The sequence below is a fragment of the Podarcis bocagei genome, assembly GCF_964188305.1.
Source record: "Podarcis bocagei genome assembly, chromosome: 6".
In the NCBI taxonomy this organism is placed as follows: Eukaryota; Metazoa; Chordata; class Lepidosauria; order Squamata; family Lacertidae; genus Podarcis; species Podarcis bocagei.
Window position 1 is genome coordinate 94911648 of NC_138130.1, and position 121687 is coordinate 95033334.

General features: G+C 46.4%; 1 protein-coding gene across 1 annotated transcript; it reads left to right on the forward strand.

Annotated features, from left to right (window-relative positions):
• Nucleotides 1-19961: 19961 nt before the first annotated feature.
• On the forward strand, nucleotides 19962-114819 carry ME3 (malic enzyme 3). The gene is made up of 15 exons (XM_081197380.1): nucleotides 19962-20246; nucleotides 20461-20678; nucleotides 66630-66763; nucleotides 68233-68382; nucleotides 78816-78891; nucleotides 85868-86029; nucleotides 90602-90705; nucleotides 100444-100553; nucleotides 105720-105817; nucleotides 106985-107098; nucleotides 108620-108725; nucleotides 108864-109006; nucleotides 110576-110749; nucleotides 112243-112341; nucleotides 114077-114819. The coding sequence occupies exons 2-15, from the start codon at nucleotides 20493-20495 to the stop codon at nucleotides 114236-114238; spliced, it is 1818 nt and encodes a 605-aa protein (XP_081053506.1). The 5' UTR covers nucleotides 19962-20246; nucleotides 20461-20492; the 3' UTR covers nucleotides 114239-114819.
• Nucleotides 114820-121687: the final 6868 nt, after the last annotated feature.

Genomic DNA, 121687 nt, shown 5'->3' on the forward strand with positions numbered 1-121687 from the left:
TTTCTTTCTTTTGTTGTAACGATTTAATTTCTGACTTATTTATAGCGGGTTTTCCCCCCTGTGTGCAGATCCACCCCTGAATGTGTATATTAGGTGAAATTCACACCAAAATTCTGATTCATTTCCATGAGGGCTTTTTTGAAAAACAAGTAAATTGCAAAATGATGTGGAAATGCGGAGAACTGAATTTAAGAGTGAAAAAATGAGAAGTGGAAAGAAACTGAAAGTGACAGGTTTCCTCATACCTGGCCACCTCTACTATCACTGTCCACTCTTGAGCTCTAAGGAGAGAAACATGATGACAAGAAATCTTGGATTTCTGTCTGAGAGATGCAGGAAAAGAAGGAGTTTTAAGTTTTGAGCCATTAAAGCTCTTCATTCGTTGCATTTAACAAGTTCATTATTTTTTTCTTAAAAAAATAAAAATGAGCACAGAAACAGAAACACGCCAATGCGGCCAGAGCAAAACTACTTCTCGGATATCTCTGTTCTCAAACAAATGCAAAATGGAATAGGAAGAGGATGTCCTTAATCGTGGTTATTGAGTCATGGGGAGTAAATATTAACTCTGAAGACCTCAAGATCATTACCATTTTCCGCCAGCAGATGTAAGACTTGCAGCGGATGATAAGGTGCTGCCCTGAGTTGCACTTTTGCCCGTCTAATAAAGCACTAACTATTCCGACGCTCATCAACTCTCTGGAGTTACAGATGGAAGAACAATCCATTATAAATGGAATTATACATGGAACTTGGCTGTTCTGATCCCATCGAGCTTCGCTCGCCTTGAGTGCCCACTTATGCCTGAGTTGCCCGTGCGTTGTCAGTTACAATTACATGAAAAGATCGTATGCAATTATATGCTAATTAAGTGGAAAGATACAAATATTATACGTATAAAAGAGTCAAGCCTCATGCTGTAATGTCCTTCTGAATCATAATTATACAGTGCTGGTTATTTTACTGTTGCCATATGTCCAGTGACGGAATTAGTGTCCTAGGCTATGTCAGAAAATATGGAGTATTGGTTGCGAACGGGATCTATTCCGGAGCCCCATTTGCAACATGAGCAGAATGGGACACTATAAATAAGTCAGAAATTAAATCGTTATAACAAAAGGAACAAAAACCGCTATGGAAAATCGCATGGAAGTTTTCTTTGCTCTCCAGCACCCTCTGGTGTTGCATGTTTATAAGGCATTCAGAACATGTGTTTTTTTGACTAATGTAGCTGAGTCCTTCGTTCTTGCCCACAAGGACATCCAAATGGCCACAGCCTTCCCACAGGAACTAAAAGGCAGAAATCGGGTATACAGGCAGTCCGAATCACCAGATTTCTACTGAAAAGGGGACTTTAAAAATATTTAACAACCAATGCATAAAATAATATCAACAATATTAGCTGCCACTCTACCAGAAAGCAAGCTCAGGAATGGAAGAGGGCGTGGGAATTATAGTACCCCATCACACGCTTAAGCCAGCTCAGATTAGATATGAGGGGAATGTTATTTAGGGCAAGGGAGCTGTTCTAGAATGTAAACTGTATTTTACTAGCATTTATATTTGTATTACTAAATATATTATTATTATCATCATCATCATCATCATCATTATATACAGTTGTACCTCAGAAGTCAAACGGAATACGTTTCGGAAGTCCGTTGAACTTCCGAAACGTTCAGAAACCAAGGTGCGGCTTCTGATTGGCTGCAGGAAGGTCCTGCAGCCAATCGGAAGCCGCGGAAGCCATGCCAGACGTTCAGCTTCCAAAAGAACATTCGAAAACCTGAACACTCACTTCAGGTTTTTGATCGTTCAGGAACCAGAACATTTGACTTCCAAGGCATTCTGGAGCCGAGGTACAACTGTACTTATTGATACGCCGCTTTTTCCCCTGACAGGGACTCAGGGTGGCTTACAGATAAAAATAGCTAAAAACATAGGTGGAGAAAACAATAATTAAAAATAAATAAATAAAACATTTATAGCATTAAAACTATGTATATATGTAAAATATCTGTTTAAAACATACAGATAAATGCAATAAAAACAATACGGTCCCAACCCTTTCATTAAAAACAGTCCATTCCCCAAAAGCTTATAGGAATAAGAAGGTCATATACACATGAAGAATCACAGAATCGTAGGGTCGGAAGGCACTCCAAAGGTCATCCAGTCCAGCCCCCTGCAATGCAAGATTGTGCGTGACTTCTGTTGCCTTTGCCTTTCTCTTCCAGGCTAACCCCTTTGCAAACCTATGTAATATGAGGTCTCTCTGTGTAATGATTTACTCAGAGCTCTTCAAAGGGCAATGACCAGTCCAACCAGGTGTGCCAGGAAAGATAGCATGATAACAAGTGAAAACTTCCAGCTTTTTCACCTGTTTGACCTCTGAAGCCACTTCACACTTTCCTTTGCGATTGTTCCTTCTTTTTATCAGTCGCTTATCATGCCTGCCTTCCTCTGAGCAGCTTGCTGTGTGGGTTGCTCAGGTGCCAGGAAGTGAAAGTGGCATAGAAGCCCACGATAAAACACACATGAGATCCGTTCCACTAACAAATTATGGGTGGACAGATGGCTACTTTCCTTTACTGAAGCATGCATCTGAGCGCTCAGTAGGCAAACTGGCTGGCAGGATCATCCTGCCAAAAAAACCGGGTGGGAGCGGGGGGGGGATTCTGTACTGCTGATTTATAAAGGTTAAAGTAAAGGGACCCCTGACCATTAGGTCCAGTCGTGACCGACTCTGGGGTTGCGGCGCTCATCTCGCTTTATTGGCCAAAGGAGCTGGCGTACAGCTTCCGGGTCATGTGGCCAAGCATGACTAAGCTGCTTTTGGCAAACCAGAGCAGCACACGGACACGCCGTTTACCTTCCCACCAGAGCAGTACCTATTTATCTCCTTGCACTTTGATGTGCTTTCGAACTGCTAGGTTGGCAGGAGCAGGGACCGAGCAATGGGAGTTCAGACTATTACGGTAGAACTTTGAAAAAGTTCATTGCAGCAGAAAAGGAGCTTTCTGGACAGGTGTGGAGTTGATGCAAAATTCCATCTCAGAATATTAGAGCTAGCCAGCTCAGCAAGTGATGGTGATGTTCACATGCTGGGTATCTCTTTATCCAGGAGTTAAAGGGTGGTGCAGGATACAGGAGTGGAGGAAGGGGGTGCAGTGGGGGCGGGCTACCCTGGGTGTCACCACTGAGGGGGGGTGACAAAATGCACTCACCGTGGGGCCTGTAGCACGCCCGAGCCACACATCTCTCCTGGGATTGACGCAGTGGCATGGGTGCCTGCAGGCTCTGCGCTGCCCCAAATGGTCTGCCCACCACCTCCCCCTCAGCTGTAGGGCAGCTGAGTGGGAGTAGGCAGGCGGACTCCTCGGAGGCCCCACGGAGCATCCTGCCCCGGCTCAAAAAAACCCAAAAAACACACATCCAGAACACGGCTTCTCACCTGCTCACATTTATGATAGTTGTTCAATCTGAATCTTTGCCTCTCCCACAATAGGAAGGACACCAAACTCCCGCCTTTCCCCTCTTGCCCATCCGTTGCCATCTGATCTTATCCAGTCTCCTAGAATGGGGACTGAGAGGCTGACCTCTGACCTCCCCACACTCACTTGACCCAGACACAGACCTCTGCTTATCTGCTGATTGCCTAGCGATACTCTGGCTGCCTTCCAACTCTTCCTCTTCTTGAGTGCTAACAGAGTCTCCCCCGGGAAGTGGGGTTGAATTGCCCTTTCCTGATTCTGTCAGCCAGCTCTCATCTGCAGAGTCAGTCCCTTGTTCACTTTGTTCAGTTTCTGAGTCTGATGCCACATTCCTGGCACCAGGCTTCCCACGGATATCTGACTGGCTACTGAGAAGAGGATGGTGGGCTAGATTCATAGAATCAAAGAGTTGGAAGGGGGCCTGCAAATCATCTAGTCCAACACCCTGCAATGCAGACAATATGCAGTTGTCCCCTCTGGAGATCAAACCTGTGACCTTGGCATTATCAACACCATGCTCTGACCAACTGAGTTCTTTTTATGTTCTTCGTATGTTCTTTGGCTTCTGGTTTCACACTAAGTGAGGTGTCTTGAATTATGGCGACTCTGACAGACGAAGAGCTAGTACCCAATATTGTTCTTTTGGTTTGCAATCTTAATCTTTTGGTTGCATGCCAGTTAACATAACTAACATAACATAACATACTAACTAACTAACATAACATAACAGTTCAATAGCTGCGGGTATCAAAGATAGAGGGACAAGACCCTTTACTAAGTGGACCACTCCGCTCTGTATCAATGCAGTCACCAAAGGTGCTGGACCCATCCTCTGTCTGGCACCTTTCCCCCCCAGCGAATCGTCTCCCCAGCTATTTTCAGTAACTTGATCAGTCTTGATCCATGATAGAGGAGCAGTAGGGTGGGTAGGTGGGAGACGTGTGCCAGGACACCTCCCTACTGTTTCTGCCTTGCAAATTCCACCCTTCCCGTTTTGCATAATGGAAGAATCTCATTATTTGACGTTGAATACCCAGCCCCACCCTGTGACTCAAAAATAATCTGACAGTGAGAAGGGTGCAGACATTTTATAAATAGGTAGCTATTTTTGTGCATGGCTATGAAAATGTCTGGGCCAAAAAAAGGGGAGAAAATAAGCAGAGGTTTGGCAAATTTTGGCTGAAGAGAGCTTAAGATTCAGAAGCCACTGGAATCCATAAGTCATCATAGAATCATAGAATTGTAGAGTCGTGAGGGAGGGATCCCAAGGGTCATTTAGCCCAACTCTGAATCACAGAAGGTACAATTTAGCTACGTACTGGAGTCAGGAATACAGACTTTATCAAAACACAAGTTCAGGGATCAGGAGAAAGACAAAAGATTGTTTTTTGGGGCTGAAGCATAACAATGCTGATGTCCTGTATGACAATGATAAATAATATGAATGAAGAATTGTAGCATGCAGTAGGCATACGCTGAAGTTTTGTCCAAGTGGGTAGTATTTTTAATTGCACCAGGACTTCTCCTGCACAAATTGGTGTAAGTCCAGACAAAGGGCAGATCACATAGGAAAACTGGTCCTGGATGGTGGCATTTCAGACTGCTTATTGGGGCATTATCTATATAATTTTTATTCAAGTTTTAAAATTGTTCAGTAAGAAAAGGGGGGTGCTCTTAGTTGCTCATTCTTCAGCTTAAAGAGAAGAAAAGTACAATCTACCCTTAAGATAATAATAATGATAATGGTGATTACTAAATGGAGCCAGGAATTGGCCTCTGAGTCGAGCCAAACCACTTAGCTTAATACTTACAGATGTTTTCTGTCTCCATGAGACATTGGCAACCACTAAGACAACAACTTATCCGGCAAAGATATCCAAGAAGTCAACTGCGGATGAGGGAGTTCAATGGGAAAAGGGTGGAGAATTGATATAGGCTCTATTCTTGGCTTGGATGCTCATTTATGACCTTGGACACGTCCCTTAATCTCTCTGTGTCACGTCATGCCTCATGTATTTCCCACTGGAACGATGCTTCTTCATATCACACTGTGTTCCAATTTCCTTCAAACAACTGGATGCTCAGAACAGGCTATAAAGGCTAAGATTTATTTGGAGGGAAATCGCCAGAGGTTTTTGGAATCTTATAATTTGCTTACTGATAAAATGCAGAGGTTGAGAGGGTTGCAACCAGCAATTTTTGTTTGCAGTCCTTTGCCTGCTCTGCTAGGAGTAAACTGGTGGGAGCTGTAGCCCCAAACAGCTGGAGGGCAGGTTGGAGAAAGCTGGTGTAGTCATCTAAGAAAGAAGGAAAGCAACAGCTATACTAGCTGGAGCTGATGGAGCTGAAGTCTGAAGCATCTGGAAGGCTTCTGTAGACCTTTTAGCCACAATTACTAAACTGAATCCCCTGGTTATGGCCAGTAAGCTCCTGAATGCCAATTTCTCTTGCGCAAACGATGTGGAAGGCCTATTCCTTCAACGCCTTGCTTGTGGCCATCTGAGAAACATCTGGCTGGCCACAGTTGGAAAGAAAGGATGCTAGACTTGACCGATGTTCTTCAACTTTGGGTCCTCAGACGCTGCCAGAATACAAGTCCCATCCTCCGTGGCTAAGCTGGCTGGGGATAATGGGCATTGCAGCCCAACATCTGGGGACCCAAAGTTGAAGATCACTGGTCTAGACAAAACTTGGCTCTGATCCAGCATATTTCTTCTCATGTCTCCCTCTGGGGTGTTTACATCCCTGCTCCCCCAATGGTTGTCTGTGTTAAAGTGAGTTGAAGTACATTCTTTTAATTTTAAAAAATAAATAAAACTAGAAGAAGAAATCTCAGCATGTTGGTAAGAGATTAGTAGAGTAGTAGAGTTCTTGATTATCCTTCCCCCAAAGGAGACAAACTATGGCTTTCTGCTCAGATGAAACTTTCCTCTTTCCATATGAACTGACTTGGACCCTGAGAACATCCTCTGAGGCCCTCCTTCGTGTGCCCCCTCCTTGAGACCTCCGAAGGGTGGCAACACAAGAACAGGGTCTTCTCTGCAGTGGCCCCCCATCTGTGGAATGCTCTCCCTAGGGAAGTTCGCCTGGCGCCTTCCTTATACACCTTTAGGCACCAGGCAAAACTGTTCTTTTTTAACCAGGCCTTTGGTTGACTGGATCAACATCCCATACCCTTTTAAAATGTGGCTTTTTTGGGGGGTGGCTATTATTAGTTTATTGCTTCTATTTTTATCTTATATACTGTGATCTTTTTATGTGAACCGCCCTGAGACCTCTGAGTATAGGGTGGTATATAAATTCTAATAATAATAATACTGTAATGTCCCACGGAGGACCTTACGGTCTTCAAACAAAAACACCTTGGAGGTCCTGGGCCATAGAGGTTAGGCTGGCCTAAACCACAGCCAGGGCTTTTTCGGCTGTGGCCCCGATCTGGTGGAACGCTCTGTCACAAGAGACTAGGGCCCTGCGGGACTTGACATCCTTCCACAGGGCCTGCAAGACAGAGCTGTTCCACCAGGCTTTTGGCCAAGGTAATTCTTCCCAGAACTCTAGCCCAATGGTTGCCATTAATTTGATTTGAACTGATTTTATAATGAATTAATTTTAGAATGCTGTAATATTTTACTGTGGTTAGCCACTCTAAGCCTGGCTTTGGCTGGGGAGGGTGGGATTTAAATAAAATTTTATTATTTAATAATAAATAAATAAATAAATAAACAAACAACAACCCCCTACACCAATTGGGTGCCCTTCAGATATTTTGGACTAAAATTAGTTTTGGACATTGGCCAGTCTACCTGGGACTGATGGGAGTTGCCGTCTAAACACCTGAAGGGCTGTTCTAAACAGTCTTCAAGGGCAGTCCTCTAACTAATGTAATAATAATAATAATAATAATTTATTATTTATACCCCGCCCATCTGGCTGGGCCTCCCCAGCCACTCTGGGCGGCTTCCATAAAAACCAAAAATACAGTAAAATGTCATATGTTAAAAACTTCCCTGAACAGGGCTGCCTTAAGATGTCTCCTGAATGTCAGGTAGTTGTTTATCGCTTTGACATCTGCTGGAAGGGCGTTCCACAGGGCGGGCGCCACTACCGAGAAGGCCCTCTGCCTGGTTCCCTGTAGCTTTGCTTCTCGCAGTGAGGGAACCGCCAGAAGGCCCTCGGCGCTGGACCTCAGTGTCCGGGCAGACTGATGGGGGTGGAGACGCTCCTTCAGGTATACTGGACCGAGGCCGTTTAGGGCTTTAAAGGTCAGCACCAACACTTTGAATTGTGCTCGGAAACGTACTGGGAGCCAATGCAGGTCTTTCAAGACCGGTGTTATATGGTCTCGGCGGCCGCTCCCAGTCACCAGTCTAGCTGCCGCATTCTGGATTAGTTGTAGTTTCCGCGTCACCTTCAAAGGTAGCCCCACGTAGAGCGCATTGCAGTAGTCCAAGCGGGAGATAACCAGAGCATGCACCACTCTGGCGAGACAGTCCGCAGGCAGATAGGGTCTCAGCCTACGTACCAGATGGAGCTGGTAAACAGCTGCCCTGGACACAGATTTGACCTGTGCCTCCATGGACAGCTGTGAGTCCAAAATGACTCCCAGGCTGCGCACCTGGTCCTTCAGGGGCACAGTTACCCCATTCAGGACCAGGGAATCCTCCACACCTGCCCGCCTCCTGTCCCCCAAAAACAGTACTTCTGTCTTGTCCGGATTCAACCTCAATCTGTTAGCCGCCATCCATCCTCCAACCGCCTCCAGACACTCACACAGGACCTTCACCGCCTTCACTGGTTCTGATTTAAAAGAGAGGTAGAGCTGGGTGTCATCCGCATACTGATGAACACCCAGCCCAAACCTCCTGATGATCTCTCCCAGCGGCTTCATATAGATGTTAAAAAGCATGGGGGAGAGGACAGAACCCTGAGGCACCCCACAAGTGAGGGCCCAAGGGTCTGAACACTCATCCCCCACCACCACTTTCTGAACACGGCCCAGGAGGAAGGAGCGGAACCACTGTATAACAGTGCCCCCAGCTCCCAGCCCCTCCAGACGGTCCAGAAGGATGCTATGGTCGATGGTATCAAACGCCGCTGAGAGATCCAGCAGCACTAGGAAACAGCTCTCACCTTTGTCCCTAGCCCGCCGGAGATCATCAACCAGTGCGACCAAGGCAGTTTCAGTCCCATGATGAGGCCTGAATCCCGACTGGAAGGGATCCAAATGGTCCGCTTCTTCCAGGCGTGCCTGGAGTTGTTCAGCAACCACTCGCTCAATCACCTTGCCCAGGAATGGAAGATTTGAGACTGGGCGATAGTTGGCCATCGTGGCCGCATCTAAAGATGGTTTTTTAAGAAGCGGTTTAATAACCGCCTCTTTCAGCGGGTCTGGGAAGGCTCCCTCACGGAGGGAAGCATTCACCACCCCACGAAGCCCATCGCCCAGTCCTTCCCGGCTAGCTTTTATAAGCCAGGATGGGCAAGGATCCAGGAGACAGGTGGTTGGTTTCACTCGTCCAAGCAGCCTGTCCACATCCTCGGAGGTAACAGATTGAAATTGATCCCACTCAACTTGACTAGACAGAACTCTAGCACTCTCCCGCCCCGGCCCTGCTCCCACGGTGGAGTCTACTTCTTCCCGAATCTGGGCGATTTTATCTGCAAAAAACTTTGCAAAATCATTGCAGGAGAACATGTGGCCCGTACTGGGCCCCGATGTTGCAGGTGGTTCCGCTAAATTGTGAACCACCTGAAAAAGTCTCCTGCTGCTGTTTTCTGCAGATGCAATAGAGGCGGTGAAGAAATTCTTCTTCGCCGTCGCTATCGCCACTTGGTAGGCTCGACGTTGAGCTCTAACCTGTGTCCGGTCAGATTCGGAATGAGTTATCCGCCACCGGCGCTCTAGCCGTCTCAACGATTGTTTCATTGCCCTCAGATCCGTGGAAAACCACGGGGCTGTCCGGGCTCCATGCAATCGGAGAGGGCGCTTCGGAGCCAAACAGTCAATAGCCCTGGTTAACTCCACATTCCAGCGGGCCACCAGGGAATCGGCTGAAAGGCCATCAACATGGGATAAAGCATCCCCTACCACTCTCTGGAAACCATTTGGATCCATTAAGTGGCGGGGGCGGACCATCCGAATTGGTCCCACCTCCCTGCAGAGGGGATGGGTCGCAGAGAAGTCCAGTTGCACCAGGAAGTGATCTGACCATGGCACTTCTTTCATTTCGCTTTTACTTAGTGTCAGATCACCAACATCCATAGAGGTAAACACCAGGTCCAAGGCATGTCCACGGCTATGGGTTGGGCCAGACTTATTCAGGGACAGCCCCATGGAGGCCATGCTTTCCACGAAGTCCCGAGCGGCCCCTTGTAAGGTCGTGTCGGCATGGATGTTAAAATCCCCTAGGACGACCAGGCTAGGTGTCTCCAGGAGAACATCCGCCACGACCTGAAGCAGCTCGGGCAGGGAATCCTTGGTGCAGCGGGGAGGTCGGTACACCAAAAGGAATCCTGTACTGCCCCTATTGCCCAACTTCCAGAACATGCACTCAGAAAACTGGGTCTTCCCAATAGGACGCCTGGTGCAAACTAATGACTTCCTAAAAATCACTGCAACCCCCCCTCCCCGCCCACGTGACCTGGGTTGCTGTGCGTAAGAGAAACCTGGTGGACAAGCAGCGGCAAGGACAGGCCCATCTGCTTCATCCAACCAAGTCTCTGTTACACATGCCAGGTCAAATCCTCCATCCATGATCAAGTCATGGATGGCAGTGGTCTTATGAATCATTGACCTGGCATTGCACAGCAGCACCTTCAGGTCACGTGGGTATCCCTTGCTGATTCTAGTATCCATCCGGACAGGACCAGACCCGGAGGCAGGGATAGTCCTCAGACAACGACTAAACCTGCCTCCTCTGTAATGACATGGTCTGGTCTTAGCGTAACTCCTCCTCCTACCCGTGATCACTGAGATTGGTTGTCCCAGTGCATCCCCCCCTGTGGAACATGCCCCAGCCATTTTGTGGGCTGGGGCCCACTCCCCGGCAGCCCTGAACCCTCCCCCTAAAAACAAAATAACACCTTAAACAAACAAACAAAACCAATAAAACAATACAAACAAAAAAAATGTAAAAATTACAAAAACATCAAAATAAAAAAATAATAATTCCCCAAGCCCAACCAAACATCCATCCCACCCCCACCCCCCACATACAAAAAATCCAAAGAAAATTTTTAAAAAACATTTTAAAAACACTCTGTGCCTCTCCGGCAGTAACAACTGTCCTAGTGAGGCCTGTCAGGCCCCGCCCCGGGCCAGGTGGTAAGTGGCAGGGAGGAGCAGGGCCCTCAGGCACTCACTCAGGGGACTCCTCCTGGGCAGCAGGCAGCAAGCAGCACGCAGTCCTTGTGAGGCTTCAGGCCCCACCCCAGGCCAGATGGTAAGTGGCAAGAGCAGGGCCCACAAGCACTCACTCAGGGAGTCTTCCTGGGCAGCAGGCCGCAAGCAGCACGCAGTCCTTGTGAGGCCCCAGGCCCCGCCCCAAGCCAGATGGTAAGTGGCAAAAGCAGGGCCCACAAGCACTCACTCAGGGAGTCTTCCTGGGCAGCAGGCAGCAAGCAGCACGCAGTCCTTGTGAGGCCCCAGGCCCTGCCCCAAGCCAGATGGTAAGTGGCAAAAGCAGGGCCCACAAGCACTCACTCAGGGAGTCTTCCTGGGCAGCAGGCAGCAAGCAGCACGCAGTCCTTGTGAGGCCCCAGGCCCCGCCCCAGGCCAGATGGTAAGTGGCAAAAGCAGGGCCCACAAGCACTCACTCAGGGAGTCTTCCTGGGCAGCAGGCCGCAAGCAGCACGCAGTCCTTGTGAGGCCCCAGGCCCCGCCCCAGGCCAGATGGTAAGTGGCAAAAGCAGGGCCCACAAGCACTCACTCAGGGAGTCTTCCTGGGCAGCAGGCAGCAAGCAGCACGCAGTCCTTATGAGGCCCCAGGCCCCGCCCCAAGGCAGATGGTAAGTGGCAAAAGCAGGGCCCACAAGCACTCACTCAGGGAGTCTTCCTGGGCAGCAGGCAGCAAGCAGCACGCAGTCCTTATGAGGCCCCAGGCCCCGCCCCAGGCCAGATGGTAAGTGGCAAAAGCAGGGCCCACAAGCACTCACTCAGGGAGTCTTCCTGGGCAGCAGGCAGCAAGCAGCACGCAGTCCTTATGAGGCCCCAGGCCCCGCCCCAAGCCAGATGGTAAGTGGCAGAAGCAGGGCCCACAAGCACTCACTCAGGGAGTCTTCCTGGGCAGCAGGGAGTCTTCCTGGGCAGCAGGCAGCAAGCAGCACGCAGTCCTTATGAGGCCCCAGGCCCCGCCCCAAATTTGTACTATTTGTACAAACTACTGCTTGCTGTGGTCCCAGTGCACTCTGACCACTGGTATTTGAAGCTGAGGACATATGACTTTAGCCACAATCCATAAGTATACTGTAATTTTTTGAGAAATGCTGCTGTTCCATGCACTTCCCCTCAAACCAGCTTCTGCGGGATTCTAAAACATAAGCTACGGTGTTCCTCGCACTGTGAACTCTCTTGTAAACATATATTATTAGTATCGGAACTTAGTTTCCTTTTGCGCATTTATTCAGTGGAGTGCAGAAACAAAGCACTCGCCCGGCTGCACCAACAAACGACCAGTTGGCCTTAGGACTCCTTTTGACCAATTTGTCATGTTTGTTCTTGAGGGTTGACAGGAGGGCCAAGCGCTGGTTTGCTTTGTGGGAGGTTGTCGAACTTGGTAGCTGACATGTCATGTCGCCTTGGCGTTAAGTCACCAGCTTGCAACTGGAGTGGGCGAGGTGCGCTCCCTAGGTTTGCAGAAGGGGGGGGACATGAACCCCGTTCCTTTCAGAAGCACCGTCGGAACCCGCCCATGTGCAATAAACAAACATAACGTAAAGGCTTAGCTCAGAGAAAAGTACACCTGGCATAGAGCTGCCTTCTTCTCTTTTCTTTTTTTAAAAAAGAGCAAATCAAGTTCCATCTTCTTTGCAGCTTGATTTGCAAGCATTACCTGGTGATGGTTCAGCTGCTGTCAATGGCACCAGAGCGTGCTAGATTTCCCCTCACACGCCAGTCAGTTTGCAAACCTAATATGAAGAACCAACCCATGTTGTTGTTGTTTAGTCGTGTCCGACTCTTCGTGAACCCATGGACCAGAGCACGCCAGGTACTCCTGTCTTCCACTGCCTCCCGCAGTTTGGTCAAACTCATGCTGGTAGCTTCAAGAACACTGCCCAACCACCTCGTCCTCTGTCGTCCCCTTCTCCTTGTGCCCTCCATCTTTCCCAACATCAGGGTCTTTTCCAGGGAGTCTTCTCTTCTCATGAAGTGTCCAAAGTATTGGAGCCTTAGCTTCAGGTTCTGTCCTTCCAGTGAGCACTCAGGGCTGATTTCCTTCAGAATGGATAGGTTTGATCTTCTTGCAGTCCATGGGACTCTCAAGAGTCTCCTCCAGCACCATAATTCAAAAGCATCAATTCTTCGGAGATCAGCCTAACCAACCCACCTGAAATCAATGCAGGTCTCTTTGACCCTGCTCTGGAAAATGCACATTACAAAGCAACCCCTTATCACTACCTGTCTCCTCCACCTAACAAGTAAACAAAACAAAACAAAACAGCCGCAGCCATACTGTTGACCAGAACTGGTTACAGGGAACATACAACTCCCTTGTTACGACAGCTCCGCTGGCTACAGATCTGTTTCCAGGCACAATTCAAAGCCCTATAAAGCCCTATATGGCTTAGCTCCAAGCTCTCTGAAAGACCCTCTTCCTTCATATGAACCTGCCTGGGTTCTGAGGTCTTCTGGGAGGCCCTTCTCTCGGTCCCACCACCCTTGGTTGGGATGTGGGAGAGGGCCTTCTTGGTGGCTGCTCCCAGACTTTGAAACTCCCTCCCTAGAGAAACTAAACTACCATACCTCCTTCCTTCCCAGTGTGGTGCAGTGGTTAAGAGCGGTGGACTCGTAATCTGGTGAACCGGGTTCGATTCCCCGCTCCTCCACATGCAGCTGCTGGGTGACCTTGGGCCAGTCACACTTCTTTGAAGTCTCTCAGCCCCACTCACCTCACAGAGTGTTTGTTGTGGGGGAGGAAAGGAAAGGAGAATGTTAGCCGCTTGGAGACTCCTTCGGGTAGTGATAAAGCGGGATATCAAATCCAAACTCCTCCTCCTCTTCTTCTTCTTCTATCCTTGCTATCTGGCAATGACAGTCAGGTTCCAACAGGCTTTTGGGAACTGACTGCTTTAATGAGGGGGCTGGTATCATGCTGTTTTGTTTAATTTGTCTGTATGGTATCAGCTATATCTGTGGTGTGTTTGTGTGTGTGGTATTAATTCTATTAATGTTTAATTGTTGTTGTGTGTTTTTTCCTATATTTCTGGCTGTTCTTATTTCATCTCTAAGCCACCTTGAGTAAGGCAAAAAGGCGGGGTATAAATAAATATGATAATAACAATAACAACAGCAAATTTGCTCATCATTATGTCAGCCTTCCTCTTCCTGAGGCAGTTTCTGGGTTCCAGCTCAGGATTCTTTGTGGTCAACAGCTACTTTTTTCTTCTAAAAGTGGAGAGTCTGGCAGCGTAAAGAACGGAAAAACCTTCCTAATGTGTGAAGGCAAGACATATATTTGCACTACAGTGGTGCCTCGCAAGACGAAAAGAATCCGTTCTGTGATTCTCTTTGCCTAGCGGTTTTTTCGTCTTGCGAAGCAAGCCCATTGACGGATTAGCGGATTAGCGCTATTAGCGCTATTAGTGGCTTTTAGTGGCTTATCTGCTGATTGGATCAGCTGATAAGCGGCTTAGCGGCTTAGAAAAAGGGGGGGACTAGCAGGAACTCGCAAGACATATTCGTCTTGCGCAGCAAGCCCATAGGAAATTCGTTTTGCGAAGCACCTCCAAAACGGAAAACTTTTTCGTCTAGCGAGTTTTCCGTCTTGCGAGGCATTCGTCTTGTGGGGCACCACTGTATTTCCATTTGACCTTTTCCCCTAAGAAAACTCCATGCTTTTCCAAAAGAGCCCAAGGAAGAATGCAACCAGCATTTAAAATCAAATATGAAAACAATACTGGAGGACCTCACTTTCTCTTTCTCTTTCTCTCTGTTAACAGTTGCATCCAATGTTTCTTCCAAGGAGCTCAAATTGGCGTACATGGCTTTTTTCCATTTCCCCCCCATTACAACCCTGTGAGGTAAGTTAATCTGAGTGGCAGTTTCTGGCCCAAAGTCACCCATTGAGTTTCACAGCTGATTGGAGTCTAGTCCGGCACTCTCACCACTGCACCACACTGCCCAAAATATCCCACAGCATAAAACTGAGAAGTAATCTCATAAGCTTAGCATCCATATACTTGCCTAAGTAGAGAAGTTTTATACTGTTACCTTTTAAAGCATGTAACTTCCCCCAAGGAATCCTGGGAGCTGTATTTTTTTAAGGGTGCTGGGAATTGTAGCTTTGAGGGCAGGAAACTACAGTTTCCAGGATACCGTAAGGAGCAAATTCCATAGTTTAGTTGCATAGTTTGTCTTGAACGTTCCAGCATTTGGCTTCATCGGATGTTTGGGTTCCAGCTTTGGGTTTCCTGCTGTTAAACAGGGGGCAGGATTATGGGGTCTCAATGGCCCCCCTCTGAGTTTATAATTCTATCTTGCATTAAAAATGGCTGTCAGCCATGTTACATTCAGCGTTGCCAACTGGCAGTAAAAATAAAACTCAGCCTGGCCTGTTTCTGCCCCTTTAACTGTGGACAAGGTCAATAGAAACCAGTAGGTGAACCCTAACATGTATAAATCAGCAAATGAACTTTCTCATGGCCTGGAGATAAGCAGTAATTCTTGCTGATTATCTGCAGATCAGGTTTAAGGCACAGAAACAGGGGGTCTATTAAAAAAAGAGGGAGAGGTAATGATTAGCCCGCTTGGCTGCAAAGCAACCTATGATCTGTTGTAAACATAGCCTACAAAAATGGAAATAAAATAGCAATGCTGTGGTAAAACAGCACATGTGTTTCCAACATTTCCAGGCACTAAGGACATGGGTGTGCAAAACTGGAGTGTTTGCACAAAACACCACCAAACAAATAATGTGCACTGATTACAGACATACCTTGGAAGTTGAACGGAATCCGTTCCGGAAGTACGTTTGACCTCCAAAATGTTCTGGAACTAAGGTGCAGCTTCCAATTGGCTGTGGGAAGTTCCTGCAGCCAATCGGAAGCCACAGAAGTTGGGTTCCAAAGAACGTTTCAATCGTTCGGGAGCCAAAACATTTGGCAACTAAGCCATTCGAATTCCAAGGTACTTGCAAGCAAAGTCTTAATATAGGCGTGGACAACCTATTTTCTGACTAGGCCCATATTAGGTAAAGGTAAAGGGACCCCTGACCATTAGGTCCAGTCGTGGCCAACTCTGGGGTTGCGGTGCTCATCTCGCTTTATTGGCCGAGGGAGCCGGTGTACAGCTTCTGGGTCATGTGGCCAGCATAGAATCATAGAATCATAGAATCATAGAATCATAGAGTTGGAAGAGACCACAAGGGCCATCGAGTCCAACCCCCTGCCAAGCAGGAAACACCATCAGAGCACTCCTGACATATGGTTGTCAAGCCTCTGCTTAAAGACCTCCAAAGTAGGAGACTCCACCACACTCCTTGGCAGCAAATTCCACTGTCGAACAGCTCTTACTGTCAGGAAGTTCTTCCTAATGTTTAGGTGGAATCTTCTTTCTTGTAGTTTGGATCCATTGATTGATCCATGACTAAGCCACTTCTGGCGAACCAGAGCAGCGCACAGAAATGCCATTTACCTTCCCGCTGGAGTGGTACCTACTTATCTACTTGCACTTCTGATGTGCTTTTGAACTGCTAGGTTGGCGGGAGCAGGGAGCGAGCAACGGGAGCTCACCCCGTCGTGGGGATTCGAACCCCCGACTTTCCGATCGGCAAGCCCTAGGCTCTGTGGTTTAACCCACAGCGCCACCCGCGTCCATATTACCTCAGGAGTAATTGTTGGGGGCATATACTAGCCAATCTTTCTCCCTTTCTCTCTTTCTTTCTTTCTTTCTTTCTTTCTTTCTTTCTCTCTCTCTCTGCTCTCTTCCCATTCTCCTTTCTCTCTTTCTGCTACCCTCTTCTCCTGTGTTTTCCCCTTTCTACCACCTACATGAAATCAGTTTTAGAGAGTAACATGAGCAAGGAGACAACTACCCCAAAGAGTTTCAGTTTGTCCATTTTCAGCATCCATAACTGAGGCCAGGCATCCAGAGCCACACTTGTTTGAGTTGTAAAGGAAAAACAAAGTCGCGTGTCATCCAAATGGAATTGGACAGAGGCCCACAGGCTGCCCGCGTACCATACGCATTTCAAAATATCACATCTTTTGGGAGTAACTAATCAAACCTGGATAGCAGCTATGCCTTCCAAAAGCTATACACCACAGCTTCCAAGTAATTGCCTGGCAGGTTTCTTCATCCACTCCTCTTCTTCCTCACAGCGTACAAGATGGCGCAGCCTATAACCCTTGAGGTAAGGTGCTTCAGTGCTAGACTAAGGGAACCATTTAGGGTGATGTAGTAGGATACAGGAAGATCTGACCCATGAGGAGCATTCCTTCAGGTTCTCCTGCCCTGGTGAACTGAGAGGGAGCTGTGCAAGAGATTAGTTGCGCTCGCCTGTTCTCTTGCACACCTCATCTCCTTTTCATTGCAACGAAGTGCCCACGTAGATTTTTTCCTCTATGAGTGGGATTTACCAGCACATGTACCAAACTGCCCTGAATTGGATTCACGTCTTGTTGACCCAGGCGAAGAAATGTGTTTTGTAGAATGCTACTGCCAGTCTGGCTCCTCCAAGACCCCCTCTGTGCGCCCAGAGGCACAGGATTAAAGCCATGGCAGCATCAACTTCTTGCCACACTTCTTTTGCTCCTTACACGATTACAGTTCCCGACAATCCAAAACACAGACCGGCCCAATTAAAACTAATTAGCAGGCTCAGGGGAAAGTATATTGATGAGGACTGACCGGTGACCAAGCAGAGAAGTGAACAGTCAAACCTTTCTCCTACCACCCTCTGTGGAATGAAAGTTTTTTTTGTGTGTGTGTGTGTACACACCACATCATTGTGAGGAAGTCTTCTCCAAAACTCCCACTCTATTTTCTGTGTACAGTGGTACCTCGGGTTACATACGCTTCAGGTTGCAGACTCCGCTAACCGAGAAATAGTACCTCGGGTTAAGAACTTTGCTTCAGGATGAGAACAGAAATTGTGTGGCGGTGGTGCAGCAGCAGCGGGAGGCCCCATTAGTTAAAGTGGTGCTTCAGGTTAAGAACAGTTTCAGGTTAAGAACGGACCTCCAGAACGAATCACCGTATTTTTTGCTCTATAAGACGCACCAGCCCACAAGACGCACCTAGTTTTTGGAGGAGGAAAACAAGAAAAAAAATATTCTGAATCTCAGAAGCCAGAACAGCAAGAGGGATCGCTGCACAGTGAAAGCAGCAATCCCTCTTGCTGTTCTGGCTTCTGTGGTAGCTGTGCAGCCTGCATTCACTCCATAAGACGCACACACATTTCCCCTTACTTTTTAGGAGGGAAAAAGTGAGTCTTATAGAGCAAAAAATATGGTAAGTACTTAACCCAAGGTACCACTGTATATATAAGCTGGTCCTTTCTTTCTTAATTTTTTTTTAATTGTTTACAATCATGAAATGCAAATGCCAGTTTACAAATACCTCCCTCACTTCAGCAAGTGTGTAATCACAGAACCACAGAGTTGGAAGGGACCCTCCAGGGGTCATCTAGTCCAACCCCCTGAAATGCAGGAATCACAGCTAAAGGTTCCCAGACAGATGGCCATTATTCTCTACTGAAAAACTTCCAGTGAAGGAAGTAGCTTATTCCACATTGTTGAACAGTTCTTCCTGATATTTAGTCGGAAACTCCTTTCTTGTAACTTGAATCCATCGGTTTGGGTCCTACCCTCCAGAGCAGGAGAAAACAAGCTTGCTCCATGTGGCAGCCCTTCAGATATTTGAAAATGGCTGTCATATCACCAGTTTGTTCTTTTCTCCAGATGGGGAAACATTAGTAAAAAGAAACTAGCTGTCATGTGAATGCTGCTGGAGCCTAAAACCCTGGTTTGCTGCTACCAGTCAGTGCAGGCAATACTGAGCTAGGTGGAAGATGGTCTGACTCTGTATAAGACAGTTTTCCAAGTTTCTATTGATTATTTACAGGGACGTGGGTGGTGCTGTGGTCTAAACCACTGAGCCTCTTGGGCTTGCTGATCAGAAGGTCAGCGGTTCAAATCCCTCTGACGGGGTGAGCTCCTGTTGCTCGGTCCCTGCTCCTGCCAACCTAGCAGTTTGAAAGCACACCAGTGCAAGTAGATAAATAGGTACCACTCCGGTGGGAAGGTAAACGGCGTTTCCGTGCGCTGCTCTGGTTTCGGTGTTCCATTGCACCAGAAGCGGCTTAGTCATGCTGGCCACATGACCCGGAAAAACTGTCCGCGGAGCGGACAAATGCCGGCTCCCTCAGCCTGTAAAGTGAGATGAGCACCGCAACGCCAGAGTCGTTCACGACTGGACTTAACTGTCAGGGGTCCTTTATCTTTACCTTTTTATGGATTATTATGGATTATAGGAAATAGCAAACCTTTCCCAGGGAAATGGGTATGTTTAGCCTGGTAAAGAGGAGGCTGAGGGGAGATACAATAGCCATCTTCAAGTACAGTGGTACCTCGGGTTACAGACGCTTCAGGTTACAGACTCCGCTAACCCAGAAATAGTACCTCGGGTTAAGAACTTTGCTTCAGGATGAGAACAGAAATCGTGCTGCGGCAGCACAGGGACAGCGGGAGGCCCCATTAGCTAAAGTGGTGCTTCAGGTTAAGAACAGTTTCAGGTTAAGAACGGACCTCCAGAACGAATTGAGTTCTTAACCCGAGGTACCACTGTATCAAATATCTGTCACATGCAGGATGCAGCAAGCATGTTTCCTCCCGCTCTGGAGGCTAGGACCCGAACCACTGGCTTCAAGTTACATGAAAGGGGATTCTGACTAGACGTCAGGAAGAACTTTCTGACAGTAAGAGCTGTTGGGCAGTGGGACAGACTGCCACGAGAGCTGGTAGACTCTGCTAGCTTGGAGGTTTTCAAGCAGAGGTTGGCTGGCCATCGGACATCTAGTTGAGATTCCTGCATGGGGGGGGGGGTTGGACTATATGACCCTCAGCGTCTCTTCCAACTGTACAATTCTGTGGTTCTAACTGCCCCACTGCCAACACATCCTGGCCCCAGCTGCAGCCAAATTCCTTCGATTTCAAGTGCAACCTTGGAGATTACGCAGAGCGCACGGCGCCTGCGAACCTCAGCTCCGCCTTCTCCTTTCTTTGCTCTGTTTCCTCACTCTATCGCTCTACAAGCTCATAGGGATCTCTCTCTGCTAAAGCACAACTTTTCCTCTTTCTTCTCCCCTCGGTCCTGGAGCACCAGCGTCTCAACCCAGATGGGGGTCGAGGACGGAAACTGGGAGGCGGAGGCGCCGCTGGGCTCCGTTCCGCAGCAGCCAGTCTCCGGGTTGCAAATTTGGTTACTTGATCTGCTTCCTGGGGTTTGCTTTCGCTTTGCCGGGTCGCCTCCTCCAAGGCTGCTGGATGCACTTGCCGGCTGGTGATGTGACTGAGAGGGCAGAGAAAGAGGCGAAAGTAAGCAGCGATGGCTCTTTGTCATTTTTATCCTTTTGCATTTCTGGCCCGGGGAGAGGAGGACAGAGTTTGGGGTGGGGGGCCTTTTGGGGAGGGAGCCGTTAACCTTCCATGCAAAGGGAGCCCCCAGCCCCGCCCCCAAATCCCATCCCATCTATTGGTAGCGCTGGCAGGACCCGCCTTTGCTCAGTGCAACCTTTTGTCTTGAAAACAGCGCAAGATCCACACCGGCTGCTTTGTGCAACGATGCTGATGATGCCCACGTTTAGCAGAAGCGTCCTTCGGCTGGCCGGAGCTACACTGCGGCTCCAGGTGTTCAGCTCCCCCCAGAACAGATGCTGCTACTCTGGAGACGCCTACCCTTCCCCCACTAAAGCCAGGGGGGTGAAGAAGAGGGGCTATGACATCACCAGGAACCCCCATCTCAACAAGGTTAGACTAAACCTCTCTGTTCTTGCTTGGAAGCTTTTGTTCATTTTTGCACTTATTTATTTTGCTGAGAGAGAGAGAGTTTGCATGTGTGTATATCCTCTGTTAATAAAATTCATATTTTGTCTCTGCTGTGGAGTCCACCTTGCCTAGTTCTTCCCAGGTATGTTTCCTCTTCTTGATCTCACAGTGCTGCATGAAAACTTTTATTGAAGTCTGGAAGAAGCAAGGAAACCTAACACTGTGCAACTTTTCCTGCAAACTGCCCCAGGTTTCGATTTTGTGCCCCCAAACAGCTTCCTGGTTATGATACCCATTCATACCAGTAATGTGGGTCCTGCTCTCATTGCTGTAGCTTGTGGATCAGCAAATCTTTTTCAGGTCTTCGTGGTCTCGGCATTATGCAAGAAGATCAGGAGAGGCCTTCTGGATCAGGCGAAAGGCCCGTCTAGGCCAGCATCATGTTCTCACTGTGGCCAACCAGATGTCTCTAGAAAATCCAAAAGGGCCTGGGCGCAACAATGCGATTCCCAGTGACTGGTATTTATGGGCCCATCTCCTTTGATACTGGATGTGGTAGAAAACCATCTTGACTAGTAGCCATTGGTAGGCTTGTTCTCCATCCTGGTTGTAGCAGAGAATTCTACCCTTTTTAACTATGTGATGTGTGAATAAGCCATGAATATTGCAACATTCAGCTTTTGGGGGCAAACCTAGGTTCTGGTCTTATGAGAGAGGGAGGAGAAACCTCATTCCATCCCATTTCTCCATGTCACACACACATTCTCTGTCATGTTCCTCTGTATTGCCTACTATTTTCCAGCCCCCAATAGTCTTAACTGCACTTATGATAACCTGCGTAGGCTTTAGAATCAGATAATAAAGTGCGTATAATTCTGTCTCTCTGTACCCACCCCGCAATACACCTCCACCACCAGTTTTCTGCTAGTTACCTATTAATAGATGAATGTTTCAGATAATTGGTGTTTGTCGGGTTCACGTCATTCCTAGAGTGGATATCTGTTGGCCAAATAAGACTGAAAACATTTTGGGCTTGTATTGGAAATAAACACACAGTCATAGCTGCAGTGCTGGAAAGCAAGTAGCAGGCTTGAACTAGGATTGGCCCAGGACAATTAGCTGCTGGTGTCGTCTCCCCCCTCCCCTCCCCACCCCATGCCCCCAAAGTGCACACTATTAAGTAAAGTCAAGGTGTCTTCAAAGGCATCTGAAGCAGCAGATCTCCCCGACTGTAAAAACACAACATTAATATGCTAAAGAATTAATCCCACTATGCCAGAGGTTTTCAACCTTTGGGAGTCCACAGCTCCCTTGAGCAACCATATTCTTTCTGCGGCACCCCTGTGGGGCTCAGAAGCCCAGTTATGCCACCCCCTTGCCTGCAGGGCTGGCAGCCCCTCACCCCTTTTCAGACACTCTCCCTTGTGTTCCCTCAGCCTCCTCTCTTCTCCCCTCTCCTTGGGAGTCCTCTGGGCAGCCGCAGCGGCCGCCTCTGGTCTCTGAGCTGCCCCCCCACCTGCCCCAAAGAGAGGTGCCTCCTCACACTGCCCCACAGGGGCCTGGGAAGCACCCCCTGACCAGCCCCAGAGGCACCATTCACCTGGGGAGCTTGTAGCCAGGGCTGCTGCAACAAAAGCCGCAACACAAGAGGGCATCTGAGGAGGGAGAGAGGGAAGGAAAGAGGGACAGAGGCCGGTGTTGCCTGCGACACCCCTGACTATCATTCAAGGCACCCAGGATGCCACGGAACACTGGTTGAAAACCACTTCACTATGCCAAAATGGCTTCTCCCCATTTGGAGTATCCTACAAAACCAGGACGTGGGTGGCGCTGTGGGTTAAACCACAGAGCCTAGGACTTGCCGATCAGAAGGTCGGTGGTTCGAATCCCTGCAATAGGGTGAGCTCCCGTTACTCGGTCCCTGCTCCTGCCAACCTAGCAGTTCGAAAGCACGTCAAAGTGCAAGTAGATAAATAGGTACTGCTCCAGCGGGAAGGTAAACGGTGTCTCCGTGTGCTGTTCTGGTTCTCTAGAAGTGGCTCAGTCATGCTGGCCACATGACCCGGAAGCTGTACGCCAGCTCCCTCGGCCAGTAAAGCGAGATAAGCAACGCAACCCCAGAGTTGTCCGCGACTGAACCTAATGGTCAGGGGTCCCTTTACCTTTACCGGACCATGAATTATGGAGTGTCCTGCGGCCACTAGCATCAGACAAATGCAGGATGCTTCAAGATTGGAAGCAGTGTTAGAAACTCAGGTATATAAGCTAGGCGCCAAATGGTTCCTTAAGCCAGGGTTACCGTCTCCAGAACGGAATGTGTAGTTGCCATTTTTGGACAAGGCAGCTCTAAAGTCTTATTTCCCAATAGGACTTTTTGGTTCCTGAAATTCATTCTGATTGTGCAGATAAAACATAACTGATACATAACTCTACAGGATGTGTTGCTAGTACAGTCGTTCCTTGGATCTCAAACGCCTTGGGCTCCTGATCAAATCGACTCCTGAACGATCGGAACCCAGAAGTGAGCGTTCCAGTTTTCGAACATTCTTTTGGAAGCCAAACCTCTGACGGGGCTTCCGTGGCTTCCGATTGGCTGCAGGAGCTTCCTGCAGCCAATCAGAAGCCAAGCCTTGGTTTCAGAACATTTTGGAAGTTGAACTGACTTCTGGAACGGATTCTGTTTGACTTCCAAGGTACAGCTGTATGTGAAAACCATATGCTCTTTCAGATGGTGTAGACGTCTGGCGCCATCCTAGCACCTGGGCATCTTCCTTGGGTCACAAGTGGCCGATAGCCAGGTGCAGAATAAAATCTGTTAAACTGTTAATCCTGCCCTGCCTCCCCTGGAATTAAGGTTTTAAGAGTTTGAACACCCACCCTGAAGTAAGTTATTGACGATGAGACCATGACATCTGTGGATGCCAGACTCCCATAGGAATAAGAAAGCAGGTCCCAAATTCTTCTCTGTGTTCATTTTTCTATGGGCAGATAGCTGCATTTTTTATTTATTCATCGCATTTATAACACCCCTCTCCTTCAAGAGGCTCAGAGACACGGGTCCCCTTCCCAATTTTATCCTGGCAACAACCCTGTAGGCTAAGGTTGAGAGACTGAGACTGGTCCAAGGCCACGTTGTGAGAGTCCTGGCTGAGTAGCAGGTGTGGATTTGAACCCTGGTCTCCCAGAACCTAGTCCAGCATTTTATCTTGTGGTTCCCCCACTAGGACCTGAGACAGGATTGCTCCCCTCTTTACTTTGTGTGGGAGCTGTGCCTTAAGTCATCTCATTTACCCAGCTAAACACCTTTCATTTCTTTCTGCAGGAGGTGTAATTTATGTACTTTGGAGCAAAGCTTTCCCTATCTTTTGGAGAACTGCCACTGCTAGCTTTGCAGACACACAGTTCAGCAGTCAGCAGTTTTCCCTTCCTTTTTTTTTAAAAAAAAAAACAAAACGTGACAGGATATCGATATTATAGTGACTTGCCAACTGTGGGTTTTTTTTTGCAAATAGGTCTGCTCTGTGCAGCCACCCAAAGTGTTGCAGCAGGAAAGCAATGCAGAGCCAAACATTTAGATTATGTGCTATTATTATTTATTAAATGTGTATACAGTGGTACCTCGTTTCTCAAACGTAATCTGTTCTGGAAGACCGTTCGGCTTCCAAAACGTTCAAAAACCAAGGCGTGGCTTCCCATTGGTTGCAAGAGCTTCTTGCACTCAGTGGAAGCTGTGTCACACGTTCGAGTTCTGAAAAGCGTTCGAAAACGGAAGCATTTACTTCTGGGTTTTCAGTGTTTGAGAACCCGAAATGTTTGACAACAGAGGTACCACTGTACAGTGGTACCCTGGGTTAAGTATTTAATTCGTTCTGGAGGTCCGTTCTTAACCTGAAACTGTTCTTAACCGGACTTCCGGGTTGGCGCGATCGGGAAATGGCGGATTCCCTCCGAGCTCCGGAGGGAATCGGCTCAGCGGTGGATGGGTCTTTGCCGTGCCGGCGACACGGGGACCCTTAAAAACCGCAGGCGCGGAAGCCTGCGGACTGAAGACTCGGCGGGTGCCTTAAGCGCCCCCCCTGATTCGCAATGAGCCTTTTTAAAGGCTACGGAGGGGATACAGGGGACGGCGTGGCACTGAGAGTCGACCGCTACCGCCGCTGAGCGAAGCCGCGAGCCATAACTGGAGAGCGCTGACTTCCTTCCTTGAAATTCGGACTGAAAAAAGAACCCGTGAGTAATTTGGAACTGAACTTTAAAATTTTTACCTTCTGAATTTGAGACGACCGGGGGGTGTGCTAAAAGGAAGTCCCCACACCCCCCCTTGCAGACGATCCAGAGCAACGAAATAAGAGCTAAGCTGGAGTGCCTACCCTGTAAAGGGTGAGTTTTAAAAAGACAGTAACTTCCAAGATTTAGAAAGGTAAATTTGAGCAGGAGAGTGGAGTGTTGGAAGAGTCTTTGTTTTGTGGCAAACAACCCTCCCTCCCGGGCCCGGGAGCGACCTGCTTTGGAGCCTGTATAGAGGAGCAGAATTTGACAGCTGTCAAAAGCTGTCAAATGGACTATTAATAGTGAAAAAAAATTGCTGTTTAAGACCTCTCCGGATTAAAAGGAGTTACAATTGAACTAAAATTTTGGGAAACAAAGAAACAATAATAGGACAGAGGATTGTTGGAGAAAAGGTTACTCAGTAACCAGATTCCCTCTAGGGGGAATTCTGTGGAATTACAATGGCTGTGGGTGGAAAGATACTGAGAGAAATCGAAAGGATGTTCTCACTGGTGGGAACCTTACAGGAGCAGACTACAGCTATGAGTAAACAATTGACGACCTTGGATTTGGAAACAAGTAGTTCTGCTGAAAGTAATGAGGCTCTGAGTGAGAAAGAACCCACAGCTGAATTTGAAACAATAAACAAAGAAGAGGAGAAGACAAAACAAGAAAGAGAACAAGTTATCTGGGAAAGTACTAACCAGAAGCCGACATCTGGAGAACATAAGCAAGGAGACTATTGGATTAAATCCACTTTAAGCCTACGAAAGATACAGAAGACGAAAGTGGAGGCCCTGGGACTTTATGGAATTCAGGAACTCGAAATAAAGAAATACAATTGGGGCCTCCACATAGACTTTGATTTTGACTATCAGCAAGACTTAGGCCTTGTGGAAATTCCTCAGCAGTTGCCTTTAAATATGGGAAGAGACTATGGACTGATTGGATTGATTGTTAAGGAAATCTTTCGAGACTCGATGATAGACAAAAAGGACTACCAACAAAACCGGCGGAGAGGGACTGAAAGAGAATTGAGAGCCTCGGATGTGCGGAATCCAGGCTAAAAACTGTTATTTTGGACATGTCTTGGGAAAGGACGCAAAGCGGGGATGGGAGGGAGGGAAGTATTAAATTTAAACAACACTCAAGAACAGGGGGTTTAGTAATAAGAAAATTATGTAAGAAAAAATGAGAAATCGAGGGAAGAGAATTGGGGTCCAACTTAGGGAAAATTTACTTTTGTTTTTTATAAAAGGACTAATATTAAGACGGAAGAAATGCCAACTTGCTGACATAAATTTGGGAATAGGGATGCAGGGGAGGGGGTGGGGGGAAGTCAAGGACTAGGGTTAGAAAATAAGATTTTTGGGAACTATTCATGTTCGTTGTTTTTTATGTTTGTTTTGGTGTGCTGTTTGTGTTTATATAAAATGTGAAAACCCAATAAAAATATTTAAAAAAAAAAAAAAAAAAAAGAAACTGTTCTTAACCTGAAGCACCACTTTAGTTAATGGGGCCTTCCACTGCCGCCGTGCCGCTGGAGCACGATTTCTATTCTCATCCTGAAGCAAAGTTCTTAACCCGAGGTAATATTTCTGGGTTAGCAGAGTCTGTAACCTGAAGCGTATGTAATCCGAGGTACCACTACTCCATAAATATAAATAATATTATTCAAAATAGAACAAATGGACCTAAGTCAGTTACAGTGGTGCCCCGCAAGACGAACGCCTCGCGAGACGAAAAACTCGCAAAACGAAAGGTTTTTTCATTTTCGAGTTGCTTCGCAAGACGAATTTCCCTATGGGCTTGCTTTGCAAGACGAAGCTTGCCCCGCAAGCTCCGGGGACAGCGGGAAGCGCAGCGCGTCTTCCCCGCTGTCTCCGGACCTCTTTTGAAGCAAGGGGCGGCGCGGAGAAGATCGCTTCTCCCCGTTGCCAGCCCCGCAAGCTCCGGGGACAGAGGGGAAGGCGCAGCGCCTTCCCCTCTCTCCCCGGAGCCCTTTTGAACCAAGGGGCGGCAAGGGGGAGAAGCGATCTTCTCCTCTCCGCCCCTTGCTTCAAAAGAGGGGACAGAGCGGCGCTTCCCCTCTGTCCCCGGAGGGTCTCCATAGGAACGCATTGATTGATTTTCAATGCATTCCTATGGGAAACCGTGCTTCGCAAGACGAAAAACTCGCAAGAAGAAAAAACTTGCGGAATGAATTAATTTCGTCTTGCGAGGCACCACTGTATATGGGTGATACTCTGTTGTGTCTCGTCAGCAGAAGGATTTCCACTTAACATAATGGCATTTCCCTCCTTGTTCCTGCTTTTCGTGCCCCATGCCCTCTCCAGATTTGCTTCACAGTGTCGGGGGGACCCCTACAACAGATTTAGGGGGTGCACAGGGTGAGGAGACAGTGGGAGAAGGTTCTGTTGCACAAGTGGAAAGATTTGCGCCCATGGAACGTTCTCCTTAGTGCTGCAGTGCATCGTAATGGTTAGAGTTGTCAGACTAGGACAATCAGCCATGAAACTCACTGGGTGACGTTGGGCTGGCCATTTGGTCTCAGCCTAACCCAACCTCGCAGGGTCGTTGTGGGTATTCATTGAGCATGGGGGAACCATGTAAACTCCCTCGAGCTCCGTGGAGGGAAAACGTGTGGTACAAATGCAACAAATAGATAAATAATGCATTGGCTTCAACCCAGAGGATTTGATCTTGAAAATGACTAGCATGGGTTGCAGCCCACAGTAGGGTTTTCTTGCTAGGGGCCTGTGCTGTTGGTTTTGGGTGGCAGGATCAACCTCTGTTGTGCGATAGTGGAGCTGTGAGCAAAAGGATTTAGAAGTTGTTTTAACAAATCTGCGGCTTCTGGAAGAGGGGCTTTCCTTGTCTAAGCAAAATCAAGGCTGGATAAGGCTGAATTAACGGCAGTGTTTTGCATGGCAAGTCCCTGCTTTCGTTTCCTATTTAGTGACGTGTTACCAGTGCAACTATCAAAACTTGGAGTTCACCACTGTGGTTTGCACCCAAATGCCTTCTCCCTCTGCTCTGGAAGAGGTTAACTTGGGGACAGGCCAGAAGGGAGTGCGGCCCTTGGGTTGCAAACATTTGCGTCACCCGTCATAGCTATAGATCAGGTTTCTGGTGTTCATCAGTATGCAGATGATACCCAGCTCTACCTCTCTTTTAAATCAGAACCAGTGAAGGCAGTGAAGGTCCTGTGTGAGTGTCTGGAGGCGGTTGGAGGATGGATGGCAGCTAACAGATTGAGGTTGAATCCTGACAAGACAGAAGTACTGTTTTGGGGGGCAGGAGGCAGGCAGGTGTGGAGGATTCCCTGGTCCTGAATGGGGTAACTGTGCCCCTGAAGGACCAGGTGCGCAGCCTGGGAGTCATTTTGGACTCACAGCTGTCCATGGAGGCACAGGTCAATTCTGTGTCCAGGGCAGCTGTTTACCAGCTCCATCTGGTACACAGGCTGAGACCCTATCTGCCCGCGGACTGCCTCGCCAGAGTGGTGCATGCTCTGGTTATCTCCCGCTTGGACTATTGCAATGCGCTCTACGTGGGGCTACCTTTGAAGGTGACCCAGAAACTACAACTAATCCAGAATGCGGCAGCTAGACTGGTGATTGGGAGCGACTGCCAAGACCATATAACACCAGTCTTGAAAGACCGACGTTGGCTCCCAGTATGTTTCCGAGCACAATTCAAAGTGTTGGTGCTGACCTTTAAAGCTCTAAACGGCCTTGGTCCAGTATACCTGAAGGAGCGTCTCCACCCCCATCGTTCAGCCCAGACACTGAGGTCCAGCTCCGAGGGCCTTCTGGCGGTTCCCTCACTGCGAGAAGCCAAGTTACAGGGAACCAGGCAGAGGGCCTTCTTGGTAGTGGCGCCCTCCCTATGGAATGCCCTCCCACCAGATGTCAAAGAGAACAACGACTACCAGACTTTTAGAAGACATCTGAAGGCAGCCCTGTTTAGGGAAGCTTTTAATGTTTGATGTATTACAGTATTTTAATATTTTTTTGGAAGCCACCCAGAGTGGCTGGGGAAGCCCAGCCAGATGGGCGGGGTATACATAATAAATTATTATTATTATTATTATTATTTCTCCAACCTGATATATTCCAGAAGTTGTTGGACTCGCATTAGCCCTGGCCAGGATGGCCGATGGCAAAGGATGATGGGAGTTGTAGTCCACATTGAGGAAGAGATGGTATCTACACACAGGCACACATACTACCTAGCTTAGTTTAGGATCTCCAAGCAATTATTATTCTATGGACCCTAGGGATAATTGAAAGACCAGTTTAGTCCATAGACGAATTACCACGTGCCTGCAATATTCATATTTTTTAAAAAAATTAAATAAAATTCCACTGCTACACTGAACGTTTTTATCATCTCATTTTATGAAAAATAAAAATAAATTTAAAATGATGTCAGCGTGCAATTTAGAAAATTGGGCTAAATGAACCACAGAGTCCTTTCCTTTCCAAGCTGTTGCCAACGCTCATGATGCATGAATATTGGCATTTCAAAGAAGGCCATTGCCAGGGCAGGTCAAGTCCGTAGTGGCCAAGAAGAAATCTTTGAGGGCTGAGTTGTCAGAGATGGAGCACAAAAGAGAGCTGTTCTTGCTGCTGGAAGCGTTCATTGGGTGGTTAAAAAAAAGAAAGGAAGGAAGAAAATGTTTCAGCAGAGGGGCCGAAGGCCAAATCCTGTCCTTAGTGGAAACCATTCCCTCTGGGAATGCTGTGTATGCTAATGCTTATTACATAACCTTGATAAGAACACTTTACCCTATATGTATCTGCAGAATGGGCAGTGTTTCAGGTGCGCCACATAATACACCTTCCGTATTTGATCTTTTAGCGTGGCAGTGCCTAAACTTTGGAACTGCCTGCCTATTGGCATCAGGCAGGTGCCTTCACGCCGCTCTTTTCGACACCTGCGAAGAAGGCTTTTGTTTAGGCATTTCCATCCAGCTATGCAGATTGTTGGCATGAGTTTTGGTTTGGTTTTTAGCTTTTTTATTTTATAACGTATCTTTATTAATTTAAAATAAATTCATGAGAAAACAGACATACAAGTAAACAAACAAACAAACAACAGAAAAAACAAACAAACCACCACACTATAAGATACAAGATTAATATAATTATCATCATATATACTCCTGATATTGAACACAATTCTAAAACTTATAGAGAAGAAATTTAAAACTGACTTCCAATTAATCTCACTGTACTTTATCTATCCATTACTTTGTACCGCACAGTTACATATTTCTTATATAATTTCTTTTTACCCTCCCTACAAACTTATATTTATACAATACAGGGATCAGTCTAATTCTGCCAAGATGTTTCCTTTTATTCCATAGTTTTTAAGCTTTTTGTTTTAGCTTATTGCGCTGCCCAGTATTGCACCTGCTAGGCGACATCTCAGAACGTTGCTTAGGATGGGCTGTGGCCCTCGGGCTTAAAAAAAGTCCCCCCACTCCTGCACTGTGCGGATATACGAGCTGTTAAAATGGGTGCCTCTGTGTGATCACAGCCAGGTCATGAGCTTGGGGGCAGCAGTGCATCCTCCTAGATGCTACCACAAGTGGTGGTGATTGTAGGTGGTTGCTGGCTATTATGAACCAGCCCATCATAAAGGCTCCAGGAAGGGAGAAGGTCTCATGGAATCATAGAACCATAGAGTTGGAAGGGACCCTGAGGATCATCTAGTCAAGATTTTGATCTTCCTAACCCCACCCTATGGACCAGTTTTGGACCACCCACATGGGATAGTTGGTCTGCAAGGGTGGGGGGTGAGAGAGCGTGACCAAGCAGGACTGAGCTCCCTATATTGAATCAGTTGGAAGGAACCCCAAGGGTTGTCCAGTCCAACCCCTGCAATGCAGGAATCTCAACTAAAGCATCCATGGCAGATGGCTATCCGACCTCTGCTTAAAAAAGAAGGAGAGTCCACCAGCTCCTGAGGGAGTCCGTTCCACTGTCTAACAGTTCTTACCTTCAGAAAATTCTGCCTGATGTTTATAGTCAGAATCTCCTTTCTTGTAACTTGAAGCCATTGGTTCGGGTCCTACGCTCCAGACCAGCTCAGTCTCAGTCTCAGTCAGTTTTATTGCACATAGCCAAAGGCTGCCGCAATGTACACAGAATTATTTGACAATTAAAAGAAAATATACTGAATTGGTAAAAAAAGACTTAAAACATTATATTATTAAAACATTACATACTCTAAACAAAGCTATAAAAGTACCCCAATGTACAAATAAAAACATTAAACGATAAAATTCATAAGCTAAAATCATCACATGGTCACTAATGTTAAAAACAATATCAATTAATACAGCGTGCAATTTATACTCAGAGTTTGGTGACAAAGATAGAGCATAGCCTGAGGTAGATAGATAGGATCAAATAAATTCATCTCCTTTACAGTTAATGGCTACCTTGGCTATATAATTTGCTCTAATTTTCCTAGCAGCAGTTGCAAAAAGTGCTACCCGCCAGGTCACATACTTATCTGTGTCTGCAAGGAGATATAACATCATATCAAGGGGGTTCTGGCCAGGGGACCCTGTCATTATAGGTTCCAAAAATCTTTTTCTTGCATCATTATATAACGGACAGTGCAAGATATAATGCATAAGGTCCTCTACTTCAGAACATCCCCTAATGCAAACACATTCATTTTTGGGTATGCCTCTATGTCTCCCATCTCTATAAGCAGAGCTTATTGTATTTAGTCGTAGCTCTGTAAAAGCTTTTCGAAGCTGTGCTCCAGACCAGCTTGTTCCCTCTTCCACATGGCAGCCCTTGAGATATTTGAAGATGGCTTTCATATCTTCCAACTCCTCATAAGGCTTGGTTTTGAGACCCTTGATCATGTTGGTCGCCCTCGTCTGCACACGTTCCGGCTTATTTATTTATTGAATTTATATATCGTCCTATACCCCAGGGGTCTCAGGGCGGTTCACAGAAACACACAATACAGTGGTACATCGGGTTACAGACACTTCAGGTTACAGACTCAGCTAACCCAGAAATAATACCTCGGGTTAAGAATTTTGCTTCAGGATGGGAACAGAAATCGTGTGGTGGCCGCGAAACAGCAGCAGGAGGCCCCATTACTGAAAGTACACCTCTAGTTAAGAACAGTTTCAGGTTAAGAATGGACCTCCAGAATGAATTAAGTTCTTAAGCCAAGGTACCACTGTATCCTTCTTAAATTGTAGTGCCCAGAACTGGATACAGGATTCCAGGGCACCACAATTCATCTGGAATCTCTGCAAGAAAGGAATTAAGTATTGCGCAATGCAAAAAAGCTCTTGGAGATATTGGCATGGATGAGGCCCGTGCAGCTGTGCTTACATCCTCTGAGAGCTGAGCGATGACTCAGCTCCTTGCGGGGTGGCAGGGCGGCAAGGGAGAACCAGCCCCAAGGCTATTCTGCCTCGTGGTGGTGCTGACTCAGCACTTGGTTGGAGCGATTAAACGCCACCGCCAGGCATTCCAATTGACAGATTATGTGCAACAGGCCTGGATTTAAGGCCTGTGTCATTGGTGTGAATCCGCTTTCAGCCTGAGGGCCAGATTTGCACCCTGCCACCCTTCCCAGGGCCAAATGCATCCTTTTTTATGGTTAACACCTAAGCCCATCTTTCTTGGAAGCCACTCAGTCACTGCTGAGGAACTGTGCCTGGGATGGCTTCTCAGAAGAGATCTGCTCATAGGGAGGAGGCCTTTGCCAGTTGTGCTTAATTTAGCAGCAGAAAACCCCTTATGCATGGGAAACTGCACAGCTTTGCAGAAACGGCGAAGCTGTTAACAGCGTGGCGATGGCAATTGTTAATTGGATGCTAATTGCTGAGGAAGCAAGTGGGGGTTATTTATTAGACATGCTGTTCTTTTCAGCCTAGATGGGCTCCAGCAGCAGCTCACAATTAGAAGGCACATCCCAATACAATTATTGATGAGCTATGCAGAGATATATGTTTGTTAGAGTCATGTTGGGGAACCTGAGGCCTAGCGGGGGCCGCTCTGTCTGGCCCAGTGCCGGGTTTACATATAAGCTAAACAAGCTATAGCTTAGGGCCCCACTCTCTTGGGAGGGCCCCAAAAAAATTAAACGAAAAAAAACCTGGATGTACATTTCCAAAATATAAGATAAAAAACAAATAAAATAAAAGCTACATACAGCAACAGTGTTTTGTGTTGTGTAGGCTCCCATGATGTAAGTAATGGGCCCCGCCTGCTAGCCTGCTCCCTAAAATATCACTGCTTTGCTCATTTCTATATATAGGATGCCTACATTCTGCATGGACTGTTATGTGCAAATAGCTTTAGATACCTATTTGTTGTTGTTGTTTAGACATTAAGTCATGTCCGACTCTTCGTGACCCCATGGACCAGAGCACGCCAGGCACTCCTGTCTTCCACTGCCTCCCGCAGATTGATCAAACGCATGCTGGTAGCTTCGAAAACACCATCCAACCATCTCATCCTCTGTCATCCCCTTCTCCTTGTGCTCTCCATCTTTCCCAACATCAGGGTCTTTTCCAGGGAGTCTTCTCTTCTCATGAGGTGGCCAAAGTATTGGAGCCTCAGCTTCAGGATCTGTCCTTCCAGTGAGACCCCAGGGCTGATTTCCTTAAGAATGGAGAGGTTTGATCTTCTTGCAGTCCATGGGATACCTAATAGATACCTATTAGGTCTATAAATTACCATATAGCATATATTCAACACAAAAAAACAGCAACAATTTGTTGTTGACAAAGGACAGCTGGACATATAAAGGGCCCCATTACCTTCAGTAGCTTAGGGCCTCATCAAACCTAAATCCGGCCCTGGTCTGGCCCTTGCGGCTTTTCTGGGCTATGTCTCTCTAGCGCCCAGGATTCTTTGGGGGGACGCCATGGCTGTGGTATCACAGTGTTTTAAATGTATGTCTCCTAGAATTCCACTTTGAGTATGGATGTCTCCTAGAATTCCACTGAGCCTCTTGGGCTTGCCAATCAGAAGGCTGGCGGTTCGAATCCCTGCGACAGGGTGCGCTCCCTTTGCTCGGTCCCAGCTCCTGCCCACCTAGCAGTTTGAAAGCAACTCAAAGTGCAAGTAGATAAATAGGTACCACTCCGGTGGGAAGGTAAACTGCGTTTCCGTGCGCTGCTCTGGTTTTGCCAGAAGCGGCTTAGTCATGCTGGCCACATGACCCGGAAAAACTGTCTGCGAACAAACGCCAGCCGGTAAAGCAAGATAAGTGCCGCAACCCCAGAGTCATCCGTGACTGGACTTAACTGTCAGGGGTCCCTTTACCTTTTTATGGATGTCTCCTAGAATTCCAGTGAATTTCTTGTGTTCTTGTGAATTCCAGCTTTTCCTGAGCCTGGACACAGGCAAAATACTGTATTTTTCGCTCTCTTGGACGCACTTTTTTCCCTTCAAAAATGAAGGGGAAATGTGTGTGCGTCCTATGGAGCGAAGACACCATAGCCCCGCGACCCTCTCCCAGCTGGAGAGGTGACGCGCGGCTATGGCAGGATCCTCTTTAGCCGCGCACCACCTCTCCAGCTGGGAGAGCGCGTGAGGGGCTAAAGAAGCCATAGCCCCGCGACCTTCTCCCGGCTGGAGAGGTGACGCGTGGCTATGGCAGCAGCCTCTCCACTGCGCCTTTCCGCTGCTCCCTGACCTGCTCTTTGGGGCTGGTGGTGGGCTTCCCCCCCCCAGCCCCAAAGAACAGGTCGAAAGGAACCTGAAGCCTGGAGAGCGAGAGGGGTCAGTGCACACCGACCCCTCTCGCTCTCCAGGCTTCCAAGGTAGCCGCCTGAACGCACCTTAAACGGCACCTTGTTTTAGAGCGGGAAAACAAGAGGGGGAAAGTTCTCCCCCTCTCTGCGCAGCGCCTCCTGCCGCTTCGCTGAAGGGGTGCTGGGCAGAGAGGGGGATAATTTTTTTTCTTGTTCTCCCCCCTCTAAAACAAAGTGCATCCTATTGTCCGGTGCATCCTATGGTGTGAAAAATACGGTACCCTTTAATTCCCTCTTTCGTGCTGCAAATAGCTATAGAGGCTCTATCACTGTGTGAGCTCCTGAGGTTGAGCTCTTGAGGGTGCCTGAGGATGGGGGGGCCTTAAAAGAGCCTGTGTTGGGGGTGGAGGTGATTAAAGACCCCTTTGTGTGTGATGTGGGTGTAACTTATCTGAGGGAGACAATTTTGCAGCCCGTCAGACCTGTTAAAAGTTAGTCGCAGAGCAGAGGATTATGGAGAATGACATGGGACTCATGGTGGGTGTTTTCATTCTGGGTTAATTAGGGTCTTGAGATTTCTGCTCTTTGCTGTGTCACAGCTGGAAAGGATTGGGGAAAGGGGGGAGGCGGGGAAGGGGAATACTTGCAGCCCCGTGGAAAGAGGCAATAAACAGTCTCAGATTATTTCTCAGGCATTGCCAGAATTCCTATGTGTTGCCTCATCGGATCCTGCTGCCTAAGCTGCAGCGTGATTGACATCAAGGGTACTTGCGGACGAGACTATCATCTAGACCTTTATTTGCGAAACTCTGTTGCTGCATTCTTGTTTAGCTCAAACCAGAGTCGCATGCAACAGCAGTTGCTGCACAGAGCATTTTGTTCCTTTGGCAGGAATCCAGATGGCTCCCATGAAGAATCAGGTTGGTGTGTTTAGCAGGGAGTGTGTTTTTAATTCTAAAAATCCTCGTGTCTTGGCCCATACTCCTAAGTGGCTGGTACCCTCCTCTCTTTCAGTTCCTTCCTCCCCCCCCCCCCCATAGTTTCAGGTCAAATCCACACCCTAGCTTTAAAGTACAGTGGTACCTCTGGTTAAGTACTTAATTCATTCTGGAGGTCCGTACTTAACCTGAAACTGTTCTTAACCTGAAGCACCACTTTAGCTAATGGGGCCTCCTGCTGCTGCCGTGCCACCAGAGCCTGATTTCTGTTCTCATCCTGAAGCAAAGTTCTTAACCTGAAGCACTATTTCTGGGTTACCTGAGTCTGTAACCTGAAGCGTATGTAACCTGAAGCGTCTGTAACCCGAGGTACCACTGTAAATAGGTACCGCTGCAATGGGAAAATAAACAGCATTTCCATGTGCTCTGGCACTCATCACAGTGTCCCGTTGCGCCAGAAGCGGTTTAGTCATGCAGGCCACATGACCCAGAAAGCTGTCTGTGGACAAACACCGGCTCCCTAACCTGAAAGCAGAGATGAGTGTCTTACCCCATGGTCAAATTTGATGGGATTTAACCATCCAGGGGTCCTTTACCTTTTACCTTTACCCAGGGTTGTTGTTAAAAGACAACCCAGAACACTCAAGACGCAAGTCCTGTCCCCCCCCCCCAATCTCTTGTCTCTCCCCCTTTAAAAAACTTTTAAAAATAACCCTCAAATTTCCTTTACTTTGCTTATAGGGCAGCTGAGCATCCTGCAGATTGCAGCACCAGTGAGACCATCTTAATTTGTCTGGGCCCCAATCCACATTCAATGTACTGAGCCCAGAAAACCCTGTTGGCACCTGAGAGCTCAGAGCAAGCCCTGATGGTGAAGGGCAGAGCTCGTTTCTCCCTGTTCCTGCATTGCAAATATAATGCAATAAATTGTATGTATCTAAGATGGCTTTCTCCAACCTGGGAAGCAGGAGTTTATGAGAGTTGTAGTCCAGAATGTCTGGTGGATGAAAGCTGAGCTAGGATCACCACACGTGCAAAGGACATTGCTGATATTATTATTTATTAAATTTATATATAGCCCTTCATTTGAAGATCATAAGGTGGTATACAACACAGAAGCTCTGTTGCTTGAGAAACGAGTGCCAAGGAGTGTGGTGGAGTCTCCTTCTTTGGAGGTCTTTAAGCAGAGGCTTGACAACCATATGTCAGGAGTGCTCTGATGGTGTTTCCTGCTTGGCAGGGGGTTGGACTCGATGGCCCTTGTGGTCTCTTCCAACTCTATGATTCTATGATTCTATGATTGTTTTGTGCTACTAGATATGCCTTGGCTGGTTTTATACGTAATGTTGCTTGCTTGAACTGCATAATTATATAGTGCCCGGATACTTTTATTAATTCTTTTCTGCCCTGCCAGCCTGGCTTCAAAGAGCTCTTTGCACATCTGCCAGCAAATAAAAACGAGAAGCCGTAAACTTCCTTTCTGCGCTGCGTAGAAACTGTTAAAAAGCACGAAAGGGCAGACAATACAAAGCACAGAAGCAGCAATAAAATACGTCTCAAATCGCTTCCCAGAAACTGATAAACATTCAGCCCTAACTAGACTCCCGCAATCTTCCTGGATTCTAAACCAAGGAACCCACGTAATCCTGTAAGTCTTTCCAAATGAGTTTGTTTATTGTGCCCTCCTGATGAGAGATGTTTCGTACTTAAATGCAGCAGCGGCATAAACGTTACCCAAAGGACCTCTGGCTAGCCTCTGATATTCCTGAGAGAGGCGCCACAGCTCAGTGGCAGAATGTTTGCATCGTTCACTCTGGGTTCACTCTGTGGCGTCTCCAGATAGATTCTCATCTGAAATCTACCCGTCAGTGCAGACAGTAGAGAAGCAAGATCAGCTGTTCTCAACCTATGGGTCCCCAAATGTTGTTGGACTACAACTCCCATCATCCCTGAGCTCTGGCCTTGCTAGCTAGGGGTGATGGGAGTTGTACTTCAACAATATCTGGGGACCCACAGGCTGAGAAAGGCTGAGCTAGATGGACCAATGGTCAGACTCTGTATAAGGCAGATTCCCTGGTTCCTATGTTGCCAGAAAGGCTTTCATAGGGTGGTGGCAGCACAGGAAAAAGTTCAGGTTGAAACAGAAGGATCCTGCTGTATCTCTAGTGGCAGTGAGTTCCACAGGGCTGGCTGGGCCAATGACACTGAAGATTTGGTTTCTTGTTGCCATATACCTTTTCTGAGAAACTTTTTCTGGGGGGGGGGTGCATACCAGTGGTGAGCGGAGCCACAGGGGAAAGTGTGTGGAGCCATAAACGTGACTTCCACCCGTGTCCATTAGGCTATTTTCTCTCTCTATGCTCCCTCCAGGCAAACATGCAGATTGATGAAGAGTTCAGGGGCTTTCTAGCTAGGCAAAAACACTCAGGGCAGTGCAAAGCAGGGCTGGTAATAGATGTGACTCAGGAGTGTGGGTGGCCCTGGAGACCTGGCCCAAGGACCAGACAGAGAAGTTTTTGGGGGAGCTGCATTCAGGGCCTGAGGTTTCCCATCCCTCGTTATGAAGACAGAGGAAGCTGTGCTCATGTGGGGCAATGAGAACCCATTAGGGCTTCCCCTCCTCATTTTTTTTTGGGGGGGGGGAGGGACCCAGCCAGATGGGCATAGTATAAAGAATAAAATCACCACTATCATTATTTCTATTGCTTCTGTATTTTTTCATTTTCTGAGTCTTAATAAGCTTGAAAGAAGTGGCAAGTAGCTCGCATTCTAATAATAGCTGGCACCTTCCCCCAGAGCTATTTCTGGAGCAAGACTACAGTCCACAGCACACACAAGACGCTGTTCTTTTTCATTTTTGGCACATCCTTTGAACGCAGTAACCCCCTCTTTGCCATCCTCCTCCTTGCGGATCTCTCGAAAAGCATCATTTCCCCCCCTCGACGCAGCATCTCTGTTAAGTAGGAGGAATGCATTTATTAAGAAAATCCTGTCCTTTTCCCCCATCTTGTCACCTGATACTCTGCTCCCTTTTAAATGGTGTTGTGTAACTGGCAAATCTAGGGACGCGGGTGGCGCTGTGGGTTAAACCACAGAGCCTAGGACTTGCCAGTCAGAAGGTCGGCGGTTCGAATCCCCATGACGGGGTGAGCTCCCGTTGCTCAGTCCCTGTTCCTGCCAACCTAGCAGTTCGAAAGCACGTCAAAGTGCAAGTAGATAAATAGGTACCGCTCCAGCGGGAAGGTAAATGGTGTCTCCGTGCACTGCTCTGGTTCGCCAGAAGCGGCTTAGTCATGCTGGCCACATGACCCGGAAGCTGTACGCCGGCTCCCTTGGCTAATAAAGTGAGATAAGCGCCGCAACCCCAGAGTTGGCCACGACTGGACCTAATGGTCAAGGGTCCCTTTACCCTTTACCTTTAACTGGTAAAGGTACCTTTAACTGGTAAATCTACCACTGTCTTCCCTTCTGCGGACATTCCTGGCACCATTTAGGGCTGGTTTAGAATGTAACCAGATTCCTCCACAGAAGTCCCACATGACGACTGCCATAAAGAGTTTGGGTGATGTGTACATGTGTGTGTACATGACCACCACATATGGAAAAAGTACCTTCTTTCTCTTTACATTTCCAACACATATTTGATTTAGTTTTATACATTTTTGCAATCTTACTTGGTGTTAGATGCCACCGGTACATCGTTTTCATGCAATTTTCTTTCAACGCACAGCATGCTGTAAATTTTATTTCTTCTCTCCACAACTTTTCCCAAGATGAAAGTTGGATGTTATACCCAAAATCACTAGCCCAGTGTATCATCACTGCCTTAACTTCTTCATCCTTTGTATGCCATTCCAACATGCATCAAAGTATTTTAAGCAAGGTGGAGGAATGATTCTACAAACAAGGTCTATAAAACTTGGGTTTCGTCCTTGGCGCTTTGGCCAGCCACCCAGACTCTGAAGGGTTCTCCCCAATTTCTCAGACTTGGGAAGGTTTTTCAAAACGGAAGAAACCCCTCTAAAAACCTGACATGTCAATCTCATTTCTCCACCATTAGGAACTCAATACCTCCCTTGGATTAACGGCAACAAGCGAGTGTAATGTAGAGCATAGATTTTATTTTTTTGAGAACAAACTTGTGATTTACTAAGGAAGGGTTTGCTCCCATCATGGAGTCCTGCAGTGCAGAGTTGTGCTTAAGACCTTTTCAAAGACTGTGCTATTTTTGTGTGTCAAAGAACCAGGACATACTTCAGCCTTATTAGGTGATCATCCTGCAGGCCAGAGTTTTGGTAGAAGTTGAATTCCAAATTACTGTGCTGTAGCCTGCAAAGGATTTTAGTGGTTCCCTACTGGATGGGTATTTCAAAGTATGTGTGGTGCCTTACAGGTGGGAAAAACCAGTTATTTGGGGGAAAAGAAATGAGACTTTGCTACATAATGCATTAATAAGTAGAGAGTGTGTTTATTTTTATACTAGATTTCCTATGTGTCTCATAGATCTGATACATATATATTATTTTCTCAAGCTTGGAATAGAAGGAAATAGTCCTGTATTTACCTTTTACACAACACATCGCTTGTGAGAAAGAGTGGTTGTTACAACCAAATTTTAAATGCATTGAAATTGCAACAATTTGGAATTATTTGGGTGTTGGAAACCGTGGCTTGAAGTAGGTTCCTAGTTGTGGTTTGTGGGAAACTGTGGTTTGCACAAACCATAAACTGCACAGTTGTAGCAAACTATATCCTGTGAAAACTCAAATCTGAGGAGTGGGATGGGAGCTGGAGGAAGGAGTGTACCAGCAAGAAGTTCCTTCACCTGAAAAGCAAAGTTAAACCTTGACATATTTTAAAGATGAAATTGCATTCTTTTCCATGATGCATGGTTAAGAAAAGCCATGCTGAATTGGGCCAACAGTCCATCTAGTTCAGCATCCCTTTCTCACAGGGACCAGATGCCCATGGGATACCTGGCAAGTAGGACCCGAGTGCAACAGCACTCTCCCTACCTCTGATTCCCAATAAGTGTTATTCAAAGCCCTTTGTGGCTTAGGGCCCTCGTATTTACAGGAGCTCCTCTCCTGGTATGCCCCGCAGAGGACCTTAAGGTCCATGAATAATCATAGTTTAGAGGTCCCAGGCCCTAAGGAAGTCAGACGATCCTCCACCAGGGCCAGGGCCTTTTCAGTGATGGTGCCGACCTGGTGGAATGCTCTGTCCCATGAGACTAGGGCCCTTCAGGATTTAACCTCCTTCCGTTGGGCCTGTAAGACAGAGCTATTCCGCCTGGCCTTTAATTTGAATTCAGCCTGATCTTTTATTTCCCTTCTCTTCCCTCCCCCTCCCCTTTATGAAGATTACCCACTCTGAGACCCCACAGCTAATTCTCCCCTGGCCTCCTCGCTGGCCCAAGTAGGACTAATTCAGCCAGCTAGCCCTGGTGACTATCTAATGCTTATTAGATGGATTTCCCCCAAATTGATTTCTGAACTTTGGATTTTATTGTTATTCATGTTTCTATACTGCTTTTACAATTAAGTGTTTTAAATTTGTTGTTAGCCGACCTGAGCCCGGTTTTCTGAACCTGGAAGGGCGGGGTATAAATAAAAAATTATTATTATTATAAAGGTGTACAGTCCCTGACAGTGAAGACAGAGCACAACCACCCTGGTTCATAGCCACCGATAGCCTTACTATTCAGGAATTTGCCTAATCATTATTTTTTTAAGCCACCCAAGTTGGTGACTTATCACTGCATCTTGTGGGAGTGAGATCATCTTACGGCTCAGCCTAGCAGCTCTGCCCTATTTTGCAAATCCGTTTCATAGAGGGGCGTTGCAGCTTGAGTGCAACATTCTCCCTTTACTAACATCTGAAGCCTGGGTAGCATTTTTGCAGACCTGTCTTCTTCTGCAGAAGCTATTTCTCTCCCTGACATGCAGGGAGTTCCATCTGTAAGAAGCAGGCGTGTGTGAGCTTTGGATCCATGCTCTCAAACTTCACGTGTCTCTCCTCTTCCTCTCATCGCTGCCTGGGAGGTATTTGCAATGGAAGGACTTTGTGAGCTATCCCTGTGGCAGCCGGCGGCCTTGACCAGCCTGCCACACCTCTGTGGTCTGGATTTGAAGCCAGCCCTGGGGGCGAAAAGAAAACACTTTCATTAGTCGAGCTCAGGAAACTGATGGGTGGAGTAGTTTCACTCTTAATTAGCCCAGACTTTTGAAGGAAAGAGGGGAGGAGAAAGCCTTGTCCTTTTTCCTCACTTAGTTTCCCCACTCGCTTCCAGTTGGCAGTGAAGGCCTGGTCCATTAGGCGATATGGGGCGCTGCTCCATCAACCTTAGCCTGCCCCCAGCCAGCCAATTGGGTCAACCTTATTTTCTTTTTGTCAGGAGTGAGCCTGCAATAAATCACACTGTGCACATTGGAGTTAACTCTTATTAGCAAGAACACAATCTGCACAGACTCAGAGGAATGTCTGGCCCAAGGAGCACAGTGTCTCATCCCTGGTAGGACTTCCCCATGAATCGGTTACTGAAAGTCCCTACCTCTCCACAGCCATCTACATACCCTCCTTTCCAGGGTTCTTCCCAAGCAATCAGAGACTGTGCCTTTGCGTCACCAATCTCTCCTCTGCTCTTGTCATGCCTTTTCTGTTTCTGGGAGACAAGGGGAAGGGAGCTTGTCATAGCACGAGAAGGACCATGCCTCTTCAGCATCCTGGCTCATCTCTGCCTCTTGGCTTCCTTCTGATTCTGGACTTCCCTCTCCCACAGACTCTGCCTCTGCTCCCCTCTCACTAAGCCCTGTTACCTCTTTAGTTGCTGACACCTCCTCCTCCTCCTAGTCTTCTCCTCCTGACCACTAAGGCAGTTGGATGGCACCTCCTTCTGGCAACTCCTGCAGCCAAACTGGTGCAAAACGTATGGCTCTGCTTTCCTTTGGACCACATCAGTGAGGTTTGTCATCTGTGCAGCCCAGGACCTCTATACACACTGCCCAGGCTTGCGCCCCAGGGAGGTCACTTTGGTGCTGCTAACACAGTGGTTTGACTTCACCCTTGGAAGTGCACTCCATTGTCTCCTGAGACAGACAAATGCCAACACGTTGTTCTACGATGCTTCACTGATGCTACTTCATTATTACTATCCAGAGGGGCTATAGCAGAACAAAAATGGGACCAAAAATAACCAAGAATTTATTTATTTTTGCATGAAAAGTTACGGGATTTCAGGATATGCACTGACTGGAAATGAAGCAGTGTGACTGCCCTGAAATCTTTGCAGGTGCAAATAGCATTGACAGCTGGATCATTTATAACCTCCCCATCATGGAACACAAATAGTCACAAATGCAGAATAAAAAGAATGGCTAGATGCCCCTGTCATGTTGCAGAATACACCAGCCTGGAAGGACCCTAATACTTCACTTTCAGAAATATTTATCACCGGTTTTGGATGTTTATTCAGAGGAATATTAATTTATACATCCCTAGAGCTGCAGGCTGCTTGAGACTGGCCCCCAAACTAGTTTCTCCCATCCTGTCAATTTACTGCCCCAGACCTGCTCAGACAGCGACAGAACTGTCTCGTGTGTCTTTGGACCATTCCCTGCGATGTGCATTCTCTCTTTCTTGTTCAGCTCAGCAGAAGTACCTAATTGATACAATTGAGCCGTTACAGGTGAACCGCTTGAGCAGATATCGAAGGCGTATTGCAAATTGCAGGTATCAGGAGCAAATTGCTGGTTCGTGCCTGTACACGGAAATTCAACAGGAAGAAAAGAAAGACGCAAAATAAAAATTGATGGGCTGGAACTTGATGGATTCACCGTCCTCTGCAAGAAATTATTGTGCGCGGTAACAGAAGAAGGGACCGTCTGTTTCACAGAATCTTTTGATATAGCAAGAAATTTAGGGAAAAGAGCATCATCCTAGAATAAGGGGTGATATTGTACTGCTTTAGAACTGAGAGCTATAAATTAAGGGTTTTTAAAGTGGCCACTGTGGCTATGTTGCACCTCCACTGTCATGGGCAGTTTGCTTCTGAATTCCAGTTGTTGAGAACAACAGGGAATGTTGCAGGGAATGCTGCTGTCAGGTTCTGATTGCGAGCTTCCTATTGGGGCATCTGGTTGGCCCCTAGGAGAACAGGATGCTGGATTAGATGGGCCTTTGGCCTGATCCAGGAGCTGGGCTCTTCTTATGTTCTTAAGTCAGACCCATAACAAAATGTTGTGGTGTGGACTGTTCCTGTTCATTGGTTTTGTTCAGTGCTCCAGCCACACCCCTTTCCAGGATACTCCATTCGGAACCCCACCACCAGATGCTCCAGGTCACAGCTTGGGTAAATTAAATTGGAATAATCACTTACAGTTTATGGAGTTCGAAGGTTTTATTCATGCAGGAACTATTTACAAGATGAGCGGATATGAGAGAGAGAAAGCAGTAGACAACTTACCTGGTGTGAACAGCTTAGTTTTTAGAGGTGGAGCTACACAAACAGTTCTTTCGTGGGGTTTAAAGTAACATGTGCATTAACTACAAACTCAAGAAAAGGAAATATATTTGCTTTTCTCCAACAACTAAACATGCTCAGTCCTCATTTGGTGAGCTGCCAGTTAAAGGGGGAAGAGGTTCTTAATTCAGATTTTTTATTATTATTATTATTATTAGTAGTAGTAGTAGTAGTAGAATCATAGAGTTGGAATAGACCACAAGGGCCATCGAGTCCAACCCCCTGCCAAGCAGGAAACACCATCAGAGCACTCCTGACATATGGTTGTCAAGCCTCTGCTTAAAGACCTCCAAAGTAGGAGACTCCACCACACTCCTTGGCAGCAAATTCCACTGTCAAACAGCTCTTACTGTCAGGAAGGTATTCCTAATGTTTAGGTGGAATCTTCTTTCTTGTAGTTTGGATCCATTGCTCCGTGTCCGCTTCTCTGGAGCAGCAGAAAACAACCTTTCTCCCTCCTCTATGTGACATCCTTTTATATATTTGAACATGGCTATCATATCACCCCTTAACCTCCTCTTCTCCAGGCTAAACATGCCCAGCTCCCTTAGCCGTTCCTCATAAGGCATCGTTTCCAGGCCTTTGACCATTTTGGTTGCCCTCCTCTGGACACGTTCCAGTTTGTCAGTGTCCTTCTTGAACTGTGGTGCCCAGAACTGGACACAGTACTCCAGGTGAGGTCTGACCAGAGCAGAATACAGTGGCACGATTACTTCCCTTGATCTAGATGCTATACTCCTATTAATGCAGCCCAGAATTGCATTGGCTTTTTTAGCTGCCGCGTCACACTCTTGGCTCATGTCAAGTTTGTGGTCAACCAAGACTCCTAGATCCTTTTCACATGTACTGCTCTCAAGCCAGGTGTCACCCATCTTGTATTTGTGCCTCTCATTTTTTTTGTCCAAGTGCAATACTTTACATTTCTCCCTGTTAAAGTTCATCTTGTTTGTTTTTGCCCAGTTCTCTAATCTGTCAAGGTCATTTTGAAGTGTGATCCTGTCCTCTGGGGTGTTAGCCACCCCTCCCAGTTTGGTGTCAACTGCAAATTTGATCAGGATGCCCTTGAGTCCATCATCCAAGTCATTGATAAAGATGTTGAATAAGACCGGGCGCAAGACAGAACCCTGTGGCACCCCACTAGTCACTCTTCTCCAGGATGAAGAAGAACCATTGATGAGCACCCTTTGGGTTCGGTCAGTCAGCCAGTTACAAATCCACTGAGTGGTAGCATAGTCAAGACCGCATTTTACCAGCTTCTTTACAAGAATATCATGGGGCACCTTGTCAAATGCCTTGCTGAAATCAAGGTAGGCTACATCCACTGCGTTCCCTTCATCTACCAGGCTTGTAATTCTGTCAAAAAACGAGATCAGGTTAGTCTGACATGACTTATTTTTCAGAAATCCATGCTGACTATTGGTGATCACAGCATTCCTTTCTAGGTGCTCACAGACTGTTTGCTTAATGATCTGCTCCAGAATCTTCCCTGGTAATTGATGTCAGACTGACTGGGCGATAATTATTTGGGTCCTCTCTTTTCCCCTTTTTGAAAATAGGGACAACATTTGCCCTACTCCAGTCTGCCGGGACTTCGCCTGTTCTCCAGGAATTCTCAAAGATGACTGCCAGTGGTTCTGAGATCACATCTGCCAGTTCTTTTGGATGCAGTTCATCTGGCCCTGGAGACTTGAATACATCTAAACTAGCCAAGTATTCTTGTACTATCTCCTTAGTTATTCTGGGCTGTGTTTCCTTTGCTGAATCATTTGCTCCAAATTCTTCAGGTCGGGCATTGTTTTCTTTATCGGAGAAGACTGAGGCAAAGAAGGCATTGAGGAGTTCAGCCCTTTCTGTGTCCCCTGTTTGCATTTCACCATCTTCTCCTCTGAGTGACCCCACTGTTTCTTTGTTCTTCCTTTCGCTACGAACATACCCATAAAAGCCTTTTTTGTTGCTTTTAACCTCTCTAGCAAGCCTGAGTTCATTCTGTGCTTTAGCTTTTCTGACTTTGTGTCTACATGTGCTGGCTATTTCCATTTTTTGTACACATCCTTTTTAAATCTTAACTCAGTTAAAAGTTCTTTAGATAGCCACCCTGGCTTCTTTAGGCACCTTCTATGTTTCCGTCTCATTGGTATTGCCTGAAGTTGTGCTTTTACTATCTTCCTCTTAACAAACTCCCAGCCATCATGAACTCCCTTTCCTTTTAGTATTACTGTCCATGGGATCTCACCCAGCACTTCCCTAAGTTTTATGAAGTCGGCTTTCTTAAAGTCAAGAAATTGAGTCCTAGTATGCTTGGCTGCTCCTTTCCGCTGTATAGTAAACTTCAGAAGAGCATGATCACTCGTGCCTAATGATCCTTCCACTTCTACCCCACTAACCAGGTCATCAACATTGGTTAGGACCAGATCTAAAATGGCTGTTCCTCTTGTTGCTTCTCCCACTTTCTGGACAATGAAGTTGTCTGCAAGGCCAGTGAGGAATCTGTTTGACCTTATGCTCTTGGCTGAGTTTGACATCCAACAAATATCCGGGTAATTGAAGTCCCCCATTACTACTATCTCCCTTCCTTTTGCATGCTTGGCCATCTGTTCCAGGAAGGCATCATCTATGTCTTCCATTTGGCTTGGGGATCTATAGTAAACTCCCACAATGAGGTCTCTGTTATTCTTCTCTCCCTTAATTTTGACCCAAATGCTCTCACTTTGGCTTTGAGGTTCTAAATCTTGGATCTCTTCACAGGTATACACATCCCTGATATATAACGCCATTCCTCCTCCTTTCTTGTCTGGTCTGTTTCTCTGAAATATACTGTATCCCTCCATTATTACATTCCAATCGTGGGACTTATCCCACCAGGTTTCAGTGATGCCTATTATGTCATATTTAGTTTGCTGTACCAAGAGCTCAAGCTCATCTTGTTTATTTCCCATGCTTTGCGCATTAGTGTACAGACATTGAAGTCCATTAATCATTCCCCCGTGTCTCTTATTTAAGGATTTTTTCCTCCCACCACTAGGTCTGCGTGCTGTTTGCTCCATTTGGTCTATGACATTTGGATGATCATCTTCATCAGTTGATAGACTCCTACCTTCAGGAGCACTGTCTCCCTCCCCCACATTAGTCAGTTTAAAGCCCTCCTGATGAGGTTTCTGAGATTTTTGGCAAAAACATTCCTCCCAACCGCTGTGAGGTGCAGCCCATCGCTTGCCAGAAGTCCATCTTCAAGAAACTGCAGTCTGTGATCTAAGAATCCAAACCGTTCCTGTTTACACCATTTGCGAAGCCAGCTGTTCACTTCCACTATTTTTCCCTCTCTCGCTGGGCCACGTCGTTCAACTGGGAGGACAGATGAGATGACAATTTGTGCGTTTAATTGCTTCAATTTCCTGCCCAGAGCCTCGTAGTCTCTTTTGATCTTCTGGAGGCTATTGCTTGCAGTGTCATTGGTTCCCACATGAACCAAGAGGAAGGGTTATTTGTCAGTGGGTTTTATGATTCCTTGCAGTCGTTCAGTTACATCTTGGATCTTAGCCCCAGGGAGACAGCACACCTCCCAAGACATCTTGTCAGGCCCACAGATCACTGCTTCCGTTCCCCTCAGTAGGAAATCCCCTATCACCACTACACGCCTCCTCTTAGGTTTGGTCGGGGTTCTTCCGTGAGCTGTCCGTTCCAAGCTCGCCTGCACATTCCCCGAGGACTGACTTTGCTGCTTGTCTTCATATACCTGATCGACTGTAATGAGGGAGAGATCCTGAAATGGAGTCTGTTCTTCGTCTTCCATGCTAGGGGAGAGGACTTCAAAGCGATTGTGTGTTTCTAAACAATCAGAGCGAACCCTGGGCCTCCTACTTCTTTGAGTCACGTTTCTCCATATATCTGGCACCCGTGTTGGTGAACTAGCCTCCTTCTCAGGGGTAGCAGTAGTCTTTCTACAAACTAGGTTTTCTTCAAGCTGATATATATCACTTGTGTACAGGTGGTATCAGTTGGGCTACATAGGAATCAGCCCTTACCCCTGGACATTGCTAATAGAAGGGTCTCTCCATAAAGTATTACATTTCCTAAATAGCCATTCGAAGCCATGGATGTTCAGTGATATGCCCAAGCAAGATTACATCTGACTGGATCATTTAGTGATCCTGAAACAGCTCCATTCTGGTTTGAAGCATTCCTTTTGAAAGAAGTTTGTAATTCTTTTCCCATGGTGTCATCGCTGTAACCTTTACCGAATTGCTTCCAGCGAGGCTAGTGGGCTGTTCTGACTAATACTGTCCATGCCATTCTTCAGAGTATGAGAAAATCAAACCACACTTCTTCATTTGTTTCTTAGGCAGAAATCAAGATTTTGAAAGCATTTTGAAATGATACTTTTTAAAACCCTGTGGCAGTCTTACCCAGAAGAGACTTGCCCCCTTCTCACCATAGCCTTAATTATATTGTACTTTTGTGTGGATTTTAGCTGTAAGCCAGTTTGAGAGCCCTCTCTCGCTGTATAGCAGAGAGCCATATATATATATATACACACACACACACACACACACACACATATATATATATATATATATATATATTTGCTTTCGTAGATTTTCACGGGTACAGGAATGTAGGTTTTGGTGTCTTCGGGTGTCTTCCCGTGTAAGAGTTGGGGTGTCTAGTGAGACCTCGTCGAAACGTCGCCTAGACACCCCAACTCTTACACGGGAAGACACCCGAAGACACCAAAACCTACATATATATATATATATATATATATATATATAGTTCAGGCAATAAGCAAGACATCCCTTTAGGTATTTGAAGATATCTATCATCTCAGCTCTCAGTCTCCTCTTTTCCAGGCTAAGCATACCCGGCTGCTTCAACCATTCTTCATAAGGCTTGGGTTCCAGACCCTTGATCGCCTTAGTTGGCCTCCTTTGCACACATTCCAGCTTGTCAATATCCTTCTTAAACTGTACATAGCCCTATAATTGAATTGAATTTGTTTGAGATGTTTCCTGGTTTTTGTCGGCTATGTAGCTTTTATACTGTTTACATTTCTGTAAATTTACATACGCTTCAGGTTAGCTAAAGTGGTGCTTCAGGTTAAGAACAGTTTCAGGTTAAGTACGGACCTCCGGAATGAATTAAGTACTTAACCCAAGGTACCACTGTACAACATTTGGAGAATTTATTTCATGAAGCGTCTTATAAAGGCAAAAAGAAGCAGCCTCGGTTTCACTTCTAAGCTTTTATGCTGCATAGGATATCCTAATACATTTTCTCATGCCTTTTCAAATTTACAGTCACTGTGTTTTGTTTTGTTTTGTTTTGTTTTGTTTTGTTTAAGCTTTTTGTGTGTGCCAAATTAAAACTGTGTGCTCTGGGTGGCTTACAGCTTAAAATAATTAAAATACAAATGAATTAACAACCCAATAAAAGCAGTCCATTTAAAAAAGAAGTTGTAAACATAATTGAGTGTTCCTGTGTAAATGAACACATTGCATGTTCTACATACATGATGCAACTTCCCCCCTCTCCTGTGATTAAAAACAACTGGGCAATTTCATAGAGACAGTCGTTCACCCGCGCTAGATTCAACATGCTGCCATCTGCCTTATTGCAGGGCAGATATGTGGGTAAGCCATACGCGGAGCAAGTCTGCCCCTGTGGTCTGACAGAGGTGGAAACTGTCTCTCATGTCTTGCTACGATGTCGTTTTTATGAGGATATATGCTCGGTCTTTATCACCCCTGTTATACAGAAAATTCCAAGTGGGTCTGAACCTCAATGCTTAAAATCCCTGATATACTCTATACCTTGATAGAGTATAAGGATCCAGAGATCATGCTAAGGGTGGCCAAATTTTGCATGGCTCCCATAAAACTCAGGGAACAAGCTGTGCTATTACAAAGACTAAAGCCTCAGATGCAAACTCTAGATAATATTTTAGAGACTAAGACCTAAACCACATTTCTAATGGCTGTCATATTCATATTGTTTATTGTTATATTGATTTGTTAATTCAAACGTACAGTGGTGCCTCGCAAGACAAAAAGAATCCGTTCTGTGATTCTCTTCGTCTAGCGTTCTTTTCATCTTGCGAAGCAAGCCCATTGACGGATTAGCGCTATTAGCGGCTTTTAGCAGCTTATCTGCTGATCGGATCAGCTGATAAGCGGCTTAGCGGCTTAGAAAAAAGGGGGGGGAACCAGCAGGAACTTGCAAGACATTGTCGTCTTGCGAAGCAAGCCCATAGGAAATTCGTTTTGCGAAGCACCTCCAAAACGGAAAACTCTTTCGTCTAGCGAGTTTTCCGTCTTGCGAGGCATTCGTCTTGCGGGGCACCACTGTAATTCTATTTTGTTTTATGTTCGCTTAGTACGGTTTGTGAATCTGGTCTGGGGCTGTAATAAATTTCATTTCAACTGGGCAATTTTTTTCTTGGCTCAATGTCATCTGGTTTATCTATTCAGTATAACTGCAGTTCATAAGTTGGTTTTTTCCTATGGAGTCTTGTGTTTTCATGTAGGCCCTTTTTATAGAACCAAATTGCTCTCACATGATACAGTCTTTTTTTGACTTGAAGCCACTTGAAGCTGCAATTGTAGGGTGGTACGTATGGATGAGCTTTCAATGAAACAAATAAAATAAAATTTATTCTTAAACAAAGCTACCATATCGGAGCAATGATGAAGTTTAATGCCTGACATGCTAGGTTTTTTTACACACACATACACAGTTGGATGTTCTTTAAAAAGAAAGAAAGAAAGAAAGAAAGAAAGAGGAATACATTAACAATGCAATTCCTTCACCTGCAACCTAAAGAGATTCAGTCCAGGAAGCATTCTACTACATTATTGTTTCATAGAATCTTTGAGTTGGAAGGGATCCAAGGGTCATCTATCCCAACCCCCTGCAATGCAGGAATCTCAGCTAAAGCATCCATGGCAGATGACCACTCAACCTTTGCTTAAATATCCTCCAAGGAAGGAGAGTCCCAAGGGAGACTGTCCCACTGTCAAGTAACTCTTACTGTTAGAAAGCTCTTCCTGATGTTTAGCCAGAGTCTCCTTTCTTGTAACTTGAAGCCATTGGTTCAAGTCCTACCCTCCAGAGCAGGAGAAAACAAGCCTGCTCTCTCTTCCATGTGACAGCCCTTCAGATATTTGAAGATGGCTGTCAAATCTCCTCTCAGTCTCCTCTTTTCCAGGCTAAACATACCTAACTTCCTCAACCCTTCCTCCTAAGACTTCCTCCTAATCAGCCGTACCAACAGGCTAAAAAATAGCTTCTATCCATGGGCTGTTAGGCTGTTGAACGGAAAAGAACATAGCGAAATTGACTTGCGAGGTGGTGTGTTGTTCGATAAGAGATTGAGTGTTTGTGGGGGGTAGGCTTGTTTAATTTCATTGCACACGGGTTGTACAATGACAAGTATTCTTATTCTTATTCTTATTCTTATTCTTATTGGCTTCCAGACCCTTGGTCATCTTGGTTGCCCTCCTCAGCGCACATTTCAGCTTGTCAACATCCTTCTTAAATTGTTTCGCCCAGAATTGGACACAGTATTCCAGGTGTGGTCTGACTAAGGCAGAATAGAGTAGTACTATTACTTCCCTTGATATGGATACTAGACTTCTGCTGATGCAGAGTTTGCATTCCTTAGGGTTGCCGTATTTAAAAAAGTAAAGTTCTCGACACCCACAAAGTTGCTGAGCTTTTTTTAGGAGACCACCAAAATTGTTGCGCTCCCCCCCAAATAGTGATTTTGGAGCTGTTTCCGCTGCTTTTCCCATCATGTTGCCATGACATCCAGACATGTTGGGAATTTTCCTGACGCATGGCAAGCCTAGCATTCTTCCCAAAGGAGCCCAGGGTGGCAAACATCAAAACGTTATTACAGAACAATTTTTTTTTATAAGGATCTAAAAAGATTTCTAACACTTTAGAACATCTAAAAAAAAAACATGTTTAAAAGCAACCGCATACCCTCACAGTTATTAATTTCCCAGCTGATGTGGCCAGTATCTATCAAAATACCTGAGTAAACAGAATTTTGAAAAAATAGAATTCTCCTGAAAGTCAATAACAAGGGAGACAGAAACACCTCACAAGGATGGTGTTCCATAAATGGCCTGCGATCGCTCCAGTTGGAGAACAGCCTCTTACCAAAGGTGTCATGGGCTTTGAAGACACTCGAACTCAGAACGCAAGGGAGAAACGTGCTAAGAGGAAGGCACGCTTAGCAAACCCTCACCGTGATCAACTCCCGCCTGGGAACCAATGCCCCCACTGTGGAAGGACGTGTGGTTCCAGAATCGGCCTGCACAGTTACGGATTCATTGTTAAAACCGTGTTTCTGGAAGACAATCTTACTCGGCTACGAGTGATCGTCAAAGAAGGAAGAATTTCTACAAATGGAAAACAACCTCCTAGAAGGCCCATTGAAATATACTCAGAGTCGCAAAGTGATTTCATGCTCTTTATTCAGCTCATAGTGGTGAGGAGGAATGAATGAAAGTCCCCTCACAGTATCTGCTTTATATACATTATTTACACAATGGGCTGCACATGACTGGCTAATTCCGGAATTCTACTGTAAGCCAATCAGGTTGTGGATTCACTTCTATCTGGAGCAGGATTGGGTGGTTCCTGCCAACCAATCATACTGCTGCATTGTTCTAGGACCAATCAGACTGCTGCATTCCGAATCCTATTGTTCTAGGACCAATCAGACTGCTGCATTTTGGATCCTATTGTTCTAGGACCAATCAGACTGCTGCAGTTTGGATCCTATTCAACTTAGTACATAACACCCATATTGGGTTAATTCCAATGGAACATCAGTCTTGTGTGTACTTGCATCTTTTCAAGTGTGCAGGGGAGGAGAGAGAGAAAAATGTACTTTACATCAGTGTCAGAAGTGCTAGAAACTTGTGTTTTTCCAGGATGTTGAATACACACCCTCCCTGCTTACAATATAGGGTTACTGATTGGCGATGAGGTTGTTATGCTCAAATGCATTTTTAACTTCCTAGACAGTGTTATAACAGCATTGTCTTCCCCTCCCCTAAATCAGTATTCTTTGCGTTGGCTCCCTGTTAAAGATGCCAGCTGTGCTTCCAGTACCAGCCCTCTTTTACAATGGCAGGTGGCGCCTGAACATGTTTGATTTCCTTGTCAAAATTTGCGAACAAGATGAACAACACCCAGATAATTCACTTCTTTTTCACGGTTGAAGCTGCACGTGAACGATTTTTATTGCAGCGCTGGGAGCCTCAGGGGCCTAGTTTTGCGTTTCCCAGTGTTGGTGGCAGCAGGCTGCACTAATAACATATTTCCTACGAGTAGATCCACCCCAAGGAAACATTTCCTGTCATTTTTCATCAGCTATGTTAGATCCAAACCCAGACATCCCCTGGGAGAAGCAAGCAGGAATGCTTTGAAATTAACCCGGACAGCCAGCAAGTCCATTAACAATCAGGATCTGGTTTGACTTCCTAATTACAGCCAGTGTTTATCCTCTGACCTGGGTTTTCAACGCGCAGGATGCAAGCTCCAGGTCTACATGTGCCAAATCTTTCTGTACCCTGAAGTTTTCCTCCTTTAGCTTTATAGCACAGCGGACTTTTGAGCAAGTCCCACGTTTAATCCCTGGGATCTCCAGCTAGGGCTGCCTGAAACCTTAGAAAGCCTCTGTCAGTCAGTGTAGACAGTACTAAGCTCTAATGGTCTGACTCAGAAGAAGTCAGCTCCCAATGTATACTGTATAAGACAGCTTTGTACATCTTTGTAGAGACTGAGGTGGGAGAGACATGTTTTGTTGCAGCTGGGGAAGATGAAGGCATGTGGGCACTGTGGTTGTCTGCAAGGGATTCCCATACTCCAGGGTTGATGTTGCCAGTCTTCATGTCTGCAAGGGGTGGCAAACCTGTGGCCTTGCAGCTATTACAGGACCACAACTCCCATCATCTTTAGCCATTGGCCATACTGGTGGATGGAAGCTGGAGCTCCAACAGCATCTGGAGGGCATAAAGTCAGCCACCCCTGGTGTATATAGCTTTACATGTAAAGACTTAGATTTATACAATCGTAGAATTGTTGAGTTTGAAGGGACCCAAGGGTCATCTAGTCCAACCCCTGCAATTCAGGAATCTCAACGAAAGCATCTGTGACTACTCAACCTCTGCTTAAAATCCTCCAAAGAAGGAGAGTCTACAATCTCCCAAGGGGGCCCGTTCCAATGTTGAACAGCTCTTACTGTCAGAATGTTCTTCCTTATGTTTAGTTGGAATCTCCTTCCTTGTAATTTGAAGCCACTGGTTCGAGTCAGGAGCAGGAGAAAACAAGCTTGCTCCCTCTTCCTAGGACCCTCATACCTATGGGGCCGCCTCTCCTGGTATGTTCCACGGAGGACCTTACAGTCTTCAAACAAAAACATCTTGCAGGTCCCGGGCCACAGGGAGGTTAGGCTGGCCTCAACCAGAGCCAGGGCTTTTTCGGCTGTGGCCCCGATCTGGTGGAACGTTCTGTCACAAGAGACTAGGGCCCTGCGGGACTTGACACCTTTCCGCAGGGCCTGCAAGAAAGAGCTGTTCCACCAGGCCTTTGGCCAAGGCACAGCCTGACGCCCTCCTTTGGTAATCCTCACAGAACTCTAGCCCAATGGTTGCCATTAATTTGGTTTTGAACTGATTTTAAAATGAATTGATTTTAGAATGCTGTGTCAATTTTATTGTAAGCTCTGAGCCCAGCTTCGGCTGGGGAGGGTGGGATATAAATAAATTATTATTATTATTATTATTATTATTATTATTCCATGCGACAGCCCTTGAGATGAGCCCTGACTGGGACAGGGTTGGTCCAATATGCTTTGCTTCCTGAGGCAAAGGAAAAGAAGGCAGCCAGCCGCCCTCTAGCCTATGTGCAGAAGCTGAGCAGATTGGCGGTGGCATCTTCCTTGAACCCTGGCCAAAGAGAAGTTTCCTCTACCACACCTGAGGGCAGCAGGCTAGCTTATAGGGCGGGAGGACAAGGACAAGGCAGGTTGCATGCCACACACAGCAGCAGCAACAATTTAAGGGCATCTGCTGCCCAAGGTGGCTTCCTCTCACTGCCCAGTGTTTCAAAAACAGTAAGTGCCAGTAAGGGATTATTTGTCCTGTAACCTGACAACGATATGGAACGAAAGCTGAATGACTAGGGCATTGTGGGTTGTTGTGGTCTGTTTCCCAGGTGGCAAGACAAACTGTTCAGTGTTGGGATGAAAATGGAAAATCCTGTGTGTGTGTGGAGGAGGGTGAAAGGGAGCAGCGTAATGAATAAAGATGTCGGAAAATATTAACATTTCGAACAGAGGAGGAGTTCATTTATAGAGCGCTTCCATGCCTGAGTCATGCAGCAGACATGCCAGATATACGGAGAAGAAAATGAACGATGTTTCTTTTCTTTTCCCCCTGGTGAAATACAAAAAGGAAATCAAACGCGTTATTTTCCAGATTTCATGGGGTGCGGGTGGAAAAGAGGGTTAAGTGAAGCAGAGACTAGAAGTGGCCCCTTTAGGGTGGTAGGCGAAAGATGTAAAATCTCATCTAAGTTAAGGAAATGAGCCCAACTTGAAAGACCTGCACTGATTACCTAGCTAGCCCAATTGAATAACTCAGGTTTGCTGAGGTCTGTAATAGACTATGGTCAGTAGTCGCATCTCATGTCCTCTGTCTTGTTGTTAACTCTAAAAGCAGCACAACCCTGTTGTGGGGGAATGCTCTGGTTCTGATCTGAGCTCTGTCTCTTGGGGAGGGTGTGTTTAACCTTTCCCTCCCATTCCATCGCCCCAATCTTTCTCACGCATATCCCCAATGTTTCTATCAGCCCTGCGCCGATAAGAATGCAAGCACAATATAAGCCAGAGAAACCAATATGATGTCTGTTCCCTATTTTAAATGTTCCAGTCCTCTTGATGGGGCCAGACTAGCAGCAGGCCATGGGGTGAGGTCTGATGGTTGTGGAGTGGGGCCACAGCGGATCCTGATTTCAAATCCTCCTGTAACCCTCAAGACTGCTTTATTTGCAGATGTTTGGCCAACGCTTTCCAGGATGCAGATGCCTCGTGTTTGCGGACCTGTGAACTGCTGCCTAACAATGCTTTTTATGATGTGCTGCTCACAGTTGGTAGCCCATCCCTTTTGCATGCCAATTTTATTTTTAATCATCTTTTCCCGCTTGGTACGTGGGAACATTTTTGTGATGATCAACACGTTGTACTGCTTTTGTATGCCCCTCTCCTGACGCGCCTTCCCCACCCTTTCCAACTGTGGTTTTCGTTTGTTTGTTCAATGGGCTCACCACTCCTTCTAAAAGACTGTGTGTGTGTGTTATTTTGTACCAGAGCTTCTTTTCTTTAGGCCAATTTGTGGAGCACAAGAATCAAATAACTGTAGGGTTGGAAAGGGACCGTGAGGGTCATCTAGTCCAACCCCCTGCAATACAGGAATCTTTTGTCCAGTGTGGGATTCAAACCCACAACCCTGAGATGAAGAATCTTATGCTCTTCCAACTGAGCTATCCCTGAGCAGTCTCTGCAGAAGTAAGAAAGGCCTTTGCTAGTCATTAAGGATGGTCCACACGCTTTTGGATCAGACTGAGAGCTATTCTTCTTCAGCTTCCTCTTCCCCCACAGTGCCGAAGCAGAGGCTTAGGGGAGGCAGGGCTTAGGCCACTAGCCCTCTTCCACTATTGCTCCCCGAAGATTAGCTGCCCGTTGTTTCCTGGCCCAATTCAAGGGGCTCACGTTTCATGTCCTGAACAACTCAGGTCCCTAATACCTGAAAAGCCACTTCCTGCAAGACCCCCTTGGGTGTTAAGATCAGCAGAGAGGACCCTATTGGCTTTTCCACTGCCCTCAGAAGTTAGGGTGGCAGTGGCCCAGAAAAGGGCATTCTCTGTGGTGGCCTCTATGTTGTGATACTCCCTCGCCACAGAGAAATAATAGTATTCAGAGAAATAGTATTCAGAGACGTACAAACTCTGATCCTGGAGACGGTATATAACCATGGTGGGTAGCAGCTGTGGAAAGTTCTTTCCTCCACGAATTTTTTGTATCTCCTTTTATAGCAGTCTAAGGTGACAGCCATCATCACATCTTGTGGTAGCAAATTGCACATTTTAACTATGCACCGCGTGAAACGGTCCTTATTTTGGGCCACCCTGATTCTCCCACAATTCAAATTCATTGGCTTGTCAACAAAGTCAATTAAATAATGCAGAGTACAGAGGGGAAAGTCCTGATAACACTGGGAAGAATTCAATGTTGCGATCAGCACCAGCATTTCGGCTTTTTTCATGGAACCACCTCCCCTCTCTTCCCCACTCATGCTGTTTGTTTAGAGGCTTCTCCTGAAACCCACCCCCCAGCCAGTCTAGAGGAGGCAATTGGGGGGGGGGGGATAAAGAGGGGCAAAAGCCCCATTGTGCTAGAGCTCCTTATTTGAATCCGGTGCACTTTACAGAGCAAACTGAATAAAAAACCCATGCATAATTTGAGAAGAAAGGAGCAGAGAGTTCTTGTCTTTCGCATGGGTCTGGCCTTCTACATAGGAGGGGGAACAGCCGACCAAACGTACAGAGGAAAACTCCCTCAGAACTGCATAGCCAGTCAGAGCACGAGTTACCTCTGTAAAGATCATGACACTCTGCCTGGTTGCTGAGCAACACCTCCACCACCCTGGTTTAACTGACTTAACTGATAACAGAGATAACCCTTAATTCAGAAACCGAATGATCCTTGCCGTTCCGGATTCTATATCTGCAAATATCGAGGATTTTTCCAGAACAGAGTTACCTTTCAGCCCTTAATATTTTGTATGCTGTAGGAGAAGATGCCATTAGCTGCTTTCTGCACCCTGTCTCTCTCTCTCTCTCTCTCTCTCTCTCTCTCTCTCTCTCTTTCTCTCTCTTCCTTTCCTTTCCTTCGAGCCTCCTTTATCAAACAGAAGTCTCAGTTTACAGAATGAATCAAGCAGCGGGGTCCTTAGCGAATGGCCTGCTTTGGAGTGTGGCCATTTTGTGGTCCAAGTGAACACAAAAGGGTTCACCGCTCCCATGTGTGATTAAGATCAGGCTTTGGTACCATATGTTTCGCCTATGTGCAGAGGCCTGGTTAAATGGAGAGAAAAGCCAGTTGTCGTTTCTGAGGCGCCAAATGAGCAATGTGCTTTAATTTATGTCCGAGACACAGGCAAAAGGCCTATAGAAAGGTCATTATCCCTCCATTTCTTTGGTGGCTTAACTGGAAACGAAGAGTCTTGAGGAAGAAGAAGAAAGGGAGTCCTCAATAAGAACATCGCTGAAAGAATCGCATTGTATATTTTTAAAAAGGGAATTGTTTCCCGCAACTAACTTTTCATGTAATTTGGCAGGCATTGGGAGAAACACAGAAGGATCTCTCTTTGTCGCTGAGACCGACCTGGAATACATTTGCCTGTTCTCTTTAAACAGGCAGGAGGACACAGGGCCTTTTGTCAGCCTTCAAAAAAGCCAAAAGTGAAGATTTGGGGCAGGTTGAGGGAGGAGGCACAATAATCAGTGGATGCCCCCATCTCTAAGGAGATGTTTTCACATGGGCTGAGGAAAGCCACCCTGTAGTCTTGTTAGTTAAGCCTCGGAAATATAAAGCTCACCAGCTGAGGCGATTTGAGATAGCTCAATTCGTAAGAAAAGGCCCGCTGGATCAGGCCAAAGGCCCAATGCAGATGGTTTTTAAAGTGGAATAAACAAATTAACTGAGGTTATACAATCCAAATCTTTTTTTACAGTCATAGACCAGCAGGCATAGACCCCTCTGTGGAGGTTATCAGAGACTGACTTTGAGCGAGCAGAGATGGCTTTAAGGGGGGAAAGTGGTCCAGATACCCTTTCATGAACATATGGGAAAATACTATATGGGATGCCACAATGTCCGATCATCTCACCAGGAACAGGAGGGCAATTGAAGGCATAACGAATAAAGACACCTTCCAACTTTCTCTTAGTCTGTCAGACTAAGAGAAAAAGACAACAGCGACTTTGAAAAAAAATGGGAACCATTTATATTATTGTTATGTACTGAGTTGAATAGGATGCAAAATGCAGCAGGTCCTAGAACAATAGGATTCAGAATGCAGCATTCTGATTGGTCCTAGAGCAATGCAGCAGTATGATTGGTCTGCAGTAGCCACCCAATCCAGCTCCAGATGGAAGTGAATCCACAACCTGATTGGCCTACAGGAGAATTCCGGAATTAGCCAATCACGTGAAGCCCATTGTGTAAATAATGTATATAAAGCAGATACTTTGGGGAAACTTTCATTCCTCCTCACCACTATGAGCTGAATAAAGAGCATGAAATCCACTCTCGACTCCGAGTATATTTCAATTATACTTGCAGAAACAAAGAAGGTTGATAGACTTGATGGCAGGATTTAAATAAACATTCACACTATTAGTATTAGAAAATGTTTAGAAGCTAGAGAAATATTATGGTGTATTTACTTTTATTTTTATGTTTGATGTTATGTTGTTAATGTTAAGTTTGATGTTACGTTGTTAATAACTTTTTCTGTTAGGAGGTAGTAAAGTGGTTGAAAAGAGAAACAAACTAGAAGCAGAAGTTGGGGGAAGCCTAGGAGGGGAGGGAGGGAGGAATACATAGTAAATGTTAAGACTTTGAGATGTATGTAATGAATGAAAAAGAAAAATGAGTAAAAAAATTTTTTGAAAAAAGATATCTTCCAACTTTAACTATGTGAATGAACAAAATCAAGACCAATATACAACAACCGCTCAGTATTTGCAGCGGGGAGGTTATGTTAGGTAATATGGTTGAACATTGAACATATGTCTAGAGTCAATGGATAGAACAAACACCATTAGATGTACTGCTCAATAAGTGTTTAATGGTTCTTATATTTGTATTTGTTCAAAAACCAATAAAAACCTGTTTCGAAAGGAAAGGTTATCGGCAGCTACTAGTCAACTTCCAACATGCCTTGAATTAGCCCCATAGAGCCTCCACATTGCTTTATTCTCCATGAGTTCATCCAAGCCCCTCCATAAAGCCAATTTGGCTGTGCCCCTTTCTCCTGTCCCAAACTTTCCAAAATTCAGCTTTGTTGACGGGCCCTGGGTTCTAGTCTTTGGGAAGGGCCGTAACTCAGTGGTTAGAGCATCTGTTTTGCATGCAGGAGGTTTGAGGTTCAATCCCTGACATCCCTAAAACCCCGGAGGGCAGCTGCCAGTCAGTGTAGACAATACTGAAGTAGATGGGCCAGTGGGCCTGGCTTGGTAGAAAATTGCTTCCTTTATTATGCGAGAGGAAGATAAACGTCTCTCTAGCTTCTTCTTTTGCAGCTTCTGACATCAACCAGAGTGAATAGCTAATTAGGAACCACGTGGTTGATTTTTAATAGGTTTGGGACCATTTCCCCTCCTTCCTTCACGCGGCTGGCATCACCCATAGTTGGTTGAGGCACATTATCTGGACTCTTGCAGAGTTATCTGTTTGGAACGCAAGGTCAAAAGGGAGCAAAGTTCACCTCTCAGGCTTGGCTCCGCTCCTCTTCTGACGCACAGAACATTTCGTGTCGGCATTTGCAGAATTTAAAATGCTTCGCCAGGAAATCGCCACAGGAAAACCCACTCCTTTTGGCCACCTTGCCATTTATGATATTTCCCTTCGGCCTTGGCAGTCGTCCTGGCTCCGGGGCCTCAGATTGGTAGATCGTAGACGTTAAATAGGATTTGCCTGCTGGGAGTGAAACAATCTCCAGCCGAGGAATCTCAAACAGCAGGGCCAGGAAATATTCTGCTTGAGGTGCAAGGGCTTTTGTTTGCTGAGTGATTAGCACAGGAACATGCAAAGCTGCTTCCAACCAGGTCAGACCATCAGCTCATCATGTTAAATACCTTGGCTGGCAGCAGCTCTCCATGGTTTCAGACTAGGGTCTCTCCCAGTCGGGCAGCCTTTGGGAAATTAATGAAAGACACTTGGACCTCGATGGAGCATCATGCCTCCTTCCCTAAGTCGGGCAGAAGCTTCCTGCGCTTTGGGAAGGAGGTGCCAGGCTTTAATACTTTAATGTTCTAATTTACAGGACGCGGGTGGCGCTGTGGGTTAAACCACAGAGCTTAGGGCTTGCCGATCAGAAGGTTGGCAGTTCGAATCCCTGCGACGGGGTTAGCTCCCGTTGCTCGGTCCCTGCTCCTGCCAACCTAGCAGTTCAAAGGCACGTCAAAGTGCAAATAGATAAATAGGTACCGCTCTGGCGGGAAGGTAAACAGCGTTTCTGTGGGCTGCTCTGGTTCGCCAGAAGTGGCTTAGTCATGCTGGCCACATGACCCGGAAACTGTACACCGGCTCCCTCGGCCAATAAAGCAAGATGAGCGCCGCAACCCCAGAGTCGTCCGTGACTGGACCTAATGGTCAGAGTTCCCTTTACCTTTACTCTATTTTACCGGAAACATTTAGGGGAATAGCCCAGTCCCTAGTCCACTGACCACATGCCATTGCTTTCTGCACTTGGGATTCCCAGCCTAGGAGTGATATGGCCTCCAGTAGTGGAGGAAGCATATGGCACTAGCTCCCATTGGCCTCTCGAGGTTTTTCTTTTTGGCTAAATGCCTGAGGTATGTGATTCCTTGCATGCTGCTTGTCCACCCAAATCTAGCAGTGGCTGGGCCACTTGTGGCATGTGAACTGCCACAGCTCTGCTGGCAGTTGCTGGGAGCTGCGTGGCATCTGCCTCCAGTTAGAAAGTAAGGCACTGAAATCCCCATAGGAACATAGGAATCTGCCCTATACAAAGTCAGAACATTGGTCTGCCTTGTTGGCTATTTTGCAGATTAGTTGCGCTGCAGAAGGCGTGCTAGGGAGACCACACATTTCAAGAAACTCAAAAGTAACTTTTGCTAGGTTTTAATAACAAAAACAAAAACTCCTTTTACACTAAATTACAATATATCAATAAGCATGACTCATCCACCAGGGTACTGAGAGAGCTACATGCTGCTCTTTATATACCATACCCAACAGCTTAATTACCACAACTTAACAGCACCTGCTATACAGTGGTACCTCGGGTTAAGTACTTAATTTGTTCTGGAGATCCGTTCTTAACCTGAAACTGTTCTCAACCTGAAGCACCACTTTAGCTAATTGGGCCTCCTGCTGCTGCTGCGCCGCCGGAGCACGATTTGTGTTCTCATCCTGAAGCAAAGTACTTAACCCGAGGTATTATTTCTGGGTTAGCGGAGTCTGTAACCTGAGTCTGTAACCTGAACCTGAGGTACCACTGTACTGCTTCACAGCTGTAAAACTAGGTCACGTTATTTGCTCTGGCCTTTAAAGAAATACACATCTTGTGGAACAATAATGAACCTTCAAATTTAAAGAGACCATTCAACACGCCTATCTCAATATTGTCTGCGCTGACTGGCAGCCGCTCACCAGAGTTTCAAATAAGGGTTTCTTCAGGGAAGACACACAGGTTCTGAGTTTTTAAAAAAACCACAGTGTTGCAAATCGTCTGCGATGGTTGCCATGGAACATAAATCAAAGCCAATACTTGAATAAACATATTTTTCTCGGGTTCAGCCTGATAGGTTACCACGTGCTATTCAAGACACTTGAATTGTTTGTTGTTATGTGGAAGCCGTGAGTCACGCCACCTCCTGAAACCTTTTCAAATGGGTTCTTTAAAAAAAAAAGGTGTATGTTTCATTTCTCAATATTCCAATGCAATAACTTAAATGAAAACAATATTATTTTTGGCACGCCCATCCCGATCTGTTTAGTCATCTCTGTAGCACGTGCTGGCTCAGAGGAAGTTTGTGTGCAGTTGAAATCTGCCAGCAAAGCACTCTCCCGTCCTGTGGTTTCCAGCAACTGGTATTCAGAAGCATTGCTGCCTTTGACTGTGGAGGCAAAGCACATCCATCTTGGCTAGTAGCAATTGATCGCCTTCTCCTTCCTTGGGACTCTGTCCGGGTCCCATGTCTTCTCCTCCTTTGCTGGCTGTGCTTTCTACCATCTTGGAGTGATTTTACCTAGCCGAAATGTTCCCTTGAACTCTGATAAGGCCTCGTGCTTGCCTGCGTGGAGGATAGAGAGAGGTGTATCATACCCTCCAACACGTCTAAGGGAAAAAACAGGACGCTATTTTTCCAAGACGCCATCTTCCCGCTTTTTCTCACGAGGGCATGGCGGCCATTTTGGGTGTCGTGATCTCACACAATGTCGTGCTGTGATTCCCCCCTAAAAAAACCAACGGGTTTTTTGGGGGGTACGGCACCCCAAAATGCATGTTTTCGAATGCTACGCAAGATCGCAGCCCACTTTTGGAGAGGGTGGGAATCGTGGCATGAAATTGCGCGAGATCACAACACCCAAAATGGGGCTGTGCTCTCATGGAATAAACAGAGAATGGCTCTCTCTAATGTACACAAAGGCATCTTGGATGATACAGAAGCCTTTGGGACCCCTCTCTGCTCCAGCACCAGGATGCATGCCTGAGGGAGATACTGAAATTCCTCTTGGCCCTGAAAGAAAAAATGCCCCTAGAGAGGCTTCTGTGGTTTATCACTGAGGCTTCTGGCCTAACCTGCCTCTTCAGCCCTGTGAGGATTATTTGGCCTGGGAAGCTGGACTCTCCCTAGCCAAGGTTTCGGAGAAGGGGGTGATGTCATGGTGGAGGGGTGTCTGGCCCTCAAATGTTTGAGCAGGAAGAATCCCATCCTTTCCCTGAGCCTGAAGAAGCTCTCTCTCTCTCTCTCTCTCTCTTATAATAATATTAGCAGGTCCAGTGCTTTTTCCTGGGGGGACGCAGGAGTTCGCATACCCCTAAACATTTTGTGAATCTAAGTTTGGCCTCATTGAGGGGCAGTATTTCAATACGAGTAGGAAAATGAGAGTACCCCTAAACATTTTTTAAAAGGAAAAAAAGCACTAAGCAGGTCAAAGATGTTAAGCAAACCTGATTGACAAACTGATTTATACCACTACTACTAGCCTTTATTGGCATAAGTTAAAACAGTAAAATCATACAATGTCATCCAAATACATTGATAATCCATACAATATATAAAAGACTACCGGTAAATAGCCACCATTGAATAAATCGGGCAACTTTAGATTTAGCTTTAAAGAGCTTGGCTAAGTACAGTGGTACCTCGGGTTAAGTACTTAATTCGTTCTGGAGGTCTGTTCTTAACCTGAAACTGTTCTTAACCTGAAGCACCACTTTAGCTAATGGGGCCTCCCGCTGCCACCGTGCCACTGGAGCACATTTTGTGTTTTCATCCTGAAGCAAAGTTCTTAACCTGAGGTACTATTTCTGGGTTAGCGGAGTTGGTAACCTGAAGTGTCTGTAACCTGAAGCATCTGTAACCCGAGGTACAACTGTACCCCGAAACAATCTTGGTAGTTTCAGGAGTATCATCCCTCAGCAAATCTTGGATTACAGACTCTTTGTAAATCGATATTTTGAGCTGTAAGGGAGTCACTGGGAGATCTCTGCGATGGGTGACGGCAATCCAAAATTATGTGATGCATTGTATCTGGTGATTTCTTGTTACAGGAACAGAAAATCTGTTCTGGAAGGGAATTTTTTGAAACCTTCCAAACAATACAGATGAGGGGAATGCATTTAGACAAGCTAGCATAAAAGCTCTGTGATGGAGTATCTAAATTATAAAAGTAATTAGGCATTACTCCATGGTGGGGCTGCAATTCTAAGCAGGCAGGTTAACATACAAAAGTCTGGTAGTTTTTGGATTTCATGACCTAGCAGCCTCTGCTTGATGAGAGAGATGATTTGTGACTCATCGAATAGAAGAAGGGAATCTATTGCAATCCCTATTTGCCTGAGTTTGAGGGTAATATCAGAAAACCATGTAGAATCATGTGTATCTCTCTACAACCTGATTTATAACCCTAGCATGCTGTGATAACAAATTTATTGCATAGCACTCAGAAGCGTAGCAAGCTCTATCGTGTTGTTTATGATTACCGTATTTTTTGCACCATAACACTCACTTTTTTCCTCCTAGAAAGTAAGGGGAAATGTCTGTGCGTGTTATGGGGAAAATGCCTACGGGTGGCATGCCTACGGATTTTCCTCCTCTAAAAACTACATGCGTGTTATGGTCGGGTGCGTGTTATAGAGCGAAAAATACAGTAATTCCTCTTGTTTCTTGCGAAATACTGGATTTGTAGCAGATGTTAGTTCTTCTCAAAAGCAGACCTATTGAATGGCAGCCTGCTAAGTTTTACTTAGAGAAGACATGTAGAAACTGAGCTTTTATTTATTGTAAACAAATAAAAACAGGAATGGTTGACCACATGAAGCAAAATCCTTAAAAAAACCTGGGCCTCAGCCAGTGAGATTCATGGCTGAACAGGGATATGAACCATTTTGAAGCCTGTGAGCACTTCCAGGGTGATGTTGGTTTTTGGGTAAGATTTTAAAATAGGACATACTGGCAAATTCAGTTTAGAATCATAGAATTGTAGAGTTGGAAGGTACCACAAAGGTCATGTGGTCCAACTCGTGTAATGCAGGAATCTTTTGCCCAGCGTGGGGCTTGAACCCACAACCCTGAGATTAAGAGACTCATGCTCTACCAACTGAGCTATCCCTAGTGAATTGCACAACCATTGATGATTGGGTGCTCATTCGCAACAAATCTCCTTTCCCGAAAAGTCGGACTTTCTGCTGTAAGGAAAGTAATGGGGAAATGCGTTAGAAAGTGTGGGGCAGGGCTATGCATTGGAAACAATTCAGAATGTGCACTCGTTCAGTAGTCAATGGTGGAATCTAGACACATATAAAAACCGCTTTGAAAATGCTTTTTTAAAAGTGTTTTTAAAAAATACATTGAATTTTCCGTAAGGCCATCTAGTTTCACATTGTATCTTGCACTTAAAACACGCTTAAAACAATTTATTTGCAGCCGTGCAGTTGAGTCCAATGTCTTCTGATCTCCCTCCAGCCAAAGCAGAGTGAACGTTCAATAAAAAGGTTGTTTGGAAGCAGCCTGTGTCAAGAGTGAGGAAGCTGTGACCATCCCCCAGGTTTTGTTGCACTCCAACTCCCATCAGCCCCCAGCTGGCACGGCCAGTGGTCAGGGATGATGAGAGTTGTAGTCCAGAGTTGCTCCATCCCTGACATAGAGTTTAGGCTGGCTCAGTTCTCTGCAGAGCCCTGAAACTCACCTGCTGGCCTCAGCCTCGGCTTCACTCACTTCACAGGGTTGTTGTGAGAATGCAAGAGGGGTGGAGGACTCAAAATGCCTCCCGATAAGTTCTTCTTCTTTGTGGCGTATCCCAAAGAGAGTCCACCAAAGTGGAAATCTAATAATACTTCCTCTCTGTTAAGAGAGTCTCTCCATTCCATAACTGCTTCAACACATCCTCTCTTCCTTCCCAGGGAATGGCCTTTACCCTCGAAGAGAGGCTTCAACTGGGAATCCACGGCCTGCTGCCTCCTTGCTTCCTGAGCCAAGACGTTCAAGTTCTCCGCGTCCTCAAAAGCTACGAGACCAAATCCAGCGATCTAGACAAGTAAGCAAGATGGGAGGCGAGAGCGCTAGGCAAGGGGCTGTGGTCGGAGCTAAACATTAGGAAGGATGCACGTAAGATAAGGTTGCTCACCCCGAAGAACTCTGTGGGTGGCAGAGAAACCTGCAATATGATAGCATGCCTTAGATTTTTTGCAATAGCAGATGGTTGACAGTGGTTAGAAGGTCCCAGGAGAAGTCACCATTAAAAACAGTTTAAAAGAAATTGCAAATGCCACTAGAGTGGGTTCAAACATATATATCTCAAAGATCAGGATGAAAGGGTGAGTCTTCTGCATACTATGAAATTTGTGCAATGAAGGTCCCAGGTGCGCCTCTTTGAGGAGAGAGTTCCCCAACTTAGGGGCTACCACAGAGAAGGCCCTCTCCTGGGCTAACACCACCCCAGGCTTCTAACGGTGTTGGAACTGCCAAGAGGACCTCCTCTGCCGATCGCAACACCCAAAAGGAAGGAGGCGGTCTCTGGGGAAGGAGGTGGTCTCACGGATATTTGGGGCCTAAGTGATTTAGGGCTTTATACACTAGCGTATTGCAGAGGAGGTAGAGTAGGAAAGGGTAGTTGCTTTCAATGCAGCCAATGTTTCTGCTTCCAGCCTGAAATGAAATGGGGACCATCCCCCTACCGTATCCTTATTATTGCTTGTGGAGTTGCCATCGCTTTCCCTCTTTCAATTCACCTTGATCTCACATGGCCTCATGCACGATGCTCTCGCAATCCCTTCTCCAACACCAATAGCTCTGTATTCCTCACCACGTAATAAAACTGGCAGGTACCCTTTCTCTGGTTAGAGGATGGAGGGATGTTCACCCCACCCAACCACCACCAACTCACCAAGGACAAAATTGCACAGAAACTACTGCTTCTCTTGCTTTGCATAATTTATCCTACCATCTTTACATCTCTCTGTAGTTTGCTTTGGTTTTCCGAGGACTGGGGAGGGGCAAGGAACTCTGCCTGCTTGTTAGAAGAAGAAGAAGAAGAGTTTGGATTTGATATCTCGCCTTTCACTCCCTTTAAGGAGTCTCAAAGCAGCTAACATTCTCCTTTCCCTTCCTCCCCCACAATAAACACTCTGTGAGGTGAGTGAGGCTGAGAGACTTCAGAGAAGTGTGACTAGCCTAAGGTCACCCAGCAGCTGCATGTGGAGGAGCGGAGACACGAACCCGGTTCCCCAGATTACAAGACTACCGCTCTTAGCCACTACACCACACTGGCTGCAGTCCTGTGCTCACTTACCTGGGAGTAAGACTCTCTTAGCCCTACCTGGGGGTACCAGAGATTGAACATGGAACCTCTTGCCTAATAGCAGCTATAAGAAGCATGGGTTGAGTTTCCCCCCCCCCAAATCTGGCAGAGAACTGGCTCCGTTGCTTCTGCTTAGTATCGACAATGTCTCTCTTTTCCTTATGTTTTTCTTCTACCTCTTCCCCCCTCCTGCTGCCCCCTGCCAGGTATATCATCCTTATGACGCTCCAAGACCGAAATGAGAAGCTCTTCTACCGGGTCCTCACGTCAGACATAGAAAGATTCATGCCTATAGTATACACTCCCACCGTCGGCTTGGCCTGTCAGCAGTATGGGCTGGCTTTCAGAAGGCCTCGGTGAGTAGACGGGACTATTGTTATCTCTCTTACCCCATCAATGTGCCATCCCACCCGTCACTCCATGCTTAATTGGAAACGAATGTTCCTTTTGTCATTGGTATGCCTCTTAATGTGGGTGGCCCTCAAGAAAAAAAGAAATGCCCTTCGCGATTCTTGATCAAACGATGCAGCTATCAAAAACAGTTTGCATGTGTTTACTTAATGGCCTGCTGGGGAGTCGTTTTGTTCAAGAACAGGGCAGTGCAATCTAGCTAAATTTAACTGCAAAAACATTCTCACTTGAGCCCTCCTCCGTCAGTTCCATAACCTTTAAGATTCTTGTTGTCTTGCTGTTCAGCCCTTGGGGGTAAACAGCGATTGCCGTGTGGTTCAGCAAATGCCTTTTTGCTGCGTCAGGAGACAGAAATCGCTATGCCTGTGAACCATGCCTGCAGACCATGGGCAGGGGACTTGCCGGCACCTGGGTGGCAAACTTAGCAAGAGTCAGGGCGGAGCAAGGCAAAGGTGGCCTAGATTGGCAGGTTTGGGACAGCCAAAGAGCCCTTAAGGAGAGCTGTCAATCAGCCTGCCAGCATCTTCTTCCTGCTTCCTTTTATAAGGAAAGGTCAAGTAGGGCCAGGGGAGCTAACTTTCCAAGGCACTAGGTCACTGCATTCTGCGGGAGGATTTACCCTCCAGCTCCCTAAAACATCAGAAGCCCCTTCCATTGCAGCAGGGCCTTCACTGTGGCTGCCCCTGTTCTGTGGAACAGTGTCTCGGTTGAGATAGGACAGTACTATCAGATTCCAGTTGCTGGGAATCACAGCTAGGAAGAGGAGTGGCGTCTGGTTGGCCGCCGGGAGAGCAAAGTGCTGGACGAGATGGGCAACTCTCCATTGGCCAAGCATGAAACCCTTAATCTCAGAGTTCTGAGTCCAAGGGGGGTTGGACTAAATGACCCTCGTGACCCCTTCCAACTCTATGATCCCAACTGCTCCAGCAGGCTGTTCTTATGCGGGCAGCAACTTTTGGAAAACCACAGGTTACTCATCCTTGGTATAGATTCTCCATGCTTTTAAAAGTAACCCCTGAGGAAGAGGGAACTCCTTTGATATGTATTGGATTTGTTTCACATTCTTCTTAAACTAACCCCACATTGCTTTGTGAACATTGACTGGAAAAGAGTCCTGCTGAACCAGGCCAAACGACCCCAGCAACCTCTTTTCACCAGATGCCTGTGGGAAGCCTGGAAGAAGGATCTGAGTGCCACAACACTCTGCCCACTTCTGATTCAGTATTCAGAAGCATAGCACTTCCAGAACTGGAGACTGACCATAATGGCTAGTTCCTGAAGGATCATCTCTTATATGAAGCTGCCTTTTCTCTGAGATCATCCTCAGAGGCCCTGCTTCTGGTGACCCTTCCATCAGAGGGTAGGCAGGTGTTTGTTGAAGACAGGGCCTTCTCAGTGGTGGCACCCCAATTTTGGAAAACTCTCCCCAGGCAAGTGTTCCTGGTGACTATACTGCTCACTTTCAGGCACCAGGTAAAGCTCACTTTATTCTCCTGCCGTTGAGCTTGCTGCTGGTTCTAATGCTTTTGTTGTTTTTGTCTTCCTGCTGTTGGCTTTAACCCTTGTTTTTATTGGATGGTGTCTCTATTGCTTTATGGTTGGTTTATGGGTTTTACATTGCTAATGTAAGCAGCCTTAGACAATTAATAGGAAAAACATGGAATGAATATATTCAATATAACAATGGCTACACCCTCTTGGCTTCCTTTATGGAGATTATCAGCCATTCTGTTAGAGACCTGCCAATTTTATTCTTAGTACAGCTCTTAGAAGAACACTAAGTGTATAATTAATAATACTGAATAGTTGTGCCTGTTGTGCAGAATGCAGAAGTATAACCAGCTGTTTTTTTAACTTTCCAGTGTCATATATCAGGTAACCAGTTCTCCCCTGGATTCCATTAGCAGTGGCCGGTTTACAAATCTGAATCAAATTACATCTGGCTGTGTCCATTTTCAAGCTTTCTTCCCATGGCCAGCCTTTCCAAACCTGGTGCCCTCCAGATGTTTTGGACTACAACTCCCATCAGAACAGCTGGGGCTGATGGGAACTGTAGTGGAAAAAATCTGGATGGGACAAGTCTTGGGGAGGCTGTCATTATATTCCCAGTTTGCTCTATCAATAGATTACAAGCCATTTTGTAATCTCAGAAGTAGGAGTGTCAGAGAATTCAGAGAAACAAGAGCAGAAATCGCTGGTGTTCGCCTATTTTGTCCCATCACTGGCGGAGGAAGAGGAGAGCGGGGGGAGCGCACCGACCCCGGCAGCGCAATCCCGGTGGGGTGCCATTGCGGCTGCCCCCCGCCTGAGCGCCACACCCCCAGGATGTGCGCCAGCCCTGCCCCCACCTGCTCTCCACCCCCCAGTGGCGAAGCATGAAGCTCCGCCACTGTGTCCCATACCCAGAACAGAAGTCAATCCAGTGAATACAGTTGGCATTCATTGTTGTTGCTTTCAGTACACAAATGTAACTCTGGCTTTTGCTATTTCATTGAATACGTCCTCGCTTCTCAGGCATGAGCCAGCAATAAATCACACTGAGTAAGTGGCGTTAGCTCTTTATTAGAAGAAACAAAGTCTGCTCAGGAGTGCCAGGCCTAATGAGCACAGCAACTCTTCTTAGAGAGCCAGTGTGGTGTAGTGGTTAAGAGTGGTAGACTCGAAATCTGGGGAACCGGGTTCGCGTCTCCGCTCCTCCACATGCAGCTGCTGGTTGACCTTCGGCTAGTCACACTTCTCTGAAGTCTCTCAGCCCCACTCACCTCACAGAGTGTTTGTTGTGGGGGAGGAAGGGAAAGGAGAATGTTAGCCGCTTTGAGACTCCTTCGGGTAGTGATAAAGCGGGATATCAAATCCAAACTCCTCTTCTCTTCTTAGTAGGTCTTGTCCTTGTGAGGCAGTTGTGGAGACTGAAGGTCCCCACCTCCCCACAGCTGCCTAAGTCTCCTTCTCTCCAGGGCCCTTCCTAAGCAATCTGAGACTTGCGCCTGTGTGTGTCTCTGCTCTTCCCTCTTCATACCTCTTCTGGTTCTGGGAGACCAGGGGGAAGGGAAGCTTGTTGCAGCATGAGGGGGAGACATCTGTGACTCTGCACCAGTCTGACTCATCTCTGCCTCTTGTCCTCCCTCATCCCTCTCCACTGCTTCAGCTTCTGCCTCTGATTCTGGACTTATCTCTGCCACAGACTCTCCCTTCTCACTAAGCCCTGTTATCTCTTCAGCTTCTGACTCCTCCTCTTCCCAGTCTCCTCCCTCTGACCACTCATCATTGTCCCACCTCCGCTTCCCGGCCTCTGACCCTTCTTCCTTTGGGGGTTCCCTGGATGTTGGCCATGGTGGGTGGGACTGATAAGAGCTGGAGTCCCACAAGGTCTGGGCGGGAGGCACAGGTTCTCCTCACCTGCTACTAGCTCCTCAAAGTGCAGTTGTTTTCCTAATTCACAAAGAAGGCAAGACTTCCTCTGCAAAAGTTCCTCTGCCAATAATTCCAGCTCTTTTGGAAGCTGCCTTCCCAAGACATCTTTTTCCATTTATCTGTTTCTCGACCCCCTAGAAACTTCCTCTTTTATCACGATTAAAAGGGGTGGTTTTCACTTGAGAAATAATGCGCTTCTTGTTTATGTTAAGCATTTTTCTTCCTTCCTTAGAAAAGGTCTTCTCCAGTCAGATTTGGCCGGGTGAGGATACAATGCTGGCTCTCTGATCGCTGCAGTTCGCAAAATCGGAACGGGTTAGGAGAAATCACACAAAAATCAGAACTGATTAGTTTCAGACAGAAGCCTCTCCCAGCTCTACCACAAGATGCCTGGGACTGAACCAGGGACGTTCTGTGTCTTTCCCCCCAGTTCTGCAAAGCCTGAAGGGATAGCGGCACCGATCCACTCCAGTTTGAATTGAGGCAGAGGAAAAGAGTTTGTTAACCCCATTCTCCATGGTAATGGGCTGTAGCTCAGTGACACAGCAGCTGCTTTCGCATGCAGATAGTCCCGAGGGAACATTGTAGAACAACAAATAAAGAGCATGATATGTGGACAGTCCAATATAAATCCATTTCTAGTGCACTGTTACTGTGTCAAAGACATGTTGCAGAATACAGTGGTACCTCGGGTTAAGAACTTAATTCGTTCTGGAGGTCTGTTCTTAACCTGAAACTGTTCTTAACCTGAGGTACCACTTTAGCTAATGGGGCCTCCCGCTGCCGCCACATCCTGTTCTCATCCTGAAGCAAAGTTCTTAACTGGAGATATTATTTCTGGATTAGCGGAGTTTGTAACCTGAAGCGTCTATAACCTAAGGTACCACAGTATACCCACACACACACACACACACACACACACAAAACCCTGTCTGTACTACTCCCATCCTGCCATATAATCTGATTTTGAAAGATCCATGAAGCAGGGAGGGAACTCATGAACTCCTTGTCTCCCCCTGATCATAGTCTCCTAACTATGATCAGGCAACTTAGATCTGTGCTGGACCTTTACAGAGACAGCATTGTTTATATACTGGAAACACTTAACTAGTTATCCCAATGCATTCATTAAGCTGATTTCAAGAACAGACAGAGAGCACAATGCTACGACTAGCAATTTTCTTCATTGGCAATAAAATTCTAGCTGGATTGAAAGATCATCTTTTTTCCACTCTTTTTTTACTGTTATGAGAAGAGGGTTGTTGCAATAGGAGGGAGCCATTCCTGAGATATGTGGGTTTCATGTTTATGGGAAAGGGAGCCAAAATTCCTTTTCCCCACTTCTTTAGTTTCCTTTCATAAAAAAGGCTTCCTTTCTTCAGATACATCTGCTTTCTGTACGCTTCCAGCCACTGAAGCAGTTATTTCTCTCAAGGAGCTAAATGATTTCTGCCAAAGACTACACCCCATATGACCCATCACCTCTAGCCAGGTTGCAAAAAAACTTTTGTCTTCATTGGCTGCATTCGCATGGCACAATAAATCTGGCTTTCTCGCTTATCGCAGTTTCTGATGCACGCTCCCCGATCGCTTCTGCTTTGCTCCTACACTGTGTGAAGAAAAGAAATAAGCCAGGAAGCCACAATTAAAGCCTGTTGTTGTTGTTTAGTTGATTAGTCGTGTCCGACTCTTCGTGACCCCCTGGACCAGAGCACGCCAGGCACTCCTGTCTTCCACTGCCTCCCGCAGTTTGGTCAAACTCATGCTGGTAGCTTCGAGAACACTATCCAACCATCTCATCCTCTGTCGTCCCCTTCTCCTTGTGCCCTCCATCTTTCCCAACATCAGGGTCCTTTCCAGGGAGTCTTCTCTTCTCATGAGGTGGCCAAAGTATTGGAGCCTCAGCTTCAGGATCTGTCCTTCCAGTGAGCACTCAGGGCTGATTTCCTTCAGAATGGATAGGTTTGATCTTCTTGCAGTCTATGGGACTCTCAAGAGTCTCTTCCAGCTCCATAATTCAAATGCATCAATTCCTCAGTGATCAGCCTTCTTTGTGGTCCAGCTCTCACTTCCATACATCACTACTGGGAAAACCATAGCTTTAACTATACGGACCTTGAGATCCTTTTGGTTTAAGGGTGTGTGTGTTTTGCAGTGGATTCATAAAGATGCCTTGGAAATGGCACCTTTTGGCTCTCATTCGAAGGTCTGGCTTAAAACATGCGATGGCAGCTTAAGATGGTTACTCAGCAAAGGAAGGTGGCTTATTCTGCTTTGTGTTTGCAAATTATTTCAAGACAAATCCATCTTGACTCTCTTGTCTCATTCCCCATTCTCCTCTTCTTCCTCCACTTCACATTAAGAGTACTTGCAGGAGGAAAGAAATTATTGGCTATTTGGTTTTTTAAAGAACAGAAAACAAAACCCTGTAACAATTAGCTGAGCCTTTGCACGTACATGCGAGAGCCAACCCATAAAAAGCGGCAATTAGTCACTGCCGTTACTTCAACCCCTCGGATGGTTAATTATGATCTGTGCTTGGAGAAATGAAGTGCAGGCTCAGGCAAAGCGCCCTCTGTCATTACTGGCCCTTTGTCAGGAGGAGTGCTTGTTAGCTTAAGCCTTCCCCTAAAGAGCTAAACAATTACAAATGTTTGGTTTTCAAATTTCAGGGCCTAATGCACTTGCCTTGGCGATCTCAGAAAGAATATCTGCAAACATAGCGAATGATGGGAGTGGCTCCTTGGAAAGGCTCTCTGGAGAACCATGCTTCATTTCATACATTTTTGGGGAGTTTTCATTACTGGAAAAAAAGCCCTGAATCCCTTATCCAAGGTTGTTTTTTTTTTTAAATGTGTTGCTGAGGGGATGCGTCATTAAATCGTGCATTGCGTTACACAGAGCAGACAGGAATTTGCAGATATAATGAGAACAAGGGAAGCAGGAGTGAAGAATGGCAATATATATATATGTGTGTGTGTGTATATATATATATATATATATATATATATATATATATATATATACTCAGAGGTATAGAATTATATACACACACACACACACATATATATATGCTCAGAGGTATAGAATTATATATATATACACATACACACACACATATATAAATGCTCAGAGGTATAGAATTATACACACACACACACACATTATATATATATATATATATATATATATATATATATATATATATATATATATATATTTGCTTTCGTAGATTTTCACGGGTACAGGAATGCAGGTTTTGGTGTTTTCGGGTATCTTCCCGTGTAAGAGTTGGGGTGTCTAGGCGACGTTTCGACGAGGTCTCACTCGTCATCTTCAGGCTGGTGCTTTCGGCTTCTTGTTACTAGAACAGAGCAGGATCTCAGTGTTTGAGTTCCTATAAATACTGTTGAGGGGGTGTGGTGTATAGCCTCCAACGTTCTGGGTAGAGAGGAAGTTCCCAGGTTATTGTGCCTTTTCTTCTTTTGTTCATTAATTACTTGAGGGATATCTTGAGTGATTTCTTGAGTGATATTCTGAGTACCACTTAGGAGGGTCATTAGGTGTGGATTAGTTGCTAAAGCTTTCGTGTCTTGACCTCTTGAGCTTGTGAAGAGTTTTTCTGAGTTTTTCTGAGAAGAGTTTTTCTGAGAAGATGGCTGTACTGCACTTAGTTGTGCTCTGGCTTCGTGTATAGGGGCGAGCTGTGGTTTTGTGCCCTGTGCCAGCCAGATCTGTGTAGGGATTGCAGGGGGGTGCAGCATCCGGAGGTGCCACTATGGTTTGGCTACTGGATGGTATCTGTAATTTATCTGTGGAGAGGGTCTGGGTTTGGGTCTGGTGTGGTTGATTGGAGATGGCGTTCTGTGTGCCTCTGGTTCTGGTGTCGGTTTTTGTGGGGAGGGCTAATTTCCAGATGTCTGGCAGGCGGGACGTGTCGTCACGCTTGTTCATGTTGTGAGGGTGTTTCTCTATCTCGATGGCTTCCATGATTATTCTCTTGTGGTGATGTTCCATGTTAAAGAGCAATTTGGAATCTGCAAAATTAATTTCGTGTCCTGTTTCTTTCATGTGTTGGTAAAGAGAGGAAGTTTTTTCTTCTTTTTTGACGGCATTCTTGTGTTCTGCGATACGTGCATTTATTCGTCTGTTTGTTTGTCCAATGTACGTGGCTGGGCAGACTTTGCAGGGTATTTCATAGACCCCTTGGTTTTCTAACTGGATTTTATCTTTTGGGTTTCTGAGGATATTGGCTATTTTTTGGTTGGTGCAAAAGGCTGTTTTGATATTGTGTTTATGGAGGATTTTGCTAATTTTATCTGTGGTGCCCTTGATATAAGGAAGGAGGGCCATGCCATTGTTTTCTTCTGTGTCTTGGTTTTTGGGGGGTGTTTCTTTTTGGATTAGCTTCGTAACCCTGTTTTGCTGGTATCCGTTGGCGATTAACACATTTGAGAGATTCTGTAACTCAGTTGTCAAGTGGTCTTCGTCAGCCAGGCGTTTGGTTCTGGAGATGAGAGTCTTGGCTACGGAGTTTATTTGTGCAGGGTGGTGGTGTGATTGTGCATGTAAGTAGCGGTTGGTGTGTGTTTTTTTCCGGTAGATAGTGTGTCCTAGGGAGCCATCAGGTTTTTTGTAGATTAGGACGTCAAGGAAGGGAAGTTGGTTGTTGGCTTCTATTTCCATAGTGAATTGTATTTTGGGGTGTAGGCTGTTGAGATGTGTGAGGAAGCTATCTAGTTTTTCCTTCCCGTGTGGCCAAATTACAAAGGTGTCGTCAACATATCTGAGCCAAAGTTTGGGTTTGTGTTCTGACTTGTCTAAAGCATTGGTTTCAAAGTGTTCCATGTACAGATTTGCGATGACCGGTGAGAGGGGTGATCCCATAGGTGCTCCTTCTATCTGTTTGTATCTTTGTCCATTGTGGATGAAGTACGTGTTGGTTAGGCAGTGGTTGGTCAGGTCCAGGATGTATTCGGGGGGATTGTATTTGTTTTGAATGGCTGTCAAGGCTTCATTAATGGGCACTTGTGTGAAGAGAGATACAACATCGAAGCTCACAAGTAGGTCATCGGGATGTAGGTTTTGCTTCTTTATTGTTTCTATGAACTGGAAGGAGTTTGTAACGTGTGAAGCGATAGATTCTGCATAGGGCTGAAGTTGCTTAGCGAGAAATTTAGCGAGATTTTGTAGAGGTGAGCCTATGGAGCTGACTATTGGTCTGAGTGGTGTTCCTTCTTTGTGTATCTTGGGGAGACCGTAGAGTTTGGGGCATCTGGATGATTTTTCTCTGGGGATGATTCTTAGCTGGATTTCTTCACTGATAGGAGAGGCTTTTATTTTGGATTTGGTGGTTTTTTCCAGATAGGTGGTGGGATCTGTTTTTATAGGTTGGTAGGTAGGGTCTTGGAGTAGATTTGATAGTTTTGCTTGGTAGTCCGATGTGTTCATCACAACAGTGGCATTACCTTTGTCTGCTGGGAGAATGATTATGTTGTTGTCTTTCTTCAGGTTGGTGAGTGCTTTCTGTTCTTCTTTGTGTAAATTGCTTCTGGGTGGTTTGCTGGAGCAGAGGATGTTGGTGACTTCGAGTCTGATTTTATTGGCTTCATCTGGGTTGATTTTGGTTAGGCTAGCTTCGACTCCGCATATGATGTTTTCCGTGGGGATGCGTCTCGGGGCGACTGCAAAGTTGAAGCCTTTGGAGAGTACTTTGGTTACACGAAGCCAAGCCAGAGCACAACTAAGTGCAGTACAGCCATCTTCTCAGAAAAACTCTTCTCAGAAAAACTCAGAAAAACTCTTCACAAGCTCAAGAGGTCAAGACACGAAAGCTTTAGCAACTAATCCACACCTAATGACCCTCCTAAGTGGTACTCAGAATATCACTCAAGAAATCACTCAAGATATCCCTCAAGTAATTAATGAACAAAAGAAGAAAAGGCACAATAACCTGGGAACTTCCTCTCTGCCCAGAACGTTGGAGGCTATACACCACACCCCCTCAACAGTATTTATAGGAACTCAAACACTGAGATCCTGCTCTGTTCTAGTAACAAGAAGCCGAAAGCACCAGCCTGAAGATGACGAGTGAGACCTCGTCGAAACGTCGCCTAGACACCCCAACTCTTACACGGGAAGATACCCGAAAACACCAAAACCTGCATATATATATATATATATATATATATATATATATCACGAAATGCCAGAGCCAGCAAAACTCTTCTAGGAGTTAGACCCAAACCAGGTAAGATGTTAATTGCATGAATACATTTAAAGTGCGTTGTTGTTGTTGTTTTTAAAAAAACCAAACCAAAACAAGCAGCTGAAGCAGGAAGAACCTGAGCAGTAGTGGAACCATTGGGTGTGAGAAGTGAGAGAGAGTTTAGCTCAGGAGTAGGCAAACTAAGGCCCGGGGGCCGCATCCGGCCCCATCGCCTTCTCAATCCGGCCCACAGACCGTCCGGGAATCAGCGTGTTTTTGCACGAGTAGAATGTGTGCTTTTATTTAAAATGCATCTCTGGGTTATTTGTGGGGCATAGGAATTCGTTCATTTCCCCCCCCCCAAAAAAAAGTCCAGCCCACCATATAGTCTGAGGGACAGTGGACCGGCCCATGGCTGAAAAAGGTTGCTGACCCCTGCTTTAGCTCTTCCTCCATCCCTCCTGTGGTCTCTGCAATGCCTCCCCCCCCCAAAAAAATCTACTATTTTCTGCATTGGTAGGGCATCCTTCATTGGCACCAGTGGAGACTTCCATATTGATGCAAATATCAGCTGGGGGGGGAGAGACTGGGATTCCCCACTCCTGATTCAACAATTGCATGAAAGATGCAATTGTTTATGTTTCTTGTTTTTGCACACCAATGTATCCTTTCTTCCCCCTAAACAGCACTGCAACTTCTGAGCATCACAACTTTTCTTAGACTGTGATTGCTCTGTTCTTTTTTCCTCTCCTCCAGGGGGCTGTTCATTACCATTCACGATAAAGGACATGTTGCAACGATGCTGGACTCATGGCCTGAAGAAAACATAAAGGTAATGGAATATGCTCCCACATGTGGGCTTCCAAAACCAAGACGCATGTCTTCCCGTCTGTGTTCCCATGGGAGTCACGTGATCCGCTCGAGATCACAAAGCCCCAAAGATGTGCTTTTTTCAGGGCGAGATCTGGACGCTATGAGATGACAGCGACCCAAATGGCCGCACCCCAAAAGTGTGTGTTTTGGAGTGCAGCATGAGATCACAGTCCCCCCCCCCAAAAAAACGCTTTTCTCCAGGCAAGATCTCAGCAACCAAAATGGCTCCCAAGTTCACGTGATAAAAAAAACAGGATGTCCCTATTTTTTGGAGACAGTTGTGGGGTATGTAATGGGTATCTTGACTCATTTTTAGCTGAATAGAAACTAAAGGGGTTACAAAAATCTTGAGCTGCTAGAGGAGATTTCATGTTTGTGTGTGATGTATTCCAGCTGCAAAAAGCTTCAGGAATTTGAGGTTGGGCCTATGAGGGCTTTGTCCCAGAAATTAGCTTTAGTGTCAAGGCTCAGCCATTACATATCTAAAAGCCAGTTCCTGGGTTCTGTCTCTTTGTCACGCAGAAGTGTGACCAAGAATGGAAATCCAGAGTGGGCATAGGCAGATAGGCTGAGTTCTGTCAAGTATTCCAGATGGCCCTGGATGTTCTGAGATGCTACACTCCCATCTTGCAATATTCAGAGACTACACCAGGCAAACAGATTGACTCTTCAAGTAGGTACAATGGTGCTTTCTGCTCCTCCCACCTATTGCAGGAATGAACGTGAACTGATAATGAAGTGGCTGCTTCTGAGCTTGCGTCGTTCCTTTATCACTGAATAATTGCAACTCGCTTGCATCTACTATTATGGGAGTGTGCTTTGCAGACAAAATTGCTCCCAGGCCCTTTCCCCCACTAAAAACAAAGCCTTTTTTTGCAAATGCTACCTGTCGATAGCTTTCTAGGGAAGCCTGGCCAAGTCACCAGCAATATCTCCAGGATCACTTGTGAGGCTGCTTTGCAAGAAATTACCCCATTTAACATTTACAAGTTACAAGTTTGCACAGCTGAATGGTAACTTTCAGGAGTGTAAGCAAATCAGGCTCGGAGCAGTCATGTGGCTAATTTGTGGTTTGGTATTCTTAAAACACTGAGTCTCATGGGTGGTAGAGTTGCGCATGCCCAATTGCATTTGCTCTGGTTTCGTCAAAGTTTGCTATCAAAGTGCGAAGTCCTTTGTTTCCTGCAGTCCCACGCTTGCTAAATTCCCACGTCATTTACGGTTACCGTCTGGCATGGGATTGTTGTCAGGGACTAAAGCCTGGTTCAAAAGTGCACAGAGGCAAACCGGGTTAGAAAGCAGGAAACCAGAGCCACGTCAGACGAATATATCCAGGATTCAAGAAACGGCATTTTCCCAAGTCAGACCATTGAGTCCATGAAGCTTCAGTATTGTCTGCATTGACTGACAGCAGCTCCTCAACATTTCAAGCAGGGGATATTCCCAGTCTTACCTGGAGAGCTCTGAGGTTCCGTTCTGTATAGAAAGCAACTTGTGTTATATGCACTACGCGCCTGAGTGCTGGGAATCAAAAGCGGAGAGAGTGTTGTGCTCGGGGGTTGTGGGTTTCTCACAAGCTTCTGATTGGCCACTGTGGGTTTCCGTTGGATTTCTCCAACATCCCTCCAAGAAAATAAACAAGAGCCCTGCTGCAGGGCAACCAAGATGATCTGGGAACCAAGCCTTATGAGGAACGCTTGAGGGAGTTGGGTATGTTTAGCTTGAAAAAGAGGAGACTAAGAGGAGATATGATGTAAAGATAAAGGGACCCCTGACCGTTAGGTCCAGTCGTGGCCGACTCTGGGATTGCGGCGATCATCTCGCTTTATTGGCTGAGGGAGCCAGCGTACATGACTAAGCCACTTCTGGCGAACCAGAGCAGCGCACGAAAACACCGTTTACCTTCCCGCCGGAGCGGTACCTATGGGAAGCCCACAAGCAGCAGCTGAGCGCAACAGCGCTTTCGTCCCTTGCAATTTCCACTTGAGATATTCATACAATTGTAGAGTTGGGAGGGACATCAAGGGTCATCCAATCCAACCCCCTGCAAGGCAGGAATATTTTCAAGGCCATACTGCCTGAGACAGTGCAGGTGTGGTACATAGCCGCCATGACGAGTAGCCGATAATGTCCACAGGTTTCTCTAAACCACATTTACTTATTTAGAGCATTTGTACCCAGTTCTTCAGCCAGCAAGACTCCCAAAAAGGCTTACAGGCAATCAGAGCAAGACAGGCCCTCCCCACGGACTTACAATCTTAAAAGAAACACAGCACGCGAGGGGAAAGGGACAGGAAGAGAAGAGGAAAATCAGGCTCCAGTTTCTGAACAGTTCTTCCTATAATGACCAGTTGGCACAATTCAGGAGCTCCTAATGGATCTGGGCCACAGCCAAGCCAGAGGCTTTTAAAGCCATCCAGGTTTGAGCAATGCTTTGAAACTTTGGTTTTAGTGCCAGAATGGTGTTAGGAGCCTTCTGCAAACCATCGCATTCCCACATCCCGGCAGTGGATAAATGCTAAAAGCAAGATGGGGCGAGATGGAAAGCAACAACTCCCTAAATTAGGATTTCAAGTTTTAAACCGTGGATCACTCAGTCAAAGCTGTGAGTTCACGAGCTACCAGGGCTCAGCTTCAATTGGGGGTGATGCGAGTCGAGTTACTTTTAGAGCCTTATCCTGTCCTGATTCTTTTGTGTTGCTGTCATAGTGTAAAAGTAAGTGGATTTCCCAACCAGCTCATTTGGTATATTAAATTATAAGTCATCTCTGCACTACGTCAAAAAGGCACCTGCGTTTATGTTTTGGGTTATATGCACATTTACTTAATTTGATAGCGGTTTGAATTTCTTTAATCTAATCTGCACACTTAATTATGTTCATTTCTTGAGTTGGCTAAGTAGCATATGGTTAATCAGCTCAAATGCCTTTAATCAGCAGATAGCCACACCGACCTTACTTTTCTCAAAGTAATATTCGTTTCAAGTTTACAGTGACAATGGGGCTGAGAGACCCCGGAGCCAATTGAATGCATGCATCTATTACAGAGCCAATGTATATCATTCCCTTTTAATCAGGGTTTCGCTGTTACAAAGGACTTGGAGAATGTGGGGCCTGCTGTCTGCTTAACCTCATTCTGTGTCTGGCTTTCAGGCTTTGAATTGGTTTCTGCACCGAGAATGTCCCCTGACCTAACTCCTGATTAGGTGCAACGAGGAAACTTCCGATGAGCGAGGGTTGGTTCTGCAGTGTGTTTATAACGAGTCCAATGGGACACAGATGCGCGGCAAAGTTCAGCCAGCAAATCTAACCCACAAATATACACACACATGCTTTTATTTTCCGTGTGTGTACGACAGACAATAGCTTTCCTCCACCCACGCCCATGTCAGAAGCGATTACCCGTGTAGATAACTTTCCGCATAACTTTTGCAACCGAAAGCGACTGGCAGACCTGGAAAAGAAGGAAGCCGTCGGTCCCCTTGGGTGATGCTCGTTGCTTTAGACTGGATAGCAACGCCTATTTATCTTCTGACCGCGGCAGCAACAAAAAAAACCCTCCAGCCATATGGCAGAAGTTTTTTAATCCCCCAGTGAATTCTCCCTTTAATCATCTGAAATATGTTAAGAATATTTTACAGCGAATTCCTTCTGAACTAGGAAAAAATTCCTCGTGAGGTCTGTTGTTCTGTTCCCAAGTAAACACAGCTTTTCTCATTCCTCTTCCACCCACTCCCTAAAGCAGGTAAATCTGATGAAATATCCGACAGTCTCGTAGTCTTGCATTCGCTGCCCTCTCGCCCTGATATGCCTATGTGCACGATCCCCGTTAGAATCATAGAATTGTACAGATGGAAGGGACTCTGAGCATCATCTAGTCCAGGCATAGGCAAAGTCGGCTCTCCAGATGCTTTGGGACTACAACTCCCTTCATCCCTGACCACTGGTCCTGTTAGCTAGGGATGGTGGGAGTTGTAGTCCCAAAACATCTGGAGGGTCGAGTTTGCCTATGCCTGATCTAGTCCAACCCCTTGCAATGCTGGAGTATGTAGCTGTCCTGTATGGGGATCAAACCTGTGGCCTTAATACCACTATTCTGTAGCCTACTGAGCTCAGAAGGACTCCACTGCCGTGTTTGGGTGCAGTGCTAAGCCACAAGCCATGGTTGAGGAAGTTGGGCTGGACTCCTAACTCCTGCATTCTTCCAGGCACTTTAACCTGTGCATTTTTAAATTTTGAAGGGTCTTCTTCTTTCGTTGCATTTTTGTTGTGGTGCACATGGCGGTACCCAGCCCTGAAATTCTAAGCAGAGTGAAGAGCAGTGTAAAAGATGCTTTAAGTTAAATGTTCTCAGATAGCTTTTGTGGCTTACCCAAGGAGCATGATCCACAGATCCAGCCCCAAACTAGACCCAGCTATCAGGGGGGTGGTTTAATACTGGGAAATCGCTCTAGTTTAATTGCAGCAAGGACTACGAGCTGATGCCGTTCCAGAGCAAGGAAAGGGGACTCGACAAAAAAACAAAAACAAAAAACCCCACACACAATTCTCCTTTTGTTAACTATGTCCTGGATTCTGATTTCAGTTTTTATTTATTTTTTTGCTATGGGCTGCACCGGGCACCGAATTGTAAACTGGAGCTTGTCCCAGAGGCTGGAGGATAAGAAGAGCTAAATGACACCACTTAAAAGAAAAACAGAATTAAAGCTCTTTTAAATTGTGTTTTGCACTTCCTGTGGGTGATAAAGGCTACAGTAAATCATTTCAAAGCCTGCCAACTAGACGTATGAAAAATAAGCAAATTAAATTACTTCCTGAAGTTGCAATGGCTTCTTGTCCCTTTTTGCCCTTCAAAGGCAAAAAGGCAAAAGCAGGGCAATCCTGGACTTTCAGCCCATTTGCACCCGTGCTTTTCATGCCCTTTGCAGATTTCCTATCCACCTATTTCCTTATTTATGAGGGGGGGGGTTTCCATCTGGTCTGCAACTGGAGTCAGTTTTTGTTTAGTTTTTAAGGGTGTTTAAAAGCAGACTGGGACAGGCATCACTTCCCACGACATACCCACATTATTTCCTTTGTCTCATTCCTGCTGGTGAGGGGCTGCCAGCTCTGCAGGCAAGCGGTGGCATAACTGGGCTCCTGAGCCCCACAGGGGTGCTGCAGAAAGAATGTAGTTGGTCAAGGGAGTCGTGGACCCCAAATAACAATAATAAAAATAAGAATTTATTATTTATACCCCCGCCCATCTGGCTGGGTTTCCCCAGCCACTCTGGGCGGCTTCCAACAAAACACTTAAATACAATAATCTATTAAACATTAAAAGCTTCCCTAAAGAGGGCTGCCTTTAGATGTCTTCTACAAGTTTGGTAGTTATTTTTCTCTTTGACATCTGGTGGGAGGGCGTTCCACAGGGCGGGTGCCACTACCGAGAAGGCCCTCGGCGCTGGACCTCAGTGTCCAGGCAGAACGATGGAGGTGGAGACGCTCCTTCAGGTATACTGGACCAAGGCCATTTAGGGCTTTAAAGGTCAGCACCAACACTTTGAATTGTGCTCGGAAACGTACTGGGAGCCAGTGTAGGTCTTTCACGACCGGTGTTATATGGTCTCGGCGGCCACTCCCAGTCACCAGTCTAGCTGCCACATTTTGGATTAGTTGTAGTTTCTGGGTCACCTTCAAAGGTAGCCCCACATAGAGTGCTTTGCAGTAGTCCAAGCGGGAGATAACCAAAGCATGTACCACTCTGGTGAGACAGTGCACAGGCAGGTAGGGTCCCAGCCTGCATACCAGATGGAGCTGATAAACAGCTGCCCTAAACACAGAATTGACCTGTGCCTCCATGGACAGCTGCGAGTCCAGAATGACTCCCAGGCTGCGCACCTGGTCCTTCAGGGACACGGTTACCCCATTCAGGACCAGGGAATCCCCCACACCTGCCCGCCTCCTGTCCCCCAGAAACAGTACTTCTGTCTTGTCAGGATTCAATCTCAATCTGTTAGCCACCAAAAGGTTGAAAACCTCTGCCTTGGGCTAACCACTCAGCACATGTGCTAAGTTTCCTCATGGGGGGGGGGGAGTAGCTCAAGCCCCTTAGTGATTTAGGTTGACCTTGTCTGCACATTTTCCTGCTTTACAATTTGTTTCACTGCTTCGCTTGTGAGTCGGGTAGGATTCACTCATTATTTTTAAGGGCCAGACATGCTGCTACTCATCAATATGCTCACTCACCATCTTATTAAATGAAAAGAAATGTTAAGGCAGTTGCAAAGCCTCCAAGGGGGTTGGTGGCAGTGGCAAGTTCTCTCAGTGACGTCACAGGCACTAGCCCATCAGTGCCATACCAATACTCAATTCCCACCCCCCTTACAAACATGCAGCGTCAGTCTTTCGACGCTCGACCCGGAGAGGATAAAATTGCTCTGAAAGTGGCAAAGGCGCTTCTAGAATGGCCTTAAAGGTAAAGGTAAAGGGACCCCTGACCATTAGGTCCAGTCATGGCCGACTCTGGGGTTCCGGCGCTCATCTCGCTTTATTGGCCAAGGGAGCCAGCGTACAGCTTCCGGGTCATGTGGCCAGGATGACTAAGCCACTTCTGGCGAACCAGAGCAGCACACAGAAACGCCGCTTACCTTCCCGCCGGAGCGGTACCTATTTATCTACTTGCACTTTGACGTGCTTTCAAACTGCTAGGTTGGCAGGAGCAGGGACCGAGCAACGGGAGCTCACCCCGTCACAGGGATTTGAACCGCCGACCTTCTGATCGGCACGTCCTAGGCTCTGTGGTTTAACCCACAGCGCTGGACGCGTCCCGATAGAATGGCCTTACTGCTGTGCAAATGTGTTGTCTGCCTTCATTCACCCTGTGGAATACAATCTCTTGCACAGTCGTATCAAATGCTGCTTTTTTTAACAGCAGGCTTCTCTCTTTGCTCACAGGCCATCGTGGTGACAGACGGAGAGAGGATTCTGGGTCTGGGGGACCTGGGAAGCTACGGCATGGGAATCCCTGTCGGGAAACTTGCTCTCTACACGGCTTGTGGGGGCGTCCATCCCCAACATTGCCTACCTGTCCTTTTGGATGTCGGCACAGACAACGAGGTGAGTTTGACTTCCTCGTATTCATTTGCTGCTATCCTAGAATCTCAAGGTAATGCGTGTGTCAGTGGAGGCTGGTCCATTAGAGCGTATGGGGCACTGCCCCAGGAAATTCAGTTCGCCTTGCACAGTATACCTCTGAATATCATTGGCCTGACCCATCTTAAAGGTAAAGGTAAAAGGACCCCTGACCATTAGGTCCAGTCGTGGCCAACTCTGGAATTGCAGCGCTCATCTCGCTTTACTGGCCGAGGGAGCCGGCGTACAGCTTCTGGGTCATGTGACCAGCATGACTAAGCAGATTCTGGCGAACCAGAGCAGCACACAGAAATGCCGTTTACCTTCCCACCAGAGCGGTACCTATTTATCTACTTGCACTTTGACATGCTTCCAAGCTGCTAGGTTGGCAGGAGCAGGGACCGAGCAACGGGAGCTCACCCCGTCACAGGGATTCGAACCACCGACCTTCTGATCGGCAAGTCCTAGGCTCCGTGGTTTAACCCACAGCGCCACCTGCATCCCTTCTGACCCATCTTGTTATTGTTGTTTAGTCGTTTAGTCATGTCTGACTCTTCGTGACCCCATGGACCAGAGCACGCCAGGCACTTCTGTCCTCCACTGCCTCCCGCAGTTTGATCAAACTCATGCTGGTAGCTTAGCCTGTTGTCTTTGTCCATGGAGTTTTCTTGGCAGGGATACTGGAGTGGCTTGCAGGTTCCTACTCCAGGTGGATCACGTTTGGTCAAAACTCTCCACTATGATCTGTTCATCTTGGGTGCCCTGCTCGGCATAGTTCATAGCTTCTCTGAGTTCTTCAAGCCCCTTCGCCACGGCAAGGCAGTGATCCATGAAGGGGTCTGACCCATCTTACCTCTTCCTAATTTTGTTGGCAAATGGGTTTAATAACGTGCATTGCGACACATGTGAGTACTTTAGAAATATTAGATTTTGGATGCAGAAATCCAGGGCAGTCCCTGAGATACTTTGGGTTTGGATGGTTGTCTGAATGCGCACACAGGCACAAAGTGACTATTGTAGCAGTTTCCAGCTCTTGTGGAACCTCTTGGAGTCTAAAACATTGCAGCAGGTATTGCGAGCTCAAGATAAATGCTGGATTCTTTCCCGTCCAGCTGGCCGAAAACTCAAAACAGCTTTCCAGCCAGCAGGAGTTGAAGAGGTCCGCTCCATCTTTCAGCGCGATAATGGGGAGTTTAAAAGATCCTTGGCTGCCCAGGCCTGATACAGCCTTTACTCTTCCTGAAACCAACACATCCCTACGGCTGCTTGGAAGAGATTATATTTCAGCAAACGAAGAATCCCCCCGCGGGTGGCTGGAGGCTAATTAATTTCAGCGGTTTGTCAGATCACACACTCTAATTCTTGCGATAATAATATGAGAGGGTTGCATCTGTTAGCAGTTTTCTGCTTTGCGACTCCAGCAGTTTTAGCTTGTGCCAGAAAGGACATCTGCAAAGAGGGGGGGTTTTTTGGGGGTTGCCCCCTCTTCTTCTTTTAGCCAGTAAATACCTCACGGCTTTTTGATGTGTCCAAGTTTAGTCAACAAAATGCTCTTTTTAAAAATAAAGCTTGCTCTCGCTCTCTTTTTCATTCGACAGCTTACCACACAGGTTGATAATGTGGTGCCCATGGGTTTGGATATGCCCACAAGTGGCCTTTGCTGGGGGCTGAGGCCTCACCCCACCCTCCGAATTAGGGGAGCAGGAAGCCATCGCTAATAGCCAATAGAAGACTGTTTTCAAGGCTAATTTCAGGTGGAGTTACAGCTGGGAAGGGGGTGGTCTCCATGAACATCTCCCTTGTTCTCTTACAGTGGCAATGGTGCCACCTGAGAGGTGCCAGAGCTGTGCTCAGGCTGCAAAAAAGGCCCTGGTTCTATCCAGAAAAACCTGGATTATGCCTTGATAGTGGTACCTTTTCTTTTATTTATATATATTCCCTATTTTTCTAGCAGCAGGAGACAGCTGGCTCTTCCTTTAACCTAGTGCCCTTTGTCTGCGCAGAAAACACTGCTATAAAACGTTGCCTTTTTCCTCTGCGGAGTTCATTATGGCACAGAGGAACTTGAGTCACGACTCAGGGAATCCCCTTTTACGCTTCCTGGCGATAAAGCACAGCTGTGCGCCTGCAGCTTTGGAAAACAACGGCAACAATGAGGTGGGCGCGCCTGCAGGCCAGCCGTCCGTGGAGCAATGGGGAAGTCACGGGACAATGGGGGTCTGTTGTTGGGATGCCCGCTGCATCCCTTGCCTTTGATACGGCTACCAAGTCTTCACAGGGTACAAACGGCATCCCGTTCCACTTAGTCACCGAGGCCCGTTAGTCATCACACCTGCTTCTGTTTCCTTCGCTTTGAGCCAGGATCCTGTTTCCCACCAGGCTAAAAGCCGAGGCAGGCCTTCCTGTGAGTCATCGGCTGCGCTGGACATTCCAGTTTGGAGCAAGCATGGTGGCCGGGATGGAAAATCATTTGGGAAAACAACAATGTGGTCCTTCAGCTTTGCAGGCCTTGACCTTGCCACTGGCCTGTTGGGAACCTCGTATAAAGTAAGACACAAGATCACAAGAACAACCCCACTGGATCAGTTCAAAGGCCCATCCAGCCCAGATGTCTAAGGGAAGCCCCAAAGCAGGACCCGAGTGCGAATCTTTCCGCTTGAGATTCCCAGCAACTGACAAAACATTCTGAGCTTCCTCTCTAACCTTTCTCCAAAGGGAAGTTGCTCCATCCCCTTTATCAGTCTGGTTGAGTTTTCCTGAACCTTTTCCATCTCTATACAATATTCCTTTCAAAGGGAAGTGACACGGTATTCTAAATGCGACTGCACCATATTTTTTTGGAGAACAACATTATCAATCAGTCAATCAAATCTTTATTACGGTCATAGACCAGCATAAGTATGGTGGGGTACAATAATTTAGAATCGTTTTGGAACTCTAAAAAAGTATTAAAATAGAAGGTATCATAGAATCATAGAATCATAGAGTTGGAAGAGACCACAAGGGCCATCAAGTCCAACCCCCTGCCAAGCAGGAAACACCATCAGAGCACTCTAATGTCTAAAAGACTATAAGAATCTAAAAGAAGGGTTAGGAACATTAAACAGATATGTTGTTTAGTCGTTTAGTCGTGTCCGACTCTTCGTGACCCCATGGACCAGAGGACGCCAGGCCCTCCTGTCTTCCACTGCCTCCCGCAATTTGGTCAGACTCATGTTTGTAACTTCGAGAACACTGTCCAACCATCTCGTCCTCTGTCATCCCCTTCTCCTTGTGCCCTCAATCTTTCCCAACATCAGGGTCTTTTCCAGGGAGTCTTCTCTTCTCATGAGGTGGCCAAAGTATTGGAGCCTCAGCTTCAGGATCTGTCCTTCCAGTGAGCACTCAGGGCTAATTTACTTAAGAATGGAGAGGTTTGATCTTCTTGCAGTCCATGGGACTCTCAAGAGTCTCCTCCAGCACCATAATTCAAAAGCATCAATTATTTGGCGATTAGCCTTCTTTATGGTCCAGCTCTCACTTCCATACATCACTACCGGGAAAAGCATGGCTTTAACTATACGGACCTTTGTTGGCAAGGTGATGTCTCTGCTTTTTAAGATGCCGTATAGGTTTGCCATTGCCTTTCTCCCAAGGAGCAGATATCCATTAAACGGATATGGAAGAGCATAAAAGATTAGTATGTAAAAAACTACAACTATCAGTTTAGAGAGCACTCTGATGTAAGTGTTCATTAAAACTAGTTTGTGGCACAGGTCACCATCTGATGAATTTTGAACCCTGCTGTGCAGAATCTGGCAACATTGTGTGTTGGAGCAGGATCGGTATCTGACCACAGCAGGGAGGTATAAAATTGTCCTGTGCGCGCTGGGTATTTATGGAGTAGTGGAGAGATGAGGCTAATACGAATGTCTCTGTAGTATAGGCACTGGAGAAGCACACGCTCTGTTGTTTCAATTTGTCCAGAGTCACAGGTGCATTGTATCTCCAATTGATTGATTGATTGATTGATTGATTGATTGATTGATTGATATTTATTACGGCCATTGGCCTGTCACACGACAGTTTCCTACCAACATATATATACTTAAACCTCCAAATTTAAAACAGCCAGAAACTTACAAAAAACAGACAAGAACCAAAACAAAATAAGCAAAAGACCAACAACATACATTACAATAAATTTGCAACATAAACATCGAATTGTATCTCCAAATAAGCAGTCATCCTGTATCGACCTTCAGAACGGCATTAATGATCGTGACAGTTTTAAGTTCCAAACAGCTCCATCCCATTGCTACGCTAGAACGCCGAGACAAGAATAAGACCTCACACTGCAAAATATATCTGCATTTGCTTTATCCCCTCGGGGGGCTGGTTTAATTGCACAGAAACCATACAGCCTGCAGAGCTGGGTCTTATTTAGGGTTAACTGCCTGAAATGGGGGTAAGATCAGGCATCCTGCTGAATGGGTTGAATATGAGTTTCTACCTTGCTGGGCCAAAAAGCAGCAGGCAGACAGACATTGTTGTTTTTTCTCTCTTACTCTGTTTCAGGCCCTCCTGAACGATCCGCTCTACATTGGCCTGAAGCACAAGAGAGTTCGTGGGAAACAGTACGACAGCCTGATAGATGAGTTTATGCAAGCAGTTGCAAACAAGTGAGTGGAATTTCGAGTGCGCGTGTTTCCTCCCATTAGCTGCTTGGCTTTAAGAGAGGTTAAAACTAGCCACGCAAACAGTCTGTTTCAAGGCAGGGCTTGGGCAAAGGGGGCCATTAAATATGTGCCCCTACGGGTGGTCTGAGAATGACCCTTTGTGCTCGAGTCAAGGTTATTTATGTCCACAGAAATCTGATGGGAGAGAGACTCATTTATCTGGAACAATTTCCTGCTGTCATCGTAGGCCCCTCAAGAAAGGACAGATGGGACTCACAGACATGTTAAAAGAGGCCCGGTTATCACCAGGGTGGTTAAATGTATTTTTTATTTCTATATATATATATATATATATATATATATATATATATATATATATATTTAAAAAAAGAAACCCAGGATTCTTTGAGGTTCAAAGAATGGTGGTATACAGTGGTACCTCAGGTTAAGAACTTAATTCATTCCGGAGGTCTGTTCTTAACCTGAAACTGTTCTTAACCTGAGGTACCACTTTAGCTAATGGGGCCTCCCGCTGCCGCCACACAATTTCTGTTCTCATCCTGAAGCAAAGTTCTTAACCCGAGGTACTATTTCTGGGTTAGTGGAGTCTGTAACCTGAAGCGTCTGTAACCCAAAATACCACTGTACTTTTGAATGTCTAGTTCCGATGCATACCCTCCAACACCCCTCAGATCAAAATTGGGATGCTGGTTTTTTGGTCCTGAGCTATTGCGGGAGGTAGTGCACGAGACCAAAAATATGAGCATCTTTTGGTCCAGCGCTCTGGCATGAGCCAGCTGGACCGAAAAACAAATTGGGACAGTATGCAGATGGGGCTTGAGCAGTAGGGGAAATTATATAACCCCCGTGCTTATTTTAGCAGATCAGAATATTGCACTTTGCATAGCTGTGCAAATTCAGATAAAGCGGGACATTGGAAGCTGCCTTCTACCACATCAGGCGACAGGTCCACTTAACTCAACATTGTCTATACAGGCTGGCAGCAGTTCACCAGGACTTCAGACAGCTCCAGTTCAAGATCCCATTGGGGAATCACCCTTGAGATCTTTAGTGTACAAAGCATGTTTTCTACCACTGAGCTGTGGCCCTTCCCTGTAAACGTATCAGCAGAAATTCGATAAATAAACCTAAGCATACATTGGTGGGAGAGATCAAAAAGAGAGTGGCGGTGATTGGGTCTCCCAGGCTCTCTGTCCTTTCTCCATACTGGTTCCACCAGTGGTTTAGCAGGCCCTTTGAACATGGGTCTTTAAAGTGGAGCACAATCGTAAGCATTTAGATTACCGTGAGAACCAGGGAGCTGCTTCCATTGGGAATCTCTCCTACCAGCTCAGAGAAACAGGGAGTTTAATGGAACACAGGAGAGGAAACTTAAGTGAAGATTCACTGCTCTAATGTGAACATTGCAATTCATTAGTAACATCCAGCAGCTGTTCTGATCTTCCAAGATTCCTGGAGGGGGCTGTAATTAGCCACTTGATGATGGTGCCTCAGGCATGTAGCTATTTTTCAAACGTGAGCAATTAATAGATTTTGGAATAGCAATGCAAAACAGAGTTGTTAGGTTGGTCTGCAAGCAGATCAGCTGGTCGGTGGTGCTTGCAAATCCACTATGGGACAGCTGTGGCTTTACCTGCCCCACACCTGACATCGTAAGGCAGGTGGGTGTGGCTTCACATGGCCAATGCATCCTCAGTTTGGGAGGCTTGGCCCTCCTGAATAGGCCCATGAGCTAGCGGTTTCCCGTAAATGACTTGGGACCCAAATATCTTAAGAGTTACCTTCCTCCATAATGAATTGCAGGGGGTTGGACTAGATGACCCTTGGGTCTCTTCCAGTTCTAAGATTCTATGAATCTGCCTGACCTTTGTGATCATCCATTGAGATCCTCTTCCACGTTCCCTTAACCATCTGCAGTACAGCTTGTGAGCACAGGAGACATAGCCCTTTTTTTGATGGTGCTAAAATAGTTCCAATGCCCTGTGAAAAGAATGGGAAGATAATTAAGCAAGGGTTAAAATGATTTTTAGTTAAATCACCTGCTTTTTAATAATTAGTTAAGTATACATACATTTGCATATTGCAAAATTATCTCATGCTTCAATTTAATAAACAAAAACTACCACTCTGTTTAAAAGAAGGAACATCTTCAACATTTTCTTCTCCTTCAGTGCTAACCTAGATCCAAACTGTGTTTAAAAAAATTAAAAGTGTTTCCTTATCTTACAGCATCACCGGTTTTATTTTTCTCCCGCCGCAATTAAATTGGTTTCCAATTAAGAAATTAAAGTTTTGTTTGATGCACCTGCCAATTAAACAGCTAGCTTATCATCTCTGCGAGGTTGTCATTCTCACCATTCCAGCAGAAAGGGCAAAAGGCAGAAATTCCAGGGCAGATTGGGGGGGGGGGGGTGGCCAAGCTGGCAGTCCTGGGGAGTAATCCAATTCAGTTCATGTTTGCAGGTGAACCTATCTAATTTTGCACTTTCAGAAATGATGTGTGTGAACAGCCATCCTTCGAAATTCACACTTCTCTGAATTTTGCAATGCACTTCTTGAGTTAAGTCACTTGTAGCAAAACGCACACAGAGAGAGTGTGTGTGTGTGAATAAAAAAGCATATATTGATGAAAAAAGCATTCAAAGAATTATATTACAGTGCTGCCCCGCAAGACGAATGCCTCGCAAGATAGAAAACTCGCTAGACGAAAGAGTTTTCTGTTTTGGAGGTGCTTCGCAAAACGAATCTTCTATGGGCTTGCTTCGCAAGACAAAAATGTCTTGCGAGTTCCTGCGGGGTTTTTTTCCTTCCCCCCCTTTTTCTAAGCCGCTAAGCCGCTTATCAGCTGATCCGATAAGCTGATAAGCCGCTAAAAGCCGCTAATAGCGCTAATAGCGCTAATCCTCTAATCCGTCAATGGGCTTGCTTCGCAAGACGAAAAAACCGCTAGACGAAGAGAATCACAGAACGGATTCTTTTCGTCTTGCGAGGCACCACTGTACTGAACATTGCACACAAAATATGTCAGGAGAAATTCACACTAAGATGCCAACGAGTTTTCATGAGGGGGTTCAAGGGGGCGATCGCAACTCGATGTAGAAATGTGGAGAAGTAAACATAAGGGTGGGAAAATGAGAAACTAGAGAGGAAATGAAATTGACAGATTCAACAATCCCCAGGTGCCTCTAGAGAAATTGAACCTGACACCAAAATTCGCTGGTGAAATGCTTAAAACAAATATGACCTCATGCTGATTTCTCTTGACCTCATTTGAGGCCTATTCACACTGACCTGGAAATAAGTCCCACTGAACAGAATGGGACTTACTTCTGAGTAGGCATGCAAAGGATTGCACCGGCTAAGCTGAAAAACCCTGTGCAGACTTGCAGACTCCACCGAACTCGGTGGTGTTTGTTTCCAAGTGAAGAACGTGTAGGATGGAACTTCCTATATCCTCCTCCCCTTTGCCTCTTCCCTCTCTGCAATACTGTGCCGCAGCCGTGTCAGTCGTCGGTCTCCAGGTATCTGGGAAATGCTGGATTCTGGTCCAGCCTCAAAGCTCCTGCTTTGTGTTGGCATGATGGGTGTCTGAGCGAGCGGCTCGGATGTGCTCCCACACTCTCAGGAGCGCTGTCGCTGAAGTCTCATTAAACTGTCAACAGCCTTCTCCTTTTTCCTTTCGCGCCACACACCCATTTTGCCAGGCTGACTGCGAAAAGGAGAAGCTCACTCCCTTTCATCAGCCCTCCTCCCCTGTTTTGACAGCAGGCCACAAATCCCGAGAAGGCAGACACTTGGGACGACCGGCGCAACTTTGCTGGAGGAGAAGGAGGAGAGAACAGCAGGAAACATTGTTGAGAGATGCTTCATTCAGCCAGTATCCCTGACCCAAAGCTCCTGGGGATGGGGGACCCATGACGTTTCCCATCCCCAGAAGTTGTTGGCGTTCCCCATCATCTCTTACCATTGGCCATACTGGTAGGGAGCTGTTATTATTTTTGCTCTTCGCCCCAGGGCAAGTTTCAGCATTATAACGCAATATTAAAAACCATTTAAAGCAACTTGCAGGCACCAAGGTTGGTCCGAAAAATATCCACCTTGAGTGCCAAAAGACAGAGCAAAGAGGTATATCTTCACCATTGGCCAGAAGGCCCCAGGTGCAACTCTATGGAGAGAGAATTTCACAAATTTAAGGGCTGCTGCAGAGAAAGCGCCCTCTTCTGGTCCACCACCAACACTCCTAAGCTTCTAAGTGAGAAGGAACTACCAAGAAGGCCCCTTTTGCTGATCGTAGAACCCTAGGTGGGTCTGTAGAGACAGAAGTGGTCTTTCAAGTATTTGGGACCTGAGTCGTTGAGTTGGAATCCAGCAGCATCTCAATGGCAGTAGGAGGCTTCAGTTGCCTTTAGCTGACAAATTCGTGTTGCACAATTAAAGTAGATTTTGAGCTCCTGCACAACAAACCCGCTTCCTCCCCGAGTCCTTTCTGCAGCCAGGAAAATGACAGGCGAAATTCATCATCCAGAAGTGTGGGATAACGTGTATTTGACACCCAACATTGTCTAACCTCCCCACAAAAAAATCAGGACAGATGCTTGTTAAATAGCCAGCAGGCAAATCACAATGGATTCTGAATGCACAGGTCATCTGAAAGTACTCACGAGAAGCGGGTTGGTGCAGTACGCCTGGGAATTTTCTGCCAAGTATTCATTTGTTTGCAGAGCCCTGCTGAGAGGCTGTGCCCTTTGCTCCAGCTGAGTGCCGGTTCCTGATACGTGGTGACGTGGTAAATCTCAAGGGCGGGCAGAGTACCTGTTCTTGCTAACAGGATTGTGAGGCCAAAGGCAACCAGCTTTATTAAACGCGAACCCTGGAATTTGGGGCCTTCTCCAAACTGATGCCAAAGTTTTGTACTCGTTTTGCATTTTGTACCACAAGCCCTGTGTTCAGTTCCCCCACCCCAAAATGAGCAATTTACATCAAACTAGGATTTACTATCAGTTTGGAGGGGATTCCAAATTTCAGGGTTTGAATCTAATAAATCTTATGCAACCTCCAAATCCCCCCCCCCACACACACACAAGAGATTTCTTAATATTTTTATGTTGCATTGATTTTCTTATACCTGTTTATTCTGCCAGTTGCGCTACCTCTCATATGAGTAGCCTTGAGTGACCTGGAATAGAAAGAAGGGATATGAAAACGGGTTTTAAGAAATACCGAAAATTGTTACACTTTTTCAGTCTTGGGTGCCCACTGTCAGATCCAACCACTTTAAGTGGGGACTCTCTAGTCGACCTGTTTACTGAGTATTCATCTTGATTTGCATGTTGCAAGGCTTGCATAGAGGTTATAATATTTTCTATCCACATACCTATTTCCTGCAATAAGCTACTTCGTTGTTTTTCTTACCTCCAAACATCTCCCAGTGCAAACATCTCCAGGGAGACGTCTGCTCTCTAACCAAAATTCAGCCCCTTAATCCTGCCTTCCTCTGCAACCCGTGAGGGTTCCAAGAGGTAATTGGGACCAATTATTCCAAGACTCTGCTTCTGCGCTTATGCCTCCATCCATGCCACCCTTTCCCAGCTGTGAGAAAACATTGAGTCATGTGAACTTTCCCTTGCAGTTTGCAGTCCAGCAGTAACTGGACTTCATGTGATGTTAGCGCACGTTTTCATAGACCGATTTCTTCAGCCCGATGAGTCTGAGGTGACCTTTCGTTTTCCTAATCATGCAGTTTTCGCCTTTTCTGATTTTTGCATCATCCGCTAACCAGGAATGCATACTATTTCCCCACTGCAAGCACTCCATGCTTGCCGTGTTACTCATTCTCTCTGCTAAACCCATCAGGGCAAACCCTGGGCTGGCCATCTTCTTTTACTAGCTCAAGGGAAGAGAGCCTAAACTTGGGGGAAGCTTCTTTCCCTTTCTCCAAGTGAGTATTTCGGCAGGAATTTTGACACTGAACACTCTCTCTCGTAAACGTCAGGGTCCGCGTTGTGAAGAGTTTGCGAGGGCAGAGCCTGTAAGTGGGTCATCCGTGTGAAACTTGCAAGAAGCTGCCAGAAGGCCAATATTTTTTTTTTTATGCGTTCATGGTTTCGATTCTGCACTGGAAGCACAATGTTGTTTTCTTCCGGATGAGCCAGCAGTTTCAGAGTTTGACCCACAGGACTCAGGCCAGGGCACTGTTCACGGGTGCCCTGGGTCTTTTGAAGTGGGTATGGGGTGGGTCTCCTCAGGTCCTACTTGTGGGTTTTCCTTTGGCATCTTTATTGAAGAAGAAGAAGAAGAAGAAGAGTTTGGATTTGATATCCCACCTTTCACTCCCTTTAAGGAGTCTCAAAGCGGCTAACATTCTCCTTTCCCTTTCTCCCCCACAATAAACACTCTGTGAGGTGAGTGGGGCTGAGAGACTTCAGAGAAGTGTGACTGGCCCAAGGTCACCCAGCAGCTGCATGTGGAGGAGCAGGGAATCAAACCCGGTTCCCCAGATTACGAGACTACCGCTCTTAACCACTACACCACACTGGCTCTCAGTGCAACACATTGGCTTCTGTGTTGCATTAGATGGACCTTTGAGCCGATCCGGAAGAGCTCTTCTGCATTCCTGTGGCTCTCCTCCTCCTCTCCACCTCTTCCTTAAAAAGAAAACAAGACACTGGAGCCCTTTTTGCAGTCCACTTTGGGATAAGGATACGGCCTCTTGCAGGTCACATGCTTCCAGCTGAGAACCAATCATTTCAGCAAGGTTCTGTGGGACACTGGATCACAAATCGCATACCCCCCTATCAGGGCCGGATTTAGGTTTGATGAGGCCCTAAGCTACTGAAGGTAATGGGGCCATTTATATATCCAGCTGTCCTTTGTCAACCGCAAATTGTTGCTGTTTTTTGTGTTGAATATATGCTACATATATATAGACAGGAGTGCCTGGCGTGCTCTGGTCCAGGGGGTCACGAAGAGTCGGACACGACTAAATGACTAAACAACAACAACATATGCTACATGGTAATTTATGGACCTAATAGGTATTTAAAGCCATTTGCAACCAGTCTATGCAGAATGTAGGCACCCTATATATAAAGGTAAAGGGACCCCTGACCGTTAGGTCCAGTCGTGGACAACTCTGGGGTTGCGGTGCTCATCTCGCTTTATTGGCCGAGGGAGCCGGCGTACAGCTTCCAGGTCACGTGGCCAGCATGACCAAGCCGCTTCTGGCGAGTGCACGGAAACGCCGTTTACCTTCCCGCCAGAGCGGTACCTATTTATCTACTTGCACTTTGATGTGCTTTCGAACTGCTAGGTGGGCAGGAATAGAAATGAGCAAACCAGTGATATTTTAGGGAGCAGGCTGGCAGGCGGGGCCCATGACTTACATCATAGGCTGACTCCAGAGCACGGCACCAAAAAAACAGAAGGAAAACTTACCTTGACCCCGTACGTCACCACTCTCCTCTTCCGCCTTGAGCCACGGAACTTCCGGAAGTACGTCTGCATTGTTTCGAGGAGGAGGAAACTGGTCGCGATGCTGCAGAGGTCGGGGCAACCTTTCCTGGGCCACTCTGGACAGCCAGTGTCTCCCAATGTTGTGCAGGCTGGGGCAACCTTCCCCAGGGCACTCCATTCCACGTAGCCTCTCCTGAGGCTGCGGAGCAGGAGGTGGAAGACAGAAAAGAGAAATAGGAGAGGGGAAGGGGGGGCCAAGGAATGAGTTGCGGCAGTGAGCGGGAGGGCAAGAAAGAGTTTGGTGGCAAGGAGGGGGCGAGCGATGGGATGGGGGGTGCCCCAGATTTTCCTCTCAAAATGTTGGGGGGCTGTATGAGATAGTAGCATCTAAGTGGAGATACGTTTCTATTTTTTTAAAAAAAAGAATGAAAGGAGCTTTTATGGCGTGCTTTACAAGTGGCCCCTGAAAAACGGGTACCTGCCGGTAGAATGAATAGGATGAGGGGCCTTTGTAAGAATTGAGTGCTTCCCCCCCCCTTCAAAGGAGTGGGTTACTTGTCTGGATCAATAAAGAGAGGCCATCATTGGACCTTCCTGCTGACAGGCACTTTTTAGCACCGTAGCAGGGGAAATTGTCCACAAATATCGAGGACAAAAAAAGGCCTCGTCTGAGAGAGGCTGACAAAGGCTGGAGTCTTTTTAAAAGCTGCAATGAATGGGGCTCTCAGTGGCCTGGCTAGAAGCGAAACATGATTTGTCTGGTTTCAGTTTCTGATTTCAAGCCCTCGGTGTGTCCCACTTGTTCACGCCGGATTTCTCAGGGAGAGCTGTGCCAACGTTTCCCTGCAATGCTTGAGGTCCCAAAGGCAGCAGTATTGTGATTATGATTATTCATACGCTGCAGGGTTTAGTTCTCTCTCTTTTCTTTTTTGTCACTTGGGCTGCCTCCCGACTGTCACCGTTCTTCGCGAGGGATTCAAGCGCACACCAAAAGTGTAGGTTTGCACAGTTAAAGCAGGTTAAAGGGCCCTGATAGTAAAGTAAAGGGACCCCTGACCATTAGGTCCAGTCGTGACCGACTCTGGGGTTCCGGCGCTCATCTCGCTTTATTGGCCGAGGGAGCCGGCGTACAGCTTCCAGGTCATGTGGCCAGCATGACTAAGCCGCTTCTGGCGAACCAGAGCAGTGCATGGAAACGCTGTTTACCTTCCCGCTGGAGTGGTACCTATTTATCTACTTGCACTTTGACGTACTTTCGAACTGCTAGGTTGGCAGGAGCAGGGACCGCGCAACGGGAGCTCACCCCATCTCAGGGATTCAAACCACCGACCTTCTGATCGGCAAGCCCTAGGCTCTGTGGTTTAACCCACAGCGCCACCCACGTCCCTCAAAAGGCCCTGATAACACCAGTGCAAAGCACAAAACCACTTTAAAGGAGAAACTTGGCTTTCTAGAGTTTGGAAACTGACAGGGAAGTGCTTTGGAAAGTGTAAAATGAACAAATCACTAACAGGATGACATATAAGCACCCCGCAAGCAAGCATTAAGCATTAATTGTGATTTATTTGCATTGAGGTCCTATAACCCCAGTGCAAATCAATCACAACTAATGCTTAATAAAGACCAGGCACATTCCTAAGTTCCATGTAAGCTTTGTGCAAGAAAATTCATCATGAATGCTCAATAAATATGTCATTTAGAGGAGCATGTAGTCATTGAACATACTAATGACCTGCTGGCCATATGTCTATCTCTTGTTTATTCATTTACATTTGAGAAGACATTATTGATTCCTGCCCTCCTTGTAGCCCACAAGCACACAAATGCCAAAATCAGAAATTTGCCTCTTGAGTCATCTGTTTTGTGCTTCCAAAATATAGATGGCAAAGGAATTGGTTTTGAATGGGGTTTTTTACACCGAATTTGATGGTTCCAAGCCAACGGAGACTGCCTTGAGTTGGACCATCTTAAACTGAGCACCTGTTCGACATTCAACACTAGCCCTACTCAGAGTAGACCTGTTGAAGTTAAAGGCCATGACTCACGTAGGTTTATTTCAGTGGTTCTACTCTGAGTAGGACTTCACTGAATGCAACCTATTGCCAGCATCTTTTAATGGTTTTTTAAATAATGTCGACCAGCCATGTGCAAAATTAGAATATTCTATAACACTGCACGAAGATGGATCTTCCATTTCTTCCTGGAAAGATTTGCGCTGACACCAGACTCCAGCTCAGTTAATCTTGGTCTTTCTTTTGAAACCTGCAGGTATGGGATGAATTGCCTCATTCAGTTTGAAGACTTTGCCAACGCCAATGCGTTCCGCCTGCTCAACAAATACCGCGACAGATATTGCACGTTCAATGATGACATTCAAGGTAAGAGATGCAGAGCGTTCGCTGATGAGACATGGGACTTGGTACCACGCTGCGTGGGGTTTCGCATGCAGCTGCTCTCCGCTGTTGAGGAAATTGGTCAAAGGATGAGCACAGAAGCTGCGTGGCATCTTAGACGTGGATGTGCTGAACTAGCTCATCCCAGACTTGAGGAAAAAGACCGCAGGGGCATTCAGAAGTGTTGCTGGCAGCAGAAGACACCCATTAGTACAACTATCTGGCAGTAAGAAGACTCATTTCTTCTTGGCTGCTACTGTGATGTCAGTAACAGATGGTAAGGTTCTGGGCGACATGGAACTACCATCAACTGGGTTTCTCTGGGGCTTGTTCAGCTTTTTGCAACGCCTCGTTGATCTTTTCCTTTTTAAGTACTGAACAGATAAGTGTTTTTGAGCCTCTTTCCTGCTGTTGGGGGCTGGGGGCTTTAAATATGCTTGTATTAGGCTACTGAGGAATGCAAATTCACGGTCACATTGCAGCCTTTTAGGGTCAGTTGGATTCTGGATTACACTTACACACACACATACACACACACATCTTATTCCTTTCACTGATGCACTTTTCTTCCACAAACCCCACCCTTTGCTCCCCTGTGAAACTGGAAAGATAATTGGAAAATACCGTTAGTTTCTTGCATCAGTAGACCCCACTGGTAGGATAAAGGGCCCCTACAGGTGTCCTTCTCATTTTGCATCCACAATTATTTGTGTTCATTCTGGTATCAAGTTGTTGTTGTTGTTGTTGTTTAGTCATTTAGTCGTGTCCGCCTCTTCGTGACCCCATGGACCAGAGCACGCCAGGCACTCCTGTCTTCCACTGCCTCCCGCAGTTTGGTCAAACTCATGCTGGTAGCTTCGAGAACACTGTCCAACCATCTCGTCCTCTGTCGTTCCCTTCTCCTTGTGCCCTCCATCTTTCCCAACATCAGGGTCTTTTTCAGGGAATTTGGATTACTGTGATGTTAAAAGGTCTGCCTTGGATTCGTATCGAGATCATTCTATCATTTTTGAGATTGCATCCCAGTACAGCTTTCGCCACTCTTTTGTTGACTATGAGGGTCACTCCATTTCTTTTACGGGATTCTTGCCCACAGTAGTAGATATTTTGTTGTCATCTGAACTGAATTCGCCCATTCCCGTCCATTTTAGTTCACTGATGCCCAGGATGTCAATATTTATTCTTGCCATCTCATTTTTGATATTTGATATTTATTCTTGCCATCTCAAAAATGAGATGGCAAAAAAATGAGATAGTATCAAGGTAGTCACATGCAATTCCGCTTTCAACACTGCACCCTCAAAGGTTTTGGGGGTGGGCATGCTGCAAAGCTATGGTTTTCCCAGTAGTGATGTATGGAAGTGAGAGCTGGACCATAAAGAAGGCTGATCGCCAAAGAATTTATGCTTTTGAATTATGGTGCTGGAGGAGACTCTTGAGAGTCCCATGGATTGCAAGAAGATCAAACCTATCCATTCTGAAGGAATGGAAAATCAGCATGTTCATGTTGTTGTTGTTGTTTAGTCATTTAGTCATATCCGACTCTTCGTGACCCCATGGACTAGAGCACACCAGACACTCCTGTCTTCCACTGCCTCCCGCAGTTTGGTCAAACTCATGCTGGTAGCTTCGAGAACACTGTCTAACCATCTTGTCCTCTGTAGTCCCCTTCTCCTTGTGCCCTCCATCTTTCCCAACATCAGGGTCTTTTCCAGGGAGTCTTCTCTTCTCATGAGGTGGCCAAAGTATGGTAGCCTCAACTTCAGGATCTGTCCTTCCAGTGAGCACTCAGGGCTGATTTCCTTAAGAATGGAGAGGTTTGATCTTCTTGCAGTCCATGGGACTCTCAAGAGTCTCCTCCAGCACCATAATTCAAAAGCATCCATTCTTCGGTGATCAGCCTTCTTTATGGTCCACCTCTCACTTCCATACATCACTACCCTGAAAACCATAGCTTTTACTATACGGACCTTTGTCAGCAAGGTGATGTCTCTGCTTTTTAAGATATTGTCTACACCTGCCAAAAACAAAAAACAAAAACACCAGTCTGGAAGGACCAAATATTAGCCTAGTCTCAGAGCAGTATGGCCAGAATCCAGGCTGGGAAGATGGGGGAATGTCTTGTCCCACACTAGCTAGAGGGGGATTATGGTGACATTTAAAGCAGAATAAGCATAACTTGTGAACAATGGTGCATTAGCTGAAATGGGGGGTGACTCCCAAGAGACAATTAAAGCTTTGATTGCAGCCTTCCTCTCCCTTTCCAAAGGAGACTTACAGCTGGAATCCTAAATACACATTCTTTCAAATAAGCCCCATTGAAATTAAAGCCACTTACTTGCAAGCAAACATGGTGAGGGACTGGGCCCTTAGCCAGTCTAGCTTCCCTTTGTTAATTAAGGAATTCTGTTTGAAGTAGAAACTTGCAAGTTTGCCGAAAGCAAAGAGACCAGTTTACAAAAGAATCCCTTCAGCAACCTGTGGCAAGAATTATTTTTTTAAGAGTGACCCTTTGGGATTAAACAAACATTGATTAGCCAACGGTTTGTGCAAAGCAGCTGCGAACACCTTTTTTTTTTTTAAACTCCCCTTCAAGTTCAGCAAACTGTAATCCCAAAGATAAATTATTATTCTGTGCCCAGGGTGCATTAATTTTGTTGTCTTTTGAGTAATTGGAGAGCGAGTGAACAAACATGTGGAGGCGATGGAGGATTAGATTAAATGTCTAATTAATTAGACATTTTGAGGAGGGAAAAAAACCCTATTACTGGTTCTTGTCGTTGCACCAAAGCCTTGCAACCTTTTCATCCTATCTGGAATTGGATAGGATTATGAGTAACGACACACCCTGTCTCGCAGGGATATAGGCTTCTTAAAACCACATCACAGAACAGGCTGAGTCATACAGCAACATCGATTCCTCAACCCACTCACCCCACTTCTTCTATCTTTATGAGAGCATTTTTTAAAAAATAAACACCCTGAGTTTATTTGGCAGTGTCCACTTAGTTAGTTAGCTGTACAAGCCAACTATTAAGCCGTAGCTCCACCTAGTGGAAAGAGGAGTGCAGAGCAGTTTTGAGATGATGAGCATTCATATACAGTCATACCTCTTCTTGCGAACGCTTCATGTTGCGTTTCTTCGGGTTAAGAATGCGGCACACTCAGAAGTGTTTACTTCCGGGTTTCGCCACATGCACAGAAGTGTACTGTGCAGTTCGCACATGCGCAGAAGCGTTCTATCACACTTCACACATGCGCAGAAGTGCCGCTCTGGTTGTGGACTTTTCAGGGTGCGAACGGCACCCCGGAACGGATGGTGTCCGCAACCAGAGGTACCACTGTATAAGATAGATAGATAGATGATAGATAGATAGATAGATAGATAGATAGATAGATAGATAGAAGATGATGATGATAGATGATAGATGATAGATAGATAAATAGATAGATAGATAGATAGATAGATAGATAGATATAGATTGCTGTTGTTTAGTCGTTTAGTCGTGTGCGACTCTTTGTGACCCCATGGACCAGAGAACGCCAAGCATTCCTGTCTTCCACTGCCTCCTGCAGTTTGGTCAAAAGATAGATAGCTAAATAGATACCCTTTAATCTTTAGTGCAAGAATGGATTATTGCATAAAGGCCTTTTAAAGTGATTATAGGAAGCAACAAAGACATCAACGGAGGTCTTGCAAGCAGCCTTCTAAGAAACAGTGGTTTGATTACATCTGTAGGAAGGTTTCGTTTGAACCAGGGAGGAAAACAACTGTGTTTCAGGCAGTGAGCTGATAGGTCAGCACCCAGAACACAAAAACTGCCCACTGGGTGACCTTGAACTCGTCACTGTCTTTCCCCCTAACCTACCTCACAGGGCAGAGGTCAGCAAGGTTTATCTTGCCTGGGCCAGATCAGTCCCTTGGAGATCCCTCCGTGGGCTGGATCCCGCTCCTGCGATTTTCGGTGTCTGCGCTAAATACTAAATAACTATAAAATGAGTCCTAAAAACACACACTGCAAGGGTAAAAAGGTGGTGGGTGGGGGGAACCAATAAAGGACTAAGCCTAGAATCCTACCTGTGCAACTTCTTCAAAAGGAAAGAAAGAATAGCTCACCTGAAGTGTGCGGAAGGAGGCGGATTGACAGCTGAGCCAACATTCATCTCACTGGATTTCATGAATGCCATAGCAAATTGTAAAGCTGTGTTCACACTGCGGGCAAGGAACCTGCTGTGATTACTCTTCAAATAACTGTCTGTATTTACCCTTTGATGTGGAGTTTCCTAACACTTAAAAGCAGAGCAGCAGCACCTGCTGGGTTTTAAATGTTGTCTAGATTGCATGCTTGCCCAAGATAATGTTGAAATCTCTCCCCTCCTGAACTATTCATTATAGTTTCCTCTGTGCCTAATTGAGACAGGCATGGAAGGGTGAAGGAAATTAAAGGGAAACCTGTGTTAATTTTTAATCCTAGCTGGATAAATGTTTCCTAAGACTGTGATCTGAAAGACTGCTAATGTGCTCAGTGTTCTGCTCATGGGCTTTCTGGAGATACAACGCAAGACGACAAGCAATTGGGCTTCTTGCGTTCCTTTGTTTTTCATCCATATTCAGTGCTGCCCATCTTTCATTTCAGAACGAACCTGAGCAATCCACAAGCCGCCTTGTGTCTCTCAAACGTGGGTCCCCAGCTGTTGCTGGACTACAACTCCCATCTTCCCAGCTAGCAGGACCAGTGGTGAGGGATGATGGGAGTTGTCGTCCGACAACAGCACAAAATACTACCAAAATACAAAATCAGGCATTCTAACAATCAGCACATTTAAGACAGGCAGCAAAATACACTTCAAAGCAAACACCTTGCAGAACTTGCACCATGTTTCAAAAGCTGCTAGGGACAGAAACATATTTGTTAACCATTTCAAATCGGCAGGGAGTTCCATAATTTTGATGCCACCACGGAAAAGCCCTGTTTTTTTCAACTGTCCACCAGATCTCATGAGTAAACGGGACAGAAAACAGTTGCCTCTGCTGCTGATTTTGAAGCCCTGGGAAAGTTTGTCTGTCTTGTTATCTCTGTGTTCCCAGGGACATTTCCAGCAACAGCATGTGACTCTATGGGGTTTGGGGTTGTTGTTTTCTTTTCCCAGGAACTGCTTCTGTTGCAGTAGCTGGCATCCTTGCAGCCTTGAGGATCACAAAGAACAAGCTTTCTGACCACAAATTTGTCTTCCAAGGAGCTGGAGAGGTAGGATCCCTGTTACTCTTGAGGAAAGGCCAAACAAGTCACCGTTTCCCTTTTGCTCATTCCTTTTTCTCTTTTTAAATAGCTGAACAGAAATTTGAAAGCAGTGAAGTCATCGTAAGCCTCAGGAGGCAGGGGTAGTTTTGCGCTTTGCAGCTCTCCTCACATGGTAGCTTTGCAGAAAGAGATTACACAGCTGTGAGGGAGACGGCCCAGAACGACCCTTGTGTTTATGGCTTGGGATGTGAGCCTACATTTGTGCCAAGTCCCTAAAGATCCTGCAGCGTTTCGTAGAGAATGAGACATGACCCACGGCTACCCATATTTCACAGGCTTCTGCTTTGTGTCTAGCGAATGAAGTAAACAGTGCTTCAGATTATTTTAATTAACAAAAAAAAACACACCAAAACCAGCCAGAAACCAGAATCACCTCCCTTCCCAGGTGATTTTTCTTTCTGGTCCCCCCCCCCCCAATTGCGGGAATGAATTAGAATTACAGAATTGCACAGTTGGAAGAGACCACAACGGTCCTCTAATTCAACCCCTTGGTAAATGCAGCTTCTACAGTGCAAAAATGGATAACCACCCCATCATCTCCTTAGGAGTCTCCAGCAAAAGAGAGCCCACTACCTCCCAAGTCTGCCTGTGGTCACTATCAAACAACTCTAACTGATAGGCAATTTCTCCTAATAGAGGAAATGATTGCTGGTAGTGGTTGATTAGATTTATATATCACCTTTCATCAAAAGATCTCAGAGCGGTTCAGAAGATAAAAGCACAAATAAATAGTTAAAACAGAAACAATACCCCCCCCCAAAAAACCCACAATTAAAAGACTGTAGAATATTAATCAGCCAAAGGCCTGGTTGAAGAGGAACGTTTTTGCCTGGCATCTAAAAATTCTTAATGAAGGTGCCAGGCAGGCCTCCCTGGGGAGAGCATTCCACAAAAGGGGAGCCACTGCGGAAAAGGCCCCGTTCTTGTGTTGCCACCCTCGGGACCTCTTGTGGAGGAAGCACACAAAGAAAGGCTTCAGAAGATCACAGAGTCTGGGTCTGTTTATATGGGGACAAGTCATCCTTGAAAATTGCGGTTCTGAGGCTTTAGAGGTCAACACCAGCACTTTGAATTGGGCATGTCATCGGTTGTCTTTTCTGTCTGTGTTTTCAGGCAGCGATGGGCATAGCTCACCTGATTGTGATGGCCCTGGAGAAGGAAGGAATTTCAAGGGGAGAAGCTATCAAAAAAATCTGGATGGTGGACTCCAAGGGACTCATTGTAAAGGTATTGTAATGGGTATGAGTTACTCGTGCGTAAACTGGTGCCTTGCTCGGTTAATTTGCCTTGTTAAACCTTTCTGACTGCACAGCCCCTTCTCATCATGGCTGCCTCAGTCACTGGCAGAATCCGTCAGTGGGTGTTTCTTGAACCTCTTCCAGCATAAAAGTTGTTTGACACCCAGTCTCATCCTCCTCTCACTGCGCGGGAGTCTTCTGCGCAGGGAAGGCGTGGGTAGCGGAGGACCTAGGCTCTCCTCACTGATGTCCAGTGAAGAGTCCTGGAGCCCTCTCTCCAATTCCCCCGTCTGCCTCCCTTTATCCCCGATGTTGCGCTGATCGGCTTCCCCCTCTCCTGAGCTGTTTCTCCCCCTGCTGCTGGGTCCTTCGCCAGCATCATCTGGGAGCCTCCCCTTCGCCTCTCGCTCCGATGTCAGTTCCCTGACAGGTATTAACAACAGGTCTATGCTCCCCATCCTGGGGCAAGTCTGGGGGAAGGCGGGGGGGTGGAGAGCAGCTTTGCAAATGTTTGGGATGGTTCAGTGCAGAAATGAAAGAAGCCTATTGTGAAGAGCACCTATTGGCTAGCACCCATGGCCACAAACACATGTATGCCAATATAACTTGACAGTCCAGCATGCTGCTGTATAATACTTGTCTGTTATGCAGTTTGCAATGGTGAGTTCACAGGACTCATGGAATCCTGTCCATTTTCATCCTCTGTTCCTTTTGAAAACCGAGCCCAGTTCCCCAAGGCCTCTATACATAGGAATATATTAGTTTCTTGGATTTCTCAAATCCTCTTCCCTCCCCCCATTGCTCCAACCCCAAGCATTTGGGATAGATAGCTAAAAAAAATTTTAACACATGCATACTGACAAAACCAAATAGAATGAAATATCCATTAAATAGAAAAGTGGTGTGTCAAATTTTAAGTGATGCCATCGTCTCCCTTCTTTAATCGTCAAAAGTCAACGCAGCAAATGGCATTCCCTCCAACATTTCTCCGATGAAAATGGGGACATCCCATTCCATAATGATAATTTTGCTATTTATACCCTACACATCTTACTGGGTTGCCCCAGCCACTCTGGGCAGCTTCCAACATATATTAAAACATAATAAAACACTAAACATTTCAAAAACCCTTCTCTATACAGGATTGCCTTCAGACAACTTGGGGGGTCGGATAAATCCATACCCTCCAACATTTCTCCCATGAAAACAGGGACATCCTAAGGAAAAGTGGGACATTCCAGGATCAAATCAGAAACTGGGACAGTGTCTGTAAATAGGGACACTTGGAGGGTCTGAAATTACCGTCTTGCACCAACTTCAGATAGCACTCAGACTTGGACTTTGGGGGGGGTCTCCAGAGGAAAGGAGCTTCTCCAGCATTTGTGGGGCACCCACCAAGAACAAGTCATAAGTTCTCGGTGCCCAGGTGGCATAATCTTAGCAGATATCTGGTGTTAGGGCAAAGGCGACTGCTTCAAGTCTATCACCTTTTGCTTTGTTTGACTCCCAGGGCAGAAGTCACTTGAACCATGAGAAGGAGATGTTTGCTCATGACCATCCCAACGTGAAGACCCTGGAGGAAGTGGTGAAGGCAGTAAAACCAACAGCCATCATTGGTAACTGTTATGCTCCCAATTGCTTTGGAACGCTTGCTTTTGTTTTTATATTTCTGCTTTTAAGCGGTGCTTTTTAGACTGCAGCCTTAAGAGATAAACTATTTGATGATGCTTTTGTTTTTCCTTTACCTGTTGCAGGTGTGGCTGCTATTGCTGGTGCTTTCTCTGATCAGATTCTGAAGGACATGGGGTCTTTCAACAAGAGGCCAATTGTGTTCGCCCTGAGCAATCCTACAAGCAAAGCAGAATGCACTGCGGAACAGTGTTACCGCTTGACCGAGGTATAAGATTCCCCTTCCTCCTGCTTTCATTTCATTTTTGATTAATGAATTAAATTTAATAATTGTGTACCACTTGACTGCAAGGAAACCTCTAAGTGGCTTGCAAAAATTTATAACGGAACATTAAGGTTACTGCTTTTAAAAACAAGCAGACAGTTAAAGACAGCTGCTTTAAAAATATTACTACCTTGCCACCCCATTCTCTGCTGAGCCGCTGAATGAAATTACAGAATTCTAGGCGCTTCCCCAAGGTTGTGCTTCCATTGGGAAAACACAGCGGAAGCTACTAGCTAGTGTCATTAAGATATAGGGTGTATTAGAACATGTATACACTTGGAGGGGATGCAGGTGGCGCTGTGGGTTAAACCACAGAGCCTAGGACTTGCCGATCAGAAGGTCAGCAGTTCGAATCCCCGCGACAGGGTGAGCTCCGGTTGCTTGGTCCCTGCTCCTGCCAACCTAGCAGTTCGAAAGCATGTCAAAGTGCAAGTAGATAAATAGGGACCGCTCTGGCGGGAAGGTAAACGGCGTTTCCATGTGCTGCTCTGGTTCGCCAGAAGCAGCTTAGTCATGCTGGCCACATGACCCAGAAGCTGTACGCTGGCTCCCTTGGCCAGTAAAGCGAGATGAACGCCGCAACCCCAGAGTCAGCCACGACTGGACCTAATGGTCAGGGGTCCCTTTACCTTTATACACTTGGAGGTCTGCAGCGGAGGGGGTGCAGAACATTACAGCCCAAAAGGGTGTCAAGTTGCCCCTCTCATTGCTTCAGCAAAAGCAGCAGTCAGTCATGGCTCTTGGTCTCTCGGTGCAGTTTCCTCCAGTCGGCAGTCAAGATGTTCTTACCTCCAGCCCCCGCCTAGAGTTCTGGCCTGCCCAGCAGCTCATGGAATCGGAATCATAGAATTGTAGAGTTGGAAGGGACCACGAGGGTCACGTAGTGAAGTGAAGGACATGAGGCAGGAGTTGATAATGCAGGTGAGCTGTGCAGGAGCAAGCTGCCAGCCAGCTCTGTGGAGGCTCCTTTTATTGACACAATATGCAAACCCAGGCAGATCCATTTTGGGCTGTGACCTTTACACATCTTCCAGTCCCGAGATCATGGGGTGGTACAAAGTTATTTCCACCGCGCTATTTTCCCCTTGCACAATGTATGACGAAGGAGACAAAGGTCATAAACAGGACATGGCAGACTATTGAGACCGCCAAAGGTTAGACAGAGGGCAAGATGTCCAGACAGCTCTGGCCTTATCTGTGGGGGGGGGGAGTGTGGTCCGCACCCCAAGGTCATGCATGCAGACAGCTGAGGCTGCCCGCGGGCAGGAGTGTGCTCCATTCCTACAACGTAGTCCAACCCCCTGCAATACAGAGTGGGTTCGAGGGGGGGTGGCACACGCTCTACCACCGATGGAAAGGGCACCTGCCCCCCTTCTTCTGCCAGTGATTGAAGAAGTAAAGGCCGCTGCTACGAAGGCTGCAAGCTTCCTTTCGGTTTCCACTTCTGCCCAAGCTGCCTGGCGTTCTCGCAAGTCTCTCAAGGTGCCCAAATCTTTCTCGCTTTCTTTACAGGGCCGAGGCATATTTGCGAGCGGGAGCCCGTTCTCCAAAGTGACCCTGCCAAATGGACAGACCTTCTTCCCAGGCCAAGGGAACAACGCCTATGTTTTCCCGGGAGTTGCTCTGGGAGTGATCGCCTGTGGAGTCCGGCATATCTCCGACGATATCTTTCTCACCACAGCAGAGGTTTGGGAATTTCCTTTCATTCTGCCACCATTACGGTGGCAAATTTCTCAGGACTGCACCCACTACTCCTTTCTGCCTCGTCCTTTCAGAACTCCTTCCCAGGGCACATACACCTTCTGTTTTCAGGCCTACCGCCCCCCAATTCCCCTTTCTTACAAGGCGCAGGAGCAGACCCAGGTTTATCTGTGAGGGAAGCTGTTTAGTTTATTTTTCTGTTTTAAAATTTATACACTGCCTTTGGGAGAAGACAAGGCTAAGGAGGGAACTCTACACAAATCAGGAGTGGAGTCCCTAAGATGGTTGGATGTGCCTTCTACGCCTCCTTCCGGCAATGTATTGCTCTGCTTCCCTTTGGACCACATCAGTGAGGCTGAGAGGGGGGGTCTTGTCATCTGGACAGCCCAGAACCTCCATCCACACTGCCCAGGCTTGTGCCCCGGAGAGGCCACTTACCGTATTTTCCACTCCATAGGACGCACTTTTCCCTCTTAAAAGGGGGAAAGTCTGTGTGTCCTATGGAGCGAATGCAAGGGGGAGTCAGGCAGGAAAAGCCCCCAAGAGCCGCACACAAGCTTTGTGCGGCTCTTGCGGGCTTTTCCCCAGGAGGGAGAAGGGACCGCCGCTCCCCAACCTGTTCTGGGGGCTGGGGTCGGGAGAAGCTCGGGCTTCCCCCACCCCCAGCCCCGCAGCTAAAAAGGAGAAGCCTGAAGCCCCCGGAGCACAGCGCAAACTGCCGCTGCGCTCTGGGGGCTTCAGGCAGCTATCCGCAAGCCTTCAGAGCGCAGCGGGAGTTCTCGCTGCGCTCAGAAGGCTTGCGGATAGCCGCATGAAGCCTGGAGAGTGGGAGGGGTCGGTGCACACCGATCCCTCTTGCTCTCCAGGCTTCGCTTCGCTGGAGAGGCGCTGCACAGTTTTCCCTCTCTGCGCAGCGCCCCTTCAGTGAAGCAGGAGGAGAAATGGAAGGGGCTCCGTTTCTCCTGCCGCTTCGCTGAAAGGGCGCTGAGCAGAGAGGGGGAGAATTTTTTTTCCCGTTCTCCCCCTCCTTTGGTCCAGTGCGTCCTATAGAGCGAAAAATACGGTAAGTGCTGCTAACACAGCAGTCTGGCTTCACCCCCGGAGGCACACTCCATTGTCCCTTGAGACAGATAAATGCCGACAAGATTGCAAACAAACAAACAAACAAACCTCGAAGTGATTTTGCAAAACATTCAAGAGATAAAATCAGCAAGGAGCTGAAAACCAGATTGAAATGTACAGCAACATTCTACATGTCTGCATAGGCTTGCCTAAACAAAAATGTCTTTATCAGGCACCTGCTTGCTATCAGTATGCAGGGAGTTTCCTATTATCTTACCTAGGCAGCTGGGGAAGGCTGCCTAGGTAGGATAGTAGCCTCAGGCAGCTACCAGTGAAGAGCTGACATTCAGAAGGCCTTCGCGTTTATCTTGCTGAAAATCCGCACGACTCTCTCTCTCCTTTCCTCCCCTTGCTAGTCGATCGCAGAAGAGGTCACTGAAGAGAATCTTGCAGAAGGAAGGTTGTATCCGCCTCTGAGCTCCATTCGAGATGTCTCCTTAAAAATCGCTGTCAAAGTAAGTTTCGTGGCCTTTTCCGTTTTGGCGAGGTTGAAATGGTACATCGGAGGCCTTCCTCTTGAAAACAAAGTGGTCCCTCTGCCTTTTTGCAAGTACCTTGCAAAATGGTACTTAAATACTAGGGTGCAGGCTTACCTGACAAGCATAAACAGCACAGTTTAAGCACCACCAACTCGCTACACACACGTAAGAGGGAATCAGCTTAGGGCTCGACGAGATCCTCTCGCTTCCCTGCTGAGCATTTGTGGGCGTAGTCCCTTGGGAACAGCAATCTAGTTGCATAAATGTGGATATGGGTTAAAATCAATCAAACTTGTTATCACAGTCAGTGACCAGCACACAAAAATACATAGAATAACACCAAAAGAGAAAACCATAGAAATAAAATTGCTAACAACTGTATTGTACTATAAAACACCAGGCACAAAGAACACAACTACAAGTTTACTAAAACCAGCCCCTGTTGAGTTTTACGTGCTGCAGAAGACCGTTTAGCCACCCTGAGAGAGTGGGGTGCCTTCTGATCTGAAAGGAGTTAGAGAAGCATAGAATGCCATCCGATTGTCCTGGGAATTTTCATTAAAAGGGTTCAATAAAAATCTTAGATATAGCACAATAAAAAGAGCAACATGTAAGAGCATGGATTGATTCTACCTCTGCATATATTACTACAGTGGTACCTCAGGTTACATACGCTTTAGGTTGCAAACACTTCAGGTTACAGACACCGCTAACCCAGAAATAGTACCTCAGGTTAAGAACTTTGCTTCAGGATAAGAACAGTAATCGTGCTCTAGCGGCGCGGCATCAGCGGGAGGCCCCATTAGCTAAAGTGGTGCTTCAGGTTAAGAACAGTTTCAGGTTAAGAACGGACCTCTGGAACGAATTAAGTACTTAACCCGAGGTACCACTGTATTTACTACAGTGGTGCCTCGCAAGACGAAAAGAATCCGTTCTGTGATTCTCTTCGTCTAGCGGTTTTTTCGTCTTGCGAAGCAAGCCCATTGACGGATTAGCGCTATTAGCGCTATTAGCGGCCTTTAGCGGCTTATCTGCTGATCGGATCAGCTGATAAGCGGCTTAGCAGCTTAGAAAAAGGGGGGGAGGGGAAAAAACCAGCAGGAACTCGCAAGACATTGTTGTCTTGCGAAGCAAGCCCATAGGAAATTCGTTTTGCGAAGCACCTCCAAAACGGAAAACTCTTTCGTCTAGCGAGTTTTCCGTCTTGCGAGGCATTCGTCTTGCGGGGCACCACTGTACTTAAGACACGAACAAGTAAACAATAAAATTTACACACATACACACACACACATATGAATGAGTGGTATAAAATATGAAAAAATACATGAATGATATAAAATATATAAAATTCTGCATCGTGCAAAGCTTGATTTGGTGGCCTTTGTAAGTTACGCACATGAAGCTCAACCTGTTCATAGCTGAGCAGTTGACAACACTTTATATTCCTTCTGCAAGTCCTAACACAGGAGCAAGATCCTTCTAGACGTCACTTAATCCCTGCTTCAGTCATTGGGAACCCCTACTCAGCTGCTGAGTGAGCTTGATAATTGAGTAGGAATTTGAGGCTCAGTCACCTGGGTCCAAACCCAACTTCCGATGCCAACCTTCCCAATCCTGCCCCCCCCCCCCCGACATTGTGCACCAAAGTATCTTGAAAGCACCAGATTGGAGGAAGCCACTCTATTCCTTCTCGTCTTTCTCTTGCTTTTAGGTTGTCGACTATGCCTACAAAAACAACTTGGCCTCCTGGTACCCGGAACCGGAAGACAAAGAAGCCTTTGTCAAATCCCTCATCTACAGCCCTAACTATGATTCCTTCGTTATAGATAATTACCGGTGGCCGCAAGAAGCCATGAAGACTCAAAACATTTGATGTTCCTCTCTATCTCTTTTGGTCTTAAAGAAGCTCTGATCCTTAAGATGCTCCCATTTCTAGCACCTCGGATATCAGTAGGTTTTCAAGCTTATAGATTCCTCAGCTTATAGATGGAGGGGGGTGAGCAAGCGCCCATCTTTCCTTGGTGCCATTTTCCCTTTCTTCCTTTCTTTTCGAAGAAAAACGCACACATACCTGAGCCAGAAATGACGCAACAGGGGCCATTTGCGTTCCCAAACAAATGCACTGACACGTCGAGGTCGGCGCAAGATGGCTCCATCCTGTTGTCTTCCCTCTCTTAGTTTAAGTGCATGCCACAACTTTGGGGAAACATTCTGCAGTGGGGAGTGCAGATGCCCCAAATCCCCCCAAATGCCCCACAGCTCTGGCATAACCCCACTGCCCTTCCCAGTGTTAGTGCTTGGAACAGAACTCCAGTAAACCCCACAATAGCAGCGGCTGAGAGGCCGTACAACTAGGGATGTGGCCAAATCGTGTCAATTTCACTTTCTTTCGCATCTCCCCCCCCCCCCATTCCTAAGCTCAGTTCCCCACAATTCCACATCAGTTTGTGACTTTTTTTTTTAAAAAAAGGCCACACAGAAATCCATCATATTTTCCCTGATATACACATCCTTGTACGCAATTTTGCCTTATATATGCATTTCTGCAAGCATTTGCCCCTAACAGAATGCATTTTGTACCTTATTTTAATTGACGCATTTTTTATGCACACTTTCTCCTGATATTGGTATTCTTATACACGTTGGTTGGTTGGTTGGTTGGTTGGTTGGTTGGAGCAGTGCACCACAAAACTCAAGAGAAGTTCAGATTTAGAAGGATAGCTGTCTTTGATTCAGGAATAATAATAATAAAATAAAATTTTATTTATATCCCGCCCTCCCCAGCCAAAGCCGGGCTCAGAGCGGCTAACAACAGTAAAGTAATACAACATTCTAAAATCAATTCATTATAAAATCAGTCCAAATCAAATTAATAGCAACCATTGGGCTAGAGTGGAATTTTGGTAGCTCTCCATTGAAATGTGAACCACAACAAATTTCTCCCCCCTCTCAAGCACAAAGCAATCACTGCCACTGCTGCAGTGAGTTGGAGGCTGTTTCAAGAGTTCTTAGACGACAAGCTGAAAGGCGTGCAGAAGGCAACCAGGATGACCAAGGGTCCGGAAACCAAGCCTTATGAGGAACAGTTGAGGGAGCTGGGTTTGTTTAGCCTGGAAAAGAGAGGAGATACGATAAAAGTAAAGTAAAGGTACCCCTGCCCGTCAGGGCCAGTCGTGACCGACTCTAGGGTTGCGTGCTCATCTTGCTCAAGAGGCCGGGAGCCGGCGCTGTCCAAAGACACTTCCGGGTCACGTGGCCAGCGTGACGAAGCTGCATCTGGCGAGCCAGCACCAGCGCAGCACACGGAAACGCCGTTTACCTTCCCGCTATAAAGCGGTCCCTATTTATCTACTTGTACTTAAGAGTGCTTTCGAACTGCTAGGTGGGCAGGAGCTGGGACCGAACGACGGAAGCTCACCCCGCCGCGGGGATTCGAAATGCCGACCATTCAATCAGCAAGTCCTAGGCGCTGAGGTTTAACCCACAGCGCCACCCGCGTCCCTTGGAGATACGATAGCCATCTTCAAATATCTCAAGCGCTGTCACATGAAAGCTGGAGCAAGGTTGTTTTCTCCTGCTCCAGAGGGTAGGACACAAACCAGTGGCTTCAAGGAGATTCCATCTAAACCTCAGGCATAACTTTCTGACAGTCTGAGGTGTTCAGTAGCGGAACGGACTCCCTTGTCTCACAAATAAAAAGTATTTTTAATTGAATTTTATTTTTAAATTGAACTTCTCCAGATTTTGAGATGCAATTCTCTAACCAAAACCTGGCATATTTATTAGGGGAAAGTGTGCACAGATATGCTTACATTGGGGAAAGTAATGGAGGTAAATGCATTACATTGCCCTTTCTTAACACCGCTTTTGCAACCACTAACAAGTTCTGTTGAAAAAGCAACTCGGCTGGTTCTGAGCGGAAACAGCATCTATTGCAACTGCAGCAAATACAGGCGATCGCTTGCTATTCTGCAGCAGCGGTCCCCTTTCCCCTTCAGATTTGCCCTCAATTCTCACACACAAATATCATTCGGTACCAGGTCTTGCGAAGTTTTGATGATTCCTTTGCAAGGCTGTCCTCATGTCAGGATACGTTCTGCAGAGTATCAGCTACAACGATGAAATTCTAACCTCAGGGACTACAGTTTTATTTTTGAATGTTGTTTATTTTACTGAACGCAAGGCAGTACCCAAAGTATCATGGTGCTTGGATTTGATAGGAGGAAGTGTGCATGGGAAAGTCGCATGGAGCTTTTATACCTGACGCAGGAGCCCCTTTTGAATAGTACTTAGTATCGCTGGCCATTCATTCAAAAGTTTGCTATCAAGGCTTTGTTCCATAATGAGAGCCCTGTTTAGTCAGATTAAAGTTCCACCTATCCAACATTCTGCTTTTATAACTGTAGCCAATCAGATGCTATCAAGAAGCCCAAAAGCAGGGTATGAAAGCAACAGCCTCTCCCCTCGTTGTTGTTCCCTAGCAACATCTACAAAGCTAAGCAGGTTCTGGTGTGGTTTCAAATTGGATGGACCGTATGTCGAGATTCCTGCATTCCAGGGGGTTGGGCTAGATGACCCTCGAGGTCCCTTCCAAGTCCACGATTCTATAACTGGTGTTACTCAATGGTATTCTGTCCCTGAAAGCCACCCTGAAACACTTGTCTTGAGTCTTGCCTTGGATGTGATTTCACGGCACCAAAACCAAGAGAGAAGAACTGTAGCAGCTGTTTCTGAGCCTGCTAAATCTGAACCGAAGTTTTGGGCATCTTTTTTTCCCTCCACAAGAGGAATAATAAAATGGGCAGTGGGCAGGGAGAACAGGAGGGGAGGGAACACAAATTCTGGAACAGGAGAAAATTGGGGGGAAATTCATGGGTGTGGAGGCTGACGCAGATGAACGGTGCCTGCAACAGTGGCTTGTGTTCATTTTGTGACCTTTCAAAGATGTAAGTAATTGTCCTACTCGCAGAAGTCTAGCGCTTGCTCTGTTCTCCTTCGGTGCCACACTGGTAACAATGCAACTCCAGGACGCAGTGTTATTCCAGAGGTATTGTGCAAGTGAGGAGAGAGGTGGACCGTGGGGCATTGTGGGAGAACATGACATCTACCAATAGCAGGGCAGCTGCTGCATGCAAAGTCAGCCAAACAGTATCCATTATTTTTTAAAGGAAGGATTTTTTCTTGTCGCCGTCCATCTGAAGCACCCCACTTTCACCAAAAACATCTCCTTTTGCAGCCATTGGCCCACAAAGAGCCGGCACCTTTGCAGCTTGGCACTAACTCTCTGCTAACATCTAAGTACCAATAATTGGTTCCAACTGGCAGCAGGACTTGAAACTTGGGTCTTTAATCTTTAAAAATGGAACCCTCCAATATTACGTTTGCAGGGAGCAGGAACAGATAATTGCTCTCCCTGGAGCTCCTCTTCTTGAGCTGGAGTTGCAGCCTGGCAAATGGGTCATTTGTTGTCTACATTTCCCCCTATTGGGATAGCTGGAGAGCTCAGTTGGTTAGAGCATGGTGCTGACAACGTCAAGGTTGCAGGTTCGATCCCTGCAAGGGACAGGTGCACATTCCAGCATTGCAGGGAGTAGGACTTCCAGCTCCAGGTTCCTTCCAACTCTATGAGTTTTGAAGGATTACAAGTTTCTAGCTGCATGAATAAGAATAGCTTTCAGAGTTATAAAGACTCAGGTTCCAGAAGACAGAGAACACATCTGCCGTCATACGAATTTGCAGGACTTTTAAAAGAGAACATGAACTATAGGCTGTTTTTAACACAATAAAAGAAATCAACTAGGGGTGAATTATAATCACAGTGCAATCACCTTTTAAACTAAATTGCATCTCACCAAATAACAGTGCCCTTAGCTGCTTCTTTTTCAAAACCAGTATTTCAGATAGTCGGTAATTTTCTGCAAATGCCAGGCTGCGGACAACAAAACCCTTTCGTAACTCCAGTTGACCTGTTCAAGATCTTTTGCTTCCCGGTGTGATTGTGTTAATTCTAAATTTCTTTTAAGTGCCATGTCTGAATTAGAACGAGAATTATAATACACACACACACACACACACACACACACACACACAGCGCTTCTGGCATTTAATATGAAAAGGAAGAAGCTATTTGCAGGTGCTTGTAATGGCGGTATGTGATTGAGCTCACAGCGTGTCTGTTCTCAAGTCTGTAACTATGATTGGGGGCACTTGAAACGCAGAGTGAAAATCGTCTTGAAATAATTCTGCCCTCATGAACTTCCCATTTGGTTTATCATTTACCTACTGTCATTGTTTACCGGCTAAAGCAGGGGTCAGCAAAGCTTACCAGGCATGGGCCAGATCACTCCCACGGAGATCCTCTGTGGGCCGGACTGGTGCAGCGCGACGCCAGAAATCACTTTGCGCATGCCCAGACGCCAAAAATCATGCCTGAGCAGAAATGATTTTAGGCATCTGGGCATGCACAGAAGCGATTTCCAGCGCCACAGACATGCGCAGACATGTTTTCCAGCGCCTGGGCACGCGCAGAAGCGATTTCCAGAGCCGCAAAAGAGAGTCCCCGCACTGCACTGTGCCACTTTAGTGCAGCGCGCAGAGACTCGCCAAGTGGGCGGCTCGGTTCAGGGGCAGCTCATGGACCAGTTAAGTGACCCTCATGGGCCGCTTCTGGCCCATGGGCCTTGGGTTGCCAACCTCTGGGCTAAAGACTGTCATTGCCACTTGATGAAGGGCCTCAGCCCACCCGAATTGTGGCACAACAGGGCTACATTCACACATACAAATGCAGGGGGTTGGAATAGATGACCCTCGGGATCCCTTCCAGTTCTATAGTTCCGTGATTCTATGATGACACCCACGTATGATAGTGCCACAGAAAAGCTACTGCCACATGGCTTGGTGAAGCGGGCACTGTTTATTTGTGTTTTCTCTCCACAAACAGCTGGGTTTGTTTTCCTTTGATGCTGAACTACAGCCATTCACAGACAGCACCGAAAGGGCAGAGCAGGCTAGTTTCTTACAACAACAATAATCCCTGTACGTTTTACCTCGGATCTCAGGTTCTACAAATGGTAGAAAGTTGCTCTTTTTTTATTAAAAAAGGAAGGAAGGAGAAAAAGAGAGTTGGAGGTTCATCAGGGGCAGAAGGAATTATTCCCAGACACACTCACAAATGTTACCTCAGTGAAATTCAAGTCACCAATAAGACTGAAACTTAACTGAGAAACTTTCACTCCACCTCCAGTTAGTAATCTCCCCGCCCTTCGAGTCTTTTATGCCCTTAACAGTAGCCTGAGATGAAGGAAATAAAGTGGTTGATGTTTTCTGCAACTTTTTGTTTCCATGCCGGGAAAAGCTGGTTGGGTGTATGTGTACGTAATCTCAGTCAAGCTGTTAAACTCGTCACGGAAAACAGCCATTTTGCAGAATTGTCTTCACTAGGCCAACACCACAATACATCCACACTATTTACAGATGTTACACGTAGTCTTCACTCTCTGAGCCCAGAGAGGGCTCGCTGCTTCAAAGTCCTCACTGTGTCAAGTCTGTAGTTCCATTGCTTTGAAGTCCTGCAACTCTTCACAAAGTCTGCAGTCTTTTCTGCAGTTCCTGTTCTTCAAACTGCTCCGCACTGTCTCACTTGAATTATCCCACTGCCCAGCCACACCAAATACAGTAACCTGAGCCCCTTATCTACCCAGCTTCAGTGCCAGTTCTGCCTGGCAACACCGATAAGATGTCACAAGATGCCTGCAGCTGCACTGTGGGGAATGAGTCATCTCTGCCAACTCATGGAGAAGTAGCCCATTTTTTACATTCCTTAACAAAGCTGCCCTTGCTCTATTTCAGTTTTTAAAAGGCATGCCTAACTTTCCTCCGCCACCCCCTGCAAAGAGAGGAAATATCAACTCCACCTTCTGCAATTCAGATAAGGTTTTCTCAATTACCCATCAGTACAATAGTCTTTCTGGCTTTGACTGTTGTTAGAGGCCGTGACTTGACTCCAAGGTCACCCAGCGAGCTTCGTGTCCAAGTGGGGATTTGAACCCCAATCTCCCAAGCCCTAGTCCAGTAGTCTAACCACTACACCACACTGGCTTCCTAGAGTACTTTTGCTATGGGGCAGCTCTATAAATTAAGTAGGTAAATAAATATGGGAAATGCAAAATGTCACTTGGAGAAGGATCTGAAATATTTTCTTGGAAGTGTGGATTTGTTTTATTCTGGATTGGTTTTGTGTTGTGAGGCGGTGGTGCGCCCGCTCTTAAAGAAAACATCATTAGATCCCTCAGATCTATCCAATTACCGCCCGGTCTCGAATCTTCCATTCCTGGGTAAGGTGATTGAGAGAGCGGTTGCTGAACAGCTTGGTAGGTTTCTGGATGAAACATCTGCTCTGGACCCATTCCAGTCCGGCTTCCGCGCTGGTCATGGGACCGAGACGGCTCTGGTCGCCCTAACAGATGATCTCCGCAGGCAGCTGGATCGAGGCGGGTCAGGGCTGCTGATTCTTCTAGATCTGTCAGCAGCCTTTGACATGGTCGATCACGAACTCCTGGACCACCGCCTTGCCGACGTGGGGATCCAGGGCACAGTCCTTCAATGGCTGCGCTCATTTCTCTCTGGTCGGGGACAGAGGGTGGCGCTTGGGAGGAATTGTCATCACGCCACTCCTTGGTGTGTGGAGTGCCTCAGGGTGCAATTCTCTCCCCGATGCTTTTTAACATCTTTATGCGCCCCCTCGCCCAGCTTGTCCGGAGTTTTGGGCTGGGTTGCCATCAGTATGCTGATGACACCCAACTCTATCTGTTGATGGATGGCCATCCTGACTCGGCCCCAGACACACTGACCAGATGTCTGGAAGCTGTGGCTGGATGGTTACGTGGGAGCCGGTTGAAGTTAAATCCTTCGAAGACAGAGGTCCTCTGGCTGGGGCGGGACGATATGGGATCGAGGGGGCAACTCCCATCTCTTGCGGGGGTGCAATTAGTGCCAGCACCGTCCGTTAAGAGTTTGGGTGTAATCTTCGATACCTCCCTCTCTATGGAGTCGCAGATTACAGCTATAACAAAGGCGGCATTTTTTCATCTCCGCCAAGCTAAGCAGTTGGCCCCTTATCTCTCTCGTCCTGACCTAGCCACTGTGATCCATGCGACGGTCACCTCCAGACTGGATTATTGTAACTCGCTCTACGTGGGGCTGCCCTTGAGACTGACCCAGAAACTCCAGCGGGTGCAGAATGCCGCGGCGAGACTCCTTATGGGGTCTTCGCTGCGAGAGCACATTCATCCGGTATTATACCAGCTGCACTGGCTCCCGGTGG

Excerpts from the sequence above, each read along its gene's own strand:
- ME3 (XM_081197380.1), top strand. The coding sequence starts at position 20,493 with ATGCTGATGATGCCCACGTTTAGCAGAAGCGTCCTTCGGCTGGCCGGA. Across the intron at positions 68,383-78,815 it reads CTGGCTTTCAGAAGGCCTCG|GGGGCTGTTCATTACCATTC; the intron begins GTGAGTAGACGG and ends CCTCTCCTCCAG. Across the intron at positions 110,750-112,242 it reads TCTTTCTCACCACAGCAGAG|TCGATCGCAGAAGAGGTCAC; the intron begins GTTTGGGAATTT and ends TCCCCTTGCTAG.